Source organism: Pseudophryne corroboree, chromosome 12, assembly GCF_028390025.1.
Source record: "Pseudophryne corroboree isolate aPseCor3 chromosome 12, aPseCor3.hap2, whole genome shotgun sequence".
In the NCBI taxonomy this organism is placed as follows: domain Eukaryota; kingdom Metazoa; phylum Chordata; class Amphibia; order Anura; family Myobatrachidae; genus Pseudophryne; species Pseudophryne corroboree.
Genome location: NC_086455.1, coordinates 21,347,099 through 21,460,710, shown reverse-complemented (window position 1 = coordinate 21,460,710; position 113,612 = coordinate 21,347,099). Strand labels below are relative to the sequence as shown.

At 46.0% G+C, this 113,612-nt stretch overlaps 1 protein-coding gene across 2 annotated transcripts; it reads left to right on the top strand.

Annotated features, from left to right (window-relative positions):
- The first annotated feature begins 20,350 nt into the window (after window positions 1-20,350).
- Window positions 20,351-85,567, top strand: ANP32E (acidic nuclear phosphoprotein 32 family member E). Of its 2 annotated transcripts, none has more exons than XM_063947178.1 (7): window positions 20,351-20,467; window positions 69,620-69,769; window positions 69,955-70,077; window positions 76,907-77,072; window positions 82,336-82,463; window positions 83,177-83,252; window positions 83,551-85,567. In XM_063947178.1, exons 2-7 carry the CDS (start codon window positions 69,710-69,712, stop codon window positions 83,625-83,627), a joined length of 630 nt encoding a protein of 209 aa, XP_063803248.1. In that variant the 5' UTR covers window positions 20,351-20,467; window positions 69,620-69,709; the 3' UTR covers window positions 83,628-85,567. The 2 variants fall into 2 exon arrangements, with proteins under 2 accessions (XP_063803248.1, XP_063803247.1); XM_063947177.1 differs by lacking the exon at window positions 20,351-20,467 and adding an exon at window positions 63,719-64,043.
- The last annotated feature ends 28,045 nt before the right edge of the window (window positions 85,568-113,612 follow it).

Genomic DNA, 113,612 nt, shown 5'->3' with positions numbered 1-113,612 from the left:
TCTGTTCCTGGACTTTCCTGGTAATGTATGATTGCCATCACCTGTGGTGAGCTAGGTAATTGATAAGAAAGGTGTTTCACCACAGGTGATGGCAATCATACATTACCAGGAAAGTCCAGGAACAGAGCATTTTCTCCCTCATGGAGAGGGTCAGGTAGGCAAGTATGCTATATAAAAACAATGACCCTCACTGGTTACACTTACTCTTTTTTGCTTCACTCCCAACTCATAATCAGGTTAAAATTAAACTAAACATTCTATATAGACCTATCCAGGAAATTATCATAACTTGTAGAGCGGCCATAGAACTCTTTCAGTTTTGGTAGACATTTGAGCAAAACGTCTGGAGATAGGTTGCTGTGGGGCCCACAAATTTCTGGCTACGCCCCTGTATGGAAACATGAGTGTCTCACAAACATTGTATCAGCACAAATAAATGTTCTGTTCAAATAGTGTGCCTAAACTGCCTAACACTGGCCCTCATTCCGAGTTGTTCGCTCGTTCTTTTTCATCGCATCGCAGTGAAAATCCGCTTAGTACGCATGCGCAATGTTCGCACTGCGACTGCGCCAAGTAACTTTACTATGAAGAAAGTATTTTTACTCACGGCTTTTTCTTCGCTCCGGCGATCGTAATGTGATTGACAGGAAATGGGTGTTACTGGGCGGAAACACGGCGTTTCAGGGGCGTGTGGCTGAAAACGCTACCGTTTCCGGAAAAAACGCAGGAGTGGCCGGGGAAACGGTGGGAGTGCCTGGGCGAACGCTGGGTGTGTTTGTGACGTCAACCAGGAACGACAAGCACTGAACTGATCGCACAGGCAGAGTAAGTCTGAAGCTACTCTGAAACTGCTAAGTAGTTAGTAATCGCAATATTGCGAATACATCGGTCGCAATTTTAAGAAGCTAAGATTCACTCCCAGTAGGCGTAGGCTTAGCGTGTGTAACTCTGCTAAATTCGCCTTGCGACCGATCAACTCGGAATGAGGGCCACTGTCTTTTGTTTGCAGCAGAGTGGATGGGACTATGGACAAGAGTATGTAAGTGTACAGCGTCAATGTAATACACATAACAGTTGTCAGTATATTCTCAATAGCATAATACGTTGTAAGTAAATTGATCGTTAAGTTTTCAGTTTAGAAATCTTTTCTCATACAAATAGTCAATTCTAGATGCTTCTTTGATGTGTATAGAAACATACATTTATCTTATGGGCCCTACTCACTGGCCGAGGTGCCCGACGGCCGATACGGCCGACGAGCGACCCGGCGGCGGGGGGGGCAGTGACGGGGGGAGTGAAGCTTCTTCACTCCCCCCGTCACCCGGCTCCATAGACGTGCAGGCAAATATGGACGAGATCGTCCATATTGGCCTGCATGCACAGCCGACAGGAGACCAGCGATGAACGAGCGCGGGGACGCGCATCGTTCATCGCTTAAGTCTCCACACTGAAAGATATGAACGAGATCTCGTTCATTTATGAACGAGATCGTTCATATCTTTCAAAATATCGGCCAGTGTGTAGGGCCCTTTAGTATTTAAACATGCAGAACTACAACAAAATAAGCTCCGCCCCAGTCATCCCAAGCCCGGCCCCCAGAAACACCCACTTTGGCGCAAAACACCACCCACTTTGAAGTCAGCTCTGCCACGGAGGTCTGCAAATCTGGACTGTGCAGCAGGAATTGGGACCGTTTGGCAGTATGCTATATGATATATAATTACAGAGGCAGCCATGTTTATCCGATGACCTAAGATGACGTTAAATACATTTACGAAGTCGACACTGTGAACATGTCGACATGCTGACCACATGCCTTTTGCGAGCTCTTGGCTAAATCCAGGCTGAGAAAGCATTGCAGTTTTTCTAAATGCTGTCTTTAGCATGATAATGGTTATTTATATATCAGTTATGTTTATAGCACACACATATACTGCAGCACTTTACAGAGAGTATTTCACTCACTCACACTAGTCCCTGCCCCAGTGGAGCTTAGTATCTACATCCACTATCATGGACACATATACACAATCTAGGGATTTTGCTGGAAGACAATTAACCCACCAGTATATTTCTGCAATGTTGAGGGAAACCAGAATACCCAGAGGAAACCAGTGCAATATGGGGAGTACATACAAACTCAACACAGGTAGGGGCCATGACCAGGAATTGAACTCATGACCTCAATGCTGTGAGGCAGTAATGCTAGCCATCCTTGCTGCACCAAAAAGTGACAATTTTGTTGCAACAACAAAAGAAATCACAAATAGCCGCAATTAACCTTTATTTTATCACCCAAACGCTGCTTACACCCCACCCAAACCCTGACCCCATGAATCCATAACACCCACTTGTGAATGGAACGCCACCAATTTTGTGGTCTGCAAATTGGGACAATTTCTATCTCAGGAGCATTCCCAATGGTGCAAAAGTCAATATATTGTCACAGGCGACTTTTTACTGCTACATACTGTAAGGAGGAAGGTCCTCAAGGTGGGAGAGAGTGGCACCACGAAGCGAGACACCAACCCCCAGACTGCACACTGCACTGGGAAGCCGGCAGGATCTACAAATCAATCAGATATCTGAATATATAAATTTTAAGCAATACATATAACATTTGTCGTGTGTTTTAAATGTAGAATTTTTTCTAATTTTAACTTGGTACAAGTCTGCCTCAGGTCAGTAACTATCTGAGGTGTAAAACTGAATAATTCAAATACTGTGTGCCCCTGAGACACTTTGTGTGCCCCCACACTGTAGAAGGAAGATTGCCAGGCTTCAGCGTATTGGCTCTGAAGGATCACATGATATTAGCATCACAAGATGTTTAGTTTACACCAACAGCTTATTTAGATAACATCTAGGGCACTGGATTAGGAAGAGAGAGAGAGGGAGGGGCACATTTTATAGTGGATTTTCCCAAGAATGGTTTGTGTGAGCTGTGATGCCCAATTAGGTCGTTACTGGGGCTGTACTAACTGCATGACAACTACACATTGTGTTTACTGACAGAATTCAGGATCATCCCTCCATCCCGGCTACTTCAGCATCATAGTATTCCTCCTATACCTCATATACTTTTCATGGCCCCAACACTTCCTGGTCTCTAGAAGGTAAATTTATTTCAAATATTATTTTGTTTTGTTTTTTTCTAATTGACTGAAAAAAAAAACATTTTATTTTACCTCATGGAATGCAGATCTATACGGTAAGGAATACATTTCTTTGCATTGAAGATTCTTGACCTATAGAATATGCTTTCGTGCATCTCTGCAGAGAACTGGAGTGAACATACATCCGAATGTTAAACTGTATGTGTTACATTTATTAAAGTTACAAAGCAAACTAGTGCTTCAATCACTGACAGGGTGGGGGCAGCCATTTTGGGACCAAACCTTTCTTAAGCACAAAGCCTGGCAGTTCCCTAGACAAAGAGGCTGATGCAAAAAAGGTGCACGATACTCTAAAAAAAAAGAGAAGAAAAAAACCCATAAAAAACAGGATTTTAATTAACTACCGGTAAATCATTTTCCAGTACTCCGAAGAGGATACTGGGGATACATTTAGTACCATGGGGTATAGACGGGTCCACTAGGTCAAAAGGTCGACATGAATTTTTAATTTTTTTGTGTTGTTTTCTTCGTAGAGTGACCGGGAACCCCAATTAGTGCACCGTGTCCCCCTGCGCTCAGCACAGGTTACCATTCCCAATTGTAGTCAACGTGGATCGTTAAGTATGAAAAGGTTCAAAAAAATGAAAAAATTGTGAAAAACTCATGTCGACCTTTTGACCTGTCGACCTAGATAGTGTCGACCTAGTTACTGTCAACCAATAGTGGTCGACCTAGATAGTGTCGACCTAGAGACCGGATCCCGAAATAGGAGCCTCCGAGTTGGTTCTAAGTGAGATTTCGGAAGATTTAGAATCCACCCGTGATCCAGGAGTAGTTTGGTTGTGAGGCCAATGCTGTTCAACAACCTCTCCCTGGACGGTGCCTTTATCAGAAGATCGTACAGGTAAGGAATTATGTTCACTCCCTGCTTGCGAAGGAGAAACATCATCTCTGCCATCACCTTGGTGAACACCCTCGGTGCCGTGGAGAGACCAAATGGCAGGGCCTGGAACTGGTAGTGACAGTCCTGCAGTGCAAATCGTAGATAAGCCTGGTGAGGCGGCCAGATCGGAATGTGAAGGTACGCATCCTTGATGTCCAGAGTCACTAGGAATACCCCTTCCTCCAGACCTGAGATCACCGCTCTCAGAGACTGATTTTTCGTGACAGCCTGGACACTGATGCATCCACTATCGGTGGACTTTCTGTGCTATTTTTTCCTATCAGGAGGAAAAGGAAAAGATGAGAGTAACCTTTTAGGGATTTGAAATTCTTATCAGGATTAACCCACAGTTCTTCAAACAGGGTATTCAATTCCTTTGACACAGGAAAAGTGACTGAAGACTTAGTTTTTACATTAAAATAATATTCCTCACATTCCTCTGTCACCTTATCAGGAATTTGCAGAACGTCTCTGATAGCTTCTATAAGAGCCTCATAGAAACATAGAATTTGACGGCAGATAAGAACCACTTGGCCCATCTAGTCTGCCCATTTTTTTTATCCTTTAGGTAATCGCAACCCTTTTTGAACCTTAATTCTTTGTAAGGATATTCATATGCCTATCCCAAGCATGTTTAAATTGCTCCTACAGTCTTATAATAGGTACATGCAATTCCGGACGAATTGCGCCTTTTTTTCGACCGTTTTAAGATTCGACACTACTCAACAGCCGAAACCCTCCACACGGGACCATGAATTCGCCTCAATTCCCTGTGACAGAGCAGTGTCCCCCCCCCCCCCCTTCTGAATCCACCTCCCCCCTCCTCCATGTCTGACCCCTCAGCGTCAGACTGCAGGATATGGGCCAGAATTCGTTTTTGCGGACAAATGGCAGGGGACTGAGAGGCTTGTTTGGGGACTAAGTCTCTGTTCATAATCTCATCCACAGACTGTCTTAAGTATTTTGTCTCTTTCTCATTGCAGGACAATTTATTAGAGACATTGGAATTCATTCCTTTAATGGAATCTAGCCACACTGGTTCAGTCCCGCTAGCCTGGGAAGGTGCACTACACTGAGTACATAGTAGTGAGCTCCCTGGGGAGAGGAACACTCTGCCGTATATGAAACACACTAATTGCTCACATATTGTAAATGTGACAGCAATCTCACACACACACACACACACACACACACACAGAGGAAAAGGTTACAAGCACAATTAACCCACAGAGATATTTTTGGAGCCAGCACACAGCGCCCTTATTGCTAATGCCAAGCTTATGATCCCCTGGTACCACTGAGGTAATCTGGAGTCACACCGGAGGAGCTGCACGCTCCAGAGGGAAAATGGCGCTTGTGAGCTGCTGGATCCGCTCATAGTGAAGCCACGCCCCCTCAATGGCGCACGGTCTTCCGGCTTTTTTTATACTGGCTGAGGTATCTTTGTGCTTAAAATGGAGACATATCCTTTTTAAGGCTTTGTTCGCCAGTGTGGGTACTGTGTACAGTGTACTGAGACGCAGTTGTGTACTGAGTCTGGAGACACAATCTGCCCCGGTAAGAAGCCGCGCATCTCTGTACCCTCATGCCGCCATAATGGCCGCGACCCGCTAACCGGGACGCGGCTTAGTACTCACCACTCTTCTTTCTTCTGGCTCTGTTAGGGGTGGCGGCGTGCTGCGGGAATGTACTCTCACCTTGGTGGGGCTTGCGAATAGTTCCCTCAGGAGCTAGTGTCCTGTCAGCGGGGAACGGGACCATTAACCCTTCAAGAGGTTGGGCCATTCCCCCTCCCCTAAGTCTCATGAAGCAGGCAGGTTGGTGCCATCCTGTCCTGCCTGAAAATAACAAACAGAAAAATAAATGCAGAAAACTCTTCAGGAGCTTCCATAAGCATGGCCGGCTTTCTAAACTGAGTCTGGTAGGAGGGGCATAGAGGGAGGAGCCAGCCCACACTATCAAAGTCTTAAAGTGCCCATGGCTCCTAGTGGACCTGTCTATACCCCATGTTACTAAATGGATCCCCAGTATCCTCTAGGACATAAGAGAAATACTCTATTTTCACCATATGCAGAGCCATACACAACTCTAGAATTGCGCCCACCATTACTGTACTCAGCCTATGTTATATCTGCATTTGCAAAAGGCAAATACGCAGGACAAGAGGTGTGTGTGTAGGAGGGGAGTATTGACTGAATGGATGCCCAAACTCTTGTACATGCCATTTCACCTGTTTTGTTAAATTCAGCAAATAAACAGCAACTGTACATTAAAATGTGTATGTCATGTAAAGCCGGCCCTGACCAATTTGGTGCCCTGTTCAAGATTTTGTCTGGTGCCCCCCTATGCTCCCGATACCACACAACATCATCCCCCTTGTGTTTCCCCAGCCAAAGGGAGTGTCTCTCCAGCCCACACAAGTGCCTCTCCAGTTCTAGCCCACACAAATGTCTCTCCAGTCTCAGCCCACACAAGTGTCTCTCCAGCTCCAGCCCACACAAATGTCTCTCCAGTCCCAGCCCACACAAGTGTCTCCCCAGTCCCAACCCACACAAGTGTCTCTCCAGCTCCAGCCCACACAAGTGTCTCTCCAGCTCCAGCCCACACAAGTGTCACTCCAGCTCCAGCCCACACAAGTGTCACTCCAGCCCCAGCAAGTGTCTCTCCAGCCCCAGCCAACACAACTGTCTCTCCAGCCCCAGGAAGTGTCTCTCCAGTCCCAGCCAACACAACGGTCTCTCCAGTCCCAGCCAACACAACTGTCTCTCCAGCCCCAGCAAGTGTCTCTCCAGCCCCAGCACACACAAGTGTCTTTCCAGCCCCAGCCCACACAAGTGTCTCTCCAGCCCCTGCCCACACTAGTGTCTCTCCAGCCCCTGCCCACACAAGTGTCTCCAAAGGCCCAGCCCACACAAGTGTCTCTCCAGCCTATACAAATGTCTCTCCAGGCCACACAAGTGCCTTTCCAGCCCCAGCCTACACAAGTGTCTCTCCAGCACCAGCCTACACAAGTGTCTCTCCAGCAGCAGCCCACACAAGTGTCTCTCCAGCCCCAGCCCACACAAGTGTCTCTCCAGCTCACACAAGTGTCTCTCCAGCCCCAGCAAGTGTCTCTCCAGCCCCAGCCAACACAACTGTCTCTCCAACCCCAGCCAACACAACTGTCTCTCCAGCCCCAGCAAGTGTCTCTCCAGCTCCAGCCAACACAACTGTCTCTCCAGCCCCAGCAAGTGTCTCTCCAGTCCCAGCCAACACAACTGTCTCTCCAGCCCCAGCAAGTGTCTCTCCAGCCCCAGCCCACACAAGTGTCTTTCCAGCCCCAGCCCACACAAGTGTCTTTCCAGCCCCAGCCCACACAAGTGTCTCTCCAGCCCCTGCCCACACTAGTGTCTCTCCAGCCCCTGCCCACACAAGTGTCTCCAAAGGCCCAGCCCACACAAGTGTCTCTCCAGCCTATACAAATGTCTCTCCAGGCCACACAAGTGCCTTTCCAGCCCCAGCCTACACAAGTGTCTCTCCAGCACCAGCCTACACAAGTGTCTCTCCAGCACCAGCCCACACAAGTGTCTCTCCAGCCCCAGCCCACACAAGTGTCTCTCCAGCTCACACAAGTGTCACTCCAGCCCCAGCAAGTGTCTCTACAGCCCCAGCCAACACAACTGTCTCTCCAGCCCCAGCAAGTGTCTCTCCAGCCCCAGCCAACACAACTGTCTCTCCAGCCCCAGCAAGTGTCTCTCCAGTCCCAGCCAACACAACTGTCTCTCCAGCCCCAGCAAGTGTCTCTCCAGCCCCAGCCCACACAAGTGTCTTTCCAGCCCCAGCCCACACAAGTGTCTCTCCAGCCCCTGCCCACACTAGTGTCTCTCCAGCCCCTGCCCACACAAGTGTCTCCAAAGGCCCAGCCCACACAAGTGTCTCTCCAGCCTATACAAATGTCTCTCCAGGCCACACAAGTGCCTTTCCAGCCCCAGCCTACACAAGTGTCTCTCCAGCACCAGCCCACACAAGTGTCTCTCCAGCACCAGCCCACACAAGTGTCTCTCCAGCACCAGCCCACACAAGTGTCTCTCCAGCACCAGCCCACACAAGTGTCTCTCCAGCCCACACAAGTGTCTCTCCAGCACCAGCCCACACAAGTGTCTCTCCAGCACCAGCCCACACAAGTGTCTCTCCAGCACCAGCCCACACAAGTGTCTCTCCAGCACCAGCCCACACAAGTGTCTCTCCAGCTCACACAAGTGTCTCTCCAGCACCAGCCCACACAAGTGTCTCTCCAGCCCACACAAGTGTCTCTCCAGCACCAGCCCACACAAGTGTCTCTCCAGCACCAGCCCACACAAGTGTCTCTCCAGCACCAGCCCACACAAGTGTCTCTCCAGCACCAGCCCACACAAGTGTCTCTCTAGCTCACACAAGTGTCTCTCCAGTCCCAGCAAGTCTCTCCAGCCCCAGCCAACACAAGTGCCTCTCCAGCCCCAGTACATTGTTAATATAGTGCACATTTAGATCTCAAACATGAATGAATCCCAGCAGACTCCGGCCCCAGCCCACACAAGTTACCAGCTACCACATCCAGCTACCACACTTACCTTGTTTGATGTCTTCTGGCCACCTGCTGCTGTAATCTGGCTGCTCGCCAATGCAGCTCTTCTGCTCTGCCTGTGTCAGCAGTGTTGCATGCAAACTTGATGTCACACAACACTGCACCACAATGAACAATAAAAAAAACATTATTAACCCGCCACTGCCAGTGCAATAAAGCTCCAATAAAGCTACAGCTCAAACTTGCTAATTTGAATTTAGATGTCCAGCCATCATTTGCCTATATTGCCTATGCTTAGGGCCGTCTATGATGTCATGTTATATACTGTGAAGAGGTTTTGTAACTTCCTTTCACTTAATGTTCAATGGGACTTGTCATGTGATCAGGGGTGCTCAAACTTTTGCAGCTATTTGTAAATATATTACAAAAACAATGAAGAGAATTACCTATAAAGTGTAGCATTTAAAACAGTTAAAACTGTCCTACACATAAAGATATCCCATGCACAGAATATAGTTATAGTGGGTTATTGGTTCTCCAGTAGCCCCGCTGAACAAAGGGGGTCATTCCGAGTTGTTCGCTCTGTATTTTTTTCTCGCAACGGAGCAATTAGTCGCTAATGCGCATGCGCAATGCCCGCAGTGCGACTGCGCCAAGTAAAATAAGAATGTACTTACCGATAATTCTATTTCTCATAGTCCGTAGTGGATGCTGGGGACTCCGTCAGGACCATGGGGAATAGCGGGCTCCGCAGGAGACAGGGCACATCTAAAAAAGCTTTTAGGTCACATGGTGCGTACTGGCTCCTCCCCCTATGACCCTCCTCCAAGCCTCAGTTAGGTACTGTGCCCGGACGAGCGTACACAATAAGGAAGGATCTTGAATCCCGGGTAAGACTCATACCAGCCACACCAATCACACCGTACAACTTGTGATCTGAACCCAGTTAACAGTATGATAACAAAACGAAGTAGCCTCTGAAAAGATGGCTCACAACAACAGTAATAACCCGATTTTGTAACAATAACTATGTACAAGCATTGCAGACAATCCGCACTTGGGATGGGCGCCCAGCATCCACTACGGACTATGAGAAATAGAATTATCGGTAAGTAAATTCTTATTTTCTCTAACGTCCTAGTGGATGCTGGGGACTCCGTCAGGACCATGGGGATTATACCAAAGCTCCCAAACGGGCGGGAGAGTGCGGATGACTCTGCAGCACCGAATGAGAAAACTCCAGGTCCTCTTTAGCCAGAGTATCAAATTTGTAAAATTTTACAAACGTGTTCTCCCCTGACCACGTAGCTGCTCGGCAAAGTTGTAATGCCGAGACCCCTCGGGCAGCCGCCCAAGATGAGCCCACCTTCCTTGTGGAGTGGGCCTTTACAGATTTAGGCTGTGGCACGCCTGCCACAGAATGTGCAAGTTGGATTGTGCTACAGATCCAACGTGCAATCGTCTGTTTAGACGCAGGAGCACCCATCTTGTTGGGTGCATACAATGTAAACAACGAGTCAGATTTTCTGACTCCAGCTGTCCTTGAAATATATATTTTTAATGCTCTGACAACGTCCAGTAACTTGGAGTCCTCCAAGTCGCTAGTAGCCGCAGGCACCACAATAGGCTGGTTCAAGTGAAATGCCGAAACCACCTTAGGGAGAAATTGAGGACGTGTCCTCAATTCTGCCCTGTCTGAATGGAATATCAGATATGGGCTCTTGTATGACAAAGCTGCCAACTCTGAAACTCTCCTGGCTGAAGCCAGGGCCAACAGCATGGTTACCTTCCATGTAAGGTATTTTAATTCTACCGATTTTAAAGGCTCAAACCAATGAGATTTGAGAAAATTTAGAACCACGTTCAAATCCCACGGTGCCACTGGAGGCACTATTGGGGGTTGTATATGTAGTACACCTTTGACAAAAGTTTGTACTTCAGGCACTGACGCCAATTCCTTCTGGAAGAAAATTGATAAGGCCGAAATTTGAACTTTAATGGACCCCAATTTTAGGCCCATAGACAATCCTGCTTGCAGGAAATGTAAGAATCGACCCAATTGAAATTCTTCCGTTGGAGCCTTCTTGGCCTCACACCACGCAACATATTTCCGCCAAATGCGGTGATAATGTTGTACAGTCACTTCCTTTCTAGCCTTAATCAAGGTAGGAATAACTTCCTCTGGAATGCCCTTTTCTTTTAGAATCCGGCGTTCAACCGCCATGCCGTCAAACGCAGACGCGGTAAGTCTTGGAACATACAAGGTCCCTGCTGAAGCAGATCCCTTCTTAGAGGTAGAGGCCACGGATCCTCCGTGAGCATCTCTTGAAGTTCCGGATACCAAGTTCTTCTTGGCCAGTCCGGAGCCACCAGTATTGTTCTTACTCCTCTTTTCCGTATAATTCTCAGTACCTTTGGTATGAGAGGCAGAGGAGGGAACACATACACTGACTGGTACACCCACGGTGTTACCAGAGCGTCCACAGCTATTGCCTGAGGGTCTCTTGACCTGGCGCAATACCTGTCCAATTTTTTGTTGAGGCGAGACGCCATCATGTCCACCTTTGGTTTTTCCCAACGGTTCACAATCATGTGGAAAACTTCTGGATGAAGTCCCCACTCTCCCGGGTGAAGGTCGTGTCTGCTGAGGAAATCTGCTTCCCAGTTGTCCACTCCCGGGATGAACACTGCTGACAGTGCTATGACATGATTCTCCGCCCAGCGCAGAATCCTTGCAGCTTCTGCCATTGCACTCCTGCTTCTCATGCCGCCCTGTCGGTTTACGTGGGCGACTGCCGTGATGTTGTCGGACTGGATCAACACCGGCTGACCCTGAAGCAGCGGTTTTGCCAGACTTAGAGCATTGTAGATCGCTCTTAGCTCCAGTATATTTATGTGAAGAGACGTCTCCAGGTTTGACCACACGCCCTGGAAGTTTCTTCCCTTTGTGACTGCTCCCCAACCTCGTAGGCTGGCATCCGTAGTCACCAGGACCCAGTCCTGTATGCCGAATCTGCGGCCCACTAACAGATGGGCAGTCTGCAACCACCACAGGAGAGACAACCTTGTTCTCGGTGACAGTGTTATCCGCTGATGCATGTGCAGATGCGATCCGGACCATTTGTCCAGCAGATCCCACTGAAATGTCCGTGCATGGAATCTGCCGAATGGAATCGCTTCGTACGAAGCCACCATCTTTCCCAGGACTCTTGTGCATTGATGTACTGACACAGTTCCTGGTTTTAGGAGGTTCCTGACAAGTTCGGATAACTCCCTTGCTTTCTCTTCCGGGAGAAATACCTTTTTCTGAACCGTGTCCAGAATCATACCCAGGAACAGCAGATGCGTTGTCGGGGTCAATTGAGATTTTGGAAGATTTAGAATCCACCCGTGTTGCTGAAGCACTACTTGTGTTAGCGCCACACCGACTTCCAGCTGTTCTCTGCACTTTGCCCTTATCAGGAGATCGTCCAAGTAAGGGATAATTAATACGCCTTTTCTTCGTAGAAGAACCATCATTTCGGTCATTACCTTGGTAAAGACCCGAGGGGCCGTGGACAAACCAAACGGCAGCGTTTGAAACTGATAATGACAGTCTTGAATCACGAACCTGAGATACCCTTGGTGTGAGGGGTAAATCGGGACATGTAGATAAGCATCTTTTATGTCCAAGGACACCATGAAGTCTCCTTCTTCCAGATTCGCTATCACTGCCCTGAGTGACTCCATCTTGAACTTGAATTTCTGTATGTACAGGTTCAAGGATTTCAGATTTAGAATAGGCCTTACCGAACCGTCCGGTTTCGGTACCACAAATAGAGTGGAATAATACCCCTTTCCCTGTTGTAGGAGGGGTACCTTGACTATCACCTGCTGAGAATACAGCTTGTGAATGGCTTCCAAAACCGACGTCCTTTCTGAGGGAGACGTTGGTAAAGCAGACTTTAGGAACCGGCGAGGGGGAAACCTTTCGAACTCCAGCATGTAACCCTGAGATATTATCTGCAGGAACCACGGGTCCACTTGTGAGTGAGCCCATTGATTGCTGAAAATCTTGAGTCGACCCCCCACCGTTCCTGAGTCCGCTTGTAAAGCCCCAGCGTCATGCTGATGGCTTTGTAGAAGCCGGGGCGGGCTTCTGTTCCTGGGCAGGGGCTGCTTGCTGCCCTTTCTTACCCTTTCCTCTGCCTCTCGGCAGATAAGACTGTCCTTTTGGTCGCTTTTTATAGGAGCGAAAGGACTGCGGCTGAAAAGACGGTGTCTTTTTCTGTTGTGAAGGGGTCTGAGGTAAAAAGGTGGATTTGCCGGCAGTTGCCGTGGTCACCAGGTCCGAAAGACCGACCCCAAACAATTCCTCTGGCAGATATGGACATCGCGCTTACTCTTGATGCTAGAGTACAAACATCCCTCTGAGCATCTCGCATATAAAGAAAAGCATCCTTTAATTGCTCTAGAGTCAATAAAATACTGTCCCTATCCAGGGTCTCAATATTTTCAGTCAGAGAATCCAACCACACTACCCCAGCACTGCACATCCAGGCTGAGGCTATTGCCGGTCGCAGTATAACACCAGTATGTGTGTATATACTCTTCAGTGTAGTTTCCAGCCTCCTATCTGCTGGATCCTTGAGAGCGGCCGTATCAGGAGACGGCAACGCCACTTGCTTTGATAAACGTGTGAGCGCCTTATCCACCCTAGGGGGTGTTTCCCAGCGCGCCCTAACCTCTGGTGGGAAAGGGTATAATGCCAATAACTTCTTTGAAATTAGCAATTTTCTATCGGGGGTAACCCACGCTTCATCACACACATCATTCAATTCCTCTGATTCTGGGAAAAATACAGGTAGTTTTTTCACCCCCCACATAATACCCCTTTTTGAGGTACCAGCAGTATCAGAGATCTGCAAAGCCTCCTTCATTGCCGTGATCATATAACGTGTGGCCCTATTGGAAAATACGTTTGTTTCTTCACCGTCGACACTAGATTCATCTGTGTCGGTACCCGTGTCGACTGACTGAGGTAAAGGACGTTTTACAGCCCCTGACGGTGTCTGAGACGCCTGAACCGGTACTAACTGGTTTGCCGGGCGTCTTATTTCGTCAACTGACTTTTGTAGTGTGCTGACATTATCACGTAATTCCATAACTAAAGCCATCCATTCCGGTGTCGACTCCCTAGGGGGTGACATTACCATCATCGGCAATTGCTCTGCCTCCACACCAACATCGTCCTCATACATGTCGACACCCACGTACCGACACACAGCAGCCACACAGGGAATGCTCTAATCGAAGACAGGACCCCTTAGCCCTTTGGGGAGACAGAGGGAGAGTTTGCCAGCACACACCAAAAGCGCTATAAATGTATATAAACAACCCTAGAAGGTGTTGTTTACTATATATGCGCTCTTAATATATAAATATCGCCAATTTATACCCCCCTTCTCTTTGTTACCCTGTTTCTGTAGTGCAGTGCAGGGGAGAGTCCTGGGAGCCTTCCTCACCAGCGGAGCTGAGCAGGAAAATGGCGCTGAGTGCTGAGGAGAATAAGCTCCGCCCCTTTTTCGGCGGGCTTTTTCTCCCGGTTTTTAAGAAACTGGCCTGGGTTAAAATACATACATATAGCCTTAATGGCTATATGTGATGTATTTATTTTGCCACTAAAGGTAATTATATTGCTGCCCAGGGCGCCCCCAGCAGCGCCCTGCACCCTCCGTGACTGAGTCAGTGAGCCGTGTGACAACAATGGCGCACAGCTGCAGTGCTGTGCGCTACCTTCATGAAGACTGTGGAGTCTTCTGCCGCCTGTTTTCCGGACCTCCGTTCTGCCGTCTCTTCAGCGTCTGTAAGGGGGATCGGCGGCGCGGCTCCGGGACGAACCCCAGGCTGACCTGTGTTCCGACTCCCTCTGGAGCTAAGTGTCCAGTAGCCTAAGACTCCAATCCATCCTGCACGCAGGTGAGTTGGAAATCTCTCCCCTAAGTCCCTCGATGCAGTGATCCTGTTGCCAGCAGGAATCACTGAGATTGAAACCTAAAAAAAAACTTTTCTAAACAGCTCTTTAGGAGAGCCACCTAGATTGCACCCTCTCGGACGGGCACAAAAACCTAACTGAGGCTTGGAGGAGGGTCATAGGGGGAGGAGCCAGTACGCACCATGTGACCTAAAAGCTTTTTTAGATGTGCCCTGTCTCCTGCGGAGCCCGCTATTCCCCATGGTCCTGACGGAGTCCCCAGCATCCACTAGGACGTTAGAGAAATTTGCTATGCAGTTAGGTATTTTACTCATGGCATTACAAGGTTTTTTCTTCGTTCTGGTGATCGTAATGTGATTGACAGGAAGTGGGTGTTTCTGGGCGGAAACAGGCCGTTTTATGGGAGTGTGTGAAAAAACGCTACCGTTTCTGGGAAAAACGCGGGAGTGGCTGGAGAAACGGAGGAGTGTCTGGGTGAACGCTGGGTGTGTTTGTGACGTCAAACCAGGAACGAAACTGACTGAACTGATCGCAGATGCCGAGTAAGTGTGGAGCTACTCAGAAACTGCTAAGAAGTGTCTATTCGCAAATTTGCTAATCTTTCGTTCGCAATTTTGATAAGCTAAGATTCACTCCCAGTAGGCGGCGGCTTAGTGTGTGCAATGCTGCTAAAAGCAGCTTGCGAGCGAACAACTCGGAATGAGGGCCAAAAGCCGATCTGATTCCAATACAGAGGAGGGGACTGCATTTTTGTTAGTTTTAAGTGAATCCCCTTACTTAATTATGATGAGTCTATTGGGTAAATTCACTAAAAATTGATTTTGAACTATTTTAAATCAATCAACATCGATGTTGCATTTCAGGGTCTAAATTGCACATATACTAAAAGACAATTTTGACATAGTAAATTTACCCCATGGTTTTGAAACTAAGATGGGAGTTCTATTTAAGATGGCATGTTGCTCATGGCAACCAATCAGATTCTACTTCTCATTTATCTAGCACCTTCTAGAAGATAATACCTGAAATCTGATTGGTTGCTATTGGCAACATCCCATCTTAAATAGAACTCCCATCTTAGTAAATTTACCCCCATGTCCAAACTGTATGTTAGTAAATGTACGATTTAGACCCAGAAACACATCGATGTTGATCCATTTAAAATCGATCTTTAGTAAATTTACCCCTATGGGGACAATTCTGAGTTAGCAACAAAGTAAAAAAAGCAAACCTGCACCTGGACAAACCACAAGTGGTGCACATTAATAGGATAGATTTACGAAGCAGTGGATTTTTAACCCATCACAAAAAAAGCTTAAATAAATAGGTTGCCCTCGAGAGTTGTTATGGCTCTGTATTGTTCATTAGTCATGAAAGAAGCTCACATGTGCATCTTATGTTGAGAACTTCCTAGTTCTTGCTACTTTGGTTTCTGATACACTTTACATACTTCTGTTTTCAGAGCTGACCCGAGGAGACATGAGCAAGAATGAAGAGGAACACATATTGTTCAGACTATGACAGAAAACCCCTTTTCTTCGCATCTCCTTAAATAGTGTCTGACTTTAATGCAGAACCCAGATGAAAGTTGCTGACTTTGCAAATGCAGCGCCAAGACCCCTCCTTGCAAGCTCGTGCTCGGGGTCTGTAATCTCTACCCAGTGGGGTTTAGACCCGTAACTTCCAACAGCCCAAATATTGTCGGTGGCCTTGTCCCGAAACAACGCATGGCCTTTGATGATTTGGGGGGTGTTTTTGTGGGTCTGAGGTCATGCCATACTTTATACAGAAAGCACGTTGTCCAACTCAAAATCAGTAGTATATGAGCAAGGCATGTTAGTCCTATAAGGACGTATACTTATGCCTAACAAAAACGTATAGATGCAGCTGGACAATATTAATAGCAAATACAGGTTGAGTATCCCTTATCCAAAATGCTTGGGACCAGAAGTATTTTGGATATCGGATTATTCCGTATTTTGGAATAATTGCATAACATAATGAGATATCATGGCGATGGGACCTAAATCTAAGCACAGAATGCATTTATGTTTCATTTATACTTTATACACACAGCCTGAAAGTAATTTTAGCCAATATTTTTAATAAGTTTGTGCATTAAACAAAGTGTGTGTACATTCACACAATTCATTTATGTTTCATATACACCTTATACACACAGCCTGAAGGTCATTTAATACAATATTTGTAATAACTTTGTGTATTAAACAAAGTTTGTGTACAATGAGCCATCAAAAAACAAAGGTTTCACTATCTCACTCTCACTCGAAAAATTCTGTATTTCGGAATATTCCGTATTTCGGAATATTTGGATATGGGATACTCAACCTGTAGTAAAGTTGCATTTCCCTATTCAAAGACAGTATAATCCTATAGAATAAAAGGCTAACCCTGCTCCTCACCTCTATGGGGGGAATTCAAGTGCTGTGCACACCGGTGCCCGATGGAGCAATTCAAGTGTTGCTCCATATGGGAGCGCACAGCCGCCAGCGCTGATCTAAAGGGCCCCATACACTAGTGCGATATTGCACATTTTCATGCAATTGAGATGAGTTCCAGAGATGGATAGCATGAAAAATGTCAAATTGCATGTACTTTTCTTGCGATTGCGCGCTCCCGTGTGTCACCCATCGCAATCGCAGATCACACGTGCTGCACGTGAGAATTATCTCAATTGCATGGAAATAGGTTTAATAACATTAGATTGCCTGAGATAAATCACATGTAAAAATACACTTAAGTATGAAAGCGCAATTGCAGGCCTCCCGAGAAGCTCCCGGCCAGATTTCAGGAAAATTGCATGGAAGTCATTCCTGAGATACATCTCCCTAGTGTATGGGGCCCTTTAAGGCCCATACACACTGGGCGATTTTGAGCTGAAAGCAGGTCACTTTTGGTGTGTTGAGCTGCTTTCAGCTCAAAGCCGCCCAGTGTGTATGCCCCAGCGTTGAGCGGTGATGCACGCTCCATCGCCGGCGGCCGCCGTTCATCTACTGGTATTACCTTTACTGTTATGTTGTTCCATCATTTTAACGGGCTGGTAACTAGAAAGGCAATAAAGTGCCAAAGAAATTATACAAAAAAGGTGCCTGGACAGTTACAGTAACTGCAAACATAGCATTTCCCTTAGAAATCAGATTTTAATACAAACGCTTGTTGTTTGGACTATTAAAAATGAAATGGAAATCCTTTTTTTCTTCTTAATGTTGGTGCGATACAGAAAAAAGCTGGATCCAACTTGTGTAGATGATGGTTGCAATTGCAAAACATATTTCATAGTAATTGTTGAGGACTGCATAAACACGGCATGTGACAAGCTGCTGCAACTTCATATGTGCAGCAGCTCCCTCTCAGCTAGCTGTATACAGTGCACAGGTACAGCCAGTACAAAGACTAACTAGGGTATTCAATTATCCGCAAATTCACAGCAATTTTTCACCCGAAAATTTTTCGCAGCAATCGGGCGAAAATTGCCGCGAAAACGTTCCGTTTTTCGACCTATTTAATTCCAAACGGGTTTCACGTGAAAATTCTTGCAGTGAAAAGTGCAGGTGAAAATGGGGAAATCAGCCTGTACCCCAAAAAATGCTAAACTAACATAGGAAAACAGAAGAGAAGTGTATTAGAGATCACATTAGAGAGTTTTTGGGGACTTAAATTGTGTGAAATGGCTGTTATATGCATTTTTTTAAAAATGCAAAAAAATGATAGAAAGCAAGTTTTTTTGAGCAAAATAAATGCTCTCATTAAATTTGGGGTACATGAAAATGGGTATAAGTATATATTTGGGTCATTTTAGGGTACTTTAAAAAAAAAAGTGGAAACAGACCGATTACTCCCATCTGCAAGCCTAAAAATACCTGTCCCACTCATAAAGCACCCCAATATACCTGTCCCATACCTTGAACCCCAATTTCTATCACTTTGTATTTTTTCACCCCAAAAATGACATGTCATTATTGGCCAATTAAAAATAATTAAAAACTTCAACGTGCCTAATTAGTCATTAAGGGGGGTGTCCCAGGAGTTCTGTACCATATCCAAACATTTTTACCTTAAAATAGTGACTTTTCCCAACTTTTCACCTGCTTCAGAGTAGGTGAAGTGAAATTAGTGAAAAAATGATCACCGATAAATTTTCCCGGAAAATTGAATAGGCTGTAATTGCGTTTTCCGCGAAAAGTCCGTTATCGCTGCTAATTGAATATACCCCTGAGTTTTTCAACTACAATCCTCAAGTACCACCCAACAGGTGGTCATGTTTTATGGATTTGTTTTATCGCGCACAGGTGAGTTAAACTACTTTGTTGGGTCAGTAATGACCCCACCTGTTCCCACAGACATATCTCCTGAAGACATCACCTGTCAGGGTACTTGATAACTGGAGTGAAAACCACAGCTTTAAGCACTAAAAACTTCCACACTGGTACAGACACGTTTCGGGGTTTTTTTGTAGAATGGTGCTGCCACCATGTGGTGAAAAAAGAAAATGCTGTGTAAAGTTCAATAGTTTAAAAACAACTTTAAAATAAAAAATAAAGATTAGCATCACTTTCAAACACTGCAATGCTATATACATATGCTTCTAATATCATTTTTAAGATGGTCATAGGTAACATGCAGAGTTTAAATTGAGGAAATTTGATCACCAAATTTTTTGCACACACTATTCAGCAGACCTGTCGAACAAACTTTAAGATTAGCTACGTCTTTATGGTAAATGTGATGCTCCTACCATCACACTATACCTCCCAACATGACCCTTTCCAGGAGGAACAAACTGATCTGTTCCTGGACTTCTCTCTCAATTTAAGATTGCCGTCACCTCTGCTGAAACATCTTTGTTATCAAGTAACCTGTTCAAAACAGCTGACAGGGGGGGATGAATCAAACCTATAGTACAAAAAATGAATCTGAATCTAGATATGTTCAATATTTTAAAATACTCCCTATGATTACATAGTAACAGCATACATCCAGCATACTGTAAACATATCGTGTGTTGGCTTACATGCTATGGATGCACAGCCAGCAGATTTTATATATCATGGCACTTTTAAATGATATTTCTGAATATACAGAACAATGTGGGGACATGGCTTGGCATAGGGGGCGTGATGCAGTGTAGGAGGCTTTAAGGGAGCGTGGCTGTGCGATCTCATTGTAGCCACGTTGCCCGCTATACAATGCTGAGATTACAGGCATTGTACAGTGGGTGGCATGGCTAAAATTATACAATTCAGCCAAATCACATAATCGGACACCCAGTCCGCCCACTTTGTGGGTATCTGGGTGGACGGCAGCTCCGGGAGACTTGCCCACTTTCACAGGGTGCCACTTCCCCATACCTCCCAACATGACCCTTTCCAGGAGGGACAGAATGCTCTGCTCCTGGACTTCTCCCTTAATGTATGATTGCCGTCACCTGTACTGAAACACCTTTCTTATCCATTACCTGTTCAACACAGGTGCAGATAATCATACATTGAGAAAAAATCCAGAAGCAGAGCATCGTGTCCCTCCTGGAGAGGGTCATGTTGGGAGGTATGTTTCCCTTCCCTGTATGCTCGGCCTAGACGCAGAGCATTACATACACACCCACGGCACTCCGGTGATACTAACACAAGTCAGGGCGGTTCCATGCAATCACATTGTTGCTGCACAGTTCCCGCCCCGAAATGTAAGCACACACACGGTGGAAGGGGCCACACTGATCTCAAGATGGGCAGCACTAGTAACAGTTGTGTGTAGTGACGTGGACAGGCGCTCACACACACAGAGCAGGAGGATGCAGAGCGGCACTGTGATTCTGTGCTGAGGTCCTCACAGGAACACCACGTGTCATTTACAGACAAGTGCAGACTGGAAAGGTAGGGGTGCACGTGTTTTGGGGTCAGGGGTGTGACTACTCATTTGTGAGCTCCATAGTAACATACGTAAGGGCACCATATACCTCCCAATGGAGAAAACACTTGCATTGGAAAGACAAGGTAGACAACCTCCCCTCGGCTATGGGCTCCATAACAGCTGCCCCAATGACACCCTTGCTTGGGGTTTATCACCTAGCATACTTGCCTACCGGACCCTCTCCATGAGGGAGAAAATGCTCTGTTCCTGATCTTTCCTGGTAATGTATGATTGCCATCACCTGTGGTGAGCTAGGTAATTGATAAGAAAGGTGTTTCACCACAGGTGATGGCAATCATACATTACCAGGAGAGTCCAGGAACAGAGCATTTTCTCCCTCATGGAGAGGGTCAGGTAGGCAAGTATGACACCTAGTGTGCTGTATGAACAGTGACTTATCTATATCTACTTACTGAAAAGCCCTCCTCCCATTTACAGCTCATGTAGAGTGTTAGCTCTGCAGGTGCAGTTATCTGGCTGTTCTTACTGCTGAGCACTCCTCCCCTGTATGGCTCATGTAGAGTGTTAGCTCTGCAGGTGCAGTTATCTGGCTGTTCTTACTGCTGAGCACTCCTCCCCTGTACAGCTCATGTAGAGTGTTAGCTCTGCAGGTGCAGTTATCTGGCTGTTCTTACTGCTGAGCACTCCTCTCCTTTACGGCCCATGTAGAGTGTTAGCTCTGCAGGTGCAGTAATCTGGCTGTTCTTACATGTTGGGTATGGGATCCCGGCCCCCAGAATGCCAGCAGAGGGGCGAGCGCTAGCAAGCCCCTTGAGGACTTGCTGCGCTCGCCACAGGTTCTATTCCCATTCTATGGGTGTCGTGGAAATAGCCCGTTAGCCGGGATTCCGGCATCAGTATCCTGACCGCCAGGATCCCAACTGCCGGCAATGTAACATATGCTCCTGAGGAAGCTGGCGGTGACCTAGACCAGCGAAACGCGTTGAGCTATATTTCTTCCTGACCACGGGCACTATAACCACCATCTGGAATCATCTGGCAATTTCTGGACTTCAAATCCTCCAGGATCCCTATCAGCAGTTTCCATCTGAAGTCTCTGCTCATTCCCCTGCTGCTATTGGACCTCGATCTGCAATTGAGAACCAAGGGGACTTTCATCTGAGACCATGGTAATATCTCTATCTGAAATCTTATGAGGATACCTTGGAGGACTGAGTCCTAGCCAGAATACCTGTGATTATTACCTTAATGGAAATACAAGTGGCCCTAGGATAATTTGAGAGACTCTCAATTTTATTATCAATTACCCTCTTGATAATACACCAGCTTCATTTTAATTATTTTAATAAATGTATGTTTCATTTTTTAATTTATCAATTTGTTTCTGTTCTTCATTTTTGAGATTCAGCCGGCGCCACTAACTTTACTTGTCACCCACTCTCTCTCTATGCTAACACACTTTTAATAATGTCCATTTTCCCTATAGTTTTATTACTGCCCTCCTTCTGTGTTACCCCATCTCCCCCCCTTCCCCCCTCCTATCCACCTCCAACCTTCCACCCTGCTACTTCCTCTATGCTGGACATACTGGAGTAACAGTAGCGGATCTTGCCACGGGCAAGCAGGACTTTTGCCCGGGGCGTCGCCTTCCGGAGGGCTCCATGGCAAGATCCGCCACTGTGCCCCCCGCAGTTTCCCCCCCTCCCCCCCACTGTGAAGGGAACCAGACGCTACGTGTCTATTTTCCCTTCGTGGAGAGGACCTTTGCTGTACGGTGCGCGATGACATCATCGCGTACCGCACAGCATTGTGGCACAGACGCTAGGGGTCATAATTGACCTCTAGTGTCTATGCATCCGAGGAGAGGAGCGACACCGACGGAGGTCTGGAATCAGGAGCGAGGATGTAAGTATACTTTTTTTTTTCTTCTTTTCTTTCAGCTGCGCTACAAATGGGGGTGTAACTGACCACGCCCCCGTATTAAGCCACGCCCCTAACATTTTGCCCGGGGCACCACAAGGGCAAGAACCGGCCCTGTGGAGTAATCTAATCTGCAAGTTGCAGGACGCTACAAAGAATACAGTTACCTTCTGAACTCTTCCGGACACATGGAAACTCTTGCTAGAATAAAAAAGCTGTGCATTCCAGGGAGAGTACAGAACTGGGTGAGACACGTGTACCTGAGCAGTTGTTTGCTTTAGGAGATAATTTTCTAGCAGGATCATATATTCATTACTGTTAAAGAAAGATTATAATTGCTTGTGACACTCTGTTGCTTATTCGCTATACACCACGGCTAAATGATTTGATTAGTGGTAATATTCAAATTGGTGTGTAAACTATCTGCCTGGTTTATTGTATGTAATACACAGGTTCTCAAACTCGGTCCTCAGGACCCCACACGGTGCATGTTTTGCAGGTCTCCTCACAGAATCACAAGTGAAATAATTAGCTCCACCTGTGGACCTTTTAAAATGTGTCAGTGAGTAATTAATACACCTGTGCACCTGCTGAGTTACCTACAAAACATGCACTGTGTGGGGTCCTGAGGACCGAGTTTGAGAACCACTGATGTAATATATCTCTGCCATGTAATGGTCCCATTCAAACCTATGAGGATTATCTACTTCACAGGTTCTCAAACTTGGTCCTCAGGACCCCACACAGTGCATGTTTTGCAAGTCTCCTCACAGAATCACAAGTGAAATCATTTGCTCCACCTGTGGACCTTTTAAAATGTGTCAGTGAATAATGAATATACCTGTGCACCTGCTGGGTTACCTGCAAAACATGCACTGTGTGGGGTCCTGAGGACCGAGTTTGAGAACCACTGATCTACTTGTTTTTTTAGTGTCACATAACACCACCACCTTGTGGTCAGTTTGATCTCATTTAAATCCAGTTTTATATTGATCACTTCACAGTGACTCTACTATCAATCTAATAACATTACTTACTATGGTGGCCTATTAGCTCACATCCTGACGTTATAAAAATCGCTCATAGTGGTAGAAAGTGATAATTATTTTTCTCTTTGCATTATGTGCCAATCATGTGTTCCACAATATTTCTACATCAGCTAGAGAAATCGAGTTCCATTTCTTATGCAAAACCCCCACCTAGTGGTGACTCACGGTAATTATATTTCAATAACTTGTTGAATCCCTTGTACTGTGGTACTGTGGTCAAGTCTGAGAATCGCTTTATTGTAACGAATTGTTTCATTTAACCATAACAATGTGATTTTTGAGTGATCATATTGAGTAGCTCAGTCACATTTCTATTGTTCTTTACTGTCAATACGAGAGTGAGCAAAAGCAAGAATTCCTCAGGGAAATATAATCCACCCTCTCCTTCACTCATTAATACATCTTCAGGGGAAGTGGCAGACACTTCTATTACCCAACCTTTTCTATTTACAAATGGATCAGGAACTTTATATAATTCTGATGCCTTAGTTTGCCAAAATATTTGTACATATACCACTAATTGACAGAAAACTTGAACAAATTCAAACACTCCTAGATACAACCAGTGGCGGTTCTTGCCACGGGCAAGCGGTACTTTTGCCCGGGGCGCCGCCTTCCGGAGGGCGCCGGCGCCATCCGGAGGGCGCCGCACCAGGGCAAGATCCGCCACTGTGCCCCCCGTAGTGCCCTGCTGTGCCCCCCCGCTTTGAAGGGAACCAGACGCGTAGCGTCTAGTTTCCCTTCATGGAGAGGACCTTAGTTGTGCGGTGCGCGATGACGTCATCGCGCACCGCACAGCAAAGGTCCTCTCCATGAAGGGAAACTAGACGCTACGGTCTAGTTTCCCTTCGTCTAGAGGACCTTTGCTGTGCGATGCGCGATGACGTCATCGCGCACCGCACAGCATAGTGGCACAGACACTAGGGGTCATAATTGACCTCTAGTGTCTATGCTGTTCTATGGGAGAGACGTAATAACGTCTCTCCCATAGATCGAAGAGAACAGAAGAGAGGAGGAGAGGAGAAGAGCGGCGCCGCCGGCGGAGGGGGTCTGGATCAGGAACGGGAATGGTAAGTATACTTTTTATTTCATTTTTTTTATTTTTTTCAGCGCGCTGACCACGCCCCCAATCGAAGCCACGCCCCCCATATTTTGCCCGGGGCGCCACATATCATAGAACCGGCCCTGGATACAACGCTGGCTAAAATAAAAGCTAACTCCTCCAGACTTAACTCACTGGAACAGAGAGTTGGTGACTCTGTGGATCAAATACATACGTACACTTCAGCTATCCTCAGACATGCACACAACTTCAACTCAGACCATGCAAGCCAAAATAGATGACTTGGAAAACAGATAGGAGGTGTAATTTGAGATTTATAGGTATCCCCGTAACTATCCGAGACTCACAGCTAGCAGAATACCTCACCATTGAGGTCTTCAGGGAACTGGTAATTTCAGATACCACACTGCTACCCCACATTGAATCTGAACACCATATTGGCCCTAATTGGCCAGACACCAATACTAGACCCAGACCAGTCATAGCTCGTGGACTTCCGCATGAAGGAACATGTGTGTTACATACCTACCGTAAAACTCCCCAACTGGTAGTAAATGGAACACAAATCCTTATCTTCCAAGACTTCTCCGCCTCTGTAGCACAGAAACGGAAGGAATTTTCCAGTATTTGTAAACTACTTCATGAAAATAACACATGAGTCGCACTAATGTATCCAGCAAAGCTGCGAATCCAAGATAATGGTAGCACACTAATCTTTTCGGACCCTAAGGAAGCCAAAATTGATGTCACCAGAATGCTTGACCCTGGCAGTCCTTCTAATCGTTGACAATGCACCACACTTTTTATCCTTAACTACCGTTCTTAATCAAAAGGTTATATACCCATGTAAGAGCTACTCAATTCTGATACCTACATTGTACTTGCGTTTTAAGTACTTAATGCAACTGCCAATATATTATGTGGCATTTGTTGGGTTTCTATTACTGTTTGCAAAATTTAGAAAATGTTGTGAGAAGCAATGTGTATTTTTTGCATTTTGCCTTTTCTTTTATATGTGCCTCGCCTCCCTTCCCCTAGTCACTAGATGCCTCTTCATTCGGTGTTGTTCTTGCCCAAAACTCTCTTCTCGTTGGGATGGGGAGAGGGTAGATGTTATATATTCTCTTATTCTGATCATCTATCCTCATACGGGTATTGGCTAGCATAAATACTCCAGCGAGGAACACCTCTTCTTCAGACTCGCCCTTTAAAATTCTTTCCTGGAACGTGGGTAGCCTTAATTCGATAATAGAATGCAAAAAAGTGATTACGCACCTACAAAAAATTGCCCTCAAATAATGTTCCTCCAAGAAACTCACTAGGTGGCAGGAACAGGGTCATCCCTTAAAGCCTCTTGGCTAAATCAATATATCTTGGCAGATTATCAGAGAAAGGCCTCAAGGGGTGGCCATATTATTTAACAAAAACCTTCAATACACTCTGTTGAATTCAGTAATTGACTCAGGAGGGCCGTTATTTAATTCTTGACATTTGGGGTTTTAAATATACATTAGTGAATGTGTATGCTCCGAATGTAGCATCTTCTGATTTGTTGCAAGACCTACTTCTTGCAACAGAGCAATTTTCACCTTATATGGGGGGGGGGGAGCCTGAACTCAGTGAATGACCTTACCTTAGACAAAAGACCCCCGCCACTAAATATAGGCTCCAACTTCTGGAAACAAATTAAAATTTTGAGATCCTCTGTCAGCTCACTGACATATGGCGTCTCCTAAATCCTACAGACAGATCATTCACATTCTATTCTGGGGTCCATCATTCCTGTGCAGAATTGACAACGTTCTGACAGCAGACTTCTGGTCACATGGGTCAAAGGCACTGATATCACCAACAAAGTAGTATCCAATCACACTCCAGTATCCTTTATGCTTGATAAGAACACACGAATTTTACCAGTCATCTTTATCAATCTGATGATTTTTCACACATTTTTAACTAATAATTGGATGAACTATTTAGACAACAATTTAGAGCACTAATATAGGCCTGCCATATTCTGGGGTGCAGGTAAAACAGTTCTCTGCAGACAAATATTAGAATGTTGCTAGACAAAAAAACAACTTACCGCTCCTTACATGAGTCATTAACCAATGCCCTGCAAGCGCATTTAGCCTCTTCTGGCGAAGAATCCTTACAACAATACATCCAAGATAAACAGTTACTTAAATTACTTTTTGCTATCTCAAACCAAGTAGGATCTAATATTCTCTTGATTCAAATACTATTAATGGGGGAATAAAGTGGGCAGCCTCTTGGCAACAACGGACTCATACTCTTTCTTAAAACATAATGGGGGAGATTCAAATGCTTGAAAAGTCAGTTGGGAGTCTGTTTTTTCCTATCTAATAGACAGACACCCAACCGACTTTTCAAACATTTGAATCTCCCCCTTTGAATCTTAGTTTACTAATCTGTTCTCAACTCTTCCTTTTAACAAAGAGACTCATGACAGGCTATAAAGGGATGCTAATCTGCCTCCCAATCTGAATCCTTATGTGGGGCCATTACACTTCGTCCATTTCAAAACTTCACCTACATAAATCCCTAGGACCGGACAGCCTTTCCAATGAATTTTATAAGATTCTCCAGCCACATATTGCCCCCACTTTACTTGAACTGTTCAATGATATTATGCAACATCATACTCCTTTTCAACACTTTACATCGGCTCACACTATTCTGACTCCCACACCTAATCGAGACCCACAACAAATAGGTTCATACAGACTTATTTCACTACTGAACACAGACATAAAATTATTTGCGAAAATCATTGCAGATAGGCTTCAAGACATTCCTCATGCATTAACATGACAGCAACTTGGGTTTATTCTAAATAAGCATTCCGTTTAAGGGTTCCAAGCAGCATTAGCTGCCATTATTTCATCTTTACCAATCATCTCAAGGCCAAAATATTCTGTTAAGCCTAGACACTACGAATGCTTTCGACACAGTGTTATGGCCACATCTTTTTTTCGGTCCTGCAATCCAGAAACTTTCACTCAGACTTCATTAAAACTATTCAATATTTGTATATGTCCCCATCAACTTCTCTATTACTCAATGGACATTGCAGTAATGTCATCAACTCATCAGGGCTGACCCCTCTCCCCGCGCCTATTTAATTTGGCTATTGATCCCCCTTTAAGCCTTTTACAAAATGATCCTCAGTTTCAAGGGATTAAGATTGGGAGCAGAGAAAACGAGTTTTATGGTAAGAATTTACCTTTGTTAAAACTCTTTCTGCGAGGTACATTGGGCTCCACAAGGAATGGACAATGGGTGTAGAGTAGGATCTTGATCTGAGGCACCAACAGGCTCAAAGCTTTGACTGTTCCCAGAATGCATAGCGCCGCCTCCTATATCACCCCGCCTCCCTGCACAGGATCTCATTTTTAGTTAACCAGTCCAATGCAGTAGCAGGAAAAGAGACAACAACGGTTAGTAGCCACAACACCGCATTCTCACGAAAGGAGACGTGTCAGCGGCTAATGCTATACCAACCCAAAGAAGCTAAGTGCGTCAGGGTGGGTGCCTTGTGGAGCCCAGTGTACCTCGCAGAAAGAGTTTTAACAAAGGTAAGTTCTTACCATAAAACTCGTATTCTGCTGCGGAGTACACTGGGCTCCACAAGGAATGGACAATGGGGATGTCCTAAATCAGTTCCTTATGGGAGGGGACGCACTGTAGCGGGCACAAGAACCCGGCGTCCAAAGGAAGCATCCTGGGAAGCGGCAGTATCGAAGGCATAGAACCGTATGAACGTGTACACAGAGGACCACGTAGCCGCCTTGCACAATTGTTCAAGGGTCGCACCACGTTGGGACGCCCAAGAAGGTCCAACAGACCGAGTAGAATGGGCCTTAATGTGATCAGGAGCACAAAGACCAGCCTTCACATAAGCATGTGCAATCACCATTCTAATCCATCTGGCCAGAGTTTGCTTGTGAGCAGGCCAGCCACGTTTGTGAAACCCAAACACAACAAAAAGAGAATCAGATTTCCTAATAGGAGCAGTTCTCTTCACATAGATACGGAGAGCCCGTACCACATCCAAAGACCGCTCTTTGGGAGACAGATCAGGGGAAACAAGTGCCGGAACTACAATCTCCTGATTAAGGTGGAACAAAGAAACCACCTTAGGTAGATAGCCGGAACGAGTCCTAAGAACCGCCTGGTCACAGTGAAATATCAGATATGGGGAACTACAGGACAAGGCACCCAAATCCGACACTATTCTAGCTGAAGCAATAGCCAGCAGAAACACCACCTTAAGGGAAAGCCACTTAAGGTCAGCTGAACCAAAAGGTTCAAACGGAGACTCTTGTAATGCCTCCAAAACCACGACAAGTCCCAAGGAGCTACAGGCGGGACATAGTGAGGTTGGATACGCAACACGCCCTGAGTAAAGGTATGCACATCCGGTAAGGTCGCAATTTTTCTCTGAAACCACACCGACAAGGCAGATATTTGAACCTTGAGGGAGGCCAGATGCAGGCCTAAGTCCAGGCCCTGATGAAGAAAAGCCAACAACTTGGCTATATCGTTAGATGCGCACCAAACAAAGTAAGAATGGCAGACCCTATAGTAAATCCGAGCCGAAGCCGGTTTCCGGGCCCGCAACATAGTTTGAATGACCGCCTCAGAAAACCCTTTAGCCCTTAAGACGGAAGCTATAAGAGCCACGCCGTCAAAGACAGCCGGGCTAGGTCCTGGTAGACACAGGGGCCCTGAACGAGGAGGTCTGGGCGTTGTGGAAGTAGAATTGGACGCTCTGACGATAGGCCTTGCAGGTCTGAGAACCAGTGCCGTCTGGGCCACGCTGGAGCTATGAGAAGCAGAATTCCTTTTTCTTGCTTGAACTTCCGAATTACCCTAGGCAGGAGTGACACCGGAGGGAACACGTACGGCAGCCGAAACCTCCACGGTACTGCCAGCGCATCCACGAATGCTGCTTGAGGATCCCTTGTCCTTGCTCCGAAGACCGGAACCTTGTAATTGTGTCGAGACACCATCAGATCTACGTCTGGAAGGCCCCACCTTTCCACTAGGAGTTGAAACACTTCTGGATGGAGGCCCCACTCGCCGGCATGCACGTCCTGACGACTGAGAAAGTCCGCTTCCCAGTTCAGGACTCCAAGAATGAATATTGCCGATATGGCCGGTAGATGGCGTGCTGCCCACTGTAGATTCCGTGAGACTTCCTTCATTGCTAAGCGGCTTCGAGTGCCGCCTTGATGATTTATGTAAGCCACTGTGGTGGCGTTGTCCGACTGTACTTGAACAGGACGGTTCTGAATTAAATGCTGGGCTAGGTTCAAGGCATTGAAGACCGCCCGCATCTCAGGAATATTGATCGAGAGGAGGGACTCCTCCTTGGTCCACCGCCCCTGAAGGGAGTGTTGCTCCAGCACCGCGCCCCAACCTCTTAGACCGGCATCTGTCGTCAACAGGACCCAGTCGGATATCCAGAACGGACGGCCCCTGCACATTTGTTGGTCCTGGAGCCACCAGAGCATCGACAGACGGACCTCCGGAGTCAATGAGATCATTTGAGACCTGATCCGGTGAGGTAGGCCGTCCCATTTGGCTAGAATCAGCCTCTGGAGAGGGCGAGAGTGAAATTGAGCGTACTCCACCATGTCGAATGCTGACACCATGAGGCCCAGCACCTGCATCGCCGAATGTATCGACACTTGCGGACGAGATAGGAAGCAACGAATCCTGTCCTGAAGTTTCAGGACTTTCTCCTGAGACAGGAACAACCGCTGGTTGCGAGTGTTCAATAGTGCTCCCAGATGCACCATGCTCTGAGCAGGGATCAGGGATGACTTCTTCCAGTTGATGAGCCACCCGTGGGCTTGCAGAAACCGGACCGTCACATCTAGATGACGCAGGAGAAGTTCTGGGGAATTTGCCAGGATTAACAAGTCGTCCAAATACGGCAGTATCCTGACCCCTTGACGGCGGAGTACCACCGTCTTCACCGCCATGACTTTTGTAAAGACTCGCAGAGCCGTTGTTAAACCAAAAGGTAACGCCCGAAACTGGTAATTGCAGTTGCAAATCTCTATTGCTGATGAGACACTGCTATAGGAATATGCATGTAAGTATCCTGTATATCCAGGGAGACCATGAAGTCCCCAGGTTCCAAGGGCAGAACTATAGAGCGAAGGGTTTCCATAAGGAACTTGGAAACCTTCACAAACCTGTTCAATGCCTTGAGGTTGAGAATGGGCCGGGAGGACCCATTCGGTTTCGGGACTAGAAACAGCGGAGAATAGTACCCCCGGCCCCTCTGCGCAAGAGGCACCTATACTACAACTCCTGTATCCAGGAGGGTCAGTACCACCGAATGTAGAGTGTTTGCCTTTGTCTTGTCCAACGGGACATCTGTCTGGCAAAATTGATGAGGGGGTCGGTTTTTGAAGGCTATGGCGTAACCTCGAGTGACGACTTCCCGTACCCAGGCATCTGAAGTGGTCTTCAACCATTCCTGGGTATACCCTAGAAGCCGGCCCCCCACCCTGGGATCCCCCAGAGGGAGGCCCGCCCCGTCATGCGGCAGGCTTATCTGTCTTGGAAGCTGTCTGACGGGCCGCCCAGGCTCTTTTGGGCTTAGGCTTACCAGGTTTGGAAGTGCGGGCCTGCTTGTTGTACGCCTGACCTTTTGCTTTACCTGAAGGATGAAAGGGGCGAAAGGAAGTACCTTTAGCCTTCGACACAAAAGGAGCAGTACTTGGCAGACAGGCAGTTTTGGCAATAGCCACGTCAGCCACAATCTTATTTAAATCCTCCCCAAACAGAATATCTCCCTTAAAAGGGAGTACCTCCAGGGTTTTTCTAGAGTCCAGATCCACAGACCAGGATCTCAGCCACAATATCCGGCGAGCCAGGACTGACGTAGTAGAGGCCTTGGCTGCCAGGATATCGGCATCAGAAGCCACATCTTTAATATAACGAGAAGCTGTGACAATATAAGACAAGCATTGTCTAGCATGGTCAGAGGAGATTTCAGCATCTAACTCCAAGGCCCATGCTTCAATGGCCTCTGCAGCCCAAGTAGCTGCAATAGTGGGCCTTTGTGCAGCACCCGTGAGGGTGTAAATCGCTTTCAGACAACCCTCCACACGTTTATCCGTAGGCTCTTTTAGAGACGTGACGGTGGTGACCGGTAGAGCTGAGGAAACCACCATCCTAGCCACATGTGAGTCCACTGGAGGAGGCATTTCCCAATTCTTAGACAGCTCCGGCGCGAGGGGATAGCGAGCCAGCATCTTCTTTTGAGGCACAAACTTCGTACCCGGGTTTTCCCAGGGTTCCTGACGTATATCAATTAGGTGGTCAGAGTGAGGTAAAACTTGTTTAATCACCTTCTGACGCTTGAACCTATCTGGTTTCTTAGGAGGAACGGATGGCTCGGGATCATCCGTAATCTGTAAAATTAACTTAATAGCTTCCAAAAGATCAGGAACATCCACATGTGAACCACCCTCCCCATCAGCCGTATCTGATTCAGAACCTGTGGGGTCAGTGTAAGTGCCGTCTTCATCCGACGAGGTGTCAGTGACAGCAGTGGATTGTGAGGAGACAAGCGCTCGCTTAGAGGACCCCTTGGAAGTAGGCGAGCGACGGTCAGACTTTTTAGTAGTCAGGGACTGGTTCAACTTCTTTATTTGAGCAGATAAATCGTCCGCCCACGGCGGGTTAGCTGCAGGGACCACAAACGGTTGTACCGGCATTGGGGGTCCCATAGGGGGTGTTAGTTTATGAACTAGTGTATGCAGAAGCGTGGAAAAAGCGGCTCACGGCGGGTCATTATTTGCCCCCGTTGCCACCGTCCCACTGGGGGGCAAGGAGCCCCCAGAACCAGAGCCCAAAGCTGCTGTATTCTCCTCATAGGTATCTGCGACTTCAGCAACACTGGCAGTGTGTTCAGCCCCAGAACCGTTACCCTCAGAAGCAGACATGATATAACTTGCAGTATCAGGTAACACAGTACAATTTGTCAGCAGCACAATACCTCTAGCCCAAACCCCTGCGCAGTGTAGTCAGCACCAGCAGAGATAAAGGAGAGATATGGTGACTAAATTACAGAGAAAAATACGTAATACAGTATATCTTTGTGAAAATCCTATATTAGATAAAACCTGACGCACAAAGCCCCCTCGGGTTATAGAATATAGGGATAGCAGGTTGAGTGAAAGACACAAAATGGACACCACTCAGCTATCAAATGCACACACAAATAGTCACAGTTTGTACAATGCAGAGGTTATTACTAACAATAATACTGCAATGGACTAGCTTACACAGCTATATAACAATAGATATAACAGTACACAGTAAGAACTGGATGTATATCACAGGGTAATTGTACTAGGAAACCCTGACTAAGTGCACTCTTTCTTAACTAACACTGACTAAAAAAGGCAGTTAGAATACTTAAGTGTCTTGTAAAGTCACAGCACTGACAACCAGGCGGCTTTACATAGGAGGATTTGCCCAAGCATTCCCAGGAACAGTGAGCTGAGGGATAATGGCGCCGCACACACTGCCAGGGAGTGAGGGAGAGACAGATATGCAGCTCCAGGGCGGGAACATTTGCAGAAAATGGCGCCCTAGGGCTGGGGGAGGGGCTTCAGGTCCAAGCTCTATCCCCCTGCTGGCAAAACCACCGGGTACTGCGGGCTCTAATAAAACGGTTTATAGAGAAAACCTGACCTGTCCCATGCCCTGGTGATCTAGTGGGATCGCCTGTACTGCCACAGTGTCCACCGCCAGCACGCGCGGCCCACCTCCCACTGACCGCTCCGTATCATGATAAAGACCGGGTCCCGCAAGCGGGACCCACTTACCACCTCCCAAAGCGCAGCCACGTGATCCCGGAGAGCCCCCGTCATGTGTGCCTGACAGAAAACCGGAGCCTCCTGCTGTAGTAACCCGGCAACCAGGGCTCAGGAGTGTACAGCGCCGCTGGGGAGAGCCGGAGCTGCAGCCGTGAATGTCCACTGACATGTAACACTGCTGCTGCCCTTGAAGTCTTCACTTTTTTCCTCAGAAAAAAAGCTCTTCTTAGGGCTGCCTGGAGCAGCCCCTCTGTTAAGTGCCTGCTACTGCAGCACCAACTACAAAACTGAGATCCTGTGCAGGGAGGCGGGGTGATATAGGAGGCGGCGCTATGCATTCTGGGAACAGTCAAAGCTTTGAGCCTGTTGGTGCCTCGGATCAAGATCCTACTCTACACCCATTGTCCATTCCTTGTGGAGCCCAGTGTACCCCGCAGCAGAAATAAAGCTGACAGTTTTTGCTGATTATATTTTATTATACATATCCAGACCTGCAGACTCACTAATACCCATTTTTCAACTTCTACAATCATATGGACACTTTTCGGAATTCTGCGTAAATTAGATAAAATCAGTGGCTATTAGATTAGGCTCGGGTAATTTCCTTGGAGAGGGTGTCGGTGGCTTGCCGTTGACCTGGAGATCTGACTATAAAACATACTTGGGAGTTCAAATCCCTAGACAACCGGAACATTTATAATCTCAACTGTACTCCTATCATTCAAAAAATATCTACTGAGCTGGAGAGTTGGAAATCTCATTACTTGTTCTATATGGGGAGACAAAATTTGATCAAAATGGTGTCATTCCCCCGTCTTATGTACGTCATCCAGGCCTTGCCTAATATAGATATTAAACATATTAATTTTAGATTTTTTGGAAATTTATTTGGCAAGGGGCAAAAATGCATAAAGGACTGATTAAATTACAGCAGACTATCTTTAATGGTGGGCTAAATTTCCCAAATGTTTTGCGGTACTCTCAGGCAGATATCTCCAAGACTGGTTACATAATCAAGAGAATTATGCCAACACAGATCTAGCAGGGGTGTTTTTACAGGGGGGGACTTAGTAATTTTTTTACCTCTCCATGAACAAGTCCCCTTACATGTTAAACAGAACCCATTGTTACGGTACATCAAGAAATTATGGACTTGGATGAGACATAAACATAACACTAATGCGTATAAATCACTATATCTTCCATTCCTAGATAATCCAGACATTCAAGAGGAGCGAGCATATCATCCTTTTAATATTTGAAGATCGAGAGGGATACGTAATATTGGCAATTTGGTCAACGACCAGACTCAAAGGCAACTTCCGGGAAGCTACTGATAAATTTCCAGTCTTAGTGGTAGATTGGCAGAACCCAGTTGACTCATTCCTTGGACAGGAACCATTGAGTAAAAGGGCAATCGCAATAGCGTATAAACATTTTCAAATAAATTTAGACTACTCCACATGTCAAAAAGGTCTGGAAGCCTGGCAATCACACCTCCCGGCCTAACCTGGAGATAGATGACCTGTTGCAGGCACATCTGAAATCATGCAAGGCACTTTCCTCCTCATGATACAAAGAGATGTTTTTGAATGTAAAAATTGAAAAACCTTTAGCAATATACGATTTGACAGGCCTCTCAACTTCTCATAACTGTTGGAAGTGTGGTGAACCACATGCAGACCTATTTCATTGTCTCTGACTCTGCCCATTGATTCATCCGTATTGGGTGCAAATATGTAATTACTGAACTGAACACCTAGTAAATTATCTGTCTCTAACCCCGGAGTGGGGGCATTTTGGTATCTTACCAAGTGGCCAAAACATGTCCAAAGGTATCAAACGACTATTGTTTGCAATGAGTGTAGCGGCTTGTAAAGCTATTTTACAAGTATGGCTACATCCCGGACAACAATCCCTGTCCTTATTTAAAACTAAACTCTTTTATCTTTTCAGAATGGAATGGGTGGGTGGGGTGCTGGAAAGAGATAAGAAAGTGGAACAATTCTTCGAAGTTTGGGAGTTACATTACAACTCTATCTAGTGCCGTTAGAGGACAAATTCATTGCTCATTTTCCACTAATATGTGGTACATGTCTCGAATGATAGAAGGTGATCTTCCTATTGCCTTATAATTACATTTTTCTTTACTTAATGTAAGATGGTGATCTTTTCCCTTGGGGGGTGCGAGCACAAAAGATTTTTTATTTATTTTTATCGTTATGATGAATAACTTTCATTATATTTGGAATAATGACATGTGTCATGTCTAATGTCTTTTGTCCATGGTTTAAACGTCACACCTTGTTAATGAACTGTTTGTCTTTTCTGGGTCAAACTGTCAAGAAAAACTCTTGAGACAATGGCACTGTACAATTATTTTAGTTTTATTCAATTAAAATGTGAAACGTATACTTTTATCAATTGTAAAGTGTAACTGTCATACTTATTGCTTCAAAAAATATGCAATTAAAAAAAAATGATAAAAGTGGTGTGCCGTGTAACACTTAAATCAGGTAGCCTAAGCAGTGGGCAAATAATGTGGCAAAGTAGATCACAAAGTCACAGCTCCACACACCAGTCTGCAGCTTGATACATCCTGTGGTTAGGATGTCACATCAGACACTCAGCAGGGTTCTCCAGGCAGAGCAGATTTATAGCAGCTTTAATATAAGTTAATGACCTTTGGGCTCTTAAAGCACGTGCAAGCAGTTTTCCAGGTTTATTGCCCCACCTGCAGTATTTATGGCGACAGCAACAAAACGCTCTGCGGGTGCCCTCGCTCAATAAACTATTCAGGGATGACCGTGCTTCTAGCAGCTCCGCCAAGACATCAGAAGTCAATGTACATTTATGTGTTAGTTCCAGCCTTTTAATTTTAGCACGTAAGGCATCCCGGCATGCAGTTTTTTGCTTTTTAAGGCGGGAGCCTAATTGGATACATTTACCCCTAACCACGCATTTATGTGCCTCCCATACTGTCACTGGGGAATCCTCATCAGTCAAATTAAGAGCAATGTAGTCTTCTATAGTCTTTTCTATTTGGGCCCGACAGTCTGTGTCTCGAAGAAGTTGCTCATTAAAGCGCCATCTCCAATGACGTGGGGGGATGGCGTAAAGATAGCACGAGAGTAATAGGGGCACGGTCAGAGCCAACTATTTGTCCTATTGTGGCATCTCCAAGAATGTCTAGAGATTTGTGGTCCACACAGAAATAGTCTATGCGAGTATAGGAATTATGCAGATGTGACTAAAACGAGTAGTCTCTATCTTTAGGGTGCAGCAGGCGCCAGGTATCTATCAGCTGGAAATCATGTAGCGTTGACTTAAAATGTTTGGTATCCTTTAAGGAGGATCTGGGTACACCAGTAGAGGTATCTATAGGATACTCTAGAGTCCAATTAAAATCCCCACCAACTACCAATACACCTTCTACATTTTGTTCTATCAGTATTAAAGCTTTCCACAGAAATCGCAGATGACCCTGATTGGGGAGATAGAGATTAACAAATGTGAAAATTTGATTAGCAATACTAGCCTTCACTAGCAGTCCTCTCTCATCACCTATAGGAACTTCCAATACATCACTCAGTCTAATGTGTTTGGCGAACAGGATGGCATCACCTTTGGCCTTAGCCCCTGAGAAATCATTATAATTTCCCTGTGGGAAGTGGCGGGAATATAGTTTCAGGGAGGCACCATTTTTAAAATGTGTTTCCTGGAGGAACACCACATCTGCTCTATCAGTATGCAGGGAATGTAGGAGCCTAGATCTTTTCTCAGGAAGATTTAAGCATTTCACATTAAACGATACTAGCTTCAAGTTAGCCATACGAGTAGATTAACAAAAACTTTCAATGCACCCACGGCACCATTTTACCTTGTTGAAAGAGTAACCTCCTATGACACCATGCCCAATTGGGGGAGAGGAGGGAGGGAGGTAAAAACAGGAAAACACAAGAGGAAAAATATGGGGAAAAGACACAGGCAATGAAAAACAGAAAAATACTACTGTTGGTAGAACAACAATACTCTGCATTATTAGTCATGGGAAACCAAAGACGGTCCATGATCTACAAGTGTACAGCAGAGCATGGGGAGTCTGAGGGGAATGAGGATGTACAACCAGTATATAGCATTTAAATATTGAATAAAATCAATTAGTAAATAGAGCAGCTCGAAGAAAAAAAGAGGAGAGCTGGACCGATATAATACGGAACCAAGTTAAGAAGTAAAGACCATAGGTAAATTGGCATGGCAAGCAATATTAAGCTTGTATACAAGACAGCATACCCTAAAAGAACCGTATAGGGTGGGACATTGTCTAAAAAGCCTCTTTAGGTAATCAATCAACTGAACATTCTCGGACAGTGAATTACTTATCTATCAATTGAAGGGAACAGGGAAGTATAACATAAACATAAGAAATATAGCCAATATTCATGTGTCCATGGAGACTTTATCGGGCACTTCAACCCGCTGTTGTCGTCCTGTGTTGCCTTTATCAGCTGTGGCAACTTCAGACGCTTCAGCTCGTCGTTGACTAGTGTTGCGGACCTTCTGCCACTGTTCCCTACAAGGTTAAGACGATGTTGAAAGTTCCAACGGGTCCAGCCAATTCGGGAGAACCGGGGCAGGAATTCCTAAACTTGGACAAAAGTCATTGACACCTTCAAGTTCCTGCAGAACAAGAAGGACCCCTTTTATGGGTTACTTGAATGCTCAAGGGGAATCCCCAGCAAAATGTAATATTATGTTTCTTGAGATCCTCTGTAAGAGGGCGTAGAAGGCGCCTGTGTTGCAAAGTAGACCACGAGAGGTCCTCAAAGATTTGTATCTTATGACTGTTGAAATCAATGTCTGGAACACGCCTGGCTACCTTAAAAATCTCTTTTTCCTGAAAATAGTGGAGTCTGCAGATAACGTCGCGTGGGCTCTCCATTGGGGCCCCTCCAGGGCGTAAGGCCCGGTGTGCCCTGTCAAACACAATCTGGTAGTCAGGATCTGCACCCAAGAGTTCACTAAATATTTTGGTCAGTGCATGTTCAATATTTTGGGGAGCGACGTCTTCAGGCAGTCCCTGCACCCTCCAATTATTTCTGCGCCCTCTGTTGTCTATATCATCAATTTGCGGCCCATGGTTATCAGAGATCGGGATTGGCGAGAAATTAGATCATGCAAATCAGATACCTTAGAGTCCACCTCCTCGCTATGTTCCTCCGTCACCACTCTATCTGTGACCTGTGTAACATCAGACTGAATAGAAGAGATACGAGTCTGTATGGAATCCTGTATCTGTTGTTCCATGGACTGCAGGTTCTGCTGCAGATCTTGGCGGGTTGGAAGAGACCAGTTTGGAGAGAATGGTAGACAAATCTGAAGATTCCACTGGAGATTTGAATAGCTGAGTGAGAGCCGGGGACCCTGCAGCCGTGCTCTCTTCCACAATGCTTGGGGCTAGAGAGGGAGACGAAGGGGCTGACAAAGTGGATTCAGAAGCAGGAGTTCCAAACAATGATCGAAATGCTGCAGCTTGAGAGGATTTAGCTGGAGTATTTGTCAATTTCTTGGAAGTTATCTCGACATAAAGTAAGGTCTGAAGTGCAATCCGAAGGAACTATCTTCGAGCTGAATACCAACGTACAGGTGATACAGGGTCCCCTCAGCGCGGCCTGGTTAAGTCATTATAGCTCAGAGCACAGACACCATGCTTTAGAGGAAAGGAAGTCTCTTTACAGAAATTAGAGTATAGAGTTCAGCGATGTAGCATCCTTCCATTTAGTCCAAAGATCAGACCCGGCTTGAGAGGATTACCCTCAATAATGTTTAAAAAAAGCTGTTATATGTGCTAATAACACAAATCGTCACAAGATGGAGGGAGCACACTCACCCTCAACTGGGATCTTACCAGGCAAGTACTGCTGAAATCCTGGTATAGTCTGCACCCTCAGCAGGCAAGGGCAGCTCCAGGGGGAGAGAGATGTCAGCTCAGATGATGCAGGCAGGAGGGCACACACGTGGGAGACAGAGACCTGCACCTTTATCCACCAGGCCACAGCCGTGGCCTTGCGCCGTCCGGCGCCGAGCTCCACAAAAAGCCACCAACACTGTAGAAGTCTCAGGGGCAGATATCAGGCGGTCCCGCCGGGTCCGGCGGTATGCAGGGGTGCAGGGAAAGCAGGTAAGGGGGCCAAGCAGCCACCGCCCACCGTGGCGCGTCCGCGGCTAGGAGCCGTCCAGCACTGAGTCCCGCCACGAGAAGGTAGAAGCTGTGGGGGCAGGAGGCGCACAATCTCGCTGGTCCAGGTAGTAATGGAAGCCGCAGAGGGTCAGGCAGAAATGTTGAAGCCACCGCTTTACACCGGACCGCGTCCACGGCTAGGCGACTTCGGTCCCAAGTCTCCAGGAAAGTCCACAGCTCCGCTCAGCAGGGTAGGCCTCAGCCCGCTGGAGGCCCCGATCAGCCGGGTAATCCACCAGGGTGTGCCGGGAGTCTCCAGAAGGTACGGCAGGGACAGCAAATCTGGATGTGAGCGCCAGAACTGGAGATAAGTCCTCCCAAAGTACAGGCTAGCTGGGAGTTAAAATGCCACACGTCTGCTCCAGTGGTGCGCTAGGCCATGCCCCCACCGTCTGGGAACTTTAAACCTAACTTCAGAAAATGAGGGAATAAGCGGCTTAGCGGCAGGGAATCCGGTGGTCTAGTCCAGGGAGACAGCATTTGAAGGTTTACAGGACTTCCCCTGGGAGTGGTGGAGACCCCTCGGCCCCTGCCTCTGAACCTTGCCACACAAAAGGAGTGCAAGGAGGGTCCGGTGTAAGAACGTCTAGCAGGTGGCGCAGCCGACGGCAGTTACGTAGACTTACCCGCCGTTGCTTGGGAGATCCCATTTATTTAATTTGTCTCCAAACAAGGCATCACCTGTAAAGGGAAGATTTTCTACACCCTTTTTGGAATCAGCATCTGCTGACCACTGACGTAACCACAGAGCTCTGCGCGCCAAAACAGCTATAGCAATAGTGCACCCATTTAGCTTACACAACTCCTTAATAGCCTTACTCATAAAATTTGCAGCATCCTGTATATGTTGCAGCAGAGTAATGACCTCATCCCGGGGCAGAGAGTCTAAAGCGTCAATAACATTATCTTACCACTTGACTACCGCACTGAAAATCCACCCACATACAATTGTGGGGAGTTGTGCTGCGCCTGCTGCCGTATATATTGCCTTGAGCGTGGCCTCAATCTTACGGTCAGCTGGCTCTTTTAGGGATATAGCCCCTGGCACCGGCAGTACCAATTTCTTAGACAGTCTGGATACAGACTTATCGACTGACGGGGAGTTTTCCCATACCTTCCTGTTCTCAGCTGGGAGGGGAAAAGTAGTTAAAAACCTTTGAGGAAGTTTACATTTTTTATCAGGGTTTAACCATGCTTCCTTGGCCAGGGAGTTTAACTCTTTAAACATAGGAAAAGTTGCTAAGGTCTTTGCTCTAACATTAAAATACAACTCAACTGGCTACTGATCTGGTATGTGAAGAGCCTCTCTCACAGCAAAGATGAGGGCCTCCACCCCTGGGGACAGAGAGCAGTCCTCATCCATATCATCATCATCTACATCAGGCTGATCATAATAAGAATCAGACTGGAGCACCTGTGGCAGTGAGCATTTATGTGAAACCACTAGAGTGGGCTGAGAAGCCTTCTTGGTATCTGCTGCTTTGGCCCACAAACAATAGTGTTTTAACACCTGTCTCTCTGTTATAGCTGCAGCTAATTCTGAATTAACATTCTGAATCATTCTTTTAAAATTACCTAGCCAGTCAGGTGCCTGTGAACTGTGACCTTGTGTAGACAAGGAACATTGTTCACACATGAGTGACCCCGCTGAAGACGGGGTTGAGTTACAAGCAGCACACATTACCATGTCCACAGACATCTTACACAACTGTAAAAACAGCGCAGCCCTCTGACAAACACCTCCACACAGACCCTAGAGAGCCCCTGGAGTGACACTGAGGAGCAGACACCAGCACACAGTAACACAGCAGTACAATGTGTTACTAAGTGTATGACCTGACAGCAGTGCAACTGTGCTACCGCTGGTGTGCTCCCCCCTTTCTATGACCCCCTGCTACCAGCACAGAGTCCTGTAGCAGCGTGGGTCTCTGGAGGAGCGGTGTGCATGCAGCCTTGATCCGCAGCAGCAGGAAATGGCGCCTTCCTGCCTCAGGTCCCGCTTCGGAAAGCCCCGCCCCCTGTAATGGCGCGCGGTCCCTGATCAATAGTTTATACTGGCTATGTTAGAAATAACATCATAATATGCATACAGTACACACAAAGTCTTTTTTGTGACAGTGAGCACTCAATTAAAATGAGTCCTCCAAAGACAACATAGAGTCAAATGGGACTTCATAAGTCTAGAACAATATTTTATGCAAAAATCACCCCCAGGGCTCTACGACCAAAATTGTTTCCCTCTTTTGAACTTGCTTCGGAAAATCTGCGCAATGAATGGGAAAGCAGCCTACTGAAATGCTCCCAAGATTTGATGAACATACTCATCAAGCATAATCATCTGATTCTGGAAGAATGTACCACATAAACTGACTGGTTGGGTCAACAGTTGGAACAATGGGAACAAAATATGAAATTTCAAGACTTTCAGTAAGATTCAAAAGGAATTGGAAACTTTTGAAGACAAAATTATTGAATGTAAGAAAGTTAAATTCTCGAGGGACAAACGTGACTTCCTATCTGGTAACATCTTCGATGGAATAAAAAACCTCCAAGAGTGAATACCTCAAGACAGAACTACACACCATTTTCCTCTGAAGTTGAGCAGTCGGATACGGAAGACCACAGCGATTCAAACTTGGAACAGGGGAATTTTCTCCAGAAGAGGTGATGGCTCATCTCACTTTGCATCTTCATCTCTTTTAGAGAAAATCAGGGGTACCCACGGATGCCCAGCAAGACCAAAATGAGGAGGGGGAGGAAGAAGTGGAAGATGGGTATCTCCATCACCAAATCGGTATCAATCTCAGAAGAATTAAATACCACCTCAAACTCAACTCTGAAAAAAATTCATCTTTCCTCACATGAACTAACCCCAGATCAGATAGCTGTCTTTGGTAAAGGTCTCTCTTTTTCACCTACTAATAGATTCAATCGCTTTAGATGGGAAACTAGCCTTAAGACTGTTTATTATTACAAACCCAATTTCCATAGTAGGAGAGAGATGGAAACCTATATCTCCCGAGACTTCAAAAGACTCACGTTATCTCAACAGGAGGAAGAACCCCTACGCAACTTGAAACAACTGTCTGAACTAGCACCTATGACAACTCAAAAGGAGGATGAAACATCATACACTGCGGAGAAACCACCTGACCAGAAAACATTGATCAAGAGACCTCAATGTAAAAACAAGTCAAAATTCTTCCCACGGGAAAACATCTGCCCTGAGGTTAAAGTCTTTTTTAATCTTGTTTCTCTTGATTTTAAGTTACATCAACAGCACAACAAGCACAGACTCAATGATAATAAACAAATAATCAGAAACCCAAGGCGCCAACACACTTGTGCAGCCACTTGAGGAAAAAAAGGGCCACCTTACCCTAATAAACAATGGCATAAAAAACAAATACTCAAGACAAAGGCGCTGAGTGTGGTTTCATATAAACAAAGTCAAATACTTTAGAGTCCGTGAGAGTACTTATGGAAAGAAGACTTCCGCTTCAGTAAAACCTCATGCAGAGATGTCGTATGGATCCTCTATTTCACAGGTAACTCACGATGATATGTAATGGAAAAACAAATGACAATTCATAGTGTAGTAAGTCCAGTACCACTTAGATCTTTACAATCAATTAAGCCAGATATTCAAAGGTAGCATATATTCAAGGGTGGCGTACCCCACTCACAGTGAAAAGAATAAGGCTCCGCACATAAAGGTATCTTTTAAACTGGATAGCAAGGATATTCAATAGTATTGAAAGCGTACCATTACTCACTCAGAATGTGAATCGGATCCTCCTATAGCGGTTTCTTTGAAAAATTCTGCTTCAATCACGAACAAATGAAGTGGATAAAAACTGATTTATTTAAAATTAATTAAAAATATGAACAGGAGACCACACATAACAACTCAGGGGTAGAAGTAACAAAGCCAGTGTTACACCGCCGGCCGAAAACGGCAAACCCAGCCAGATGTAATGCACGACTACACTCCCAAGTGTAATTATGTGATACTACCTGTCCTACACCCTTTCCAACCTGGAAAGGGTGTAGGACAGGTAGTATCACATAATTACACTTGGGAGTGTAGTCGTGCATTACATCTGGCTGGGTTTGCCGTTTTCGGCCGGCGGTGTAACACTGGCTTTGTTACTTCTACCCCTGAGTTGTTATGTGTGGTCTCCTGTTCATATTTTTAATTAATTTTAAATAAATCAGTTTTTATCCACTTCATTTGTTCGTGATTGAAGCAGAATTTTTCAAAGAAACCGCTATAGGAGGATCCGATTCACATTCTGAGTGAGTAATGGTACGCTTTCAATACTATTGAATATCCCTGCTATCCAGTTTAAAAGATACCTTTATGTGCGGAGCCTTATTCTTTTCACTGTGAGTGGGGTACGCCACCCTTGAATATATGCTACCTTTGAATATCTGGCTTAATTGATTGTAAAGATCTAAGTGGTACTGGACTTACTACACTATGAATTGTCATTTGTTTTTCCATTACATATCATCGTGAGTTACCTGTGAAATAGAGGATCCATACGACATCTCTGCATGAGGTTTTACTGAAGCGGAAGTCTTCTTTCCATAAGTACTCTCACGGACTCTAAAGTATTTGACTTTGTTTATATGAAACCACACTCAGCGCCTTTGTCTTGAGTTTATACAGACTCAATGATAATCTAACCATGAAGCAAAGAGAAGCACTGAAAGAAATACGAAAATTGGGATTATATAAAGCCTTCAGATAAAGGTGGGAATATCTTACTGTGGCACATTGAGAAATATCAGAAAGAGGTGAGCAAACAACTCAATAATACTTCATGTTACAGAACCACTATATTCAAACCCACCCAAAACTTTCAATCTCATTACCTAAAGATGATTAACAGAGCACTGGAGCATAGAACAATTACTAAATCAGAATAGGACTATTTAGATACACCTAATCCCAGGACACCAAGCTTATACATCCTACCGAAAGTACACAAGGATTTGACCAATCCACCAGGGAGGACAATCACGTCAGGGAACGGAGGACTTTTGGAAAAAGCGAGTTGCTTTTTTGATGTTCATCTTAGACATCATGTCCTAAGCCTACCATCATATATCAAAGACACCATGGAGGTACTGAGGAAACTACATGATGGACACTTGGAGGAATCATACCTACTTGTGAGCCTTGACGTAGAATCCTTGTATATGTCCATTCCATCAAACATGAATTAGAGGTGAAAGCAGTAAGATTCTTTCAATTGAAGGAATCGAGTCTTTTCCCGTTTGGATGAGGAATTCCAGTTTTTGCTGCAATTACTAGACTTTGTGCTAAATCATAGTTACTATCTTCAACAATCGATTCCACATCCAGGTTAGAGGTTTACCCATGGTTGCGGCATGTGCCCCTACTTATGCCATCCTCTTCCTGGGTTGGTGGGAAAGGGAAACAGTTTTCTATGAAGATCACGAGATATACACAAGACATATTAGGGGTCATTCTGACCAGATCGCATGCTAGCTATTTTTTGCAGCGCTGCGATCAGGTCAAAACTCAGCAAAACTGTGCATCCGTATGCATCGCAATACGAGGGCACGTCGTACGGGTACAAAGCAGATCAGTGCTGGGCGATGGATTTAACAAAGAATCCATTCACACAACCGATAGCAAGAAGACTGACAGGAAGAAGGCGTTTATGGGTGTCAACTGACCGTTTTTCAGTGAGTGGTTGGAAAAATGCAGGCGTGTCCAAGCGTTTGCAGGGCAGGTGTCTGACATCAATTCCGGGACCGGACAGGCTGAAGTGATCGCAGCGGCTGAGTAAGTTCAGACCTACTCAGAAACTGCACAAAACTTTTTTGTACCGCTTGGCTGCACAAGCGTTCGCACACTTGCAAAGCGAAAATACACTCCCCCATAGGTGGTGACTATCTGATCGCAGCACTGCAAAAAATAACTAGAGAGCGATCAACTCGGAATGACCCCCATTGTCAACTGGATGAGGTATATAGATGACATCCCCCTGATCTGGGACGGGCCCAAACAGACCTTCGATGACTATGTCAAAATACTGAACCACAATGATGTGAATCTTAAATTCACACATGTGAGCAGCACAACAAGCATTTAATTCCTTGACCTAAGGATATATAGGGACACTTCCAACAAAACTGCCATTGAGATCTATAGGACAGAAACATCTACGAACAGCCTCTTACACAGCTCCAGTGCCCATTTTCTCCCAACAATTAGAAATATTCCAAAAGGGGAATTTTTCAGGTTGAAACGAAACTGCTCTGATGATATAACTTTTCAGATCAAAAGCAAGACTCTTGAAACTAGGTTAAAAGAGCATGGGTACAGCAATTGGATTATCAAAAAAGCGAAGTCAGGTCTTCAGAAAATTCCAAGGGAATCTTTGGTTTTCAAAGAGAAGAAACCTCAATCTGATAATGAAACTATGAGATTCATTGGAGAGTTCTGCCATGGAATATCTTACAAAAACACTGACATTCTCCACACGGATGATGATCTCACCAAACTTATTGGCGAACGTGTTAACATTAGCTGGAGATGGGCCCCCAACCTGAAGGACAGATTGGTTAACAGCCATTCTTCGCCAGTATCCAAAACCCCTACAGGTAGCGAGATACAAGGCAGCTACCCGAGCGATAATTGCAAAGTGTGTACCCACATTCTTAACATCAGTAATGTCACAGATAAATATGGCCAGAAAATTACTGTCAAGGATTACTTCAATTGTAGAACCACCAATTACAGGCCCATGTGAAATACGGTGTGTGGGAATGACTTAGCAGATGCTAAAGGTACGAGCACTCGAACATATAGGCTCAGTGAGGAATGCTCAATCAGACATGACTAAATTTAAACAGTTAACAACGGTAGCGAAGCACTTCTCCAGAGCACATGCCAGTCATACCCGGGATCTGAAAGATTTTGGCTTGGAGAAGGTGAGTCTGGGTTTAAGAGGAGGAGACATATTCACAGCATTACAGAAGAAGGAAAGTGAATGGATATTCAAGTTAGGCTCTCATATGCCGAAAGGCCTCAATGAGAATATCAGTTTCGGAGCTTTACTCTGAATTACAATAAGGTCAAACTGAGCTGAAGGGTCGATCAAAATAGGATCGACTGGCATTGTCATGTTCATTTAAAACTCTTTAGATACTCCATAAGGTCGGAGAGTTTTGGAATCAGTCATGTGACCCCACTGTTGTAGGCTTCCATAACTTGGGTGATCCACATAACCAATACTCATAGCAAAATCATTATCCGATAGTGGCAGACCAGTAACAATATTTTCTGTTTAGATACCTAGCCAGACCATAATATTTCCTTTTACAACTATAGCTAAAGGATGTTAATCACTCTATTTTATGTGAGGAATTCACTCACCCTACTTCAAATAAAATGATGCTTGGGGGTAGTACCTGTCTTCATACATTATCATGGCTTGTGAATACTCTTCCCATTACATTCCCTGTATACACTTTGTGTCACAGGCACTCTATTTTTTCGAAGCACACGTTCACACACATTGGAATGTAATGTACACCCATTTTTTCTTTGCATACTTTGTTTATGTAGTTCACCCATCACATTATGTTTGATTTTTTTCACGACCATCACTTTGTCACATGTACCGGGATACACATTTCCTATCCCCCTCTCAAATAGGGTACATTATCACTTCCTTATAATCACTTCTTTACACTAACATTTTCCCTTTATATCACACCTAGTTTATTACCACCTCTTCATGTTCTACACAAGTTCACAACACAAGTTTAGACCATGACCATTTTTTACAGGTTCCATATTAAGTTACATCACAATTTAATTTAGCACCCCCTCTTTGCATTAATACAATTAAACTACCAGCATCCATCCTAGGACTCAGTGTATCTAACTTTTATAATAGGATTACCTCAGCTGCATCGGTGAAATCATTGTTTCAATACCTAGCTTGATAAGACGAATTAGGGTCCCTATATATGGTCAACATTTACATTCATTTATCTTGAACTACTGTAGGGAGTCCTTTAGTTGCTCTATAGAATCATACTTCCTGTACAACTTTTACACCCTCTTTTTACTCCGAAAGGATTAACCTTCCCTTTTACAGAGTCTCCATACGGTATAAAGCAGCTCTGCCAACGCTCTCAGAAGTATTTCTTTACTTCACTCTTACTTTGTTCCGCAATATTATATAAGGAAACTATATATATTTTTTCATTTCTTAAAATATTTATCATTTTATCCATATTTTTCTCTATTTTTTTTCTATATTTGTTTCTATTTTTCTTACCCTGTTCTGTTTATTATAATTCTGAATGAACTAATGAAACTATGTTTCATACTTAATCAATACATAGTACTCCAATTACCAAACATTAGTTAATCATTGGCAGATACCAATGTCAATCGTTTATACTAGACCAGTATTTAGTCATTGCCTAATATTTTTGGTTGACATATATGTCAGTCACCAATACTGGACCTGTTATTGGCCGTCAGCTCACCCAAACGCGGATAGAGGGGACTTGCAACGTGAGGTATCCCTATTGCATAAGATCCATGAGTCATTGGCCGTTATCGATGTCAATTGCGGACATCAGTTCTTTTACTGGCTAGTCAAGTGTCCACTAATCATAGGCTAGCACGTATGTTAATCACCAGTATCAGACCTTTAATTAGCTATCGGACACTTCATATACTGGCATAGGAGACTTGCAGTATGAGGCACCCCTGTGAACAATCCTACGGGCGAAACGTACATTCGGACCTTGCTCTTCACCTTCCGGGTAGGCTCGGTGCACGATCACCAGGACACAGGTCTCCCCTCAGCTCTCTGGTGCACACCACGAACGGGAGGATTGGTACTTGCCGGACAGATGGACACCACCAAATGGCTGAGTGGCACCCGGGGCCAAGAACTTACTCTGCTCCCTCCGGGAAATGGGTGCACAATCACCGGGATGCAGGTCTTTCCTCAGCTCCCCCGGTGTACACTACGAACGGGAGGATTAGGTACTAGCCAGACGGACGGACACTACTAAACGGCTGAGCGGCACCCGGGACCACATGCAATGAACGGTAAATCTTGGCGGTGACCCTTCCCACACCTACAGTACACTACTGGTCTATTACCACGCAGGAGACCCTCATTTCCATCATATTTATTTTTCATACATATAATTACTTGTATGTTAATGTACACTTTATTACCTGTACTATTATATAGAAATAGTGATTGGGACTAACAGCCTAAACCCATTTTTACAGCTAGACCAGCATTTATGTACCAACTAGATGCCGCCTATGTGTCTGTGTCGACAAGTATATTATTATACTACTTGTACCACACATTTCCCTCTCCAAACTTTTTTTTCAACAAGGAAATTCTTTTTTTCTTTTTGTCTTAAAGATATCAGTATTATTGTGTGCCCTCTATGACTTGGTCAGTACACCGAAACTTAAACTGTTTTATTCCATGGTAATAAGAAAAAAAAAATCTAAATTCAAAAGATTTGTACTATGTTTCTTATGTCTTTTTTATGTCCGCTGATTTTATCTACAACTTTCTGTAATCACCACATATTTGGACTTACTGCACTGCTATCTCTTTTCTTCTAGAGGTAGCATCTATAGCCATTTGTTGGGATCCCCACTTTGTACAACAGCATCTATATTCACTTGTTGGGATCCCCACTTTGTACAACAGCATCTATATTCACTTGTTGGGATTCCCACTTTACGTAACAGACATGGGGGATTTGCAGTTTTAATTCAGATTTAATTTCACTGTGTCTCCAACTGCAGAAAGTGTTGCTTTACATTTAACCATTAATCGGAGACATTGACTGCAACAATTCGTTGCCTATTAGGCACTTTTTCATCTATTACTATCTCTAGCGGACTCTCATTAGAGATTCAGTGGATCTGTATGGCTGCTTAGCATTCCAGCTCATCCCTGTCTAACACTGAAAGCAGATCCCCTACTCACCTTTCACCCCTTTCCACCCCAATTATTATTCAAAGGGCCTTTTCCTTTTCTTTTCCAATTGTGGATTTTCACTTTTTTTCATTACTGTCATTTCTACTTGGGGACTCTCATCAACGAATCCAAGTGAGACACGGAGGTAGAATCTACAACCATACCACACTGAGAATGCCCAATCCCTTCCTATCTTGGAAGCGATAAAGTGTTGGGCCCTGTCAGTACCAGGCAGGGGACCTCCTGGGAATACAGGGTGTTGTAGGAACTTGGAGTACGACAATTCTCAAGGTCTACTTATTGTCACCATTTTTTTCACTAAGCCTCAACCATACTATTGATTTTGAGGAATACTCATGCATGGGAGCATTGAACAACAGTGTGACATAAACTGTCTATAAGACAGACATTCAGGTTACAGAATTTATTACAGTTTTGGTATAGGTAACAAGACCAAGTGAATTGGGGAATCTGCGTCCTGGTGTAATATAGACTCCTGATGTTGGCATAAAGCAATATTTAACATTCATTATTGCTAGGAGCAAAAATATTCCTGTCCATATTTTCATTGTTCACTTCAAAACCAGGTATTTGAACCCCATTGTTATTACTATAATATATACACTTTCTCAGCTTGATTAGGTGACTTGACATCCCCATTATCAAGGATTACCTAAGTATAGATATACAGGGATCTGGTTATCCTTACACAATTTTAAAAGGATTATATTAAAAGTTCGTTTTTAAAGAGTTATTATTCTTTTTTCCTTATTCTAATAAAACAAAGGGACACATTATTTGTATCCTTTTGGGATTTATTTATATTTAAGAGCGCTCCAGGAAGAACTTCTTTGTCTCTGTGTCTCTCTCACCATTGTAATGTAGTCTCTATCTACAAAAAATTCCGGGCGCACCACCAGTTGTATACTACCAGTGATGTATTATAAGTGTAGATTGATATTGGTTATGTCATGATGATATTTAAAATTTAATACTTGTGCGGATTCAACCCTCTGCTTCTTATCACCTTATTCAGGTTTGTTAGCAAACCAAAAAAAGCACACTACTGGGCAAAACCATATTGCACTGCAGGTGGGGTAGATGTAACACATGCAGTGAGATTTAGATTAGCTGGGGTATGTTCAAACTGAAATCTAAATTGCAGTGTAAAAATTAAGCAGCCAGTATTTACCATGCACAGGAACAACATAACCCACCCAAATCTAACTCTCTCTTCACATGTTACATCTGCCCCACCTGCAGTGCAACATGGTTTTGCCCATTAGTGTGTTTTTTTTTTGTTTGCTAACTAAACCTGAATAAACCCCACAGTGCAGAACTTCTGGTACACCCCTCCTAATGAAAAATCCTGGACATGGAGGGGTTTACTTATTATAATTTGGGCAATAGCAACATGTCAGTTTTCAGGTGACTTTCTCTGAAAAGCTCAATAATGGGTTAAATCAGTGGTTCCTAAACTTTTTGGAGTCATGGCGCACTAGAGTATCAGATATTTTTTTTCACGGCACACCTAGGCAAAAAAATTCTTATTGAAATTTATAAAAAAAAATATTCAATTAAGTATATTGGGGTATATGCAATTGTGGTCGAATTCCCGAAATTGGCGAATTTCGGGTCATTTTCGACCAAAAAAAAAAATTCCCCTATGCAATGCAGTGCTTTCCGACCAAAAAACGGACCTTCAAAATTCGACTTTTTGAAATTCGACTTTTTGCAAATTCGACTTTTCTGCAATGATACAAGTGCTGCAATTCGACCAAAGCATATTCAATTCAAGTTTGGAAATTCGACAGCAGTGCTTTTAGACAGCAAATTCGTCATTTTCAATCCGCCACACTTTGGAGGGTGAAAACAAATAAAAAAATTTTAAACATGTTTTTTTTGGTGTTTTTTTTTTTGGGAATAGCAGATCTATTTATATTAGAAGGGATTAGGTTTTTTTTTTTTTGGGGGGGGAGGCACAAATATTATTTATATATTTTTTAAAATATTATTATTATTATTATTTTTTTTTATTGCTGGAACGGTAAAATCAGGAAAAAAAATGGCGTGGGGTCCCCCCTCCAAAGCATAACCAGCCTCGGGCTCATTGAGCTGGTCCTGGTTCTAAAAATGCGGGGAAAAAATTGACAGGGGATCCCCCGTATTTTTAAAACCAGCACCGGGCTCTGCGCCTGATGCTGGTGCCAAAAATACGGGGGACAAAACGAGTAGGGGTCCCCCGTATTTTTAACACCAGCATCGGGCTCCACTAGCTGGACAGATAATGCCACAGCCGGGGGTCACTTTTATGCCGTGCCCTGCGGCCGTGGCATCAAATATCCAACTAGTCACCCCTGGCCGGGGTACCCTGGGGGAGTGGGGACCCCTTCAATCAAGGGGTCCCCCCCCCCAGCCACCCAAGGGCCAGGGGTGAAGCCCGAGGCTGTCCCCCCCCATCCAATGGGCTGCGGATGGGGGGGCTGATAGCCTTTGTGATAAAAAAAAAGATATTGTTTTTTCCATTAGTACTACAAGTCCCAGCAAGCCTCCCCCGCAAGCTGGTACTTGGAGAACCACAAGTACCAGCATGCGGGAGAAAAACGGGCCCGCTGGTACCTGTAGTACTACTGGGAAAAAAATACCCAAATAAAAACAGGACACACACACCGTCGACAGTAAAACTTTATTTCACACTACCGACACACACATACTTACCTATGTTCACACGCCGACATCGGTCCTCTTCTCCATGTAGAATCCACGGATACCTGAAAAGTAAAGTTCAATATACTCACCTTAACCAGGGTCCAGAGATAAATCCACGTACTTGGCAAAAAAAGAAAACGCATTTACCCGCACCAAAAACGGACTGAAAGGGGTCCCATGCTGACACATGGGACACCTTTCCACGATTAAGATCTGTCAGTGACAGCTGTCACTGACAGGTCTCTAAGCCAATCAGGAAGCGCAACTTCGTTGCGCTCACCTGATTGGCTGATCGCTGTGACAGCGCATCGCACAGCTCCCTCCATTATATTCAATGGTGGGAACTTAGCGGCTAGCGGTGAGGTCACCCGCCGGTCAGCCGCTGACCGGCGGGTGACCTCACCGCTAGCCGCTAAGTTCCCACCATTGAAAGTAATGGAGCGGCTTTGCGAGGCGCTGTCAGAGTACAGACGGCGTCCAGCCAATCAGGTGAGCGCCACGGCAGTAGCGCTTCCTGATTGGCTGAAGGGACATCAATGACAGGAGTCACGTGATGTCCCGGCATTCGGGAGAAAGGAGTGTAATGTGAAAACATTGGACCCCTTTCTAGTCCGGTAAGGCTCGGTGATCGTTTTTTTTTTTTACAAAGTACGTGGATTTACCTCTGGACCTGGACCTCTGGACGGACGCTGGAAGGTGAGTATAATTTTTTGACAGGTACCCTCGGATCGTCGGAGATCGTTGCAGTCGGCGTGTCAACACAGGTAAGTATGTGTGTGTCGGCGTAAGAAATAAAGTTTTACTATCAAGGTGTGTGTGTCCTGTTTTTATTTGGGTATTTTTTTCCCAGTATTACTACAGGTACCAGCGGGCCCGTTTTTCTCCCGCATGCTGGTACTTGTGGTTCTCCAAGTACCAGCTTGCGGGGGAGGCTTGCTGGGACTTGTAGTACTAATGGAAAAAACAATATCTTTCTATCACAAAAGGCTATCAGCCCTCCCATCCGCAGCCCATTGGATGGGGGGGGACAGCCTCGGGCTTCACCCCTGGCCCTTGGGTGGCTGGGGGGGGGGGACCCCTTGATTGAAGGGGTCCCCACTCCCCCAGGGTACCCCGGCCAGGGGTGACTAGTTGGATATTTGATGCCACGGCCGCAGGGCACGGCATAAAAGTGACCCCCGGCTGTGGCATTATCTGTCCAGCTAGTGGAGCCCGATGCTGGTGTTAAAAATACGGGGGACCCCTACTCGTTTTGTCCCCCGTATTTTTGGCACCAGCATCAGGCGCAGAGCCCGGTGCTGGTTTTAATAATACGGGGGATCCCTGCCCGATTTTTCCCCTGCATTTTTAGAACCAGGACCAGCTCGATGAGCCCGAGGCTGGTTATGCTTTGGAGGGGGGACCCCACGCCATTTTTTTTTCGGGTTTTTCCCCGTTTTTTCCCGTTTTTTAAAATCGCGGCAAAATCCGCCAAATCGGCCGATTTTCGCCCGCGACTCTGGCGAATCCGTTTTTCATTGCATATGGTGAATTCCGGAAGCCACCTTCCGGAATTCACCTGGCGAATTTGGTCGAATTGAAAAAACAGCGATAATTGCCGCGAATTCGCCCGCTATTGCATATACCCCATTGTGTTTATAGGTCATCCTCAGGTTCAATTGTGTGGTGAGGGACAAGATTAGCTTCTGTTTGTCCACGTAGTTTATGATTGCAGTGTAAAAATTAAGCAGCCAGTATTTACCATGCACAGGAACAACATAACCCACCTAAATCTAAATCTCTTTGCACATGTTACATCTACCCCACCTGCAGTGCAACATGGTTTTGCCCATTAGTGTGCTTTTTTTGGTTTGCTATTGCACTGGTTTTGCCTATTACACTGACCATAAATAATTAGAATTGGACCTTGACCACCAATCCAAGGCACCCCTGCAAGTGCCCGAAGGCACCCAGTTTGAGAACCACTGGGTTAATGTGAGACAGGTACATGGAGGTGTTGTATTGATGGGAAAGGGGTTTTAGAACTTGCAGATGAGAGGTAAAAGTGTTAATTCAAACTTTTTACAAACTGGTATAAAAATACTGAAACATTACTATAAAAAACATTTTTATGTACCCCAAAATGCTGGAAAGATTTTAACAAATTTCAACTATTAATAAAAAGAGCAAAAATCCTCCATTTGACAACTTTTAAATACCTCCAGTACGGTCCTTATTGCCACTAACAATTCCCTATCTCAGTTTCCAATTTTTGAGGGGGGTCTAGGGTGGTTTCCCGGCTTTTCCATGCAGTTCTCCAAGGTTGCATTTTGTAGTAAAGTTACACAACCTATCACGAATTGGCATTATGAATTGGATCTCACATTTCTCCAGAGCGCACATACAGTGCATCTGGAAAGTATTCCCAGCACTTCACTTAGGGGGTCATTCCGAGTTGTTCGCTCGTTATTTTTTTCTCGCAACGGAGCGATTAGTCGCTAATGCGCATGCGCAATGTCTGCAGTGCGACTGCGCCAAGTAAATTTGCTATGCAGTTAGGTATTTTACTCACGGCATTACGACGTTTTTTCTTCGTTCTGGTGATCGTAATGTGATTGACAGGAAGTGGGTGTTTCTGGGCGGAAACTGGCCGTTTTATGGGTGTGTGCGAGAAAACGCTACCGTTTCTGGGAAAAACGCGGGAGTGGCTGGAGAAACGGAGGAGTGTCTGGGCGAACGCTGGGTGTGTTTGTGACGTCAAACCAGGAACGAAACTGACTGAACTGATCGCAGATGCCGAGTAAGTCTGGAGCTACTCAGAAACTGCTAAGAGGTGTCTATTCGCAATTCTGCTAATCTTTCGTTCGCAATTTTGATAAGCTAAGATTCACTCCCAGTAGGCGGCGGCTTAGCGTGTGCAAAGCTGCTAAAAGCAACTTGCGAGCGAACAACTCGGAATGACCCCTAGTTTTTTATTTTTAATAAATTAGCAAATATCTCAAAAAAAAAACTTTCTTCATGTTGTCATTATGGGGTATTGTGTGTAGAATTTTGAGGGAAAAATTAATTTATTCCATTTTGGAATAAGGCTGTAGCATAACAAAATGTGGAAAAAGTGAAGCGCTGTGAATACTTTTTGGATGCACTGTATGTGCGAAGTATACAAGTTTCATTAAACAAATGCGCTTTTTCAAATATATACTGTGTATACATTCACATACATACAGTGCATTAACCTTCTGGCTACAAAATGGTATCCTTATTTATTTTTATAAAAGTTTTGGACATAACTCCACTATAATCTTACAGTGCAGGTTTTTATTCACTTCATAGCTTATTCTTATAGGCCCTACACACATGCCGATATTCTGAAAGATATGAACGATCTCGTTCATAAATGAACGAGAACTCGTTCATATCTTTCAGTGTGGAGACTCCAGCGATGAACGATGCGCGGCCCCGCGCTCGTTCATCGCTGATCTCCCGTCGGCTGTGCATGCAGGCCAATATGGACGATCTCGTCCATATTTGCCTGCACTTCAATGCAGCCGGGTGACGGGGGGAGTGAAGAAACTTCACTCCCCCCGTCACTGTGCCCCCGCCGCCGGGTTGCTCGTCGGCCGTATCGGCCGTCGGGCACCTCGGCGGCGCATCGCCGAGTGTGTAGGGCCCCATAGACTGTATTGTAGTTCATTATTGATTTTAAAGTATATTTATTTATGGTATATTTATATTGTAGTCTGTATTGTTAAGCTTTCTTCACTTTATTTATGGTATGGTATTTATGGTATATTTATATTGTAGTGTTAAGGTCCCAATACACTACTGCTACTTCTCCGAGGGGAGAAGTCTCATACGTCTCCCTTGAACTGCCTGGCAGCTTCCAGGGGTGGCAGGATCGCATATAGGGGGTCATTCCGAGTTGTTCGCTCGTTGCCGATTTTCGCAACGGAGCGATTAAGGCGAAATTGCGCATGGTACGCAGTGCACATGCGCTAAGTATTTTTGCTCAAAACTTAGTAGATTTACTCACGTCCTAACGAAGAATTTTCATTGTTGAAGTGATCGGGAGTGTGATTGACAGGAAGTGGGTGTTTCTGGGCAGAAACTGACCGTTTTCAGGGAGTGTGCGGGAAAAACGCAGGCGTGCCAGGATAAAACACGGGAGTGTCTGGAGAAACGGGGGAGTGGCTGACCGAACGCAGGGCGTGTTTGTGACGTCAAACCAGGAACGAAATGGGCTGAGCTGATCGCAGTGTAGGAGTAAGTCTGGAGCTACTCAGAAACTGCTAAGAAGTTTCTATTCGCAATTCTGCTAATCTTTCGTTCGCAATTCTGCTAAGCTAAGATACACTCCCAGAGGGCGGCGGCCTAGCGTGTGCAATGCTGCTAAAATCTGCTAGCGAGCGAACAACTTGGAATGATCCCCATTGTACATCGTATGCAGTCCTTTTGCATACGATGTATCGTATGCGATCCCAGCCAAGGCTGCTGGATCCGAGAAATCTATAGTACAGCCCTTGCGATATACAGGCTCCGATCCGATGAGCACGGGACCGTGCATCGTATCACATTCATATGCGATTTGCCACTTTTAATCCGATTTCTCGGCCCAATGTTTTAGAATTAGATGAAAAGTGCCCAAATCGCACTAGTGTATGGGCACCTTAATAGTGAAGCATGTTATTCAATGTATAGTATATTTATAACGTTTATTTATAATAAACTTACATTGTAGCTTTTTAATCACTTTATTTATAAAATATGAACAGTATATTGTAGTGTTAAGCAATAGCTTTATTTATATTGTGTAGCAGTATATTGTAGTAATTCGCTGTAGCTCATTGTTCGCTTTATACATTTACAGCATTTTGTAGTAGCTCATGGTTAACTATTTATAGTATGTGTGTATGCATATAGATAGCTATAGTAATTGTTAATTGTAGTGTATAAAGTACTGTAGCTTTTAATTTCCTTTATAGTATATTAGTTATTTATAATAAGATTTTACTTACCGATAAATCTATTTCTCGTAGTCCGTAGTGGATGCTGGGGACTCCGTCAGGACCATGGGGATTAGCGGCTCCGCAGGAGACAGGGCACAAAACTAAAGCTTTAGGATCAGGTGGTGTGTACTGGCTCCTCCCCCTATGACCCTCCTCCAAGCCTCAGTTAGGATACTGTGCCCGGACGAGCGTACACAATAAGGAAGGATATTGAATCCCGGGTAAGACTCATACCAGCCACACCAATCACACCGTATAACTTGTGATCTAAACCCAGTTAACAGTATGACAAACGTAGGAGCCTCTGAACAGACGGCTCACAACAAATAACAACCCGATTTTTTTGTTAACAATAACTATGTACAAGTATTGCAGACAATCCGCACTTGGGATGGGCGCCCAGCATCCACTACGGACTACGAGAAATAGATTTATCGGTAAGTAAAATCTTATTTTCTCTGACGTCCTAAGTGGATGCTGGGGACTCCGTCAGGACCATGGGGATTATACCAAAGCTCCCAAACGGGCGGGAGAGTGCGGATGACTCTGCAGCACCGAATGAGAGAACTCCAGGTCCTCTTTAGCCAGGGTATCAAATTTGTAGAATTTTACAAACGTGTTCTCCCCCGACCACGTAGCTGCTCGGCAGAGTTGTAATGCCGAGACCCCTCGGGCAGCCGCCCAGGATGAGCCCACCTTCCTTGTGGAATGGGCCTTGACAGATTTAGGCTGTGGCAGGCCTGCCACAGAATGTGCAAGTTGAATTGTGCTACAAATCCAACGAGCAATCGTCTGCTTAGAAGCAGGAGCACCCAGCTTGTTGGGTGCATACAGTATAAACAGCGAGTCAGATTTTCTGACTCCAGCCGTCCTTGAAATGTATATTTTCAATGCCCTGACAACGTCCAGCAACTTGGAATCTTCCAAATCGCTAGTAGCCGCAGGCACCACAATAGGCTGGTTCAGGTGAAACGCTGACACCACCTTAGGCAGAAACTGAGGACGCGTCCGCAGTTCTGCCCTGTCCGAATGGAAAATCAGATATGGGCTCTTATACGATAAAGCCGCCAATTCTGATACTCTCCTGGCTGAAGCCAGGGCCAGTAGCATGGTTACTTTCCATGTAAGATATTTCAAATCCACCGATTTGAGTGGCTCAAACCAATGGGATTTGAGAAAATCCAAAACTACATTCAGGTCCCACGGAGCCACTGGGGGCACAACCTGGGGCTGTATATGTAGTACTCCTTTTACAAAAGTCTGGACTTCAGGAACTGAAGCCAATTCTTTCTGGAAGAAAATCGACAGGGCCGAAATTTGAACCTTAATGGACCCCAATTTGAGGCCCATAGACAATCCTGTTTGCAGGAAATGTAGGAATCGACCCAGTTGAAATTCCTCCGTGGGGGCCTTTCTGGCCTCACACCACGCAACATATTTTCTCCAAATGCGGTGATAATGTTGTGCAGTCACCTCCTTCCTGGCTTTAACCAGTGTAGGAATGACCTCTTCTGGAATGCCTTTTTCCTTTAGAATTCGGCGTTCAACCGCCATGCCGTCAAACGCAGCCGCGGTAAGTCTTGGAATAGACACGGTCCCTTCTGAATCAGGTCCCGTCTTAGAGGTAGAGGCCACGGATTTTCCGTGAGCATCTCCTGAAGTTCCGGGTACCAAGTTCTTCTTGGCCAATCCGGAGCCACGAGTATCGTTCTTACTCCCCTTTGCCGTATAATTCTCAGTACTTTGGGTATGAGAGGCAGAGGAGGAAACACATACACTGACTGGTACACCCACGGTGTTACCAGAGCGTCCACAGCTATTGCCTGAGGGTCTCTTGACCTGGCGCAATACCTGTCCAGTTTTTTGTTGAGGCGAGACGCCATCATATCCACCTTTGGTTTTTCCCAACGGTTCACAATCATGTGGAAGACTTCTGGATGAAGTCCCCACTCTCCCGGGTGTAGATCGTGTCTGCTGAGGAAGTCTGCTTCCCAGTTGTCTACTCCCGGAATGAACACTGCTGACAGTGCTATCACATGATCTTCCGCCCAGCGAAGGATCCTTGCAGCTTCTGCCAATGCTCTCCTGCTTCTTGTGCCGCCCTGTCTGTTTACGTGGGCGACTGCCGTGATGTTGTCCGACTGGATCAACACCGGCTGACCCTGAAGCAGGGGTTTTGCCAGGCTTAGAGCATTGTAAATTCCTCTTAGCTCCAGTATATTTATATGAAGAGACATCTCCAGGCTTGACCATACTCCCTGGAAGTTTCTTCCCTGTGTGACCGCTCCCCAGCCTCTTAGACTGGCATCTGTGGTCACCAGGACCCAGTCCTGTATGCCGAATCTGCGGCCCTCTAACAGATGAGCACTCTGCAACCACCACAGAAGAGACACCCTTGTCCGTGGCGATAAGGTTATCCGCTGATGCATCTGCAGATGCGATCCGGACCATTTGTCCAGCAGATCCCACTGAAAAGTTCGTGCGTGGAATCTGCCGAATGGAATTGCTTCGTAAGAAGCCACCATCTTTCCCAGGACTCTTGTGCATTGATGCACAGACACTTTTCCTGGTTTTAGGAGGTTCCTGACAAGTTCGGATAACTCCTTGGCTTTCTCCTCCGGAAGAAACACCTTTTTCTGAACCGTGTCCAGAATCATTCCCAGGAACAGCAGACGTGTTGTCGGGGTCAACTGAGATTTTGGAAAATTCAGAATCCACCCGTGTTGTTGCAGCACTACTTGGGTTAGTGCTACTCCGTCCTCCAGCTGTTCTCTGGACCTTGCCCTTATCAGGAGATCGTCCAAGTAAGGGATAATTAATACGCCTCTTCTTCGCAGAAGAATCATCATTTCGGCCATTACCTTGGTAAAGACCCGAGGTGCCGTGGACAATCCAAACGGCAGCGTCTGAACTGATAATGACAGTTTTGCACCACGAACCTGAGGTACCCTTGATGTGAAGGGCAAATTGGGACATGCAGGTAAGCATCCTTTATGTCCAGGGACACCATAAAGTCCCCTTCTTCCAGATTCGCTATCACTGCTCTGAGTGATTCCATCTTGAACTTGAATTTTTGTATGTACAGGTTCAAAGATTTCAGATTTAGAATAGGTCTTACCGAGCCGTCCGGCTTCGGTACCACAATATAGCGTGGAGTAATACCCCTTTCCCTGTTGTAGGAGGGGTACCTTGACTATCACCTGCTGAGAAAACAGCTTGTGAATGGCTTCCAATACCGTCGCCCTGTCTGAGGGAGACGTTGGCAAAGCAGACTTTAGGAACCGGCGAGGGGGAGACTTCTCGAATTCCAACCTGTAACCCTGAGATACTACCTGCAGGATCCAAGGGTCCACCTGTGAGCAAGCCCACTGTGCGCTGAAATTCCTGAGTCGACCCCCCACCGCTCCTGAGTCCGCTTGTACAGCCCCAGCGTCATGCTGAGGGCTTTGCAGAACCCTGGGAGGGCTTCTGTTCCTGGGCAGGGGCTGCTTGCTGCCCTCTCTTACCCCTTCCTCTGCCCCGGGGCAGATATGACTGTCCTTTTGCCCTCTTGTTCTTATAGGACCGAAAGGACTGCGGCTGAAAAGACGGTGTCTTTTTCTGTTGGGAGGGGGTCTGAGGTAAAAAGGTGGATTTTCCGGCAGTTGCCGTGGCCACCAGATCCGATAGACCTACGCCAAATAATTCTTCCCCTTTATACGGCAATACTTCCATATGTCGTTTGGAATCCGCATCACCTGACCACTGTCGCGTCCATAAACTTCTTCTGGCAGATATGGACATCGCACTTACTCTCGATGCCAGAGTGCAAATATCCCTCTGAGCATCTCGCATATAAAGAAAAGCATCCTTTAATTGCTCTATAGTCAATAAAATACTGTCCCTATCCAGGGTATCAATATTTTCAGTCAGGGAATCCGACCAGACCACCCCAGCACTGCACATCCAGGCTGAGGCGATGGCTGGTCGCAGTATAACACCAGTATGTGTGTATATACTCTTTAGGGTAGTTTCCAGCCTCCTATCAGCTGGATCCTTGAGGGCGGCCGTATCAGGAGACGGTAACGCCACTTGTTTTGATAAGCGTGTGAGCGCCTTATCCACCCTAGGGGGTGTTTCCCAGCGCGCCCTAACCTCTGGCGGGAAAGGGTATAATGCCAATAACTTTTTTGAAATTAGCACTTTTCTATCTGGGTTAACCCACGCTTCATCACATACATCATTCAATTCCTCTGATTCAGGAAAATCTACAGGTAGTTTTTTTCACCCCCCACATAATACCCCTTTTTGTGGTACTTGCAGTATCAGAGATATGCAAAGCCTCCTTCATTGCCGTGATCATATAACGTGTGGCTCTACTTGAAAATACGTTTGTTTCTTCACCGTCGACACTAGATTCAGTGTCCGTGTCTGGGTCTGTGTCGACCGACTGAGGTAGAGGGCGTTTTACAGCCCCTGACGGTGTCTGAGACGCCTGGGCAGGTACCAACTGGTTTTCCGGCCGTCTCATGTCGTCAACTGATTTTTGTAATGTGCTGACATTATCACGTAATTCCATAAACAAAGCCATCCATTCCGGTGTCGACTCCCTGGGGGGTGACATCACCATTACCGGCAATTGCTCTGCCTGCACACCAACATCGTCCTCATACATGTCGACACACACGTACCGACACACAGCAGACACACAGGGAATGCTCTTATCGAAGACAGGACCCCACTAGCCCTTTGGGGAGACAGAGGGAGAGTTTGCCAGCACACACCCAAGCGCTATAATATATATGGGAACAACCTTATATAAGTGTTGTATCCTTATAGCAGCTTAAATATATAAAATATCGCCATAAAAAGTGCCCCCCCTCTCTGTTTTACCCTGTTTCTGTAGTGCAGTGCAGGGGAGAGTCCTGGGAGCCTTCCTCACAGCGGAGCTGAGCAGGAAAATGGCGCTGTGTGCTGAGGAGAATAAGCCCCGCCCCCTATTCCGGCGGGCTTTTCTCCCGTAGTTTGTAATATCTGGCAGGGGTTAAATACATCCATATAGCCTCAAGGGCTATATGTGATGTATTTTTTAGCCATAAAAGGTATTTACATTGCTGCCCAGGGCGCCCCCAGCAGCGCCCTGCACCCTCCGTGACCGTTGGTGAGAAGTGTGTGACAAACAATGGCGCACAGCTGCAGTGCTGTGCGCTACCTTCAAGAAGACTGAAGAGCCTTCTGCCGCCGGTTTCTGGACCTTCAATCTTCAGCATCTGCAAGGGGGGTCGGCGGCGCGGCTCCGGGACGAACCCCAGGGTGAGACCTGTGTTCCGACTCCCTCTGGAGCTAATGGTGTCCAGTAGCCTAAGAAGCCAATCCATCCTGCACGCAGGTGAGTTGAACTTCTCTCCCCTAAGTCCCTCGATGCAGTGAGCCTGTTGCCAGCAGGACTCACTGAAAATAATAAACCTAAAAACTTTTTCTAAGCAGCTCCTTAAGAGAGCCACCTAGATTGCACCCTGCTCGGACGGGCACAAAAACCTAACTGAGGCTTGGAGGAGGGTCATAGGGGGAGGAGCCAGTACACACCACCTGATCCTAAAGCTTTAGTTTTGTGCCGTCTCCTGCGGAGCCGCTAATCCCCATGGTCCTGACGGAGTCCCCAGCATCCACTTAGGACGTCAGAGAAATTTTGTTTAAATGTTTATGTATAGTGTAGCTCTTTGTCACTATTTCTATATGGTATATTTCTTTCATAGCTGTCTACGGTATATTTACAGTATACTGTGGCTCACTTTTAACTTTATTTTACATATATATTATACACACAAAATGTTGATTCTAGTTTAATTCACTTCAGTCTATTTTTATCGTAGTTTTATGGAGATCTTTATTCACTTTAAAGTATTGTGTAACTGTTGTCGATTTTACATATATATATATATATATATGTATATACACACAGTTTTACACACACTTTCATTTATGGATAGACTTGTATAGTTTATTCCCCACACTAGCAGGAATTTCTCCTCAGTAACGCTAATACCCACGCCTGTGTTGTTCTTCCCTCACAATAACGCCGCCCGCCTCACACTATGGCTGCCCTCACACCTGCGCCGCCCGCCTCACACTATGGCTGCCCTCACAATAACGGCCGCGCGCCTCGCTCGGCTCCCTGTATTTGATGATCTACAATAGAGCGCGAAAACGTCGAAAACAAAGACGTGACGCCAGGGTCAGACAGCGGCGGTTGAGCTGGTCGAGTGACAGCCTCGGCAGCCAATCATAATTAACTGCGCTCACACTTCCATCCAATGGCCGGCAGCCGGCGGTGTAAGCCTGGGATAGGGCTGCGATTGACACCGCTGTGAGCGAATGGCGGCGCTGGCGGCGGCGTGACCCTCCAATGGGCTGCCAGGGGGGGCGTTCCCCGTGGAAGGGGATGCTTGTGCCCTGTAATGGAGTCTCTCAGTTGGTGAGCGGCCATTGAGGGAGTAGGGATCCCTGTAGAGCGGGGTCAGGGGGCCGGTGACGGAGCTCCGCGTATCGCCTATCCACCATTATCGCCTATCCACCATTATCGCCTCTCCTCTCCCGCCTTCCCATCGCCGCGGTGTCTCCGAGTCTGCTGCGCGTCCCACGCGTGTAAAGTTCTCCCGCCGTGACCCCCAGAAGGTTGGCCCGGGAAGATGGAGATGAAGAAGCGCATCACCCTGGAGCTGAGGAACAAGTCCCCGGCTGAGGTGAGGGGAGCCGGGGGAGCGCGGCGGCGGCCTCCCGCCCTGTACCCGCTGCCAGCCGCGCTCGCAAAGTTTCCATGTGGAAGGTGGGGAGAGGGAGCAGCCCCACCTCATGGCCGGCGAGGGGCCCCTGGAGACGGCTGTGCTCAGTGGCGGTGTATGGTGCAAGAGCCACGTGTGTGCACAGGAGTAACCCGCCGGCCAGTGCCGTGTACAGCGCTGCGAGCACGTGTCTGCGTAATGTGATTTACCGCCGGCTGTTTACATGGGCAGCAGCATGGGCTGTGTGTGCTGTCCTGCAATGTGCGGGGGCTGTACATGGGGTGATGTGTGTGTGTGTGTGTGTGTGTGTGTGTGTGTGTGTGTGTGTGTGTGTATATATATGTATGTATGTATGTATGTATATATGTGTGTGTATATAGGGTGACGTGACTGCAGGGGCTGTACATGGTCTGTGTGTGCTGTATATAGGGTGATTGTGTGTGTGTGTGTGTGTGTGTGTGTGTGTATAGGGTGTTGGGTGGCTGTGTAGGATGTGACTGTAGGGGGCTGTACATAGGGTGATGGGTGTGTATATAGGGTAATGGGTGGCTGTGTAGGGAGCTGTATATGGAGTGGTGTATAGGGTGATGTATGGCTCTATATAGGGTGGTGTGTGTGTATAGGGTGATGTGACTAGGGAACTGTATATGGGGTGATGCATGGCTTGGTGTAAGGAGCTCTGTATAGGGTGGTGTGTGTGTGTGTATAGGGTGATGTGACTAGGGAGCTGTATCTATGTGGGGTGATGTATGGCTCTGTAGGGAGCTGTATATAGGGTGATGTATGGCTCCGTAGGGTGCTGTATATAGGGTGATGTATGGCTCCGTAGGGTGCTGTATATAGGGTGATGTATGGCTCCGTAGGGTGCTGTATATAGGGTGATGTATGGCTCCGTAGGGTGCTGTATATAGGGTGATGTATGGCTCTGTAGGGAGCTGTATATAGGGTGATGTTTGGCTCTGTAGGGAGCTGTATATAGGGTGATGTATGGCTTTATGTAAGGAGCTGTATATAGGGTGATGTATGGCTTTATGTAGGGAGCTGTAAATAGGGTGATGTATGGCTCCATGTAAGGAGCTGTATAGTTCTGTCTGGTGAAGTGTGTGTGTGTGTGTGTGTATAGGGCGCTGCACAGCTCTGTCTGGTGGAGTGTGTGTATAGGGAGATGTAAGTAGCTTCTGGCATGTGCAGGAAACGTATTCCAATCATTTTGTAGATGTAATTTTACATGTGTATACTATAATATATATTCAGTTTGGATCCATAATATTTAAGGGTATAACTGTTCAGTACTAAGTCAGTTATAGGACGAGCGGTCCGCACCTCCTTATCATGTCATTCACTATGCAAATGATGTGAAGGGCCATACCTAGTGGCTGCTTTTCGCTGTAACTGGATATCTGATAAGTGTGCACTGTGCAGATGAGACGCTGCAAGCAGAATGTATTTGCATGGCATTATTCTGAATCCTGTGACATGCAGAAGGGAAGGGTTTTGAACCTGTTTGGTAGAAAAATGAATACTCCTTGTGAAAATCATTATACAGGAGTGACTGAACCTCCGAGAGCATCTGACATCTGTTACATCAGACGCTGTATACTATGTAGTATATACTCAGTCAAAGACTTCCAGTTCCGTCTGCATGATTCACAAGAGGGGCGGGCCTTTCTAATGAGCGGGCAGATGTGATGGGCCAGAATTAAATCCCCCCCCCGATATTGTTCCAGAGGTTTCTTGCTGAACTGAAATTTTAGTATTAACACCCTTGGCTCTTCGGCGTAATGCTCCTGTGGCTTGTGAAGGACCTACACATCCTATTGCTATAATTTGTTCACAATCAAGAATTACTAAAAATGGGCGCTATGTAGGTTTAAAATATTTGCAATTGGTCAATATAGCAGATATTACTATAACGGCTGCCAACATAAGGATCTGTATATCCTCCGTAAATAGACTAGTCTAAACAAGAAATATTCAATGTAGGCGCACAGAAAAAATTGGGTAGTAACGGCTACTGGTTCAATAATGAATTTACGGTATGTGGGTGACGGTGCGGTAAGTATTGCCCTCTGACTACATAGCTCGTACAGCGCTGTCGCTCCTAATAATATAAAATATGTTTGTGTTCTTTTTAATTTATTATTGAACCAGTAGCCGATACTATCCAATTTGTTTCTGTGCGCCCACATTGAAAATTTCTTGTTTAATCACAATGGCTATTGTAGTACGTAGTCTGAAGGTTTGGGCCCAGATTTATCAAGCGTTTGAGAGTCATAAATAGCACGGTGATAAAGTCTTAGCCAATCAGCTCTTACTGTGATTTTTCAAACACAGCCTGTAAGATGGCAGTTAGGAGCTGATTGGCTGTTATTTTATCACCGTGCTATTTATCACTCTCCAAGGCTTGATAAATCTGGACCCAAGTCTTTTATCTGATTTAATGGGAGGAATTTGAAGGCTTGCGATCAGATCCCTGTTTTACCCCTCGCTCTGTTTCTGTTAATACCCAGCCTGATTATGTTTCTGTTCCCAACTGTATAGGGCAATGACCTATTCTGGTATTAAGTAAACACACCAGTAAATGTAATCTTAGTATTATAGAGCCGATTGGAAGGCAAGGTAGTAGTCTCTATAGTTTTTTCCTGATCTCTGTTAAGTTGCTGCAGAAAATAAAATAAAGCTGGATGCGTTTTCCGGTAACCTGCGAGTGTGCAGATGATAGAAAAGTCTGCAAGAACTTATTTTGCAGCAGAGGCGTTCTGTTCCCTGTTTCCACGAGGCTCCAATGAAGGTTCTGGCTGACGGAGACTGCTTTCATGGCTGCTAACTGCAGTCATCCAGTGTAATGGTCACAGACAGATAAGGCGATTGAGTTCAGCTGTCATCTACCAACAGGGCAGATACAGAGTGAGTTGTGCAGCCTACGCCCTAGAGGTGGGGTCACATCTCCCCAGTTCTCACTCCCCCTCTTGGCCTGATGCCCCATCACTGTGCTTTGTATAACTATGCACAATTGGAAATGCTGATCTTCCTTATAATAGTATAGCTCTAGCACTTGCCGCACCTGTGAGGTTGTTTCTTTGGGTCCAGATCCTTCAGAGTTGTCAGCTGCGTAACCAAACAGTACCTTTCTCATATCAGCGCTGCTCCCAGTGCATTTTATATAGCAGATTTACTAAGCCATGCTGGTTTTCCTGACATAAGTGGAGGTCAGTGATTGATTGTCATAGAAAGTAATTAAATGACTCCTCCCCAAAATATCACCAGAAACGTGTCGGCAGTCAGCATTTTATCGTCCGTTGCTGATTGGTCCTTGAACGTCTCCTTGGCTCTTATCTGTACTTGTGCTTTGCTCCTTGTCAGCTGCCTGTTGAAGAATGCCACCTGGTTGTATCCAACAAAGCTCTTGATAATGATAGAGAAAAAAGCAGAGGCTGTTGTAAGGTTCAGCTGTCCCCTGACGGTAAACTTGTAGAGGGGGAGGCGTGCGTGTGGCTGTTTCTGTGGTGGGGCCTGAGGCATAGTAATCTTTTAATAATGCCCCAGCTTGCTTGGACAGCTGCTGTTCAAGTGATCATCTTGCAGCCCCTGCGTCCCTGCTGTCGACCAGTACTGGCGACTTGTTGCTCTCAGCAGATGTTTCAGGATGTAGGTCACTTGTAACTGAAACCCCTTGTTTATGCAACGCCTAGTTTGCATGAGGTGTTGTATTTGGTATCATGGCCGCAAAGTCACCAAATGTGTTGTAATTTCACTGGCAATATGGAACCGTGTCGATGACATCCTCCCCTCTTTATCATATGTAAATGTGTTCATGTACAGTATGTATAGATAGTGTAATTCTGGGTAGTCTGATGATTTAATCAGCTGCTGTGCAAATAAACTGAACATGTGAATGCTGAGAAAGGAGTGAGGTTTGAGGATGAGCAGTTGTCTCAGACCAGAGGCACTATAGCATCCATACACTATTGCCTGTGAGTATTTACAGATGTGTCCTCTTATGTCTTTGCTCCGTGCGCTACAAGTCGCGTTACATATAATGCGTAAGTGCCGTGACTCCATAGCGCCAGGCGTTTTGTCTGCGAAAATGCGTCTTGGACGCAAAGTAATGTAATAGGACACATGAGCAGCTTCTGCTGATTAAAATATGCGGCATGCCTATATTCTGTGAGACTACGACTGTATTTGCAAACAAAATACTATGCTACAGTGTTTTCATGGATCCAGGTAGAGCCGCAATTACACACACAATATAGGCATGCTGCATATCATTTTAATCAGCAGAAGCTGCTTGTGCGTCCTGTTACATTACTTCGCGTCTAAGATGCATTTTTTGCGAGAAAAGACACTACACAGTCCCACCACGGCTTGGCGTGACTGCAGCAAGTATGTAAGAAGACTAGTGGTGGGCAGCGATTAAAATTTCTAATCGCGATTAATCGCATGATTTTCTCAGATTAATCGCGATTAATCGCATTGTTATATGCAAAACTGGATCAGCAAAGTAGCTTTACACATAAATTATTACAATGTCTCCGAATGGTGTAACATTTGGTAACAGCCTCCCGATGAGTAAGTGATCCTAATTTCCGTAAGCCGTTTTATGAAGCCGGTGCAAGCGGCTCTGTGAAACAGGAGAGCCAAGGCAAGCGGCTCGGGTGGACGTGCTGTGACTGCTTTGCGGTGATGAGTATTCTGTAGTACCGCAATCTCCGTCTTACCGGTTGGTGCAGGCGGCTCTGGGATGGGTTATTCAAACCACTCGGTTGTAGCTGGTAGATCCAAACTGTGTGGTGACTGAAAGGGGAATGGCGTCCCCATATCCTGATGCGGTTCTCGACCACAAAGGCCGGTCGTTTCTTCAGAGGATGATTGTCGGCGTTAAAATAATTGTCGGCGTTAATTAGTTAATGCGTTAACGCGATATTAACGCGCTAACTTGCCCAGCCCTAAAGAAGACACATCTGTACATTCCGTATTTGTTTTGTACTCTGGTTGTTTCTGAGTTGTATGGATTTCTAAGCACAGACGCAGTAACATATATTTGAAAGGTTCCTCCAATGTTCCGTGGATAGCAGTTATCGCTACCGGATGGAAGGTGTAGCTCAGTGGCTGAGTTTTACTTTTATACATACAAGAGTGGATAGCATTACTGCATCACAGCTCTGAGGTCATAGGCTATTTCTGAGAAATTAATACATCAGTGTTGAGTTTGTATGTCCTCCCTCTGTGTGTTAGGTGTCTTCCGTGTGCTCCAGTTTTTCCCACACTCCGTAAACATACTGGTAAGTTAATTGGATTCTGACAAAATGAGCACAAACCTCTGTGCTTTTATATCAGGGAATTTAGACTGTAAGCTCCGTTGACGCAGGGACAGATGCAAATGACTTGTTCTCTGCATAGTGCATCATAAATTAGTGGCGCTGATATGTTAACAAATAATGATATAAAATCGGGGGGGGGGGTGGGGGGGTTAGTGTTTTCATTACTCAATTGATTTCTGACTTTCAATTCATATTTTTGTTTGTTCTCTTCAGGTAGCAGAGCTGGTTTTAGACAATTGTCGGTCAAGTGATGGTGGGATCGACGGCTTAAATGATAGTTTCAAAGAGCTGGAGTTCCTCAGTATGGCCAACGTAGAGCTGTCGTCACTGGCCAAACTCCCAAAGTTGTCCAAACTCCGAAAAGTAAGTAATGAGTCGGCAAGTCTGTTGCTTTTCTTGATGTGCTTTGTACAGACCATTTGCTTGCGGCACCTTAAACCTGCTTTATTTTTCCGAGTGAGTGTCCTTGTTTACATGTGGCTGACATACCAATAAGATGCTGGACATATGAGGTAGATTTGCTAATGAGTTGTTTTTCTATCTTGCAGTTGGAGCTCAGCAATAACAGTATCTCAGGCGGACTAGAGGTATTAGCAGAAAGGTGTCCTAACCTCATTTACCTCAACCTGAGTGGTAACAAGATTAAAGATCTGAGCACAGTGGAAACCCTTGTAAGTAGTGTGGTCTTCGTGTTTTGTTTCTCGTTGTAGAAGGTTGGTGGTTGGTGTTGTACAGCTGTTGGGCTCCACTCCCTACTCTAGCTCGATTTGTTCTCGTTCTCTTTACCACACGTTTCCCTATCCTGGTGACCGCTCTATTCATTGTGACGTATTTATGTAAGACAACGATATAGCTAGGAAACGGAGAAGCCCATCTCCAATTGTTTAGGCTCTCCTGTTATGTTGAATAAATTGTTGACCCATATCTGTATACTTGATCAGTATATCTGAGCTATTGTTTCGCCAATCAAATGCCAATTAGCCCCGGCAGTCACACATTTATTTATTAATTTGTTTATTTTCTCTATCGTCCTAGTGGATGCTGGGGTTCCTGAAAGGACCATGGGGAATAGCGGCTCCGCAGGAGACAGGGCACAAAAAGTAAAGCTTTTTCAGATCAGGTGGTGTGCACTGGCTCCTCCCCCTATGACCCTCCTCCAGACTCCAGTTAGATTTTTGTGCCCGGCCGAGAAGGGTGCAATCTAGGTGGCTCTCCTAAAGAGCTGCTTAGACAAAGTTTAGCTAGGTTTTTTATTTTACAGTGATTCCTGCTGGCAACAGGATCACTGCAGCGAGGGACTGAGGGGAGAAGGAGTCAACTCACCTGCGTGCAGGATGGATTGGCTTCTTGGCTACTGGACATCAAGCTCCAGAGGGACGATCACAGGTACAGCCTGGATGGTCACCGGAGCCGCGCCGCCGGCCCCCTTGCAGATGCTGAAGTCAGAAGAGGTCCAGAATCGGCGGCTGAAGACTCCTGCAGTCTTCTAAAGGTAGCGCACAGCACTGCAGCTGTGCGCCATTTTCCTCTCAGCACACTTCACACGTCAGTCACTGAGGGTGCAGGGCGCTGGGAGGGGGGCGCCCTGGGAGGCAAATGAATACCTATAAAGGCTAAAAATACCTCACATATAGCCCCTAGAGGCTATATGGAGATATTTAACCCCTGCCTGATTTTTCTAAATAGCGGGAGACGAGCCCGCCAGAAAAGGGGCGGGGCCTATCTCCTCAGCACACGGCGCCATTTCCTCTCACAGCTCCGCTGGTCAGGACGGCTCCCAAGTCTCTCCCCTGCACTGCACTACAGAAACAGGGTAAAACAGAGAGGGGGGGGCAAATTTATGGCGATATTTTGATATAACAAAGCAGCTATAAGGGAGCACTTATTATAAGGCTATCCCTGATATATATATATATATAGCGCTTTTGGTGTGTGCTGGAAAACTCTCCCTCTGTCTCCCCAAAGGGCTAGTGGGTCCTGTCTTCGTTAGGAGCATTCCCTGTGTGTCTGCTGTGTGTCGGTACGTGTGTGTCGACATGTATGAGGACGATATTGGTGTGGAGGCGGAGCAATTGCCAAATATGAGGATGTCACCCCCTAGGGAGTCGACACCAGAATGGATGCCTTTATTTATGGGACTACGGGATAGTGTCAACACGCTAAAGCAGTCGTTTGACGACATGAGGCGGCCGGACAATCAATTAGTGCCTGTCCAGGCGACTCAAACACCGTCAGGGGCTGTGAAACGCCCTTTGCCTCAGTCGGTCGACACAGACCCAGACGCAGGCACTGACTCCAGTGGTGACGGTGACGATTCAACCGTATTTTCCAGTAGGGCCACACGTTATATGATTTTGGCAATGAAGGAGGCGTTACATTTAGCTGATACTACAGGTACCACTAAACAGGGTATTATGTGGGGTATGAAAAAACTACCTATAGTTTTTCCTGAATCAGAAGAATTAAATGACGTGTGTAATGAAGCGTGGGTTGCCCCTGATAAAAAGCTGATAATTTCAAAGAAGTTATTGGCTTTATACCCTTTCCCGCCAGAGGTTAGGGAGCGCTGGGAAACACCTCCTAGGGTGGACAAGGCGCTAACACGCTTATCTAAACAAGTGGCGTTACCCTCTCCTGAGACGGCCGCACTTAAAGATCCATCAGATAGGCGGATGGAAAATATCCAAAAAAGTATATACACACATGCAGGTGTTATACTACGACCAGCTGTAGCGACTGCCTGGATGGGCAGTGCTGGGGTAGTTTGGTCAGAGTCCCTGATTGAAAATATTGATACCCTGGACAGGGACAATATTTTACTGTCGTTAGAACAAATAAAGGATGCATTTCTTTATATGCGTGATGCACAGAGGGATATCTGCACACTGGCATCACGGGTAAGTGCTATGTCCATTTCGGCCAGAAGAGCTTTATGGACGCGACAGTGGACAGGCGATGCGGATTCAAAACGGCATATGGAAGTTTTGCCGTATAAAGGGGAGGAGTTATTTGGAGTCGGTCTATCAGATTTGGTGGCCACGGCTACAGCCGGGAAATCCACCTTTCTACCTCAAGTCACTCCCCAACAGAAAAAGGCACCGACTTTTCAACCGCAGCCCTTTCGTTCCTTTAAAAATAAGAGAGCAAAGGGCTATTCATATCTGCCACGAGGCAGAGGTCGAGGGAAGAGACAGCAACACGCAGCTCCTTCCCAGGAACAGAAGCCCTCCCCGGCTTCTACAAAAGCCTCAGCATGACGCTGGGGCTTCTCAAGCGGACTCGGGGACGGTGGGCGGTCGTCTCAAAAATTACAGCGCGCAGTGGGCTCACTCGCAGGTAGATCCCTGGATCCTGCAGATAATATCTCAAGGGTACAGGTTGGAATTAGAGACAGATCCACCTCGCCGTTTCCTGAAGTCTGCTTTACCAACGTCCCCCTCCGAAAGGGAGACGGTTTTGGAAGCCATTCACAAGCTGTACTCTCAGCAGGTGATAGTCAAGGTACCTCTTCTACAACAAGGGAAGGGGTATTATTCCACTCTTTTTGTGGTACCGAAGCCGGATGGCTCGGTAAGGCCTATTCTAAATCTGAAGTCCTTGAACCTGTACATAAAGAAGTTCAAGTTCAAGATGGAGTCACTCAGAGCAGTGATAGCGAACCTGGAAGAGGGGGACTTTATGGTATCCTTGGACATCAAGGATGCGTATCTCCACGTTCCAATTTACCCCTCACACCAGGGGTACCTCAGGTTCGTTGTACAAAACTGTCACTATCAGTTTCAGACGCTGCCGTTCGGATTGTCCACGGCACCTCGGATCTTTACAAAGGTAATGGCCGAGATGATGATTCTTCTTCGAAGAAAAGGCATATTAATTATCCCATACTTGGACGATCTCCTAATAAGGGCGAGGTCCAGAGAACAGCTAGAGATGGGATTAGCACTGTCTCAAGAAGTGCTAAAACAGCACGGGTGGATTCTGAATATTCCAAAATCCCAGTTAATGCCGACAACTCGTCTGCTGTTCCTAGGGATGATTCTGGACACGGTTCAGAAAAAGGTTTTTCTCCCGGAGGAAAAAGCCAAGGAGTTATCCGACCTTGTCAGGAACCTCCTAAAACCAGGAAAGGTGTCTGTACATCAATGCACAAGAGTCCTGGGAAAAATGGTGGCTTCTTACGAAGCAATTCCATTCGGCAGATTCCACGCAAGAATTTTCCAAAGGGATCTGTTGGACAAATGGTCAGGGTCGCATCTTCAGATGCACCTACGGATAACCCTGTCTCCAAGGACAAGGGTGTCTCTTCTGTGGTGGTTGCAGAGTCCTCATCTATTGGAGGGCCGCAGATTCGGCATACAGGATTGGATCCTGGTGACCACGGACGCCAGCCTGAGAGGCTGGGGAGCAGTCGCACAAGGAAGAAACTTCCAGGGAGTATGGACGAGCCTGGAAACGTCTCTTCACATAAACATTCTGGAACTAAGAGCAATATACAATGCTCTAAGCCAGGCAGAACCTCTGCTTCAGGGAAAACCGGTGTTGATCCAGTCGGACAACATCACGGCAGTCGCCCATGTGAACAGACAGGGCGGCACAAGAAGCAGGAGTGCAATGGCAGAAGCTGCAAGGATTCTTCGCTGGGCAGAGAATCATGTGATAGCACTGTCAGCAGTGTTCATCCCGGGAGTGGACAACTGGGAAGCAGACTTCCTCAGCAGACACGATCTTCACCCGGGAGAGTGGGGACTTCATCCAGAAGTCTTCCACATGCTGGTAACCCGTTGGGAAAGACCAATGGTGGACATGATGGCGTCTCGCCTCAACAAAAAACTGGACAGGTATTGCGCCAGGTCAAGAGATCCGCAGGCAATAGCTGTGGACGCGCTGGTAACGCCTTGGGTGTACCAGTCGGTGTATGTGTTTCCTCCTCTGCCTCTCATACCAAAAGTATTGAGAATTATACGGCAAAGAGGCGTAAGAACGATACTAGTGGTTCCGGATTGGCCAAGAAGGACTTGGTACCCGGAACTTCAAGAGATGATCACGGAAGATCCGTGGCCTCTACCTCTAAGGAGGGACTTGCTTCAGCAGGGTCCCTGTCTGTTTCAAGACTTACCGCGGCTGCGTTTGACGGCATGGCGGTCGAACGCCGGATCCTAAAGGAAAAAGGCATGCCGGAAGAAGTCATTCCTACTTTGATTAAAGCAAGGAAGGAAGTAACCGTGCAACATTATCACCGAATTTGGCGAAAATATGTTGCGTGGTGCGAAGATCGGAGTGCTCCGACGGAGGAATTTCAACTGGGTCGATTCCTACATTTCCTGCAATCAGGATTGTCTATGGGTCTCAAATTGGGATCTATTAAGGTTCAAATTTCGGCCCTGTCGATTTTCTTTCAAAAAGAATTGGCTTCAGTCCCTGAAGTCCAGACCTTTGTTAAGGGAGTGCTGCATATACAGCCTCCTGTGGTGCCTCCAGTGGCACCGTGGGATCTCAATGTGGTTTTGGACTTTCTAAAATCTCATTGGTTTGAACCACTAAATAAGGTGGATTTGAAATATCTCACTTGGAAAGTGACCATGCTTCTAGCCCTGGCTTCTGCCAGGAGAGTATCAGAATTGGCAGCTTTATCTTACAAAAGCCCATATCTGATTTTCCATTCGGACAGGGCGGAACTGCGGACTCGTCCGCATTTTCTCCCTAAGGTGGTGTCAGCATTTCATCTGAACCAGCCTATTGTAGTGCCTGCGGCTACAAGTGACTTGGAGGACTCCAAGTTACTGGACGTTGTCAGAGCATTAAAAATATATATTGCAAGGACAGCTGGAGTCAGAAAATCTGACTCGTTGTTTATATTGTATGCACCCAACAAGATGGGTGCTCCTGCGTCTAAGCAGACGATTGCTCGTTGGATCTGTAGCACAATCCAACTTGCACATTCTGTGGCAGGCCTGCCACAGCCTAAATCTGTAAAGGCCCACTCCACAAGGAAGGTGGGCTCATCTTGGGCGGCTGCCCGAGGGGTCTCGGCATTACAACTTTGCCGAGCAGCTACGTGGTCAGGGGAGAACACGTTTGTAAAATTTTACAAATTTGATACTCTGGCTAAGGAGGACCTGGAGTTCTCTCATTCGGTGCTGCAGAGTCATCCGCACTCTCCCGCCCGTTTGGGAGCTTTGGTATAATCCCCATGGTCCTTTCAGGAACCCCAGCATCCACTAGGACGATAGAGAAAATAAGATTTTACTTACCGATAAATCTATTTCTCGAGTCCGTAGTGGATGCTGGGCGCCCATCCCAAGTGCGGATTATCTGCATAAATTGTACATAGTTATTGTTAACTAATTCGGGTTATTGTTGAAGGAAGCCATCTTTCAGAGGCTCCGCTGTTATCATACTGTTAACTGGGTTTAGATCACAGGTTGTACGGTGTGATTGGTGTGGCTGGTATGAGTCTTACCCGGGATTCAAAATCCTCCCTTATTGTGTACGCTCGTCCGGGCACAGTACCTAACTGGAGTCTGGAGGAGGGTCATAGGGGGAGGAGCCAGTGCACACCACCTGATCTGAAAAAGCTTTACTTTTTGTGCCCTGTCTCCTGCGGAGCCGCTATTCCCCATGGTCCTTTCAGGAACCCCAGCATCCACTACGGACTCCGAGAAATAGATTTATCGGTAAGTAAAATCTTATTTTAAAGCACTAAAAGTCCGTAGTTTGGGCACTCAGGCCATGACTGTAGACGCCCAGTCAGGATCTTTAGACTGGTTTAGCCACTTTGCTCGGAGCTGACAAGCCCATTAACTAGTAATGGGTGTCTGATCGGAGAAACAATTGAATAGCTCCGATAGACGCCCAGTAGTGGGGGCAAGCCGCTGTTGAATGGCCCCTTATGTTTCTACAGTAGGCATATCTGACACTCCAGGAAACAATTCCGATGCTGTTTGGAAATTGATAGAGAAGTCGGTTATTCCTCTAGATAGCTTATTACTGAGTAAGGAAGATTACACCATTGGATACTATGCACATTTTTACTTTATTTAATTTGAGTATATTTAACCCCCATTAGGCATTACATTTTATTCGGTACCTTTGTTGGTGCCAGATAAGGTAATTTATTTGTATAATTTGCTCAGTGGCGGCATCCTAGGAGCTGGGGGATTTCCTTTCCTCCATCAATATCACAAGCCAAAAGGTTACGGTTAGTGTTAGGTCATCCCGCTGACAGGCCGCCATTAACTGATGGTAAGCTTGATTGATTTGTGAGTTCTGTGTTACAGAATGAGCAGAGCCCCATGAATAGTGTCTAGCTGGTGAAAGTGCAGCTATAATAGACCTGCAATAAAAGTAATTGGCAGACTGACTTCCTGCTCACATCCCTTTCAGCCTTAAACCTTCTGTAATCGTATCTGTTTGGGAGATTTCACTGGCACTGCTGAAGACCAGACTTGCATGTTATATTGTACACCAGATCTCCCTGCTAACAAGTTTTCGGCTTTGCAGGCAAACCTTAAACATTTGAGAAGTCTGGACCTGTTCAACTGTGAGATTACCAATCTAGCAGATTACAGAGACAGCATATTCCAGAAGCTGCAGCAGATCACATTCTTAGATGGGTTTGACCAGGAACAGAACGAGGCACCGGACTCCGAAGAAGAGGATGATGAAGGTGTGTGGGAGGGTTTGCTTTTCTGCTGGAGCGTCTTATTTTCTTTTGTACTAGTAGAATGCTCTAGATCAGAAGGTGGGCAATAAGCAATCATCCAGCTGTTACTGAACTACACATCCCAGCATGCCCTGCCACAGTTTTGCCATGTTAACATTGTTGCTGGGGTCAGCAAAAGCTGGAGGGCAGCTTATTGCCCACACCTGCTCTAGATACGTGGCTTTAGTCCTACTTGAATACAACGTGTAGAGAAGAATAATATTGAACAATGTTTCTTACAGCCACTAGGGGACACTGGGATACTCTGAAGACACTGGGTATAGACTATGGCTACAGGGAGCTGGGCATTTTAAATTAATGAAAGTGAACCAGGCTTCTCCCCATCATACCAGTTTTTAAAATTGTGATGAGGAAGACTGTCACGCTGGCTGAGCTCCAGCTTCTTTACTTTTAATTTACTTTATCTTCCTAAAAGCCACAGGAGACCCTTGGCCACTTATATAGAGAAGTTGGGACCGGGTTCCTGTCGGCTCACTGCAGCGCTGCTCAAGCAGTCAGCAGTTACTCGTCGCCAAGATTCAAAACCTGCAGAAAAGACCGTGGCATGACAGTCTCCCTTCCCACCGGGGCTCGGATAGGGTGGGAGCGCGTCTTCGAAATTTTCAAAGTGCCTGGTTCTCATATCCGAAGATGTGTGGATTTGTGATGTCCTATCCAAGGGGTACAGACTAGATTTCAAAGTCTTGACACCCGGAAACGTTTTCACGACAGGTCTTCCCATTCTACCGGACAAACATGCAGCCTTGGTGGACTCAGCAGTGTTAATGCCTGTCCCACCTCACCAACGAAAGAAGGGTTACCATTCCAATCTTTTCGTAGTACCAAAACCGGATGGTATGGTAAGACCAATTTTGAACCTGAAGTCACAATTTCTTGCCTATTATCTGTTCAAAACAGTCGAACTCGGTAATTGCGAATTTGGAACCCAAGTAATTTCTGATATCTCTGGACATCAAGGGTGTGTACATTTACATACCGATATGGGAACTGCATCAGGCCTTCCTCAAATTTGCCATAAACTAAGATCATTTTCAGTTCAGAGCCTTACCATTCAGGCTCTCCACAGCGTCCAGTGTTTACCAAGATAATGTCGGTGATTGCTCACGTCAGATCATTGAGGGTTACGATTACACCATACCTAGACAACATCCTACTCAAGGCTTCATCCGATATGCTCCTCCAGGAGCATGCTCTGTTAACGTACAATGTTATAGTGAATCACGGTTGGATTATCAACTTTCCAGTTGTCTGTGTATCCTGTTTCTCGGGATGATACTGGACACCAATATACAGGGAGTCTTCCAACCAGAGGCAAGGCATTGAGTATCCGACGATTGGTTCAGAAAGTTCTCAAACCACAAACGGCATCAATCCACTTGTGCATTTGCTTGTTGGGGAAGATGGTAGCGGCTTTCAAGGCCGTTTTCATTCACGTCCTGTCCAGCTGGACCTCTTGCACCAATGGTTGGGATCTCATCTACTTCTCCAGCAGCTGATCCGTTTAGCTCCTTGGACGAGACTGTAGCTCCTTTGGTTGCTCCAACCACACAATCTCAGGCAAGCAGTTCGGTATATGGGACTGGACTGTTCTGACGGCAGCCGCCAGTTTCAGAGGTTGGGGTGTGATTGTTAGATTCACACTTCCAAGGCCGTTGGTCTCAACAGGAATCCTTTTTGCCGATAGATGTGTTGGAACTGAGAGCGATCTACAATGTCTTGGTGAAAGGCGCCCACATTCTTCACTCCAGATCTGTGAATATTCAGTCGGACAATGCGACTGCTGACGCGTACGTCAACAAACAGTGTGGAGCACTTCAGCACGGATTCTACAGTGGGCAGAACACAACAAGGTGGTTTTCTCAGCCGTATTCATTCCGGGCGTGGACAATCGGGAAGCAGGCTATATCAGTCATCAAGATCTCCATCCGGTGGAGAATGAGCTCTTCAACCGGAAGTGTTCGAACCTCTAGTACGCCAATGGGTTGTCCACAGGTGGACATCATGGCGTCGCAGCTCAATCGGTTTCCTCAATACAAGTCCAGAACATGGGATCCTCAAGTGGAAGCAGTGTTGGCCGTACAACCTCGTGTAAGTGTTCCCTCCATTTCCACTCTTTCCTCGGATCCTCAAAAGAATCAAACGACAATTAATCACTGTGATTCTGGTGGCCCCAGATTGGCCTCGAAAAGCTTTGTTTTCGGACCTGTGCGCTCTCCTGGAGGAAGATCCGTGACCGCATCCTCTTAAGGGTAGAATTAACAAAAGCCCTAAGGAAGACAAAGCGGCCATATTGATTTATGTGCTGTGGTATAAGTGGAAGTTTACATTTTTTTTTTTTTTTTTTGTGAGCACAGAGACTCCCCTGACATTTTGTGAGAAAGTAGAATGGAAATACAGTCCCACACATGTTGGTTTTTTTTTTTTTTTTTTTTCCAAAGCGAACATCTTGCTGCCATTAAGGTGGGTCTCTGAAAAGCAAACAATATCCACTTTATGCTTCTTTACTTGCGATAAGACCAGCGCTCTTTATTTTGTTGCGATCCCTTACATTCCAGCTGAGCAGGTGGAGCCCCTCAGGTGTCACCGGCATTGGGAGAGACTAAAAAGGTAAACAGGAGAAAGAGAAGGAAGCAAAGGAGGAGACACGGCAACAGGGAAAGATACAGCGCAATACATGGACCAGAGATCTGCAGCTGCACAGTTAAATGTAAAAAAAAAAAAGGAAGACCTCGAACAGTCACCAGATATTGGTGCCAAAATTGTTCCAATAAAACAGAGTATACTTCAGAAGCAAATCAGAAACTGTACTTGACCATACCATAGAATGTAATACAATAAAACGGCAAAAACCCAACCTGTATATCCATCAGGAACTAGATATACCTATATCCCAACTAAAACTCCCTTTACTTAAACTAAAAACACCAAATTAATGAAAGGGGTACTATTTAGTAATAGAACACTCCTAAATGTTATATCCTAGCAAAGGGCTCCCAGTAAAGAGAAATGGCCCCTGGTAGGAAGGCATAATAGCAGAGCCCCATACAGAGTCTCTGAGCATATAAGCCTATACATCAGAAGAAACCTGAAAAGTAAGAAATCCATTAAATGGCAAAACGAGGGCATAAACATCAGCCATTTTCAACGAGGAGCATGGGGTCTCTGTTCCAACCACGCTTCAGCTTCTCTCGGAGAATTAAAGAAGTGGGTAGAACAGTCATGTACCACACGTAGTCTAGCGGGAAACAACATAGAGTATTGGATCTGTCTCCCAATTTCCTTTTATCTGTAAAAATTGGGATCTGGATTTTTGTACGTACATTGCAAAGTCAGAAAAAAAACTGCCTTGGGGTGATTTTCAAACTTCAGCGGACCATGTACCCGTGCTAGACGAAGAATAGCATCTCGATCTTTGTAGTGAAGCATACGGGCAATGAAGGTGTGTGTGCCGGGGCACCTGGAGAGGGAGCTTGAAAAGGTAAACGATGTGCACGTTCCACAGCAAATTGCGCACTGAAATCTTCTTTTTTAAAGATGTTGAGTAGCCAATTCTTCCCCAAAAAATTCTGGGTGAGAGCCCTCAGCCCGGTCAGGCAGGCCAACAAAGCGTATGTTATTTCTTCGTAAACGGCCTTCCATATCTGACAAATTGGTTTTAACAGCAGCCATCTGGGAGGAGAGGTCAGCGAAGCGGTCTTTAAGTGGGGCGGTTACACGTTGTTCCACGCCACCTACACGCTCACGTTTCTGCATGGCAAATTAGTGAAATATCCGCTTGAACTTGACCTATTTTGTCAGTCACCTTCATTTCAGACTTCGTGATGGCCTGCAAGATCTGTTCAGTAGATTGCATAACCTCCGTAGCGGAGAGTTCCTCCGAAGCGGCCCGAGGAGAGGGAGGGGATGCACCTTGAGCAGGTGGGGGTGTCAGCGCCTGAGAATTTCTAGTAACTTTCCAAACGTGCAGCAGTTGCAGCTGCATTGCCAGTTTTCCTGATATCGGAGTCAGTCAGCAGGAGAATCGGTATAAGATAGCACAGATGGTGTGAGTTGAGCCCTGCAGTATACGTAGATAGAAGACTGCTGCTTCAATAGTAACAAAGAAAAAAAAATTGGCAGGGCCACACACTGCAGGATTTGTGTTATATCAGGCACTCTGGAGTGTTAGCAGAGAAAATACAACAAGGTGCACACACTGTGTACGTTCAGGCAGGAATCAGTTTGCAGGACACAGCTAGTATTCATAGAACTTAGTGTTGCAGTCAGTCATGCTGCCAAACTCTCAAAGTCGCATCTATCTTCCCTTCCCCAGTGTCTCAGTGCTATGCACATACACTGTACCCAGAGAATGAAGAAGTGTAGCCTCCATGCTGCCAGCAGCGGTTATCAATATGTGCCTCTGCGCCAGAGAAGGGAGCAGCCACAGTACCTTTTTAATATGAGGAGATCCACACCGGGTGGGAGGCGCTCCGGTGAGCAGGACGCACGCGTCCAATATGGCACCAGAGATCAGACCGCGGCATTTGACCTCTGTGGAGCCCCGCTGAGCAGTACCTTCAGTCAGCCAGCACTGGGGCAAGTAGGAGCCAGGAACTGGCACCGGTGGTAGGGCACTTCTGCGGATTCGCGTGTTTGGAGGTCCGGAGCAGAGGCAGACAGCTCTCACCGCCGCGTCCATATCTCAGCAGCCAGGCAGCGCAATATGTCCCAGGGCATGCACAAGGGGTTCACACAACAGCAGTAGCGTGAGCAGCCTTAATACCAGGTGCAGAGGATGAGGTAGAGGATTTATGGGTGGGAGCTTCAGCATTATGCTGCCTACTCCATGCTGTGCCAAGCCACGCCCCCATCTCTCAGCTCATTCTTAAACGGAGTGATGATGGGGGGGCAGAGGGGTAGCAGCCTGTTGCACTTTTCATTAATTAAAGTCTTCAGAGTATCCTAGTGTCCCCTATGACTTCCGAGAAAAGGATTTATCGGTAAGTACCAAAATTCCCTTTTTAAACACTATTAATGTACAGCAAAATGCTGAGGATGGCTGAAGGCATTTGCAGGGTATGCTGAAACTTGTAGTTATACAGGTCCATAAAATGGATCCTTGGACACCACCCCTGACAAGAATATAAATGTCCTTGTAATGTGTATTGGATGGTTTATTTGCTATGCTGGCATTGGTTATATATCCCTGACTCATTTTCCGATACAGAATGCGAGGAGGAGTACCCCGATGATGGAGCTAGCACTCCTGAAGAATTTGAAGAGGATGAGGAAGAAGGTGAATCTGATGTAGAAGAGGAGGAAGTGGGGCTTTCCTATCTAATGAAAGAGATACGAGTAAGTTTTTAAACTGCATCACACCTTACCAAAGTATCCTCAACATTTCTCCCAAACTCTGTACGCATCATTCTGAGACACCGATGAGACCATTTTGCGTGGACACATGACTTTTAGGATCTATACAAATAACCCCTTCACGGCTTAGCCTGTTTTTGAGCGGATCATATGTCAATATCCAATTATTTGTTATTTATGCAGTAACCACACAGATAACATTGTTGTTTTTTTTGTCGGAAGACTGAGTGTCCTTAAAATTGCTTTAGTTTGCATATGACTACTCTCACAGTAAAACCAGTCCAGCCAGAGCAGGCAAACCGTAATTTATTTATTCATTTTTATTGAAAGTGAATTAAAGGCACTTCTAATTTTTTTATTTTTTTTCCCCCTATTTCCTTGCTTGGAAAAATGTATGCAGTGTTGTCAATTTGAAAAAGTGGGGCTTTACTGACATCACGTTTCTGGTGTGATAATGCCATGCGTCGCACCCCCTCTGGTCATTACGACTGCAACGATAAGGGGTGGGATTTTAGGTAATCTGCTCCTTAGAAGCGAATGGCTTAAGAGTCCATTTCTGGTCATTTGTTATCTCTCTGGGGCTATCCTAGAATATATACACCACATTGTGAAAGAAATGCTAAAGTTAAAACTCCCTAAAAGTTTGTGAATCACCCCGTGCAGTCATCTTGACTTTTCTGGTCTTCCCTTACTAGGATGATGAAGATGATGACGATTATGTGGAAGATGGTGGTAAAGTAGAGGAGGAGGAAGAGGATGATGATGACGAAGGTATGTTAAAGTTGAATCTCTAGGTGACTGACATTTGATTTAGTTACTGAAGGCCATCTTTTTTTCTTAATATGCACTTGCAATTTATTTGAAAGACAAAATTCACTTTCAGTGCTTTGTTTTGGCGATATATGTTGCTAGAATTCATATTGGTCCTAGCCTAATACCCTGGTTCCGGTGTCAGAAGTGAGAGCACTCTGCCATCGCCTGTTGAGTTTTTGTTTCCGTGTGAGTGTCAATGTTTGATCAGATAGCGGCTACACGTTTTTCATACTCCTCCAAATGTTTGTTTCCACAGATGAAGAGGAAGCCGTTGAACGGGGTGAGAAAAGGAAACGGGATGCCGAAGACGAAGGAGATGAAGACGAGGATTGAAATATTAATAGGAGGCTTGGACCAGTTTTTGTTGATTTTTTTTTTTTAAATTTCTCTTTTCTGAGCCCTGGGGTTGATGCTAGAGCGATAATGCAGATCCGTGTCTACATGTACAATAGACGTCCCTGCAGAATTTAATATGTAACTTTTTATAGAAAAAGGTGTGGTTTTACAATTTGTGCCCTTTTTATCATTCCAAATAAGATGTTGAGAATCCTTATTGGTAGTAATCTTATGCAGAGACTTCATTCTGTCTCCCCCCCTTGTAAATAAATGTTGCCTGCCTCCACAGTGTGCAGCGGGCCCTTTTGGAAATGAGGGGGTTACCAGATGTAAAGCTTGTGCCACCCCTCCCCCTATGATACTCTTAAAGTTTCTTTGTATTTTAAAAAAGCAAACTATGAAGACTCCATGCTGAAAGCACCGTCTATAATGCATTAACACTTGGTAGCTTATGCGTAATATTTGCAAAGCTTTGTCACAAAAATGTTTTAACTTTTCCTACAGGTGTTTTTGGCCTGTCAGATGAAGACTTTATGTAGCAGAGGGTAATATAGGGCGAGCAGTTTGATGGATTATACCTGCCTGCTGTGCTTTGACAAATTAGTGCTGTGGGTAGTCTCAAAAATGTGAAGAGAATAACATTTAGGGGGATATTATCAAACCTTGGAGAGAGCTTAAAGTACCATCACTCTGCTTCTCACTTACATTTTACAGGCTGTGTTTGAAAAGTGACAGTTGGAGTCTTATTGGTTGGTAATTTCTCGCGCCACTTTCTCTCCCCAAGAGATGATACACCTCCCCTATTAGCATTCTGAAATGAATCTATTGGTGAAATATAAGGGAATTTAGAAATCGTCTGAAACACATGTAAGCATGTCTGATTATTGTAATAGGATATGGTTTACCTAGTTGCCTAGGAATGATTTTCTTTCGGTCATTGTACTACTACCCATAATGGTGGTCATATACAAATTACTATATAGGATATGGGCAGCCTTTGTTGCGCTAAAGTTCCCTGACTAAATTTATCAAAATGTTTGTACAGCCCCCTGAACGCTTGAGGGAATGATAAATTATAAAGACATGAATGATAAAGACGTGCATAGGCAATCGTTTTCTGTGATTTTTTTTTTTGATTTTTTTTTTTTGGGGTGATACTAAATAAACATAGGAATTACGCCTTTCCCAATTACATCTTTTTGTGCTGGTTATGTTAATTACTTCTGTTTAGTGCTCAGTCTTTTGCCATAGGTCATTCATACGCTTCATAGCCTTATTTCTCATCAAGCTCTTAAATAGTTTCGTAGCTACATTTGAAGTGTAGTAACACCACAAAATGTAATATGACTTTTAAAATTCAAAGCCGTTTTGCATTAGACATTGATGTGTAAAGGGGCTTTTATCATGTCTGCCTAGAGACTCGTCCGTTCCACTGTTCTTCCAGTTGCAGAAAAATTATTGTGCTATGTTCCTACTTTTCAGTCGGATATAGGTGACAAGCATTGATCTATTCTTCCCACATCTTTTAATGATTATCTCTGTGCTATTTTATTAAAAACCAGACCAGTATAGCAGTCTTTTTCCTTCTGATGCATGGCTGCTGTTTATTAAATGTGACTTAGACCTAGAGTGAGATCTGTATATAAACATTTACCAAAAACCCTATAGCTTCAGTTGTACCATGCTATTTAATGCATCTTAAAAATACATCTTTGAGAATCAAGACAGCCTTTCACAAAAACCTTTTTTTTTTTTTTTTTTTTTTTTTTTGGTTCGAGATATATAAGGGTGGGTTTTTATATTTGCAGAGGAGATTTGTCCTATTTGAAATACTCTTTTATGGCAGTTTGTATATAGTGTGATCAGTTACTTTTGAATTCTCTTAAATGTGTAACTTTTGTTTTTGAATAAAGCCATAACAGTGTTATATAGCCTAAGCAGTAGTCCTTTATCATTTAACCTGTTTTGTGTGAGCTCTGGCCTATCTTTGTGTTGACAAGAAAAAGACAGATTTAACCTTTTTTCGTCATCAGGGTTCATATGTTTAGTGTTACTTCTAGGCTGTTTCAGCAGGGTGCTGCACCCTGCCCATTTTTGAAATGTGAATAAGCACCCTGCCCTTTTTCAGTGCACCCTGCAGGACCATAAATCGCCCCCTTGTATACAGAATGCAACAGTCAGAGTGCATGTTACAATGTTGTCGTCTACTCCTTGCCCACCTCTGAAATTGGAACACAATTTCTATCTTTAGCCAACTGGATGGCATAGGAGGCACTGTAAATAACACAGCACTCTGATAAAGAGGGAAAACAGGGTAAGCAGTGAGCATGTACTGCTTACAGTATTTCCCTAGTAGAACAGACTTAATTTTTTCCTATTCATTTTTAACTTTTCTGTTTTATAACACATATGGATTATAACTACTTCAGCACTGGAAAAGACATTTATAATCTACTTGCATATATGCTACAGCCGATCTTTCAAGACTGGACATATACAGTATGTTTCTCAGTACAGATGTTAGGTGTCTTACATGTATGCATGGGTATATGATTTACCAAGGGCAAAATGTATGTACAAAAACTATAAACATATGCGCTATGCTTTGTGCGCAAAGCGTCACATCAAAAATATGCCCTACAAAATAAAAATGTTCCCTCTTCAGTGCTCAGCACCCTGCCCTAAAAAAATCCTAGAGTGAACACTATATAATGTTACATAGAAACATAGAATTTGACGGCAGATAAGAACCACTTGGCCCATCTAGTCTGCCCCTTTCTTTATCCTTTAGGTAATCTCAACCCTTTTTGAACCTTAATTCTTTGTAAGGATATTCATATGCCTATCCCAAGCATGTTTAAATTGCTCTACAGTCTTATGGCCTGTACACACTGGTCGATGTATCGGCCGTTCTCTTGAACGGCCGATACATCGCGGGACCGTCGGCCAGTGTGTACGGGCGATACGTCTGTGAACTCCGTCGTTCACAGACGTATCGCGTCGGCCGCGCAGCACAGCTGACAGCCAATATATCTAACGATATATTGGCGCGTCGCTGTGTGTGTACGGGGCGGTCGTCCGACCGCCCTTACACATGCGGCGGCCGGCGGTGATTGACAGGTGAACTGGGCGAGCACCCGCCCAGTTCATGACGTCAGTCCCCCGACGGATCGGGCTGTGTGTATGCACAGCACACTGCCCGATCCGTACATAGATATATCTGCAGATCGATTGATCTGCAGATATATCTAATAGTGTGTACCCACCTTTAGCCTCTACACAGGGAACTCTGGGGTTGTAGGTGGTGAATGAGTAAGGCACCAAACAGTTAAAGCTTTCAGTGTATCCCAGGATGCATGACTCCTCTCCCCTATAACCCCACCTCCATGCTCAGGCATTCAGTTTTAAGTTGGTGCCTCCAGAAAGCAGCGAAAGGACAAACCTTTCCTAGGCAAACATGAGCTGGAAAGCCCTCTAAGCACAAGACTAAGCAATCCTGGGCAGCTCGTCAACCTGCACCAAAGCCTGTCGGGGCGGGCCTACCCCTGGGGGAACTCAGGGTGGGAGGCTGACTTCTGCACTTCACACAGGTTTGGACCATGACAACTTTGATGCTTGGGTGCAAGAAGTTGTCTAGCGTGTATGCTGTCTCATTCAAGGGACACCCCACTCAACGGTTTTTCACCACGGGCTTACCATCAGACCCGGCAATGGCTCAAATTCTACAAAATGTAGTCTGTTCACTTCTGCACTCGGGCATCGGTTCCTCATTCCCAAAGGGGCAGAGGCTACTATTCAACCCTGTTCCAGGTCCCAAAACCCAACGGGTCTCACCGGCTTACTCTCAATCTCAAATCTTTAAACAGGTTTTTGAAAGTTTCGCATGGAAACATTGCAATACATAGTTCTAGCCATGGAACCTGGGGACTTCATGGTTTCCCTAGTTATACGGGATGCGTATTTGCATTTCTCTAACGTCCTAGTGGATGCTGGGGACTCCGTCAGGACCATGGGGAATAGCGGCTCCGCAGGAGACAGGGCACAAAAGCAAGCTTTTAGGATCACATGGTGTGTACTGGCTCCTCCCCCTATGACCCTCCTCCAAGCCTCAGTTAGGTTTTTGTGCCCGTCCGAGCAGGGTGCAATCTAGGTGGCTCTCTTAAAGAGTTGCTTAGAAAAAGTTTTTAGGTTCTTTATTTTCAGTGAGTCCTGCTGGCAACAGGCTCACTGCATCGAGGGACTTAGGGGAGAGAAGTGAACTCACCTGCGTGCAGGATGGATTGGCTTCTTAGGCTACTGGACACCATTAGCTCCAGAGGGAGTCGGAACACAGGTCTCGCCCTGGGGTTCGTCCCGGAGCCGCGCCGCCGACCCCCCTTGCAGATGCTGAAGATTGAAGAGGTCCGGAACCAGGCGGCAGAAGACTTTCAGTCTTCATCAGGTAGCGCACAGCACTGCAGCTGTGCGCCATTGTTGTCAGCACACTTCACACAGCGGTCACGGAGGGTGCAGGGCGCGGGGGGGGGGGCGCCCTGGGCAGCAATGTATAATACCTGTATGGTGAAAAATACATCACATATAGCCCTTGAGGCTATATGGATGTATTTAACCCCTGCCAGATATCACAAACTCCGGAGAAGAAGCCCGCCGAAAAGGGGGCGGGGCCTATTCTCCTCAGCACACAGCGCCATTTTCCCTCACAGAAATGCTGGTGGGAAGGCTCCCATGCTCTCCCCTGCACTGCACTACAGAAACAGGGTTAAAACAGAGAGGGGGGGCACTGATTTGGCGATATGAATATATATTAAATGCTATAAGGGAGGAACACTTATATAAAGGTTGTCCCTATATAATTATAGCGTTTTGGTGTGTGCTGGCAAACTCTCGCTCTGTCTCCCCAAAGGGCTAGTGGGTCCTGTCCTCTATCAGAGCATTCCCTATGTGTGTGCTGTATGTCGGTACGTGTGTGTCGACATGTATGAGGAAAATGTTGGTGAGGAGGCGGAGCAAATTGCCTGTAATGGTGATGTCACTCTCTAGGGAGTCGACACCGGAATGGATGGCTTATTTATGGAATTACGTGATAATGTCAACACGCTGCAAGCCGGTTGACGACATGAGACGGCCGGCGAACAAATTAGTACCTGCCCAGGCGTCTCAAACACTGTCAGGGGCTGTAAAACGCCCATTTACCTCAGTCGGTCGACCCAGACACGGACACTGATTTCAGTGTCGACGGTGAAGAAACAAACGTATTTTCCTTTAGGGCCACACGTTAAGGGCAATGAAGGAGGTGTTACATATTTCTGATACTACAAGTACCACAAAAAAGGGTATTATGTGGGATGTGAAAAAACTACCTGTAGTTTTTCCTGAATCAGATAAATTAAATGAAGTGTGTGATGATGCGTGGGTTTCCCCCGATAGAAAATTATTGGCGGTATACCCTTTCCTGCCAGAAGTTAGGGCGCGTTGGGAAACACCCCTTAGGGTGGATAAGGCGCTCACATGCTTATCAGAACAAGTGGCGGTACCATCTACAGATAGGGCCGTACTTAAGGAGCCAGCTGATAGGAGGCTGGAAAATATCCTAAAAAGTATACACACACATGCTGGTGTTATACTGCGACCAGCGATCGCCTCAGCCTGGATGTGCAGAGCTGAGGTGGCTTGGTCGGATTCCCTGACTAAAAATATTGATACCCTTGACAGGGACATTATTTTATTGACTATAGAGCATTTAAAGGATGCATTTCTATATATGCGAGATGCGCAGAGGGATATTTGCACTCTGGCATCAAGAGTAAATGCGATGTCCATATCTGCAAGAAGATGTTTATGGACACGACAGTGGTCAGGTGATGCAGATTCCAAACGGCACAAAGATGTATTGCCGTATAAAGGGGAGGAGTTATTTGGGGTCGGTCCGTGGGACCTGGTGGTCACGGCAACTGCTGGAAAATCCACCGTTTTTTACCCTAAGTCACATCTCTGCAGAAAAAGACACCGTCTTTTCAGCCTCAGTCCTTTCGTCCCTATAAGAGTCATATCTGCCCAGGGATAGAGGAAAGGGAAGAAGACTGCAGCAGGCAGCCCATTCCCAGGAACAGAAGCCCTCCAACGCTTCTACCAAGTTCTCAGCAGGACGCTGGGACCGTACAGGACCCCTGGATCCTACAAGTAGTATCCAAGGGGTACAGATTGGAATGTCGAGACGTTTCCCCCTCGCAGGTTCCTGTAGTCTGCTGTACCAATGTCTCCCTCCGACAGGGAGGCAGTATTGAAAACAATTCACAAGCTGTATTCCCAGCAGGTGATAATCAAAGTACCCCTCCTACAACAAGGAAAGGGGTATTATTCCACACTATATGGTGGTACTGAAGCCAGAAGGCTAGGTGAGACCTATTCTAAATCTGAAATATTTGAACACTTACAAAAGTTCAAATCCAGATGGAGTCACTCAGAGCAGTGATAGCGAACCGGGAAGAAGGGGACTATATGGTGTCCCGGGACATCAGGGATGCTTACCTCCATGTCCCAAAAAATTTGCCTTTCTCACCGAGGGTACCTCAGGTTCGTGGTACAGAACTGTCACGATCAGTTTCAGGCGATGCCGTTGGATTGTCCAAGGCACCCCGGGTCCTTACCAAGGTAATGACCGAAATGAGGATTCGTCTTCAAAGAAAATGGACGACTTCCTGATAAGAACAAGGTCCAGAGAACAGTTGGAGGTCGGAGTAGCACTATCTCAAGTAGTTCTACGACAACACGGGTGGATTCTAAATATTCCAAAACCGCAGTTGTTCCGACGACACGTCTGCTGGTCCTAGGGATGATTCTGGACACAGTCCAGAAAAAGGTGTTTCTCCCAGAGGAGAAAGCCAGGGAGTTATCCGAGCTAATCAGGATCCTCCTAAAACCAGGAAAAGTGTCAGTGCATCATTGCACAAGAGTCCTGGTAAAAATGGTGGCTTATTACGAAGCGATTCAATTCGGCAGATTTCACGCAAGAACTTTTCAGTGGGATCTGCTGGACAAATGGTCCGGATCGCATCTTCAGATGCATCAGCGGATAACCCTATATCCAAGGACAAGGGTGTCTCTCCTGTGGTGATTACAGAGTGCTCATCTTCTAGAGGGCCGCAGATTCGGCATTCAGGATTGGGTGCTGGTGACCACGGAGGCCAGCCTGAGAGGCTGGAGAGCAGTCACACAGGGAAAAAATTTCCAGGGAGTGTGATCAAGTCTGGAGAATTCTCTCCACATAAATATACTGGAGCTAAGAGCAAATTTATAATGCTCTAAACTTAGCAAGACCTCTGCTTCAAGGTCAGCCGGTATTGATCCAGTGGGATAACATCACGGCAGTCGCCCACGTAAACAGAAAGGGCGGCACAAGAAGCAGGAGGGCAGTGGCAAAACTGCAAGGATTTTTCGCTAGGAGGAAAATCATGTGATAGCACTGTCAGCAGTGTTCATTCCGGGAGTGGACGACTGGGAAGCAGACTTCCTCAGCAGGCACGACCTCCACCCGGGAGAGTGGGAACTTCATCGGAAAGTTTTCCGCATGATTGTGAACCGTTGGGAAAGACCAAAGGTGGACATGATGGCATCCCGCCCGAACAAAAAACGGGACAGGTATTGCGCCAGGTCACGAGACCTTCAGGCGATAGCTGTGGATGTCCTGGTAACACCGCGGGTGTAACAGTCGGTGTATGTGTTCCCTCCTCTGCTTCTCATAACCAAGGTATTGAGAATTATAAGACGTAGAGGAGTAAGAACTATACTCGTGGCTCCGGATTGGCCAAGAGGGACTTGGTACCCGGAATTTCAAGAGATGCTCACAGAGGACTAATGGCCTCGGGAGCTAAGAAGGGACTTGCTTCAGCAAGTACCATGTCTGTTCCAAGACTTACCGCGGCTGCGTTTGACGGCATGGCGGTTGAACGCCGGATCCTAAGGGAAAAGGCATTCCGGAAGAGGTCATACCTACCCTGGTCAAAGCCAGGAAGGAGGTGACCGCACAACGTTATCACCACATGTGGTGAAAATATGTTGCGTGGGTGAGGCCAGGAAGGCCCCACGAAGAAATTTCAACTAGGTCGATTTCTGCACTTCCTGCAAACAGGAGTGTCTATGAGCCTCAAATTGGGGTCCATTAAGGTTCAAGTTTCGGCCTTGTAGATTTTCTTCCAGAAAGAATTGGCTTCAGTTCCTGAAGTCCAGACATTTGTCAAGGGAGTATTGCATATACAGCCCCTTTTGTGCCTCCAGTGGCACCGTGGGATCTCAACGTAGTGTTGGGATTCCTCAAATCATATTGGTTTGAACTGCTCAAATCTGTGGATTTGAAATATCTCACATGGAAAGTGACCATGCTGTTGGCCCTGGCCTCGGCCAGGCGAGTGTTAGAATTGGCGGCTTTGTCTTACAAAAGCCCATATTTGATTTTCCATTCGGACAGGGCAGAACTGCGGACTCGTCCCCAGTTTCTTCCTAAGGTGGTGTCAGCGTTTCACCTGAAACAACCTATTGTGGTGCCTGCGGCTACTAGGGACTTGGAGGACTCCAAGTTGCTAGACGTTGTCAGGGCCCTGAAAATAAAGATAAAGGGGGTGCCATTGTGATATTAGACACTGAGGACTATATAGCAGAATGTGATCGACTGTTGGCAGATAGCCACACTTATGCCCCACTAGATGGTGACCCCACTGTACAGTTCAAAACCACACTAGATCAGATTTTATTGCAGGCCAAAGAGGAGGGCATGATTTCGCATGACGTGTATACTAAATTATTGAGTCCACACCCTGTCGTCCCCATTTTCTATTCGATCCCCAAGCTTCACAAGGATGCGCAGCATCCTCCGGGACGCCCTATTATCTCAGCGAGGGGCTCACTATGTGAGCCAATCGCCAGATATTTAGATTTTTTCCTGCAACCCTGTATCCAAGCCACACCCACACACCTGAAAGACACCAGTGCACTACTTAGACAGTTTGCACAATTAGGGCCCATCCCAGCCGACATGGTACTGGCTACACTAGATGTAGCCAGTTTATACACCTGTATTCCCCACCAGGCTGGGGTAACAGCCGTAAGGCATCTGATTACTAATAACCCCAAATACACGGGCCCTGATGTGGATTTGTTCGTCAGACTACTAGATTACACCCTCAGCCATAACTATTTTTTGTTTAATGGCAGGTTTTTTCTACAGAAGACCGGCTGTGCGATGGGGTCGGCGGTGGCCCCATCGCTAGCCAATTCCTATATGTGGGAGGTTGAGAGACAAACCTTTTTTGAGAACAGTGTGACAGCCAAGGCCGTTTTTCTATATACTCGGTATATAGATGACTTGTTGTTGTTTTGGACTGGAGATGAAAGAACCTTGGCCACTCTTATAGAGGAACACAATAACTCCTCCAGTCCGATCAAGTTTACCGTGTCTACACACAGGTCGGAGATCTGTTTCTTGGATACTAAAATCCAGATACGAGACGGTGAGTTACACACCACTCTATACTCCAAGCCCACGGATCGCAATACACTTCTTAGATTCGACAGCTTTCATCCTCCAGCTCTAATACAGGGTCTACCGTATTCCCAATTCCTCAGGGTGTGCAGAATTACCAGCGACCCGGGGGAATTGGAGATACAGCTGGATATCATGACGAACAAATTCACACAGAGAGGCTATCCATCCAAGCTTCTGAAGAATGCTCGTGCCAGGGCTGTGTCCCTAAATAGACAGGAATTGCTACAGGTTAAAACCCCTGTTCCTTCTGCCCCCAAAATGGTCTGGGTAAACCAATATAACACCTCTAGCAGAAGGACCAACAAGAAAATTAAGCAACTATGGCCGATGATTTCTTCAGATCCTAATTTAGCAAGTTTAAAGAACAGCCAACTAATGCCTTGCTATACTCGCAGTTCCAACATTAAAGACCTAGTTGTAAAGAATGATGTAACGGGGTTCACAAAAACACGACCCAATAGTCATTTTTTAACACGTAAGGCAGGGTGCTACAAATGTCTGGGCTGCACTACATGCAGTTATATGCTAACTGGGGACTCGATTCCACACCCACATATAGGGAAGAAATTGAAGATACCCAAAGCATTGACATGCAGCTCGACATATGTAGTTTATGTGTTAATCTGCCCCTGCAGTCTCTATTATGTGGGTAAAACCCAGTGTCTTTTCAAAGAGAGGATGGCCCAACACAGGTCAGCGATTAGGGCGGCCCTGGCATCAGGGAGTAGCGAACAGCCAGTGGCCCGCCATTTTGCGCAGAAGCGCCACAGTCTGGCCTCTGTCCGCTATAAAATAGTGGACCAGGTTCCAGAGTCCATCCGAGGTGGGAACCGAGCAAAAAAGTTGTTGCAATTGGAGGCAAGGTGGATTCACAAACTAGACACGATCCACCCTCGTGGTCTGAATGAATACCTGAGCCTCAATTGCTTTTTGTGAGGATTATTGGTGGATCAGGGCTAAAATAGGTCTATATAGGACGTACCCCCACAGTTTCAGGGGTAGGAGTATCCTATATATAGCTGATGGGGAGTCATATCAGACCACCAGAATTAACATGAATAGGTCTGTTAGAATATCCAGACAGGGACCCCTACACCCACAGCCCCCTTCTACAGGCGGGTTGGTTCTTGAGGCTAAAGTGTAGATAGTTTAACCACTGACAGACCGTTAGAATAGGTCATTATTATTAGATGGGACTCAGCTGCTAGTGCTTTTTAAAGTTTTTTCTGTTTTTTCACTAAGAGATAGTCAGTATATATGGTCTGATAGGAATTGCTGTAGATCATTTACTGCTTTTTGCACATGTGATTTGTTTTTTATATATTGCGTTTTTCATAACCAGTTTTTTATAACATCTATGGTATATTACACTGTGGCAGTCACCAGCACGTTTTAAACACTTTTATATTGTTCACGTCCACGGAAGTGGTCCGATTGCATATTGCATTTTTCACATATGTTTTTTCTGTAGCATTCTGATGTCATGACAACGCGTTGCCATGACAATACAGATCCCTTGCTTGGGTGTCCCCTCCCAGCGGCCGCGTCGCCCGGCAACGGAGTCACGTCAGCCGGAAAGGGTGGAGACAGCCGAAACCGGAAGTGCGGGCTCGGGACGCCGCCGGCCGTGACGGAGGGAACGGAGCCGGGAACTGGTAAGGTATTTAAGTTTTGTTTTACACTATGTTCACTTGTATTGCTGTGTCTTGAAGAAGGGAGTGCGTCTCCCGAAACGTCACCCATTAAAAGCACGTTTTTTACTTTTTCAAGTAAGTCTCCTGAGTGCCGCCTTCCATCTTCTATATATATAAATATATAAATAATTCCAGGACGGCTGGAGTCAGAAAGTCTGACTTGCTGTTTATATTGTATGCACCCAAAAAGCTGGGTGCTCCTGCTTCTAAGCAGACTATTGCTCGTTGGATTTGTAGTACAATTCAGCTTGCACATTCTGTGGCAGGCCTGCCACAGCCAAAATCTGAAAATGCCCATTCCAGAAGGAAGGTGGGCTCATCTTGGGCGGCTGCCCGAGGGGTCTCGGCTTTACAACTTTGCCGAGCAGCTACGTGGTCAGGGGGGAACACGTTTGTAAAATTCTACAAATTTGATACCCTGGCTGAGGAGGACCTGGAGTTCTCTCATTCGGTGCTGCAGAGTCATCCGCACTCTCCCGCCCGTTTGGGAGCTTTGGTATAATCCCCATGGTCCTGACGGAGTCCCCAGCATCCACTAGGACATTAGAGAAAATAAGATTTTACTTACCGATAAATCTATTTCTCATAGTCCGTAGTGGATGCTGGGCGCCCATCCCAAGTGCGGATTGTCTGCATTACTTGTACATAGTTATTGTTACAAAAATCGGGTTATTATTGTTGTGAGCCATCTTTTTTTAGAGGCTACTTCTTTGTTATCATACTGTTAACTGGGTTCAGATCACAAGTTGTACGGTGTGATTGGTGTGGCTGGTATGAGTCTTACCCGGGATTCAAGATCCTTCCTTATTGTGTACGCTCGTCCGGGCACAGTACCTAACTGAGGCTTGGAGGAGGGTCATAGGGGGAGGAGCCAGTACACACCATGTGATCCTAAAAGCTTGCTTTTGTGCCCTGTCTCCTGCGGAGCCGCTATTCCCCATGGTCCTGACGGAGTCCCCAGCATCCACTACGGACTATGAGAAATAGATTTATCGGTAAGTAAAATCTTATTATTCCTACTACTTTCGCATCAGCAATTCCTGCGGTTTGCTATTGTCAACCAACACTTTCAGTTCCAGGCACTGCCGTTTGGTAGAAATTCTGTGTGCTGTAGCTAGGCCAAAGTCATGGTGGCACACCCACGTTGCCAAGGTATACGAATTCTACTGTACTTAGATGAACTGCTGCTACTGGCGAACTCATACGATGTTCACCTCGGCCATCTTCAACTGACTGTAGCTTTCCTGCAAGGTCATGGATGGCTAATCAATTGGAAGAAATCCTCCCTTACTCCGTCACAAAGGATGATACATCTGCAAAGCACTTCTGGACTCCTTCACAGTCCTAGTATCTGTGCATTCAGCAATGCAATTTATCTGACTGATGTCTACATTCGACATGGTCGAGTTTGCACAGTTTCACTCCCGCTCTCTGCAGAGACTGATTCTTTCCAGATGGGACGGAAAACCTCATAGCATCAGATCACAGATAACTCTTACTCTGTTCGGCTGTCATTGACCTGGTGGCTCCCAAGACCAGCAACTGAACAGTGGACGCCCCTTCTGGGTACTGCTGACGAGCAGTAACCAAGCAGCATTCGTTTCAGGGATGTTGGAACTTGGAGTCTCACTTGCCAATCAACGTGTTGGGGTTGAGCTGTGTACAATGCGTTGACTCTAGCCCACATTCTCCTCCAAGGCAGACCAGTTCAGGTTCAGTCAGACAACACCACAACCGTGGCATATATCAATTATCGGGGCGGCACTTGCAGCAAGATGGTGATGCAAGAAGTGTCCAAGATTTTCCAATGGGCTGAACGTCATCTACCGGCCATTTCAGCGGTATTCATTCCAGGTGAACTCAACTGGGAAGCAAAATTTCTCAATCGCCAGGAAGTCTCTCCCTTTGAACCTTTTGCAGCCAACGGATTTTGACAGCTGAAGTGCTATTTCTTTCATCCACTAGGGGTCACTGGAACAGCTTATACAGTAGGGGTGTGAAGCTTGCAACTGGAGGTGTGGCACAATCTAAAAATTAAACATGGTCTGCACAGACTGCTCCTCCCCCTTCACGCCCCTCATCCCTCAGTGTGAAAAATTGCTGGAGGTACAGCATGTGGGAGCTACTGCTGTTAGAATAGTAAAAAAAACTTTTGTGCTGCATCAACCTAGAAAATGGGGGACAAAGCCAAAATGAGTGCGGAGACCAAGAGCCCTTCTGTAGGGACCTGCATCTCTCTACAGGAGATCCTCTAAATAGCTTGGAAGCAGCCTGCGTTAGTACTGGTTGTACAAATGGGCCCTTAGGTATAGCAGAAATATATTCCCTGGGAGGACTTAGAACAGGTTTTAATATTGCAGGGACAGCGACCATCCACGTCTCCCTACGTATGCCTTTTAAAACAGCCTGCTATAGATGTCCCAGCGTTCAGGCTTAAGCTTGTCTCCCCTGTGAGGATAAGTAGAGATAGAGGCACCTACACGTGGGACATAGATATGAGAGAACGCTGCGCGGACCGGAGGTGCCGCAACGGGACTTGGATGAACGGTCCCAGTGTGCGCCAGCATGCATCGGGACCCCCAGGCATAGACACGCTGCGGGGCTGAAGAGATGTTTCCGCTGCATGGGTCAGGAGCAGGACACCTTAGCTCGCGCAGCACGGGTGGGGAGGAGGCAGCATTATAACATTGCCCCTGCAGGTCGGAGCGCGCTATAAATAACTAGCAGTGGACTTGGGTCATCTGAGAAGTACAGATACTTCCAGGGAAAATTTTAAGTATTGATGTGACAAAAAAACAATTTCAGTGGCGGCCGTCTGAAATATTAATTTAGGCGCCAGACTTAGGTATGGGGTGGGGGATACGCTCCCTCTCAGGGAGATGGCAAATTAGCTTAGTGGGAGGGACTTTTACAAGGAACACGCTCCCTCTGCTTGTTGAAACTTAAGAAGTATCTGCTGAAATGGATCTCCTATTAATTTCACTTTTGTATATATTTCTATTGCAAAGATCCTGAGGAAAATAGAAGAGATTGAATATCAACCCCAGCATCGTAGCTGAATCACAGTTGTGTGCGAGAGTTGCAAGACGGCAGGTGGGTTTTTTTGTTTAAAAAATATATATATTTCTCTAACGTCCTAGTGGATGCTGGGGACTCCGAAAGGACCATGGGGAATAGCGGCTCCGCAGGAGACTGGGCACAAAAGTAAAAGCTTTAGGACTACCTAGTGTGCACTGGCTCCTCCCCCTATGACCCTCCTCCAAGCCTCAGTTAGATTTTTGTGCCCGAACGAGAAGGGTGCAGTCTAGGTGGCTCTCCTGAGCTGCTTAGAAAAAAGTTTAGTTTTAGGTTTTTTATTTTCAGTGAGACCTGCTGGCAACAGGCTCACTGCACCGAGGGACTAAGGGGAGAAGAAGCAAACTCACCTGCGTGCAGAGTGGATTGGGCTTCTTAGGCTACTGGACATTAGCTCCAGAGGGACGATCACAGGCCCAGCCATGGATGGGTCCCAGAGCCGCGCCGCCGCCCCCCTTACAGAGCCAGAAGACTGAAGAGGTCCGGAAAATCGGCGGCAGAAGACGTCCTGTCTTCAATAAGGTAGCGCACAACACCGCAGCTGTGCGCCATTGCTCTCAGCACACTTCACACTCCGGTCACTGAGGGTGCAGGGCGCTGGGGGGGGGGCGCCCTGAGACGCAATTAAAAACAACTTTTTTTTGTCAAAAAATACATCACATATAGCTCCTGGGCTATATGGATGCATTTAACCCCTGCCAATTTTTCCATAAAAAAGCGGGAGAAAGGCTCCGCCCCCTTTTCGGCGGCCTATCTCCTCAGCACACTGGCGCCATTTTTTCCTCAGCTCCGTTGGAGGAAGGCTCCCTGACTCTCCCCTGCAGTCCTGAACTACAGAAACAGGGTAAAACAAGAGAGGGGGGGCACTAATTTGGCAGATAAATATATATTGCAGCTATATCAGGGAAAAACACTTATATAAGGTTATCCCTATATATATATATATATATATATATATATATATAGCGCTCTGGTGTGTGCTGGCAAACTCTCCCTCTGTCTCGCCAAAGGGCTAGTGGGGTCCTGTCCTCTGTCAGAGCATTCCCTGTGTGTGTGTGCTGTGTGTCGGTACGTTGTGTCGACATGTATGAGGAGGAAAATGGTGTGGAGGCGGAGCAATTGCCTGTGCTAGTGATGTCACCCCCTAGGGAGTCGACACCTGACTGGATGGTCTTATGGAAAGAATTACGTGATAGTGTCAGCACTTTACAAAAGACTGTTGACGACATGAGACAGCCGGCAAATCAGTTAATACCTGTACAGGCGTCTCAAACACAGTCAGGGGCTCTAAAACGCCCGTTACCTCAGGTCGATACAGACACTGACACGGACACTGACTCCAGTGTCGACGGTGAGGAAACAAACGTATTTTCCAGTAGGGCCACACGTTACATGATCACGGCAATGAAGGAGGTTTTGAACATTTCTGATACTACAAGTACCACAAAAAAGGGTATTATGTGGGGTGTGAAAAAACTACCCGTAGTTTTTCCTGAATCATATGAATTAAATGAGGTGTGTGATGAAGCGTGGGTTTCCCCCGATAAAAAACTGCTAATTTCTAAAAAATTATTGGCATTATACCCTTTCCCGCCAGAGGTTAGGGCACGTTGGGAAACACCCCCTAGGGTAGATAAGGCGCTCACACACTTATCAAAACAAGTGGCGTTACCGTCTCCTGATACGGCCGCCCTCAAGGAACCAGCTGATAGGAAGCTGGAAAATATCCTAAAAAGTATATACACACATACTGGTATTATACTGCGACCAGCAATCGCCTCAGCCTGGATGTGCAGTGCTGGGGTGGCTTGGTCGGATTCCCTGACTGAAAATATTGATACCCTGGACAGGGACAATATATCATTGACTATAGAGCATTTAAAGGATGCATTTCTATATATGTGAGATGCACAGAGGGATATTTGCACTCTGGCATCAAGAGTAAGTGCGATGTCCATTTCTGCCAGAAGAGGGTTATGGACGCGACAGTGGTCAGGTGATGCGGATTCCAAACGGCATATGGAAGTATTGCCGTATAAAGGGGAGGAGTTATTTGGGGTCGGTCTATCGGACCTGGTGGCAACGGCTGGGAAATCCACCTTTTTACCCCAGGTCACCTCTCAGCAGAAAAAGATACCGTCTTTTCAGGCTCAGTCCTTTCGTCCCCATAAGGGCAAGCGGGCAAAAGGCCACTCATATCTGCCCCGGGGCAGAGGAAGGGTAAAAAGACTGCAGCAGACAGCCTCTTCCCACGAACAGAAGCCCTCCCCCGCTTCTGCCAAGTCCTCAGCATGACGCTGGGGCCTTACAAGTGGACTCGGGCATGGTGGGGGCCCGTCTCAAGAATTTCAGCGCGCAGTGGGCTCACTCGCAAGTGGACCCCTGGATCCTGCAGGTAGTATCTCAGGGGTACAAATTGGAATTCGAGACGTCTCCCCCTCGCCGGTTCCTGAAGTCTGCTTTACCAACGTCTCCCCCCGACAGGGAGGCGGTATTGGAAGCCATTCACAAGCTGTATTCCCAGCAGGTGATAATCAAGGTACCCCTCCTACAACAGGGAAAGGGGTATTATTCCACGCTGTTTGTGGTACCGAAGCCGGACGGCTCGGTGAGACCCATTTTAAATCTGAAATCCTTGAACACTTACATAACAAGGTTCAAGTTCAAGATGGAGTCACTCAGAGCAGTGATAGCGAACCTGGAAGAAGGGGACTATATGGTGTCTCTGGACATCAAGGATGCTTACCTCCATGTCCCAATTTGCCCTTCACATCAAGGGTACCTCAGGTTTGTGGTACAGAACTGTCACTATCAGTTTCAGACGCTGCCGTTTGGATTGTCCACGGCACCCCGGGTCTTTACCAAGGTAATGGCCGAAATGATGATTCTTCTTCGAAGAAAAGGCGTCTTAATTATCCCTTACTTGGACGATCTCCTGATAAGGGCAAGGTCCAGAGGTCGGAGTAGCACTATCTCAAGTAGTACTACGACAGCACGGATGGATTCTAAATATTCCAAAATCGCAGCTGATTCCGAGGACACGTCTGCTGTTCCTAGGGATGATTCTGGACACAGTACAGAAAAAGGTGTTTCTCCCGGAGGAGAAAGCCAGGGAGTTATCCGACCTAGTCAGGAACCTCCTAAGACCAGGCCAAGTGTCAGTGCATCAATGCACAAGGGTCCTGGGAAAGATGGTGGCTTCTTACGAAGCGATTCCATTCGGCAGATTCCACGCAAGAACTTTTCAGTGGGATCTGCTGGACAAATAGTCCGGATCGCATCTTCAAATGCATCAGCGGATAACCCTGTCTCCAAGGACAAGGGTGTCTCTCCTGTGGTGGTTACAGAGTGCTCATCTCCTAGAGGGCCGCAGATTCGGCATGCAGGATTGGGTCCTGGTGACCACGGATGCCAGCCTGAGAGGCTGGGGAGCAGTCACACAGGGAAAAAATTTCCAGGGCTTGTGGTCAAGCATAGAAACGTCACTTCACATAAATATCCTGGAACTAAGGGCCATTTACAATGCCCTAAGTCAGGCAAGGCCTCTGCTTCAGGGTCAGCCGGTGTTGATCCAGTCGGACAACATCACGGCAGTCGCCCACGTAAACAGACAGGGCGGCACAAGAAGCAGGAGGGCAATGACGGAAGTTGCAAGGATTCTTCGCTGGGCGGAAAATCATGTGATAGCACTGTCAGCAGTGTTCATTACGGGAGTGGACAACTGGGAAGCAGACTTCCTCAGCAGACACGATCTTCACCCGGGGGAGTGGGGACTTCACCCAGAAGTCTTCCACATGATTGTGAACCGTTGGGAAAAACCAAAGGTGGACATGATGGCGTCCCGCCTCAACAAAAAACTGGACAGATATTGCGCCAGGTCAAGGGACCCTCAGGCAATAGCTGTGGACGCTCTGGTAACACCGTGGGTGTACCAGTCAGTATATGTGTTCCCTCCTCTGCCTCTCATACCCAAGGTACTGAGAATCATAAGAAGGAGAGGTGTAAAGACTATACTCGTGGCTCCGGATTGGCCAAGAAGGACTTGGTACCCGGAAATTCAAGAGATGCTCACGGAAGACCCGTGGCCTCTACCTCTAAGAAAGGACCTGCTCCAGCAGGGACCATGTCTGTTCCAAGACTTACCGCGGCTGCGTTTGACGGCATGGCGGTTGAACGCCGGATCCTGAAGGAAAAAGGCATTCCGGATGAAGTTATCCCTACCCTGATCAAAGCCAGGAAGGATGTAACTGTGCAACATTATCACCGTATTTGGCGTAAATATGTTGCGTGGTGTGAGGCCAGGAAGGCCCCTACAGAGGAATTTCAACTGGGTCGATTCCTGCATTTCCTGCAAACAGGACTGTCTATGGGCCTCAAATTAGGATCCATTAAGGTTCAAATTTCGGCCCTGTCGATATTCTTCCAAAAAGAACTAGCTTCAGTTCCTGAAGTTCAGACGTTTGTCAAGGGGGTACTGCATATACAGCCTCCTTTTGTGCCTCCAGTGGCACCTTGGGATCTCAATGTAGTTTTGGGATTCCTAAAATCACATTGGTTTGAACCACTCACCACTGTGGATTTAAAATATCTCACATGGAAAGTGGTAATGCTGTTAGCCCTGGCTTCAGCCAGGCGTGTATCAGAATTGGCGGCTTTATCCTATAAAAGCCCTTACCTAATTTTTCATACGGACAGGGCAGAATTGAGGACTCGTCCTCAATTTCTCCCTAAGGTGGTTTCAGCATTTCACTTAAACCAGCCTATTGTGGTGCCTGCGGCTACTAGGGACTTGGAGGATTCCAAGTTGCTGGACGTAGTCAGGGCCCTGAAAATATATGTTTCCAGGACGGCTGGAGTCAGAAAATCTGACTCGCTGTTTATCCTGTATGCACCCAACAAGCTGGGTGCCCCTGCTTCTAAGCAGACGATTGCTCGTTGGATTTGTAGTACAATTCAGCTTGCACATTCTGTGGCAGGCCTGCCACAGCCAAAATCTGTAAAAGCCCATTCCACACGGAAAGTGGGCTCATCTTGGGCGGCTGCCCGAGGGGTCTCGGCTTTACAACTTTGCCGAGCAGCTACTTGGTCAGGGGCAAATACGTTTGCAAAATTCTACAAATTTGATACCCTGGCTGAGGAGGACCTGGAGTTCTCTCATTCGGTGCTGCAGAGTCATCCGCACTCTCCCGCCCGTTTGGGAGCTTTGGTATAATCCCCATGGTCCTTTCGGAGTCCCCAGCATCCACTAGGACGTTAGAGAAAATAAGAATTTACTTACCGATAATTCTATTTCTCATAGTCCGTAGTGGATGCTGGGCGCCCATCCCAAGTGCGGATTGTCTGCAATACTTGTACATAGTTATTGTTACAAAAATCGGCTAATTATTATTGTTGTGAGCCATCTTTTCAGAGGCTCCTTTGTTATCATGCTGTTAACTGGGTTCAAATCACAAGTTGTACGGTGTGATTGGTGTGGCTGGTATGAGTCTTACCCGGGATTCAAAATCCTTCCTTATTGTGTACGCTCGTCCGGGCACAGTATCCTAACTGAGGCTTGGAGGAGGGTCATAGGGGGAGGAGCCAGTGCACACCAGGTAGTCCTAAAGCTTTTACTTTTGTGCCCAGTCTCCTGCGGAGCCGCTATTCCCCATGGTCCTTTCGGAGTCCCCAGCATCCACTACGGACTATGAGAAATAGAATTATCGGTAAGTAAATTCATATATATATATATATATATATATATATATATATATATATATATATAATTTCTTGTTTATAAAGTTTCCAGCCAGGTGACTCCAATTTTACCTTTGCTTCCATCATGGTCTTTCTCTTCCTAGTTTAAAGGGTGAAAGCACTGTAAAACTGTCTGGGACGGGGTTTAGTCAACATGTCTAAAGCACCAATCACGACCTCGAAGACATTATTTTTGCACGAGGGTTGGCAGCTCCAGGGTGTGCGATTCCTGTTTAGAAAAGGAAGCTCCACCCGGGAGCAGTGCTTCATCTAAGTCATGGGAACATACCCTAGCAGATGAGCTCTCCAAGGAGATGGCGGAGTCCTACAAGCAGCATTCATAATGGGCTGCGGGATTCTCAAAGACGATGGAAGAATTTATGATCAGATTAAAGCCGCCCACACAAGCAGTGACTAATGTGCGCAAGGCAGTTAAGAGGCCTCTTCCCATATTACCAGGAGGGTCAGAGGAGGAGGATGCTCTTATCATTGATGCAGAGGAAGGGGAGTTGTTTGAAACTACCCTGGATGCCTGTTCTCAGGAAGAGGACACGGCAGTCACGGGTCTAGATTCCCTTATTGAAACTGTAAAGGAGTTCCTAAACTTTAAAGAGGAAGGAGTTAAGGAGCCAGAGGAGTTTGAGTTATTTGAATCCCAATAGCAGCTTTCTGCAGCATTTCCCATTCCTAAATCTCTCGACTCAGATGGCGGAAGCTTGGAAGCAGCCTGATAAACGCTTTCAATTTCCAAAGAGGTTTCAAGTATTACCCTTTACCAAAAAGTGTAATGGTGAAGTGGGAGGCTCCACCAGTGGTGGATGCTTATTTAGGTAGGTTGTATATAAAGACAATCTTGCCAATACCAAATGTGACAACGCTAACGGATGCATCAGATCGTAAGGTTGACACAGCTTTAAAGTCAATCTTTGTAGCAGGTGCAGCACACAGACCTACGATTATCAGTGCTTGTGTTAACAATGCCATAGTAGCATGGTCTGGATGTATTGTACAAGCTATTGAGGAGGAAAATAGTCTGGAAGAGATTACTCAACTGGCGGAGCATATTCGAGAATCGGCTTCATATTTGTGTCAAGCCTCAAAGAATACTAGCAAGATATCGTCGTGCATCTCCGCATCGGCAATATTGGCTAGAAGGGTTTTATGGCTCAGAGAATGGGAGGGAGACTGACTCCAAGAAGGCGGTAGAAGCCATCCCCTTAGGGAAGGGGGGGGGGGAAGATGATTGGTCCGGAGTTGGTGGATTTCACAAGCGACGGCAGGGAAGGCCACCTTTCTTCCTACACCTTATACGAGAACCACTCCACAGGTCAGGAGAGGTTATTTTGGTCTAGTTTTTAATTCATTTAGATCACATTCCTTTCGAGCCCGAGGAAGAGGTTTTGGTGCTCAAGCATGTGGAGGCAGAGGTAGCTCACAGACAGCCAGAAAACAGGATACACCTGCTGACAAGACAGTGTCATGACTCTCCCAGCTCACCTGTGGTCTACCCTTGGTGGGCACACGACTGGAGGGTTTTCGGGACATCTGGGCCAAGACCTCACCAGAAGTTTGGATAAACATCTCTGTTACAAAATAGATTTTCAACAGTTCAGTTTTTTACAACAGGATTGCCTCGGTGTCCTCAGAAAGCGAAGGCATTACTGACGGCAATTCAGAAATTGTTACGCACAGAGGTAATTATTCCAGTCCCTGACTCAGGAGGAATGGGATTCTATTTGAATCTTTTTGTCGTGCCAAAATCAGACAGGACGGTCAGACCGATACTCAATTTAAAACTTTTAAACCAGTTTCTAATGGTCTACAGATTGAAGATGGAATCAATCCAATCGGTCATTGCAGGCCTAGAACGGGGGAGTTCATGGTGTCTATGGACATAAAGGATTCATACCTTCATATCCCTATTTGGACTCCTCACCAAGCATACTTAAGATTCGCACTAGTGAAGGATCGTTACCAGTTTAGGGCCTTACCATTCGGTATATCATCAGCTCCGAGAATTTTTACAAAGATCATGGCGATTATGGTTGCAATATTGAGACTGTTAGGGGTCACGATCATACCTTATCTAGACGACCTGCTGATCAAGGCCACCTTCTCAGGAACAGCTGATCAAAGATGCTCAGACAAGTCACCAATTTCTCATTCAACATAGGTGGATTGTGAACTTCCAGAAATCCAATCTAATGCCAACTCAACAGATTCAATTTCTAGGTCTCATCTTGGACACACTCGGTACAATTGAGGGTATTCTTACCAGAGAGCATGATCCAGGACACCTATGTGTACAGCTTCTCTGGAAGATGGTGGCATCTTTCGAGGCTCTACAGTACGGCATACTTCACTCCTGACCGTTCCAGATGAACCTCATTGCTCAGGGAGCAGGTTCGCACTGGCTTCTACATCGCAGAATTCGTCTTTCACCACAAGTCCGAACCTCCCTAATTTGGAGGTCGTTACACAGGAATCTCGCAGCAGGGAAGAAATTCTGCATTTGGGATTGGAGGATACTCGCAACGGATGCCAGTCTCAGAGGTTGGGGTTCCGTCCTAGAGGAACATCCGTTTCAGGGCAGATGGACGTCACAAAATAGCAGTCTACCCATAAACATTCTCGAACTGAGAGCCGTTTACAATGTGCTTATTTTAGCCGAAGACCTAGTGATGGGTCAACACTTAGATTCAGTCGGACAATGTCACAACGATGGCATACATAAACCGTCAGGGAGGAACAAAGAGCAAGATGGCATTAAAAGAAGCCACAAAGATCTTGCTGTGGGCAGAAATGCGAAATCTCGTCCTCTCGGCAGTGTTCATTCCAGGAGTGGAGAACTGAGAAGCAGATTATCTCAGTCGCCAGGACATGCATCAAGGAGAGTGGTATCTACACCCACAAGTCTTCGAGATGGTGGTGAGGAGATGGGGCCTACCTCAGGTAGACCTAATGGCGTATGGAAACCACCATCAGCTGTCCAGGTATGTGGCCAGAAAAAGATCCAGCAGCGGAAGGAGTGGATGCGATGGCACTTCCTTGGTGTTACAGAAGGGTTTACATTTTTCCACCTTTCCCGCTCATACCCTGGGTTCTAAAGAAGGCGAAACGGGAAAGTGGGCAATTCTAATTGCACCTGATTGGCCTCGCAGGAGTTGGTACTCGGACTTGCGGGGACTATTAGCTGAAGACCCCGGGAGGTTACCCCAGAGAGAAGACCTGCTGTCACAGGGGCCGTTCCTCCACCCAGACCTGAACAGATTGCGTTTAACAGTGTGGCTATTGAGACCTGGATCTTGAAGTAGAGGGATACCGAAGGCGGCTATTCCTACAATGATAGCTGCTAGGAAGCTGGTCACAGCCAGCTCTACTAGAGAATATGGAAGAGATACATGGACTGGTGTCAGCAACGGGGGTTGGATTCCAGAGAATTCCACCTATCTAGACTATTACGTTTTCTCCAGGCCGGTTTAGCGGAGGCCTACGTTTAGATTCCTTTTGAAGGTTCCGATTTCGGCTCTCTCCATCCTCTTTCAACAGCGTTTAGCATCTTTACAGGAGGTTCAGACCTTCTTACAGGGAGTTCTGAGGATACAACCTTTATGCCTTCCCACAGCACCGTGGGACCTGAACTTGGTTTTGGAATATTTTTAAAATCAACAACCTTTGAGCCTTTGGAGAGAGCAGAATTGAAATATCTCTCCTGGAAAGTGACGCTGTTACTTGCTTTAGCTTCGGTCAGACGGGTCTCTGAGTTGGGAGCCTTATCGTGTAAGAGCCCTTTATTAATTTTCCATGAGGATAGGGCAGAACTCCGTACGAGAGCAGAGTTTCTTCCTAAGGTGGATTCGGGGTTTCACGTAAACCAGCCAATTGTGGTTCCATCTTTTGAAGGAGTAGCAGATGGTGATGTACCTTTGGACATCGTAAGAGCTTTACAGGTATACGTGCAGAATATGTCGTCCATCATAAAGTCAAACCAGTTGTTTGTACTTTATGATGGTCCAAAGAAGGGTTGGCCAGCATCTAAGCAAACCCTGACCAGATGGATTAGGCTTACCATCAAGCAAGCATACTTATCTGGTGGTAAACTGGTTCCGGGTCAGGTTGGTGCCCACACCACCAGATCATTGGGGGTGTATCTACTACTCAACTTTGAAAACCTTCTCCTGTTGTCCCTTCCCACCCCCCCACCACCCTTCCTGATTTTTCAGCAACACAGCAGTTCCTTGGACATAGGCCTGGTTATCTCCCTAAAATTGTTTCTTCATTTTACCTTAATTAGGAGATTGTAATTCCAGGATTTGACTCATCAGATTTATCTATTAAAGAACGTTTTTTAGATGTGGTCCGTGCTCTATGTACATATGTAGACCGTACTAGCTCAGACTGTCTGCTCGGTTCATTCCTTTTGGATTTCACAAGTGTGGCTGTCGTGCTAATAAGCAGATGCTGGCCAGATGGATTAGAATGGTCATTGCACATGTTTACATTCAAGCTGACCTTCCAGTACCAGCTTCAATTTCGGCCCATTCTACTCGGTCTGTAGGACCCTTATGGGTGGCACGCCATGGTGCGTCCGCCGAACAATTGGGCAAGGCAGCTACGTGGTCTTTTTGAGCCACAGATTTCTTAGGTTTTTATGCCTTGGATACGTTTGCCTCGCAGGATGCTTCCTTTGGATGCTGGATTCTTAAATCCTCTCAGGCACGTCCCTTCCCTTGAAGTACTGCTTTAGGACATCCCTGATGTTCCCTGTGGAACCTATGAACCATGATGAAGAAAAGGAGTTATGGCAGACTTGCCCTTGTTAACTTTCTCTGCATATCATAGGGTCCACAGGGCCCCCACCCTGACGCACCTGGCCTCTCTGGGTTTTTGCGACATTGGCCTCTGGTTCCTTTCTATCTGAGAATGTGTTCTTATATGCCTAACATCTTCTCTCCGCTACCTGCTTTGAGCTGGTTAACAAAACTGAGTGACTGAGCATGGAGATGGGGTTTTAGGGGAGAGGAGCCATGCATTCTGGGATATGCCAAAAGCTTTAACTGTTTGGTGCTTGACTCTCATTCACCACCTACAACCCTGATGTGCCCTGTGAACTTAGAAGAAAGAGTTAACAAGGGTAAGTCTACCATTTTTTTTCTTTTCTAGTTTTGACCTGCAGGCACTCTGTACAGAAAGACAAAGGGCTCTGGTGTGCCTACAGTGGTGCTTGAAAGTTTGCGAAACCCTTCAGAATCTTCTATTTCTGCTGAAATTTGCCCTAAAATTACCTCTGACTTTCACACAAGTCCTAATAGTAGATAAAGAGCCAAATCAACCGAAAGAGACGTGCTCATTTTTTATTGAAGAAAATGTCTGTGAACCTTTAGGCTTATCAGATATTTTGAAGGTGAGATAAGGGTTGGGAATTTTTAATCTATGGGATGACAACCAGGTGTTGGTGAACAAACTTTAAAAAAAAAAAAAAAAGAACAGATCCATCAACGTCTGATGTTAACAACACGTTTGTGGAAGAGTATCATGCCACAAAGATTTGTGAGGCACTCAGAAGAATAGTTGATGCTCATCAGGCTGGAAAAGGTTACAAAACAATCTCTAAAGACTTTGGACTCTACCAATCAACAGTCAGACCAATTTTGTACAAATGGAGGAAATGCCAGGCCATTATTGGTCGATCAACAAAGATCACGCCAAGGGCAAGGCATCTAATAATTTACAAGGTCACAAAGGAACCCAAGGTAACCTCTAAGCAACTGAAGGCCTTTCTCACATTAGCTAATGTTTGAGTCCACCACCAGGAGGACACTGAACAACAATGGTGTGCATGGCAGGATTGCAAGGAAAAAGCTGCTGCTCTCTAAAAAGAACATTGCTGCCGGTCTACAGTTTGCTAAAGATAACCTGGACAAGCCAGTAGGCTATTGGAACAATGTTTTGTGGAAGGATGAGTCCAAAATAAAGCTTTTTGGCTTAAATGAGAGGCATTATGTTTAGAGAAAGGATAACACTGCATTCCAGCATAAAAACGTCATACCATCTGTGAAACAGAGTGGTGGTATCGTGGTTTGGGTCTGTTTTGCTGCAGCTGGCACAGGATGAGTTGTCACCATTGTTGGGACAATGAATTCTGAATTATACCAGAATATTCTAAAGGAAAAATGACAGGACATCTGTCCATGAGCTGCATCTCAAGAGAAAGTGTGTCATGCCACAAGGCAAAGACCAAAAGCGCACAAGTCATTTGACCAAAGAATGGTTGAAGAAATAAGTTTTGAAATGGCCAAGTAACCTAACCTTAATGCAATCGAACTGTTGTGGAAGGACCTGAAGCAAGCCGTTCATGGGAGGAAACCCACCAACAAAACAGTTGAAACTGTTTTGTACGGAGAAATAGGGTAAAACGCCTCCAAGCCGATGTTCAGGACTAATCAACAATGATTGAAAATGTTACACGCAGTTATTGCTGCACAAGGGGGTCTTACAAGATACTGAAAGCAAAGGTTTACATACTTTTGCCACTCAAAATAATAATAATTTGTCTAAAAAGTTGAACATGTCTAATTTTCTGCAGCGGGGTACACTGGTATTAATAACATCAGGGTGAAGCAGGCTTGTCCGGTTTGGAAGCAGGCTGACGGGCAGCCCAAGAACGTTTAGGTTTGGGCTTAGAGGTTTTGAAAGTGCGAGCCTGTCTTGGATACCCCTGACCCTTTGCTTTACCTGGAGGTCGAAAGGAATGAAAAGTAGTGTTCGGAGCCAAAGGATTAGTACTTGTGAGAAACGCAGTCTTGGCCAACGCCAAGTCGGTCACAATCTTGTTTAGATTATCTCCAAATAGTATATCTCCCTTAAAAGGGGTGCACCTCCAAGGTCGTCTTAGAGTCCAGGTCCACTGACAAGGACCGAAGCCACAGAATCCGGCGAGCCAGGATAGACGTAGTAGATGCCTTGGCTGTCATAACGCCTGGATCAGAGGCCGCCTTCTGAATATAGTGAGAGGCTGTGGTAATATATGACAGATAGTGGGGTAAATTTACTAAGATGGGAGTTCTATTTAAGATGGGATGTTGCCCATAGCAACCAATCAGATTTTACTTCTCATTTATCTAGCACCTTCTAGAACATAATACCTGGAATCTGATTGGTTGCTATGGGCAACATCACATCTTAAATAGAACTCCCATCTTAGTAAATTTACCCCCTTGTCTGGCAGTGTCAGAAAAATTCAGAGGTAGCTCTTCCTCAATTTCTTGAACCCATGCTTCAGTGCCTTTTGCAGCCCAAGAGGCTGCCAAAGTGGGTCTATGCACAGCACCTGTAAGAGTGTAAATATACTTCAAACAACCCTCCACACGCTTATCCGTCTGTTCCTTCAAAGAGGTGACGGTGACAGGCAGAGTAGATGACACCACAAGACGGGCTACATGTGAGTCCACTGATGACGGGGTTTCCCACTTGTTACTCAACTCTGCAGATATAGGATAATGAGCTAGCATCTTTTTAGACAGGGAAAATGTATTTCCTGGAGAAGACCAGGATTCCTGACGTATGTCAATTAAATGGTCAGAATGCGGTAAGACTAATTTAGTAGCCTTCTGACGTTTGAACTTATCAGGTTTCTTAGACGTATCAGGAGGGTCAATCTCATCATCAATCTGAAGAATCAGCTTGATAGCCTCCACTAGGTCAGGAACATGAACCTGTGTTGTAGAATCTTCATCAGAAGCAGCGGTATCAGCATCTGATGGATCAGTATATTCCCCATCCGAATCGGAAGAATCATCAGAAATATTAGTGGATTGTGCAGAAGAAATGGCCCGCTTCGATGATTCTTTGGTCCCAGTAGGGCGAGGGTTAGGTTTTTGCTGATTTAATTGCTGTAACTGGGTTGACACCGTCCACACATGGTGGATTAACTACAGTGACAATATGTGGCTGTAATGGCACAGGAGATCCCACAGGGGGAGTAAGATGTGTTGAAAATGCAGCCCAAGGTGGATCCTGATTTGCCACAGGTGATGCCGGCTGACTAGGGGTGCAGAACACCCAGTACCTGAACCCTCAGCAGAAATCTTTTCCTCAGGTAAATCCGTGGCACCAGCACTACATGATGCAGGAGCGTCTGCGGATTTCCCGCCCTGTGTAGCAGACATTATTGGGAATGTAGCCTTAGGGCGTATCAGTACAATATAGCCATACAAACACAATACCTGACAAAAAAAACCCTAAGATATGTGACCGCAATTGCAGAGCACAGAGGATTTAAGTGGTATGAGGTGACTGAAACACAGTGAGAAATACAAAACAGTATATCCTGTGAAACACTATATGGTATATGAAACCCTGACACACTTAGACCCCCAGGGCACAGAATATAGTGATAGCAATAATAAGAATTTACTCACCGGTAATTCTATTTCTCGTAGTCCGTAGTGGATGCTGGGAACTCCGTAAGGACCATGGGGAATAGACGGGCTCCGCAGGAGACTGGGCACTCTAAAAGAAAGATTAGGTACTATCTGGTGTGCACTGGCTCCTCCCTCTATGCCCCTCCTCCAGACCTCAGTTAAGGAAACTGTGCCCGGAAGAGCTGACACAACAAGGAAAGGATTTGGAATCCAGGGTAAGACTCATACCAGCCACACCAATCACACTGTACAACTTGTGATAACCATGCCCAGTTAACAGTATGAACAACAACTGAGCCTCAGTAACAGATGGCTCATAACAATAACCCTTTAGTTAAGCAATAACTATATACAAGTATTGCAGAGAGTCCGCACTTGGGACGGGCGCCCAGCATCCACTACGGACTACGAGAAATAGAATTACCGGTGAGTAAATTCTTATTTTCTCTGACGTCCTAGTGGATGCTGGGAACTCCGTAAGGACCATGGGGATTATACCAAAGCTCCCAAACGGGCGGGAGAGTGCGGATGACTCTGCAGCACCGAATGAGCAAAGGCAAGGTCCTCCTCAGCCAGGGTATCAAACTTGTAGAACTTAGCAAATGTGTTTGAACCCGACCAAGTAGCAGCTCGGCAAAGCTGTAAAGCCGAGACCCCTCGGGCAGCCGCCCAAGAAGAGCCCACCTTCCTTGTGGAATGGGCTTTTACTGATTTAGGATGCGGCAATCCTGCCGCAGAATGAGCTTGCTGAATCGTGTTACAGATCCAGCGCGCAATAGTTTGCTTTGAAGCAGGAGCACCCAGCTTGTTGGGTGCATGCAGGATAAACAGCGAGTCAGTTTTCCTGACTCCAGCCGTCCTGGCTACATAGATTTTCAAAGCCCTGACTACATCTAGTAACTTGGAGTCCTCCAAGTCCCGAGTAGCCGCAGACACCACAATAGGTTGGTTCAAATGAAACGCTGATACCACCTTCGGGAGAAATTGGGGACGAGTCCTCAATTCTGCCCTGTCCATATGGAAGATCAGATAAGGGCTTTTACACGACAAAGCCGCCAATTCTGACACACGCCTAGCCGAAGCTAAGGCCAATAGCATGACCACTTTCCACGTGAGATATTTTAGCTCCACGGTCTTAAGTGGCTCAAACCAGTGGGATTTCAGGAAATCCAATACAACGTTAAGATCCCAAGGTGCCACTGGAGGCACAAAAGGGGGCTGAATATGCAGCACTCCCTTAACAAACGTCTGAACTTCAGGCAGTGAAGCCAGTTCTTTTTAAAAGAAAATAGATAGGGCCGAAATCTGGACCTTTATGGATCCTAATTTTAGGCCCATAGTCACTCCTGACTGTAGGAAGTGCAGGAATCGACCCAGCTGGAATTCCTCTGTGGGGGCCTTCCTGGCCTCACACCAAGCAACATATTTTCGCCATATACGGTGATAATGTTGTGCTGTCACGTCTTTCCTAGCCTTTATCAGCGTAGGAATCACTTCATCCGGAATGCCCTTTTCC

Excerpts from the sequence above, each read along its gene's own strand:
- ANP32E (XM_063947177.1), top strand. The coding sequence starts at position 63,990 with ATGGAGATGAAGAAGCGCATCACCCTGGAGCTGAGGAACAAGTCCCCG. Across the intron at positions 64,044-69,619 it reads GGAACAAGTCCCCGGCTGAG|GTAGCAGAGCTGGTTTTAGA; the intron begins GTGAGGGGAGCC and ends TGTTCTCTTCAG. Across the intron at positions 77,073-82,335 it reads CGAAGAAGAGGATGATGAAG|AATGCGAGGAGGAGTACCCC; the intron begins GTGTGTGGGAGG and ends TTTCCGATACAG.